The following is a 105,233-nucleotide window of genomic DNA, read 5'->3' as shown; positions in this document are numbered from 1 at the left end:
AGAATTTCACTACAAATTTATATACCAATTACTGCTCCCGAAAAAATGGTGAAGGCTTCCACCATAACAGTGTGCTTGTTTCTCCTTCTTGTGGCACATGGTAAACATATGATCATCTCATCCCTGCTTCAAATCAAAATGATGCCTTTAATTCTCTTGGATTTATCATAACCGCTACCCTATGTAATGATGTTTTTATGAATATAATATAATTTGTGTAATGCATTTTCTATCAGTATAAATTTATATTTTTCCTGAGCCAAAACATTAAAAAAAATGAAAACATAATCATGATGGATCCATATACTCATAAGCATTTGGATTTGTTGTTGATTGTTCATTTTTAATGAGAGGAAAAAAAAGATTGGAAAAAGGAATGTCCAACGGAAAATTATTATTACAATAATAGTGAATTATGATTACAAGGAAATTTTTCAATAAAAACGGAAAATTTTCCAAGTTGTCTCAATAAAAACGGAAATTGTTTCAATAAAAATGGAAAATTTAATGTCATCATGTAAAAAATCCAATTTAATATAATGAATACAACACCCCTATAAATATTGCCCTGCAGACGCACAAACAATACCACCACTAATCTAAGAGAGGAGAATTTCAGTACTAAACTAGAAACCAATTACTCCCACTTAGAAAAATGGTGAAGGCTTCCTCCATAACAGTGTGCTTGCTTCTCCTCCTTGTTGTGGCACATGGTAAGCATATCCTCATCTCATCCCTTTTATAAATATCTTGGTAATGTGCATACTATATTGTTGTCCGTCTTCAAATTAATTGTTGGATATACATATATTTAGGTTTGCGAGATGGAGTTAAAAGTGGGAAATTTGAACATGCAAAGAAGGTTTCATCCCCTTCCCCGTCGTCGGAAGTCTATCATCTAGAATGTGAATCTAGCAGCCAGTGCTATGGCTGCAATCCTCCTAGCTGCAATAATTGTATAGATGGAACTTGTGCTTGTTACTGCTGAAAAGATATCAAGAATAAGCTTGTAACCTGCTCAAATTCAAAAACACTTCAGCTCTCTGCTTGTAGTACTAATAAAGAAGATCAATTTTGATCTGAGTAATAATATTCTATTATATTCAGTGCATTCTCATTGACGTATTAATTTCTGAATATGAATCGTTTTTCTTTTCGTTGTGTTTTTTTCAATCATCGGAAGAGTGAAGATTTATCGTTTAATACGTTGCTTCATTTGTCAAAATGATACGAATTGTTTCAAATTAACATTACAAAACAATTTAAATAATTTGATTCAGTCTAGCTACTAGCTAGTGTGATCAATACTTATTAATGTAAAAATATATGATTTTATGGACAAACATGCGTTAAGGGTACAACTCTCTAAGATACCAAAATGTAGTTGAAATTAATCCAATTTAAAATACATTTGCATATTTGTTTTTGATGATTGACATATTTCATATTTGGTTATCTTGTGAAATCTGCTTCTGCCGCGCACAATAATGGGGGAGTGTTGGTGCGTTTTGGTCGATAAAAGTGTCACATTTCCAACTCCATCGTTGGGATTCTGGGATGAACAACACATTTCCAACTGTTGGATTTTTCATATCTGTTATACATGTTTCGATTTGTTATTCAGTGGGATATCCTCATCCCATCCCTTTATAAATATCTTGGTAATGTGCATACTATATTGTTGTTCCGTGGGATACCCTCAACAAAAGCATTGACAATCGATTCTCTTGTCTCTCAGGTTTTCTTAATAAGAAAGAGTAGAAGTATTTCATATTGCTAATGTTGGAATTTTAAAAAGGTTTTAACAAATTTACCGTTTTGATTTTTTTAATTATTTTGGTTGTTTTATTTTATTTATTGTTGGGTTATAAATATTTAATTTTTCAGGTTTTATTTTTATATTGAATGTCTTAATGTTCTAGTTTAATGTGGTGGAGGTTACATGTTTTTAGATGCCTATAAAAGGTCACTCCTCCTTCACATTTGAAACGACTTGCAAATTCAGTCTTTTTATTTATTTATGGGGTTAACTTGCCAAAGTCGCTTTCAAGTTGCTTTGGTCTTCGTCAACTTTATTTTAAAGGAGACGATTGCAAAATGAATTTGGAGTTTAGCTACTTAATTAAGTAGCAGTTGAGGTGTACTGATTTGTTAGTTTGAAATGTTGGTATGATTAGCAGGTAAAGCTTGTGGAGAAAAAAGAAAACAAACATGTGGAGTGTGATTTATGCATTAACATATTATAATTCCTTAACAACCAAACTATAATATTCTGTTTTGAAGATCCTTGAGACTGTAAGTAATGGTGGCAAAAGATGGTCTCACAGAAGCATCTCCATCCCATGAAAGGCAAATTAGGTCAATTAGCTCCCGAAATTGCCCATCATCATCAGGAAGCCTTGGCCTTAGGTTAGCCTCCACAACTTCCATCGCAATCTACAAAAAATAATTAAGCACAATTAACAATCATGTTTAATTTGATTATTGTTTGCTTATAGTTTTAAAAAATAAATAAATACAAACGATAGTCTAAACTACTCTAAATTAAGCAAATGATCCACTAGTGTAGTGGCTTGGAGTAATTGCTCCCTCTAGGAAAGGTCCTAAGTTTAAATCCTAACATATGTGTGGTGTGTATGTAAGTTTAGTACAGGTATGAACCATAAAAGGTACTAACCTGAGCTATAACCCAGACAATTTTTAATTTTTTAAAGCCCAAAATACATATAGCATAGCACATCACCAATTCAAAATATATTATACCCTTTTCTAACCTATTCTCTCTCTTCTACCGAAGAATCCACTAACCTATTCTCTTCTACTAAATTTGCAAGTCGTTACACTGTGGCATACAACAATTTTATTTTTTAAAGTGAAAAATAATCTTCAATTATTTGCATGCTAATTAGCAATCACAAATCAAATTTATAAATAAATTTGGCGTTTCAATTTGAGAAACTTAAATATCAGTATATTCAGTATAAAGACTAGGTTTTCCTTTCAATGCTTGTTAACTATATGAAGACTTGTATATAATATAATCATATATATATATATATATATATATACACACATATATGAGCTTGATGAGATAGGTGGGCCTCGAACCCATGCCATAAGTAGAAGTTAAAGTGTAGCACTTCGCTGCAAACCCGTCCTCATGTAAATGTCCTATGCGGGCTTTATATCGATAATATTTAAAATATTAACATATATAACATATAAGTAAAAAAAAAAAAAATTTGGGTTCTGTGCAGTGGCACCACTTGCACACATTCAGGACCGCCTCTACCTGCACGTAAGGAGGCTGCAAAGGCTTTAGAATAGCATCTCTGACGTGCGTCACCATACCAGGCTTGCTTTCTTAATCTTAATTTATTTTTTATGTGTTTCTTTAGTTTTACTTTACCTTAAAAACCTTTCTATATATTATTTATAATATAAATATTTTTGCATATGACTTTACAGGAGAAGAAAAAAAAAGAAAAAAAAAGGGAAAACTATAATTTTTATAACATCTAGCTCCTCCATGTTCTGTTTCCATGCAGTGTAATCGAAATTGGTACATAGTTTTGTTGTGCTAGTTTCGTACTCTCTTTTGCAGTTGTTACGTTTACTTTTGGGATATTTCTTTCCCTCTTTCTAGGAAAGAAGGGCAAATTTAAACATGGGTTCCTTGTGCCTTGTATTTTGTGAAGTCAAATACATTATATTTATATTTGCATATTGCTATATAGTAATGGATAATGCTATAAACTACTCTTATTGATAAACAATAATATCAATTTCTCTTTTTTAATTATTTTAATTAGTAGTTATGTTTTAATTATTATTTACTTAGTGAATAATTAGTTTTTTAATATATTTTATTTTTAATCAATAATATTGAGTATTTTGTGAGAAGAGTGAGATGATCTCTGTGGGAAGAAGATGAGGGATAGATGATGTAAATTAGAAAAGTTAATAAGGATACTATACGCACTTGCTTGGAATTCATTAAACACCACCGGTTCCGTGTTTTGCTTTCCGCAAAACCTGAAATAAAATCAGCTCTTGAGCTACTCTCCAAAATCACTGTCATCGACAGCTATTTTCTCCTAAAAATGATTATCTTGTCTTTTACCAAACGGGGTAAACTTCAAAAATTCTGTCAAAAATCACTTTTTAGCCAAATAATCAATGCCAAACAGACACTAAGTATTGTTCAAGCCCTTGCGAGCTAGCTAGTAGCTAGTAACCTAACATGGGGATGGATGTAGACAAAGTTGGAAGGAATAATATTATTAACACAAGGTTGTCGGCCATTTGCAGGATTTAGTGGTCTCATCGTGATATAGGACAGGAGTAGGGGTCATCATTTGGCTAGCTGGCTCATGGACCAATGGCAGCCCACTCAGCCCATCGAGAAAAAACTCAACCCAACATGGCTCGTTATGGTCTTGAGGATGGTCTGGCCCACTATTTAATGGGTTGGGGTGTCTAAAGCCTAATCCAGCTCATAAGCCCTGTTCATTTGAGCCCATGAAGGCCAGACCCGAAAAGCCCATTAAGACTCGGCCTGCAAGCCCAATTATTATATATATAAGTCTGGGTGGTTTGCTGGAAGCCCAAGACCAAGCCCAATATCAATGTTTCATGTTTTTTTTCCGCCAATTATCAATACCTTTGTATAAAAGGAGGCATTACAGTGATTTCACTTGATTTGTTATTGAAGAATTTATGGGAAAAAAAAAAAGAGAACTATAAACATAGGAAAAAAAAATGGAGAAAAAAATAGACACATAATAAAAAGAAAAAAAAATGAGAAAAATGTAGTAGGCTCATTTAGGCACAACCCATGGGGCAAGTTTAGGTTTTGAATTTGTTGTAAAAGCTCAGCCCAGCCTGCTATTTTCTCAATCCTCCTTGAGGCTCAGCCTGGCCCAAACCCATTAAATTTGGCCTGGGCTAACCAAGCCTGGCCTATTGACGACCTCTAGATAGGAGTGGCACAAGTTGTAATTTTTAAGAAAATTAATCCTAAAATAAGTGCCTAATTCCAATACATAATGAACTATTCTAATTGGAACTTAGTTATCCAACACCCTAACTTTGATGGCTCAAAGTTTCAGCTTCAACTACAAATCATTAAATCACTATTAATTAATGTGTAAATTTATTTATTTTTTTTCTCTCAACAGATTTTACTGCAGTGCTTTGGGGAATTAATTTGTTCATTGACATCCTGATGCAATCTGGGCCAAATGGATAAGTGCATACAGAGTTGCTCTATCTTTGGAGGATGGTTGGGCATTTCCTAGGGCCGTTTTATTTGATGGAGATTACTGTCAAATGCCAAAACATGATGTCTATCCAAGCTTGCCAAAAATAAAGTCGAAGCTTTACTATATTTCCATCTCTGTAATAGTAGTTGCGCTAGTCATGTCTATAGTTATTATATTTGTGACAATTTATGTTCACAAATTGACTATGTCAAATAGTTGTTGAGCAAAGAGACTGATTGCTTCTTACCAAAGCATATGTTCTCTTAATATCTTTCCTGCTTTACTTGCTCAGGTGTGGTTGTTTTGGGCATTTTTGGGTCTTTACTATGTTGGGCTTTATTTGTAACTTTTTCTTGTGAATGAAATAAAAAGTTCAGTTTGACAAAAATAAAAAAGAGACTCTAGTATGCTTCTCAGTAATTTCACACAAATAAAAGTGATCAACCATTTCTTAGTAATTTCTCATCTGAACTTTCAGATTATTGGACATTTAACACTTGAGACTCAATGTAAGTAGTAAAAATATAGTAAGCTAAGTTCCATCCAATTGATGAAAGCACCATATTGGACGGTTAACGATCGAGGCCTGACTCGGCCTGACCCAGCCTGTCTTAGCCCGACCCAACACGGCATGTTTGACACATTTAAATGGGATCCATACATTTGTACATTTAGTGAAAAAGAGCTATAATTAATTTTTTTCTCAATTGGATGCATACAAATTTGACATGGATTTAAATAAATAGGCCTACGTAGCACTATATAATTACCAGCACTATCGACACATTCGAGCTCTTGGATGGTCAATTGGATGGACTTGGGTAAAGAAGGAAGCCATTTGGCCCATGCTTGGAACATAAGCAACAAAGCGAGGGAAAAATTGTTCATCTCTTAAAGATGCAATCCCTCATAATTGTGAGAGGAGCCCAATAATTGTTGACCTAATGCCAGGGGCCTTATACAACTATCAAGTAAGAAATTGTTGCAAATGAGGGGTCCTTAAATCTTGGGTGCAGAATGGAACACTAGATGTAGGCTTTTTCATAATAATAGTTGCTCAATCCGAAACCACCTACATAGATGTGAGAGTTCCTAAAATTTTCACTTTGAAAGCACCCGGTCTTGGCTATACTTGCGGCTCCACAAGTACATAAAGTTCCCAATTGTAGACAAAATGAGGGTCACTCAAGCATTGAGTAAGTCGATGTTTATTCAACCCTTGTATTTGTGTGTTGTTTAGGGTAGTATGAATTTTACTTTTAACCTCTTTGTTTTCCATTTGGTGCATAATAGTGACGTGGAACGTGACATACACATTTTCACCATTCATTGCTCGTAAAATGCCAACATGTTGCGTCTCTCTCTCCGCCTTTTTACAATAGCAACATTGTGCCGTGCCCAGCATCTTCATGTGGCTGCCGAAGTAATACAAGCAGCCCAGAAATATGTGCAGAGTGAGTTTCATTACTACTTATATCACTTAACTTGTTGTAACATTTAGTGTTTTTGTGAGTGTAATTTAAACATCTTTTGTGAATTTGTAGGAGGGATAACATGGATAGCTTCGAGCCTCTAGTTCGATGTATGAGCATATGTGCCCAATTCAAGTTCATTGGCGCATTATGTTGAACTACAAGGAGTTCTGGCGGGTAAAAATTACAGTAACTAACTTCAGTATAGAATGATCTATGCAAATTTCTCTAGAAGCCTAAGCCTAGCCCAATATCAGTGTTTCGTGTTTTTTTTCGCCAATTATCAATACCTCTGTATAAAAGGAGGAATTACAGTGATTTCACTTGATTTGTAATTGAATAATTTATGGAAAAAATAGAGAACTATAAACATAGAAAAAAAATGAGTGCTGCTAAATAAACCCTAAAATTAACTGAGTACACCCTAATATTTTAATTAAAATGTAAAATTAACTAAGTAAACCCTATAAAATTACCAAAAATACCCCTGATACACCCTAATACTTGTAGCATTATTTTATAGTTGATTTTTAGCTTTATTTTTTTAATAGTGTTTATAAATCTTTGACTTTTCATATGGATTTATGCTTTTACTAAAACTATTGACACTTTTTTTGTAATTCCAAGTTCTTGCAATCACCACATCTTTCGTTAAAAACACAATAGGACAAGCAATCTCTTGATTAGGGTTGAATATGATTAGTAGGGTGTACTTATTAAAATTATATTTGTTTCACAATTTCATATATCCTTTTTGGTCATTTTATATTAGGGTAAATCAGTAATTCAATATATACTTTTATAGTAGGGTGTACTCAATTAATTTTAAGGTTCATTTAGCAATACTCAAAAAAAATAGACACATAATAAAAAGGAAAAAAAATAAGAGAAAAAATATAGTAGGCCCATTTAGGCCCGGCCCATGCGGCGGGCCTAGGCTTTGAATTTGTTGTAAAAGCCCAACCCGGCCTGTTATTTTTTCTCTCCTCATTGAGGCCTGGCCCAGCTCAAGCCCATTAAATTTAGCCCGAGCTGACCAGGCCCTGCCTATTGACGTCCTCTAGATAGGAGTGGAACAAGTTATAATTTTTAAGAAAACTAACCCTAAAATAAGTGTCTAATTCCAATACATAATGAACTATTCTGATTGGAACTTAGTTAATGGAGATTACTGTCAAATGTCACAACATGATGCCTATCCAAGCTTGCCAAAAATAGAGTCAAAGCTCTACTTTATTTCCATCTTTGTACTAGGAGTTGCGCTGGTCATGTCTATAGTTATTATATTTGTGACAATTTATGTTCACAAATTGACTATGTCAAATAGTTGTTGAGCAAAGAGACTGATTGCTTCTTACCAAAGCAAATGTAATGAAAGCATGTGTTTTCTGTATATCTTTCCTGCTTTACTTGCCCGGGTGGGGTTGTTTTGGGCCTTTTCGGTCTTTGCTATGTTGGACTTTATCTGTAACTCTTTTTTGTGAATGAAATGAAAAGTTCAGGTTGACAAAAAACTAAAGAGACTCTAGTACGCTTCTCTGTAATTTCGCACAAATAAAAGTGATCAACCATTTCTTAGTAATTTCTCATCTGAACTTTCAAATTATTGGACATTTAACACTCGAGACTCGATGTAAGTAGTAAAAATATAGTAAGCTAAGTTCCATCCAATTGATGAAATCACCATATTGGACGGTCAACAATCGAGGCCCGACCCAGCCTGACCCAGCCTGACTTAGCCCGACCCAACACGGTTGGTTTGACACCTTTAAATGGGATCCATACATTTGTACATTTAGTGGAAGAGAGCTATAATTAATTTTTTCTCAATTGGATGCATACAAATTTGACATGGATTTAAACAAAATAGGCCTACGTAGCACTACATTATTACCAGCACTATCGACACATTCAAGCTCCTGGATGGTCAATTGGATGGACTTGGGTAAAGAAGGAAGCCATTTGGCCCATGCTTGGATCAGAAGCAACAAGGCGAGGGGAAAATTGTTCATCTCTTAAAGATGCAATCCCTCATAATTTGTGAGCGGAGCTCAACAATTGTTGACCATATGCCAGGGGTCTTATACAACTAACAAGTAAGAAATTGTTGCAAATGAGGGATCCTTAGGTCTTGGGTGCCAAATGGAGCCCTAGATGTAGGCTTTTTCACTATAACTATTGCTCAATCTGAAACCACTTACAAAGATGTGAGAGTTCCTAAAAATTTCACATTGAAAGCACCCGGTCCCGGCTATACATGCGGCTCCACAAGTACATAAAGTTCCCAACTGTAGACAAAATTAGGGTCACTCAAGCATCGAATAAGTCGATGTTTATTCAACCCTTGTATTTGTGTTTGTTTAGGGTAGTATGAATTTTAATTTTAACCTCTTTGTTTTCCATTTGGTGTATGATAGTGACGTGGAACATGGCATACACGTTTTCACCATTCATTGCTCGTGAAATGCCAACATGTTGCGTCTCTCTCTTCGCCTTTTACGATAGCAACATTGTGTCGTGCCCAACATCTTCATGTGGCTGCCGAAGTAATACAAGCAGCTCAGAAATATGTGCAGAGTGAGTTTCATTACTACTTATATCACTTAACTTGCTATGACATTTAGTGTTTTTGTGAGTGTAATTTAAACATCTTTTGAGAATTTGTAGGAGGGATAACATGGATAGCTTCGAGCCTCTAGTTCGATGCATGAGCATATATGCCCAATTCGAGTTCATTGGCGCATTATGCTGAACTACAAGGAGTACTGGCGGGTAAAAATTACGGTAACTAACTTCCAGTATAGAATGATCTATGCAAATTTCTCTAGAAGCCCAAGACTAAGCCAAATATCCGTGTTTGGTGTTTTTTTTTCGCCAATTTTCAATACCTCTATATAGGGCTCGTTAATGGGCCGGGTCGGGTTTTTTTAGAAAATTTAAAGCCCAAGTCCGACCCATGGATCGGACTTGAGAAAGCCCATCAAGCCGGGCCGGGCCTAAACGGGCCTACTTCATTAAAAAAAATCATAAACTTAATCATAAAGGCATTTTAGTCCAAATTTGAGATTGAACTCACTTAATTCCAATGTTTTCACATCAAACCAAATTCATAAAACACTCAATAAAGTCACACAACTTAATAAGATTTTCCACAAAAATAATAAAACCAAGTATTATTTTTTAGGTTATTACATAATTAGACCGTAATCGTTTTAAAAAATAATAAGTATCAAAAAAATATTTTTTTTAAAGGATGGTATGAATAAATATGCAAATATTTGGTGATGTGTTCAAGAAAAGCATGATTATATTTGGTGGTACGATTATGTTTCGTGATATGATTATATTTGGTGATGTGATATGTTGTTCATCTTATTTTTATATATATATATGATTGTTGAATTAATAATTGACACAAATTAATGTGATAATCATCTAATTATAAACTAGGAATGAGTAAAGAAAAGTAAGTGAAATGAAACAAATTATATATGTGATTTAAGTAATATAATCCTAAACCTAAAATCTTATTTATACATAATTATATATGTATGCGGGCCTAACGGGTCGGGCTTTTGTGGGCGGGCCTAGCTGGGCTTTCTTAGGCTTAACCGGGCCTGGCCTATGGGCCGGGGTGAGCTTCAGACACCCAAGTCCAAGCCTAGCCCAGCCCAAGGTGGGCCCGGCCATCTCAAAATCCATAACGGGCCGGACCAGACTTTTTTTTATGGGCCAGGCTAGCCCCCATCGGCCCATGAACCCGCGGGCAAAATGATGTGGCCTAACTCTATATAAAAGGAGGCATTACAGCGATTTCACTTCATTTGTAATTGAATAATTTATGAAAAAAATAGATAACTATAAACATAGAAAAAAATAGACACATAACAAAAAGGAAAAAAAAATTAAGAGAAAAAATATAGTAGGCCCATTTGGGCATTTCCTAGGGCCGTATTATTTGATGGAGATTACTGTCAAATGTCACAACATGATGTCTATCCAAGCTTTGCCAAAAATAGAGTCGAAGCTCTACTTTATTTCCATCTCTGTAATAGTAGTTGTGCTAGTCATGTCTATAGTTATTATATTTGTGTCGACAATTTATGTTCACAAATTGACTATGTCAAATAGTTGTTGAGCAAAGAGACTGATTGCTTCTTACCAAAGCAAATGTAATGAAAGCATGTGTTTTGTTTATATCTTTCATGCTTTACTTGATTGGGTGTGGTTGTTTTGGGCCTTGTTTGGTCTTTGTTATGTTGGGTTTTATTTGTAACTCTTTCTTGTGAATGAAATGAAAAGTTCAATTTGACAAAAAACGAAAAAGTGACTCAAGTACGTTTCTCAATAATTTCGCACAAATAAAAGTGATCAACCATTTCTTAATAATTTCTCGTCTGAACTTTCAAATTATTGGACGTTTAACACTCAAGACTCGATGTAAGTAGTAAAAATATAGTAAGCTAAATTCCATCCAATTGATGAAATCACCATATTGGACGGTTAACGGTCGAGGCCCGACCTGGCCTGACCCAGCTTGACTTAGCCCGACCCAACACGGCATGTTTGATGCATTTAAATGAGATCGATACATTTATACATTTAGTGGAAGAGAGCTATAATTAATTTTTTCTCAATTGGATGCATACAAATTTGACATGAATTTAAATAAATAGGCCTACGTAGCACTATATAATTACCAGCACTATCAACACATTCAAGCTCCTGGATGGTCAATTGGATGGACTTGGGCAAAGAAGGAAGCCATTTGGCCCATGCTTGGATCAGAAGCAACAAAGCGAGAGAAAAATTGTTCATCTCTTAAAGATGCAATCCCTCATAATTGTGAGCGGAGCCCAACAATTGTTGACCTAATGCCAAGGGCATTATACAACTAACAAGTAAGAAATTGTTGCAAATGATCTTGGGTGCAGAATGGAGCATTAGATGTAGGCTTTTTCACTATAATAGTTGCTCAATCAGAAACCACCTACATAGATGTGAGAGTTCCTAAAAATTTCACTTTGAAAGCACCCGGTCTTGGCTATACTTATGACTCCACAAGTGCATAAAGTTTCCAATTGTAGACAAAATGAGGGTCACTCAAGCTATGAGTAAGTCAATGTTTATTCAACCCTTGTATTTGTGTTTGTTTGTGGTAGTATGAATTTTACTTTTAACCTCTTTGTTTGCCCGTTGGTGTATGACAGTGACGTGGAATGTGACATGCATGTTTTCACCATTCATTGCTCGTAAAGTGCCAACATGTTGTGTCTCTCTCTCCGCATTTTACGATAACAACATGGTGTCGTGCCCAACATCATCATGTGGCTGTCAAAGTAATACAAGCAGCCCAGAAATATGTGCAGAGTGAGTTTCATTACTACTTAACTTGTTGTAACATTTAGTGTTTTTGTGAGTTTAATTTAAACATGTCTTTTGTGAATTTGTAGGAGGGATAACATGGATAGCTTCGAACCTCTAGTTTGATGTATGAGCATATGTACCCAATTCGAGTTCATTGGCGCATTATGTTGAACTACGAAGAGTACTAGCGTGTAAAAGTTACGGTAACTAACTTCCAGTACATAATGAACTATTCTTATTGGAACTTAGTTATCCAACACCCCAACTTCGATGACATGGCTCGAAGTTTCAACTTCAACTACAAATCACTAAATCTCTATTACTTAATGTGTAAAAAAATAGACACATAATAAAAAAGAAATAAATAAGAGAAAAATATAGTAAGCCCATTTATGCCCGGCGCAATAGGCCTAGCTCGACTTGGTGGGCTGTCTCAGGCCTGACTTATAGAGCGGGCCTGGACTTTGAATTTGTTGTAAAAGCCCAACTCGATCTGTTATTTTCTCTCTCCTCTTCTTGGCCCTATCCGGCCCAAACCAATTAAATTTGGCCCGAGCTGGCCAAGCCTCGTCCATTGACGACCTATAGATAGGAGTGGCACATGTTGTAACTTTTAAAATAATTAATCCAAAAATAAGTGTCTAGGTGGCACTGATCGGGTAAATTGGGCCGCAATCATAGATAGATAACTGTTGGGCTAAAGCCAACACTTTAGCCCTAATACAAAACGGGTCTTTATTGAAATATCCATTTATTAAAAATAAATTAATAAAAAAATAAGTCCCCAATTGCAAACACTTTAGTCCTAATACAAAACGCGCCTAAATACGGCCGCAATCATAGATAGATTACAGATAACATTACATGACCATGCCACAATCAAATCAAGCTTCAAAGTTCAAACCAGAACCATTAACAACTACTCGAAGATGCCAATTTCTTTTTTGGTCTGCAACAAGATGCCAATTACCAAATACCAATTGCCAAACCTTTTGATTATGATTTGTGATCATCACAACTGTCAAGCATTTACTTTGAAACAGTCAATTAATCTTTTTTTAACCTATTAGATAATAATTATTCTTTCGTTTTCTTTTTAATAAATAAGCTGTTAATACAATGTTAGTTTTTTTTTTTAAATTTAAAAAAATAATAATCCTTCCTCATTGATCTATAAAATGCTATATTCAAACAGTCAATTAAACAGTCAAGCATATAACAATAAAAAAATAATAATAATCCTTCCTCATTGATCTATAAAATGCTATATTCAAATTTCAATAATATTGAATGGTAGTGATGATGGCTAGGACTGGTGAAGCTTTTGAGAACCAGGAAAGGTTGCAAAACTAAAAGAGACAAAACGTGTAGCCCAGTTCATGCATTACAAATTCATGTTGGATACCAGATTTTAGGGAATGCTTATTGGCGTCCACATGTGACATATGAATTGGATGTATACTGTACGCCTCTCTGCAATACACATTTGGTACAATTTACATTTAAATAATAAAAATTGTGTTCTATTTTTCAGGACAAGGTCTTTGTCTTCTATTCTCCAAAAAGGGTTTATAAAATCTTGGAATAAAAATTAATAAATCCGGTATTACCCACAGAAAGATTTGATCAAAACCATATAATAAAAAAGAAGATGCATATGAAATGTAACTTTGCATTTAGACTTTTCAATAAAGATTTTGCTGCTAGGTTACAAATTATCATTTTCCAATTCAAAATATGACTTAAGTTTGGCCTAATGGTGAATGCCAACCAACCTTGGAGTGTGAACAAACTCCAAACCACAAAGACAATCAAGCTTCAAACCAAGACCATTAGTAATCACTGGAAGATGCCAAATTCTTTTTCGGTCTGCAAGAAGCTGCCAATTGCCAAGCCGTTCGATTATGATTTGTGATCATCACAACTGTCAAGCATTTACTTTGAAACAGTCAATTAATATGTTTAAGTATTCTTTTGTTTTCTTTTTAATAAATAACCCGTTAATACAATATTAGTTTTTCTGAAAATTCACTACATTTTAAACTGGGGGACTTGGCAGGCAGACTGGCAAAGGAGCACACACGTTACCGCGTTCGTCCCACTCTCTCTCCACCCTTTACGCCTTTTTCTGTGTGGAAAAACGAAACTTGTGCCACCCTCTTGACCAAAAAGAAAGAAACTTTTTGCCACTCAAGAAATAAAACTCAGACATTCGGACCAGAACACAATCTTTTAACAGAAAATGGGGCCTCTGTTCCTACCCATGATTCGATCAGTCTCAAAATTTATCAGTTTCACCATTTTGCTTCTCTTTGGACTTGCTTGTACCAGCTTCACTGCTACAGGTATCATCAGTCTTCTTCTTTCTCATTCAATCTTTCTTAAGTTAGTATTTTTTTTCTTGGAATTTGATTATATTCATGGGTTTATTCCTTTTTAAGTCTATAGTGGCCTAATGTGTCTGAGTGTCTCATATTAGTTGAATTCTGTTCCTTGAAGGTGTAGTTGACTGTTTGATTGGAGAAATGTTTGTGAGGTTTTGGCAACTTTTGGGTTTTGGGTTTTGGGTTTTGGGTTTTGAGTTTTGAGTTTGACAAATGAGGAAATCAATTTTTGTTTAATATCAGAACGTTTAATTCTCTGATGTTTATGCAAATGAGTTTTGATGAAAAATATGGACCTTAGCTCTTGTTTTTCCATTTTTGAGTTCTGTTTTGGAATTCGAACTCTTTTTTTCTTTCACAAAGAATTCGAACTTGTTAGTTTTAACAGATGAGATACTGAAGAAAGAAAATTTAATCAGTTAAACTAATTCAGCGATCAAATACTTTCTATTACAAGGAAAATGAGAACAAGACTCCAAAGTTACTATTTTTACATAATCTCTATTGATTCAGCTCATCACAGTGTTCATTGTTTTGCTTATTTCTTACCAGAAGCATATGATCCGCTTGACCCCAGTGGAAATATCACAATCAAATGGGATATTATAAGCTGGACTCCTGATGGCTATGTTGTAAGTGTTATTTGAATTTTGAGCCTGTGATAGTCGAGAAGTGTTTATTTATTGTTTATTTTTTACGTTTATTGCACGGCTTTTCTAATGTGGTTGTCTTCAAAGAAATAAATAAACATACAATGAACTTAGATAATACAGAAAAATGGTTCTGAATTCCAAGGAATAACAAGAGCTGCTTATCAAATTCTTCAAACGTTAGTTGCCTAACCTGAACAACAAATGAACTTCATGCTTCCATTTGGCTTCTTGCTTGCACAGATTAGAGTGCACTCAGCCTTGGCATGAGCATAAGAAAGTTTAGTGAATCTTTCATAGCCTACATAGTGACTCTGATTCAGATATTTTTTTCCGTAGAGTAAGATTGGGTTTTTTTGGTATGTTTGTCACTTGCAGTGTACATTCCTACTGGGGATATTCTGCAATTAAACTTAGTCACTTGAATGAGTCTTAGGGTGTGGTCCTCTACATAAAATTTCAAACACAAGTTGAGCTTAAATCTACATGTTTCTCTTTTGGTTGAGTAAATTAAATCTCTGTTAGTTGTGAAAGCAGCATTTTAACATGGATTCATTTTACCTTCCACTTAAGAATAGTTGAATAGGGTAAATATCTAATCAACATTCTCTTTGAATAAACAGGCTGTTGTTACCATCTATAACTTCCAGAAATATCGGCACATTCAAGCACCAGGCTGGTCACTGGGATGGACATGGGCAAAGAAGGAGGTTATATGGAACATGGTAGGAGGACAAGCCACAGAGCAAGGGGATTGTTCAAAATTTAAAACAACAATCCCACACTGCTGTAAAAAGAACCCAACTGTTGTTGATTTATTGCCAGGAACTCCTTACAATCAACAAATTACAAATTGTTGCAAAGGAGGAGTACTTGCTTCATGGGTGCAGGATCCAGCCAATGCTGTGGGGTCTTTTCAACTAAGTGTTGGTCAAGCAGGAACCACTAATAAGACGGTCAGAGCTCCTAAAAATTTGACCCTGAATGCACCAGGGCCTGGGTATACTTGTGGTCGCGCAAATATCGTCAAACCAACTAAATTTGTCACTGCAGATAAACGGAGAGTCACTCAAGCTATGAGTAAGTTATAATAATATTATGAATGTTTTTAAAGACAAGTGTTTGTGCTAAGAAAACATCGGTTTAATCTTATCTCTTGTTCATGACAGTGACATGGAATGTTACGTGCACATATTCGCAATTCCTGGCTCAGACAACTCCCACTTGCTGTGTCTCACTCTCATCCTTCTACAATGACACAGTAGTGCCCTGCCCAGCATGTTCGTGTGGCTGCCAAAGTAATGCAACTCATCCAGGAAGCTGTGTAGAGTGAGCTCTCTTCCAGAATCACCTTTTAAAACTTCTTTTTCCTGATTTTAAGATGGAATGTTTCTTATTTTTCTATAAGACATTTATGTTCTCTGTGAATTTGCAGGCCAGATTCCCCCTATTTGGCTTCAGTTGTCTCAGCCTCTAGCAAGAATAGCTACATGCCTCTGGTTCGATGCACTAACCATATGTGCCCAATCCGAGTTCACTGGCATGTCAAGCTAAACTACAAGGAATATTGGCGAGTGAAAGTTACAGTTACAAACTTCAATTACAGGATGAATTACTCGGATTGGAATTTAGTTGTCCAACACCCAAACTTTGACAATCTGACGCAGAGTTTCAGCTTTAACTACAAGTCAATAACTCCTTATGCGACAATAAGTATGCTAATCCTGACTTATTATTTTTTCATATGTTCTTTAATCGTAGTTTTATTATGTGATTTGACCTGTACTTCAAGTTTTCAAGATTTCTAAAAGACCTGCATATGTTAATCTTCATTACTATGCGTGCGCATTGAAAGTTGGGAATGTGTAATCTGGTTTTCTTTCAAACAGATGATACAGCCATGCTATGGGGACTTAAGTTCTACAACGATTTGCTGATGCAAGCTGGGCCTCTTGGTAATGTACAGTCAGAGCTGCTTTTCCAGAAGGATCAAGCAACTTTCACATTTGATAAGGGTTGGGCTTTCCCTCGAAGGATCTATTTCAATGGCGATAACTGTGTCATGCCACCTCCTGATGCCTATCCATGGTTGCCAAACTCTGGTTTCCGACAGTATACCTCTCTGCTTACTCTAATCATGACTTCTCTATCAACAGCTGCACTCATGTATGTTCATGCTTAACCTGAGCTTGCAAGTGTTGAAATCTTAGATTTTCAAAGGGCTTAGTTGACCTCAAAATTTATGGAAGCCACTCAATTTTCCATGCATTTTGGTGAAATGCTTCCACCATGAAGTTAGATGGATTCGAGTATGCTGCTGGTGTCCATTTTTGTTTCTTGATACTACATAAGAGTGGGTTACTTCTGGCTATTGTGTTGTGTGTATATTCATGTAGTCAACCCCTCACTTGTAGAGTGACCAGGGTATTGTAATCGTGATTGTAAATCAATAAGAATGATTAACTAGCTATTGAGTCTGATCATAGTATCGATCTTACAGTTGTTTTTCGTTCTCACATCTCAGATGACCGGATTGATTCAATCAAATCATGGCAGTTTTGCATTAAATTGAAGATGTCATTTGATAAGCATTGACTCATAATAGTCATTCTCTAATACCTTCCCTATTGAGAAGGTTAGTTGTAAGCATTAACTTGTTAGGTGCAAATGCATATATAATTTTTCGAAATTTTAATTGATCTTCAAGTTGCCGGCCATATACAAAAATATCACCAGCATTAATTTAAATTCAAATTGCAGCACAGAGCAGAATTTAATAGATCTACTTACATCTCTCAAAAAAAACAAAGATCTACTTACATGATACTATATTCCTGATGATGATAGAACATAGAAACTCAAATACCAGACCCACTCTATTCACAAGATACATATGAATCAGTCAAGTTTAGTTCGTCAAAGAAAGAGCCCTTGGAATTTTAGTGTCTATCCTTCATTTCTATGTGCAAATTATCCTTTAGACCTTTGCTTCAAAAAACTTATTAGCCATATCGCCACAATTCCGAAATCTATCAGCCAAATCACCAAATGGCTATCAAGAAGAAAATGAATGATGAAATGAATGTTGAGAAGGAAAGTAGATTTTGATAGGCAGAGTTGGGCAGAAAGGGGTAGGCATCAGGAGGGGGTAACTGGCACTCATCACCATTGAAGTAGACTTTGTGAGGAAATGCCCACCCTTCCTTCAAAGTGAATGCGTTCCTGTCCTTTCGAAGCAGGATCTCCGACTGAACGTTCCCAAATGGCCCGGCTTCCATTAATTGGTCGTTGAAGAATTTCAAGCCATAGAACATACCAGTGTCATCTGCATATAACATAACATGACAGCTATGTTAGCCCCTGACTATGAGAACAATGTGGAAGAGGAGATTGTTTGGAACTCACTTATAGACTCGTAAGGAACAAGAGGCTTGTAATCAAAGCTGAACACTTGTGTGACATTGTTGAGATTAGGATGCTGAACAACCAGAGTCCAAAGCGTGTAGTTCATCCGATAGTTGAAGTTCGTGATCGAAACCTTCACACGCCAATAATCCTTATAGTTACGCTGCACATGCCAGTGCACTCTAACCGGGCACATGTGCCTTGTGCACTGCAGCAGCGGCTTATTGTCTTTCTTCGGAGTGTTAACTCCCACCGTGCTCAGAATTTTGGAGTCACTTCTGTAACACAATCAACATGGATCATGTTATTATTTATGCATACATCTCTGCACAAATTATGTAATATGTAGTTATTTTAGACTATATTTTGAAAATGTCCAAAAGGGTCATGACTTACTTGACACAATTGTCCTTGGTTTGGCAACCACAAGTACAAGGTGGACAAGGAATAACTGTGTCATTGTAGAAAGATGAGAGAGATACACAACAGCTTGGGTATTTTCTGGCCAGAATTTGTGAGTAAGTGCAGGTCACATTCCAGGTCACTGCATAAAAACATGATGATGTTAAGTTAACCAGAGTATACTTATATATCAAATCAAATATTAGAATGAAGCACTTTATAAATCTCTAGATCATTATGTCAGCTAGCAGGCAGAGGAACTTACTCAACGCCTGAGTCTTTCGGCGTCGATCAGGTGTCAAGAAAATTGTGGGAGGCACAACTCTTGCCCTGCCACAGGTGTATCCTGGTCCTGGGCCTAGCAAAGTGAAGTTCCTGGGAAGCCTCACCGTCCTGTTTGAAGTACCAGCTGATCCCACACTGAGCTGGAAGGCGGAGACAGCAGCTGAGGGGTCTTGGCCCCATGCACCTAGCACTCCACCTTTGCAACAATTTGTGAATTGCTGGTTGTAAGGAACACCAGGAAGCAAGTCCACAAATGTGGGGTTTCTCTTGCAGCAATGAGGTATGTTCCCTTTGAACCTAGAGCAGTCACCTTGCTCCGTGGCTTGAGCACCCACCGCAGACCATATCACTTCTCTTCTAGCCCATGTCCATCCTAAAGTCCACCCCGGGCTCATGATGTGCCGATACATTTGAAAGTTGTTCAGAGTCACAACTGCCTGCAAAATACAATTCAGTGGAGGCATAGTCATTGATACACATTTTATTATGTGATGACTAAGTTCATATGCCCTCTAAATCTTTCTGCAACAAACTTCTTTCAACTATAGATAAGTAACAAACTCACCACATAGCCATCTGGTGTCCAAGACATGATATCCCATTTTATTGTTATGTTTCCATTTGGATCCAAGGGATCAAATGCAGCTGCATCAAACCACAAAACATGCATGAATTACAAAAATCATAAGCAGAGAGAAGTGATTTTGTTTCGTTCCAAGTTCAAGTGTTCTAAGGAGGAAGAGTTTACCTGCATATGAAAAGATGACAAGAGAGAAGAGAGCTGAGACAAAGAATCTCATCTCTGGTTCAAAAGCCTAATTACCAACTGGCCAATGATTGAATTTGGATTGTTAGACAAAGGCTCTGAAATCGATCATGAGCTTCCTAGTGGGCAATGGATGTGTATGTATTTAATAAAGATAGAGACTCTGGAAAGAAAAATTTGTTAGCTTTCTACATAGATGGGTTACCAAATTGTTGTTAGATACTTTTAACATCTTCAATTCTCTTAGTCTCTCTCATCTGGAGACTTCTGTTTAGTTTTCCATGTCTTAAAGCAACTTCTAATGAGACCAGGCAGGGTAAAAAAATCTGTAGGGAGCACAACAACTCAACGGTCCGGATTGCAGCTGAAGGTGACAGATAATGAGGTTAGAAGTTGAAGCTAAGAAATTGGCCATACATATGTTACAAAAAAAATATTTAATCAAACCAGACAATGACATGTTATAATTTTGATTTAATATATAAAATCCCACTATATTATTATACAAGCTGGTTGCTTCTGCAAGGTAAGCTCGACCCATCCATAATAATCATTTTAGCATGTGTGTCATTAGAATATTTTATGTCTTGTCTGAAATCTTGCTCGTCTCCAAGGGTTTAAGTCAGAAGCATGAGTTTGAAAATAAGCAAAACACCGAAGTAGGGACAAGTAATGAGTCCCTTTATGCTAGAAAGGCCACTCAACTGCTTTGCATTTAACAGACTTGAATTGGATTTGCTTCAACAGTAAAATGTCTCTCTTTTTGGCTGCAGTATTTTTCCACTCATTTCCATGAATCATTCAATTTGAGAAGGGATTCATAGCCAAACTATTGATGAACTAGTAATTTAGGTTAGATATAAGCATCAATTGGTCGTGCAAAAAGCATAATTTATAGCATTAGGTCATAAATCAAATTCATTTATTCAGTTTTATTGCTAATTTGTTAGCTTAAAACAAGAACAGCCCAAGTGCTTCTGTAACGATAAGATTATGTTGAGGGGTTCAATTCATCCGTCCGATAATACCTCTGCAATTAATCGGATGACTATTAAGGGCTGATTCATTATAATCCAGATTTCTCATATTTCTCAATCTTTATGAAAATTGGGCTGGAGCATCTAGGCCTAGAATAGTTTTTTCTTTTTCTGGTACACTCTTGGCCCATATTTTATTTTTAACATTTTGATCTGTCACGGAATTAATATTATTCTTTTAATGTTTATGTTCTGCAAACAGGAGATTTGATTGCCACCGCAGAAGAACATTCTAGTGATAGGATCAAAGACTTAAATTGTCAACCCACAGGCAAAGGCTACTGCCAAATGGCCATTGAAAAGTTACGAGTTTTAGAAATCCAGAGGCTAAGCCGCTGGTTTTAGGTGGTCAAAATAGATGCAGCCCACAGTAAGTAGGATAGACTTTCCATCTAGTTCCCCTTCCTTGTTGGTGACCCCAAGTCCACGCGACACTATATATACTAGGCGCACATAGAATTCCAATGTAACAGTAAAAAGCAAGAAGATAGCCTGTTTCTCTGTCTGTTGGTTGCCGATCATCTCATTCTCATTAGAGCAACAAAGCTAGACAAGGAGATCTTTATTTCTGATGGGGCGTTGGGTTAGGCCTGAGGTGAGCAAGCTTTAGTTCGGCTTTTGTTTGTTTAGACTCGGTTGGTCAGGACAGTGAATCCGTCAAAAAATAAAATAATTTATAAATGAAAAAATTTCATGTGTGGAATTTTGCTTTGTTTAGGTGTACCCTCTAATGGCTGCGATGACATTTGTGACAAGCTTGTGTGCATTTCAGCTTACAAGGAACGTGTTCCTCAACCCGGATGTCAGGTACAAAATATACTTATGATTATATGTATGTATAATTAAAGGGTCCTAATTAAATTAAAGGAATTAATTTAATTAACTTGCAGAATCGACAAAGCTAAGCGTGGAATGGGAGTGCTGGAAAACAAAGAAGAGGGAGAGAAGTATGCAGAGCATGGGCTGCGCAAGTTCCTCCGCACCCGCCCGCCTGAGATCATGCCTACCATCAACCAATTCTTCTCTCAAGACGAATGATATATCTATAAATCTATTCTATTCTATATGACATTTACTTGTGAAAAGTTTACTTGGGTTGGGATTTGTAACGTTATGGGTTCTTTTGTTTTGCTTTGCTTTGGGCCAATTTAATTGTGTATTGGTGATATTCTATAGTTATGTTTATCAACTATCTTTTAAAGTTAATTCTTATTTTTTTAAAGAAGAAGAAGAACCATCCCCTAATTCAATTCATGATTCTTCTTCTTAAATATATCATGTCTAATAACAATTGGTTAAACCAGTTGGCTAGAGCAATGAGCTCGTCCCTTTACGCTTAAGTTTAAATACCCTACGTGTAGATTAGACTAAATTAACTTATATTAATTTAGATTATCGTTTATATAATATAAATATAAAAATATATATATTACATGCCACATATTGCGTCAACGATGGGCTCTGTTTGGGCTCTAATATTTTGTCATTTTGGGTTGCTGCCCAACATTCAAACCTCTTGCACATTAGCCTTTAAAATTCTTCTTGAATTAAATACTGGAGCTATGGACTCGGTTTTTTGTGGATCGGCCCAGGACTATTTCTTTCTAGGCCTTTTGTTAATTTCTAAAGAACATTAATCTTGGTCAGTTGAATTGTATTAGAATTTAGATGGATGCCGATAGTCATGTAATTGATTGTAATGGGATGGAAAGGATGCTAAGTATATCCTCGTATATATATTAATATATGGTCTAAAAATATATTTGCATTACCATATATGGTAACTGCTGATTAACATGGATTAGTTTCCTTATCCTACATTTCCATTTCTTTTTCTTTTTCTTTTAGTGCTGTTATTTACACCATCCTGTTATATTTCTTTACTCACCAAGTAAATTTGAAAAAACACAATCATATATTTCCACCCACCATTATTCTTAAAATACTCTTCAATTTTTAATTCATGTAATCATTAGTTTGAGACATATGGAGATGATCAAGTTATGTTTGATGGATTGGATCAAATTCACGAGTCATACGCTTTCTTTGTGTCAAACGGTAGAATAAGTGGGTAATATGAGTTGAAGTTTTTTTCTTAAGTTCTTCGAAGTTATTTTACAAAGAGATAAAATTATCTTCAAAATTTTGAAAATAAAATGAATGAAAAAATAGGACGAGTGATGAAAATAGCGGCAATTCCTTTTTTCTGCTTAGCCATGAGTCAATTTTTCACGAGAGAGTTTGAATGACGTGTCAAACTAATGAATTATGGGAGCGAAAGTTAAATGTTCCGTTACGGTTCGACTGATTTAGCCAAACCATATTTTTTAATCTATTTTCATCTTCGTCTCACCAACGTCTTTGTTGTGAATTGTGATTGGATATAATCATATACAGCCAAGTTCCCATTTTAATCATTTGGATTTCAGCATTTATATCCAAATCCAATCCATATAATTATGTATCCCCGGCCTCAGTTTTAATTCCTAGTCAAGAGTTCTGCCGAGTTCTTCGTTTTCTCAGCCGAAACTGAGAAACCCAAGCTGCTCACCAAAACCCAACAAACAGATACATTATTTCCTTTCTTCTTCTTTTTCTAGTTTAACAAATATGAAGAGTCGGCAGAACTTGCTTTTGATGATCATAGCTAGTGCAGCGGTTTTCAGCGTTGCCACAGCTTGCTCCAACGGACAGTGCAAGGTTTGTGCCTGCCTACCCTTTTTCATTATGAATGAATTAATGTTTGTGACAGGAAAAAGAAAGAGTAAAGCTTTATGTTTTTGTGGTTTGAATGTGTAGCTTTTAGAACAATGCTCAACAGACGGAGATTGTGAGGCAGGGCTTTTCTGCTTCTCTTGCCCAGAAGCCTTTTCCGGCTCTAGATGTATAAGATCAACCACTACAGACCAATTCAAGCTTTTGGTATGTCCAACTCAGTCTCTATTTCTCTCTCAGACAGACTCACATACAGAGACTTTGTGAAGTTTCCAACTTTACATTACAATACCATCAAAGGAAAAAAACAGAGATTTTTGGGGGACAGGGAATCCATCCAATCCAAGCATGACTTCTGCCGGCTCCTTCGGATGTCACAACAATTGAACAGAACACAATGGCCCTACCAAACCCATTCATTGTTTATTTGGGCCTTCAAATGGGCCCATTTAGGCCCAATAAGTTTTTTTTATTTTGATTTATTTCTTGTTTTTGTTTTTTGCTGCAATGCAACAGAACAATTCTCTACCATTCAACAAGTATGCGTTTTTGACAACCCACAATGCTTTTGCTATTGAGGGAGAGCCTTCTCATACTGGAATTCCTCGCGTTACCTTCACAAATCAAGAAGATACTATCACTCAACAGCTAAATGTATATATGCCTTGTGCCTTTCTCAATTCTATTTAATTTGCTGCTTAATTTATAACATGACTTGTTTCACTAAACTTTCTGACCATCATTTTGTGTGTCGTCTTCATTGACAATTTACAGAACGGGGTTCGAGCCTTAATGCTCGATACGTATGATTTTAAAGGAGATGTGTGGTTGTGCCACTCTTTCAATGGAAAATGCCATGACATTACTGCATTTGTAAGCAAACCCAGTTGCCCCATTTCATTCTTTTTTGTAACAAATATTTTTTTTTTTTTTTTTTTTTTTGGGGATTGAGAAAGTTGCTACCTAATTAATAGGAACCAGCTATAGATACCCTCAAGGAAATTGAAGCATTTTTATCAGCCAACCCAGCAGAAATTGTCACATTGATTTTAGAGGACTATGTTGAAGCTCCAAATGGATTGACAAATGTCTTCAAAGCTTCTGGGCTGATGAATTACTGGTTTCCAGTGACAAGCATGCCCAAAAATGGTCAGGACTGGCCACTGGTTAGTGACATGGTTGCTAAGAACCAAAGACTACTTGTATTTACTTCAAAAAGTGCCAAGGAACAATCTGAAGGGATTGCATACCAATGGAACTACATGGTTGAAAACCAATGTAAGAACCCATCAACCAACTTCAAATTTTTTACTTCTTTACTTTTTCTGAGTCTTACTTTGAACACAGATGGGGATGGTGGAATGAAGCCAGGAAATTGTCCAAATAGAGGAGAATCAGCACCTCTAAATGACAAGACTAAATCATTGGTGTTGGTTAATTATTTCTCTTCCATTCCCATCAAGCAAGTCAGCTGTGCAATTAACTCTGGGGATCTCATTAAAATGCTCTACACTTGTTATGGTGCGGCTGGCAACCGATGGGCTAACTTCGTCGCTGTCGATTTTTACAAGGCATGCCTTTTTTTCCCACTGTTAATTTCTTGGTTTGGAATGAAACCAGAGAAATTTTATTCACACAAATGCTTGGTTTCTGATGCAGAGGAGTGAAGGCGGAGGGTCGTTTCAAGCTTTAGACAACCTGAATGGGGAGCTCTTGTGTGGATGCAATGATGTACATGCATGTGTGGTAAGCTAAAACAAATTTTGATTGCATGAAGATAGTTTTTTTTAATATTATTTTATAACAATTCGTGTTTGATTGCAGCCAGGATCACCTCCAGGGTCTTGCCAGCCATAGCAGAGACTACAGAAATTCATGTAATAAGCTTAAATCCTCATCATGAGAATTGTATTAATCTCGAGGAACTGGCATGATTTGTAATTGATATCTATAAACAGATGTGTTAAAAATCGTTGTCGTTTCATTGCTTCATAGAGGAAAACATATGTTGTGTCGTCTGTGGTAGGCCTTGAAAATGCTTGGCCCACGGGTCTAAAGACGTGGGCTTCTCCAAACTCGAAAAACGTTAGCATCCAATACGAATGTTCCTTAAAAAGATGGTTTCATTTCATGTGAATTGCACCAGGATGAGAAATTTTAAGGTGTCTTCTGATTCTTTATTTCCGGCCACGATTGTACGCCGTTTATGAAATTTGAACTCATGATTTCTTTCAACAAAATAAAGACTAACTCGAATCTTATTAACCTGCACAGTTTAGTACCATTAATTTGAAGTTTGAAGTGAATATAGCATTATTCTAAACATTTGTGGAAAGGAAACCAGTAATGATACTGTCTTTTGGAGAGAGAACATTCTGAGAAGAAAAAGAAAAGCCCCTAGTGATTATGTTTCTAAATGGAATCCTTTGCTATATATTTGCTGCTTGAACATCTAATCAAAATCCCAAAATTTTGGCTTTTATTAGTGTATTTCCATGCTGTGTTGCGAGAAGAATGGGGCACAATGATGGAAAGTGGGAGTAATTAGATAATAGAAAGGAAAATCCTGAATTATCCTTTGATGCATATTTGTAATGGGAACCAACCAACCACTACTGGTAGTAAATGGGCTCGCACCTTATTTAGTCCAGGTTTTGTCTCTTCCAATAATTGAGTAGTACTACATCCATCTATATCCAAAACCACTTTTGGTTTTGTTCCACTTAATTCCCTCTCTTTTATGACAAGATTGCTGGATTTAAAGATGTTCCCATAAATTCAAATTACAATCTAACAATTTCAGACCAAAGTAAGTTTTAGAAATGATCCGTGACCGTCACGTCGTGTTTTTATATAGGTGGATTGGTAATCACCCGTGACGGTCATAACTTGTTTGAAGTGGATGTCACCTTCACTGAATGATTAGGGCCATGGGCCAGTATTTCCGCACATAGCAACAAAAGGATGGATAATCCAACCTTAACCTCAGTGCTTGAATACATGTACTTTGACCTACGTGCCCAAAGGGAAGAAAAAGAAAGAAAAGAACGTGCCTATAAAGTTTGATAAAAGAAAAAAAAAGGTAACTTCTCTATCATTTCATTATAAGTAATCAGATTTTTTCCATTTCTTTTTGGGTCAAAACTATTATTAACAGACTATTGGATTGTACAATTTGTGGTCAGATCATCAGCTAAATTTGGGGAGAGGGTTGGTTGTCTCTACCTTTGAATTTTTGAGTCAGTCAAATTCGTGACTAAGTTTTTAGACTTAGACTTATAGCTAGCTAGTTATTAGTCACTATTCAAATTTAACTTATTAGAAATCAGGGCTTAATTTTATTCAGAATTTTAGTCATCCAAGATCTAACATTTCTGGCACCACCAACTGGTTGGGTAATCGTGAAATAAACAAAGAGATTATTGCGAGGGAAAAAAGATCATGATCTGATGGATCCAGAGTCATACAGTGGATGCATCCCAGTGGTTTGATTAGAATCGAGTAACTAATTAAACTTATAATTATGTACCTAATTAAATGTTAATTGGGTGTGGAGCATGTGAGTTGGTAGGTTAGGAGGCATCCAAACACATGCTAGCAATCTTGAGGAAGGAATAAAAATAAATTTATAGTATTTATAAAATCAATGTCATTAGGTTGAATTATACAAATGGATTTAGGAATAATAGGATATCAGATCTACTTGATTACCTAATTAGTATTACTTTCACACCAGTAACATGCTAGCTTCGATGATATTGGTTCATCATGCATGAACGGAACATTAGAAAAATGAGAGAGAGAGAGAGAGAGAGGTGTTTTTTTATTTCACATTTTCATGGGCATGTTGTGGATTTGTTTGTTTAATACTATATTCATGTATTTTATGTCATTTTGACTATTGTGTTCGTGGAGTACTACTCTTGTCGTCAACGCACTACTCAATGGCTAAATTGATTGAAGAATTCCCGAAACTCTTATTATATTACCCCAAAAGCATATGTGTGTGTATATATATACACATGTATAATTGATCAAATAGAATCATGATTAATAGTACACTACCCACAGTTTGATGATATATATGTGTTTCTTAAGCTTCTTTTTTCTCTCTCTCTCCTTCTCCTTTCTTTTAAGTTTAAAAATAAAGAGTCACAAACTATATGAGATTAATTAACATTCTATATTGGACCCGTAACTTATCTTAATCTTAACCATTTTTCTCATTGCGTAACATGGCAGTGTAGATCCAATACTACTTCGATGCGTATCTAACAATACAATGAAGAACAAACAAGTTGTATACTATTACTAATAGATGTTCGTTTTTGTGAATGAAATTAAAAGAATTTGTAACGAAATGAAGTGATGGTTGGGCAAGGGAAAGGAGGGGTGATGGTTGATATGGATGGATCATTCACTAGGACAGGAGCTAAGTGTGTGGTACTTGTCAATGTGTGTAATGTATATATTTATTCCACAAAGGTACCAAGGACGATTACGATACACCCACGAGGGGGTAACATGCAAATGGGCATATATCTCGTTTCCATAATTCCATTGTTGTTTGTTAATGCATATAACTACACCACAAACACTAGACAACCCAGCCCCAGCCCCCTCGTGTCTGCCTCTGGTGTTTTGTGGGAGAAGAGAAAAGCCCCACGCCACAAATGTCATCCTGCTTGAGGCCAAGCAGCCACCCGATCACGTGGGTTTTGGGCACCCATGCCCACAAATAAGAAACCCTAATAAGCTTACCTAATCTGCCCTCTCAACTCAACTCACTCACTTGTATTTGCTTGCACGCTCAACGCTATTCTCGTTTCACACAAATTTTTCTTCATGCAAGAACTCAGCTAGCCTTATAGTGTCTCTCTAGAGATTATGATAGTATTGAGAAGAATCATATGTAACATACATACGATATATATACATGCAACATATATAAATAATTTATTTAAAATATGATGACAAAGTGGGAGGGAAAGGTCGAATGAAAGAAACAACAGCAAAGACAAGCAATTATGCATCACTCACAACAAATTGGCTATGGGGGACCCCTTCCACACATGGCGTGGGGGTGCGCACCCTTCTGCTGTGGAGCCAACCTAGCTACCTAAAGTTTTCTCAGAATCTTTTTCCAAATTGTTGCTTGGATATGGAAGTTGGAACTTGCAAAACCACATATAATACATTAATTCTTCTGATTGATCATCAGTTCATCATTAATTAACAATATTAATTTCTTAATAAAGATCGAGCTGGCAGCTTTGATATCTAAGTTTTATAGCTTGACAGATTTGTCTGTCTAGAGCAGCAGAGATCGATGCACGTACAAATTGAAGAGAGGAACGCACGAGTTCGCATGCAGTACAAATTTATTTTCTTTCTTTTCTGAAACAATGTAGTAGTTAGGCTTTTATTGTGGGCATTTAAGTAGAGCCGAAAGTTTATTGAAATAGGGAAGAAAAGGAAGCTCGAGTTTATATCATCGCAGGTACGTCCATGGCCATAGATCAGCACGCGTGACTTCTTCTCTGCAACCCAAAGGACTTCAATTCTCGTCCCTTCTAGTAACTAGAAACTAACTATATATCATGATTAATTATGCGTTAAACCATAATTGCATTGGATTAAACTATTTTTTTTTTTTCTTAACAATGTGAAGTTATCTGTATAATTTAGAGTGTTTGTTTTCGTTAAAGAAAATGCTAAACTTACCACATTTTTATATTAGATTGTATACCCACCTCTATAGCATTACCCGTTGGTTGGTGAGGTTTTTAATGAACCCCATGTCATGTACGTATATTATGTAGAATCCACCAGACAATGGTGGGTTCCAAATTCATAGGAACGATTGAATCTCTTTGTTGGGTAGAATGAGAAATAATCAAGTTTCGTTAGGTGATCTTGCTCCTAGGGGAAAGACACGTGTTATAATCCCAATAGGGTAGTTTGCTTTTCGCCTAATCACTCACTCACCATAAAGGAATATTAATAGTATTTACGGTCTAAAAGCATAACGGCTAGAAATAATATCTCACACCACTCTAATTGAATTGTCAAAATTGATGTAGAATCAAGGTTGAAGGTTCAACCGTTACTTTTGACAAAATGTCAAATGAATATTTTGTTATTTTTTAAAGACAACTGGCTGTTACTTTCATTTATTATTTTCCTTTTTTATTTTTTTTCTTCTTTATCTTAAATGATTTGACTGTTACAATATATTCATTTGACATATCGGGTGGAGTATAAAACTGTATAAATATCAAATTGCCATATCAACCATCAAATTTAAATTTGATGTTTGGTATTTGACATCTCCCTTTAAGATGCTCTAAGCACATATTATTTAGAGGAGTTAATTACGTTGGCATCTGATTTCCCCCCGTTGAAAAATGAAGCAAACTCAAACTAATTAAGATAGCCAAACAGGAGGTATGTACCAAGTCCTAATCCTTTTATGCATTACCAAAAGTAGAAAGATACGTGACTTGTCCAAACACCTTTCTTATAGTCGACGACAGAATTCACAGAATTGTGGCAATTAATGAGCAACTTATGGCTTCTTCTGGTCCTCACATATTTATCAACGGTAATTTAGTGGGGTGATGTAGTATGATCACGTGGTACAACTAATGAACATATTATAGTACAAGTGGATATATTTTTTAATACTAATACTTTGAAAGTGGGATATATCAACTATGTTGTTGTCCACCTATTTTATAATACGTGAATAAATTATACCATACGATCTTATTACGATATTATTATTTTTCTCTTCTCCGGAAAAACAAATGCAAGGTTAAAAACAATTATTGGCATTAACCCAAAAGTGAAGCAGTAAAGAGGTAAAAGAAGTGAGAAGTACGTGGTAAGTGGTGGGTAACGAGGTGACAGTTTGCAAAGAGACAGAAGAAAAGGGGGTGAAAAAAAAAAAATCAGAAGTTCAGGCAGGCAGGCAGGCAGGCAGGAGGAGGGGTGGGAGAGGGAGAGAAAGAGAAGCAAGCAAAGAACCAAATCAATCAATTCAGGATTCAGCGAATAAAACAGGTGCACGTGGATAGACCTACCACACGTGCACACAATCATCATATGGGAATGGGAATGGGTTTTGTTTTGTGGTTTTGGATAAAGACGTCAAGAACTACAAAACAAACACAGAAACAAACACACATCATTTTACTCTCTTTCTTTCTTTCTTCTGTATCCTTTGGTCTTTTGAGGACCCGTGTACTTCTGCAGCTGCACAAATTATTTTTTATTTTTATATTTGAGTTGGGAAATGAGATTGTGAGTCGCAAGACGCTTTCCAGTCACATTGGCATATGTAGTTGACACTTGACACTTTACACCGTCCGTTGTAATTTTGACTTTACAATTTCACTTTTTCTATTTCAAACTTCTTTTTTCACATTTACTTTCTTTTAAATCATTTTATTCAAATACACAAATGTAAAAGTTTCTTGATATGATACTGTTTGCTTCTTTCCTTATATGTAAATTACCGTTTTACAGTATATATGTAAAAGGAAAAACTTTTATGTATATGTTACACTGCTATTAATAGGAATATAAAAATTCATACTTGCACGATAAGGAAGAAAATATTTACTTCTCGATAGGGTTTAAAGTAGCTTCTTATAATGAACGAGGTCTCACAAAATTCTACCTACCAAGATTTGTAATATATAGTAAGCATGAATCGGAAAGATGCATGCTTATATGCAAACATAAAATCTGCAATTAGTAGCAAATCTGCAGAAATGGATTAGCTATTTATTCAGTAGATTTTTATTTCTCCTTTTGGTGCATGTGTGCGTATATATATTATTCCCTGTATCATATGGATCTGTAGCAAGTTCGAGTCACAAACCAAAGTCAAAATTGGACTGCGCAAGCTGAATTCTGTTGTCTTAAGGTATGATCTCTACCTCTTTAAAAATAATAATTTCAATTTCAGTGTGTGCGCATGCATATTATTATGATTTGATCTTTGTTTTTGTGAAGCTAAATACTTTGATGTGTTCATGAAATTTGCTATAATAAAAAACAAAAAAAAACAAATTAAAGACAGATTTAGAGCTAGGGTTTACAAGTTAATTTGCGTAGAGCTTCCAGGCTGCGAGCGAGAAGATCAATCATTCAGAGGAAATAATGGTTGTGTGTGCCCATGTCTGCTGTTCTGGCATGGAAAAAAAGTAGAAGAAAACAAAATAGAGGCCCTCGTGCAACTGGATGCGTCAATGTACATCACAACTTTATATCATAAATTATTCAAACATTAATATTAATGTAATCAAAAAAGCAAAGAACTTTGCATGAAGTGCATGTGTGCGTCTGTGTGGGTAGACATTCTTCCATCTCTCTCTTCTGCCCTCTGTAATGGCCCCCCTCTGGCCCCCCCTCTCTCTCTCTCTTCATAATATATAAAACCTTTTGCAGCCTACCAGTACCGTATGTATTCTATCTGGAATTTCCGTGCAACTTCTTTTTGATTCACATATAAGTCCTACTCCTATCATTCACATATCGCTTTCTCTTATTCTCTCCTTAAGTTTCCTCTCGTATTATTATTATTTTCTTGATAATCAAGTTTCTTTGGCCCCCTTTCTTCTTCCTTTTCTGGATTTTAGCTTGTTCTAATCAATCTATACCATGTCGGCAATTCCTCTAAATCATGCCATGTTAATTCTAGCAAAATTCCTTGGAGTTTGGATAACAAGTTGGAAAATTTTAAGGGTGTCTACATGCCATTTGTCATCTGCTAAACAAGACATCCGTGTGTACTAGAAAACTCCAAATAGGGATGCTATGGAACAAATTATCCTTCAAAATTTTGAAATTTCTTCTCTATTTATGAATCAAATACATCAGAAAACGAAACCTTATCAAAGATTTCTTTTTAGATCATATTATATGACTAAAACACGTATGTACTTACGTATGAAATATATTTTAAGAGAAAAAATACAAAATATCTCGTAATTTTATGAGCGTAAGAATGCACGATCATCACAAATAACGTTATCCTTACTATCCTCTCTAATTTAGAAATTAGTTAGTAAAATGGTAAATGCAACTTTTGTGTCAAATCCCTTTCCAAGGATCTCCTTAAGGATCCACACCTTTCTTCAAGTCGCCATCCGATCCACCTTTTGTGGCCACTTGAAGACAAGCCATCAGCTTCAAAGCAAAGTCAAAAAACAAAATGAGAGAAGAAGAGATAAACGGAAATTACAGGACGAACCCTGTGTCTCATTAGAATCATATAACATGTTGATTAGACTGATGAACATTGGCACCTACTGTACGGAGCCGCCCCAAAGATATATTTGTGTGGTGTGTGTTCTGATCTTTGCGATAAACCCTAGTAACACACTTGCAGCATTGATTGAGCCCCTTCACTGTTCCTTTTTGTCAATATTTTGCACAAGAAATCAAACCAAAAAAAGATAGAAAATCAACCAAATCCATTCGTTAAGAATCTTTATTCACTTGAAAAAAGAAGAGATTACAACAAGGCTAGGTCGAGTTATCTACCATGGCTTCCCTAGGGAGAAGAACACGTTAGAGCCATAACTTGCTCCTACTTTAAAATTAAATGTCTTAAATTCCAACTTCAATTGCAAAAGACAATCGTCTTCACACCAACCAATGTACCATATTTATAGTACTTGATCCTGCTAAGATGATATATTAATGTTGGCTGCCATTAAAGCTTTTTAAAGAACACTGGTATATCGTTATCGATCAACAAAAAGATAAGGAAAAAGGAGTGCTCGGGATGCACAGTCACTGTTAGTAATGGTCGGCGGTGGCATGTTAAATGCTTTTGGCAATTTTTTTTCTTTCTGAATCGAATATTAAACTGAAACAATACACCAAATATCTGGTTATAAACTTTTATTGCTTCACAAATACTTATATTGTTGTGTTGTCAAATTGTGAATTTAAACGTAAATACTTATATTGTTGTGTTGTCAAATTATGAATTTAGACGCAAAGATTGTTAAAGGGAAAAATAGGGATATGTTATACCATACTTACTCACACATGACTCATGAGGCAAGATTCTATTGTGTTGTCTTGTGACATCATTTGAAACTTCATTTCCCCTTTGAAAGTCCTCATATTAACAGTCAAAAAGTCAATAGTAGGGCGGATTCTAGGAATTTACAGTCTACTACAGCTTCAAACTACTAGGGACAGCCCAAAGTTTCAAACTAGCAGTTAGAATGAAACCAAAATACTCTCTCTCTCTCTCTCTCTCTCTCCCCACTTATTCACATGGTAACCAAGCTCCTGTCTTCTTCTGGTTTTTGTAATTCCATTAACCAATATTGTTGAGGGGCATGTGAAGGATATTCACTTTTCTATTAGGCCCTAGAGTGTGGTGTGCATGTGCCTCGTCACATATGCATTCAAATTTTACTACTTAGAGTTAGAGCCTTCTCTAGTTTTCTACCAAAGATATAAATACAAAACAAAAAAAACCAATTCATTTCTTAAAACCCTGTACCCTCCAAAATAAAATATTATAGCAGTAAATGTTTCTCAGTATCTACCCACTTTTGAGCAAATCACTCTTAATCTTTGTTGGGTCTAAGTTCAAAACTTTGGAAAGAGCTAAGAACAATTTATTTAGTCATTTAATTATTTTTCTGAGTGTGCTTTTACTTCTGGAGGTCATCGATTAGGGTCCCTCAATTTGTATAGGGTGCATGGATTGGCCTATCTGGCCTTTTTCTCTAATGCATATGGTGGTTGAGACTTGAGAGAGGCCTATATATATGCACACTTTTGGCTCTCTCATAAACTAGAGCATGCCCATACCATTGAATGCTCTGTGTCTAGGGGTTTTGCAGCTTCTAGGGAGCATCAATGGCTGTGTTCATGGTGATACTTTGTGTTCTCTTTGTCCTCTGTATCTGCTCTGCTTTGCTGAGATGGAATGAAGTGAGGTACAGGAAGAAAGGCCTCCCTCCAGGCACAATGGGTTGGCCAGTTTTTGGGGAGACTACTGAGTTTCTCAAACAAGGCCCCAACTTCATGAAAAACCAGAGAGCAAGGTGATTTTCTATACAAGTTTTGCTTTTTTTTTGGCATACATGTTAGTGGTTGTTCCTCTGTTTTGTTCTGTTTTGAACACGCCAGTTGGGTTTTTTTTAATAATCTTGATTTTCTGGTAACAGGTATGGTAGTTTTTTCAAATCCCACATACTGGGGTGCCCTACAGTTGTTTCCATGGATCCAGAGCTCAACAGATACATCCTAATGAATGAAGCCAAAGGGCTTGTTCCTGGCTATCCTCAGTCCATGTTGGATATATTGGGAAAATGTAACATTGCAGCAGTTCATGGCTCCACTCACAAGTACATGAGAGGCTCATTGCTTGCCCTCATTAACCCAACCATGATCAGAGACCAGATTTTGCCCTAAAATTGATGGACTTCATGAGATCCCACCTTCAGTGGTTGGGCTAACCAAGTCATCAACATTCAAGAAAAGACCAAGAGGTTTGGGTATAATATTCCCTTTTAAATAAATAAATAAAGGCCAAATTCTATATTATTTTTTTATTGTTATTTTTCACCTTTCTAATCAGATGTTCCTTCAACTTGTTTTATGCAGGATGGCACTTCTCTCATCACTTAAGCAGATTGCAGGCATTGAGTCAAGCTCAATTTCCTGCAAGCCATTCAAGACTGAGTTCTTCAAGCTTGTTTTAGGCACCCTTTCATTACCTATTGACCTTCCTGGCACAAATTACCGCCGTGGATTCCAGGTATAAATCCAGTTTATTTTCTCATTATCATATCTAATCTCTCATTAGAGTTATGAAAGATCTAATACTTGAGATTGTGAACCATGTTATGACTTATGCAGGGAAGGAAGAACATCATATGCATGCTGGAACAGCTCATAGAGGAGAGAAGGGCTTCCCAAGAAGTCCATCAAGACATGCTTGGTTGCTTACTGAGTGATGAAAACAGATACAAACTCAGTGATGAAGAAATAATTGATCACATAATCACGATCTTATATTCGGGTTATGAGACCGTTTCGACTACTTCAATGATGGCTGTGAAGTACCTCCATGATCATCCCAAAGCGCTTGAAGAACTCAGAGTAAGTTTAAGATGTATATGATTCTTAAAACAAAAAACAAAAAAACTTGGTTCTTGTTCATGTTGTTGTGTTGCATTCTCATGCTTGCAGTTCTGACTTTAACTGCATAATTTGTAGAAAGAACATTTGGCAATCAGAGAAAAGAAAAGGCCAGAGGATCCAATTGACTGGAATGACTTGAAATCCATGCGGTTTACTCGTGCGGTAAGAGATTTCTCAGCTTTAATTGGATGCATCGTTTGCATTTTTTCTTATTATAACAGCAGGGTTTGCTAATATTTCTATGTTCTCTTTTCTTTCCCCTGCAGGTGATATTTGAGACCTCAAGATTAGCTACCATTGTCAATGGGGTGCTGAGGAAAACCACTCAAGATATGGAGCTAAATGGTGAGACATGAAATTTTTTAAAGGCATATATGATATTCAAGAAACTGTTATGCAACTTCCAATACATTATTGGCCAAAAAAGAGAGTGAAACAGTGCATAGATATGACTCACAAGAGTGATGTGTCCACACCCATGATTATTTTTCACAACAAATATACCCACACAGCTAGACAATCAGGATTTTTTTTAATGACATAGGGAAATTTAGGTTGCATAATATTTAAGATGGTTTTTAATGGCTAGGGTTTTAGATAAGATAGTGGTGGACCAGGGCTTAAAATTAAGCTTCATCATCAACAAAGGCAGGAGCTAAGATATGTTTCAAGTAGCTAACCACAGCTTTTTTCTTCAATCCTTCAACAGGTTATCTGATTCCAAAGGGGTGGAGAATTTATGTTTACACCAGAGAGATTAATTATGACTCCTTTCTGTATCCTGATCCATTAACCTTCAATCCATGGAGATGGCTGGTTAGTGACACTCTTTATTTATTTATTTGTTTATTTATTTATTTTCCTGTGAGATTAAGATTAGTAATTTCTTCATAGAAAATGTGACTAAATTGGGTCTGAATGAAAAATGCAGGACAAGAGCTTGGAATCTCACAACTACTGCCTTATATTTGGAGGGGGCACAAGGCAGTGTCCAGGAAAGGAACTTGGAATTGCAGAGATTTCAACTTTCCTGCACTACTTCGTAACTAGATACAGGTGACTAAAAACCCACATCAAAACACATAAATTTTCAACTTTTTTTATTTATTTAAAAACTTTCTCAGTTAAGATGAAATTCTAATGCTTGTTCTGATGGTATATATTCGTGTTCCTTGCAGGTGGGAAGAAGTTGGGGGAGACAAACTGACGAAATTTCCAAGAGTAGAGGCACCAAATGGACTGCACCTTAGGGTGTCTCATCTTGCTAACTGAATTATGTACATGGAAAAGAATATAAGAGAGAGAGAGAGAGAGAGAGAGAGAGAGCATATGAAAGAAAATATTTATGATGTATGATAACGTGCTAACACAATAGAGAATCAATGAAATTGAGCAATTTCCTTTTGTCGGCTAATGTTATGTTCTGGAATGCAGAGACAGAAGAAAACTCTAAAACTGACAAATGATATGCATTCCCCTAGGCCCTGTGTAGCAGACTCAAAACCTATACTACAGACGGACTTGCAGTTACAGTTTAATATGAGGCCACTTTGAAATGAATTTTACACATATTTCTATGAAAAATTGAGCAATTGTCGGTTAACCATAATTGTAGGGCATTCTGCCCTGTAAGCTTCTGCAACTCATGGGCTTGATAAGATGCAAAACTCTAAAAATCTCTTTTGGGCTAAGCAATCAACATGCCCATGATTGGAAATTTCACATTCTTGAATATTATTAGACTCAGAAGCAATTAGCAATTTCAGTACCAAGTTGTAATTCTGGGCTAGGTTTTGTTTTTTGGGTCATTAAATACTCTATTGACTTTGAAGAAACGTAAAGGAGGGGGAGTTGCTTAAGATGAAGCCCAAATTTTGTGTGAGGAGAGTGTGCTGCGCACGTGAGGTGATGTCTAAAGCTCCGAAATCAATAGCGGGAATTAAGGCAGTCCAGTCCAGAATCTCTCTTTCACTGAGTAATTTAATTTGACGCAAAGAGAAACACAACACAGGCTCCTACGCTCAATGCACGTTCAACTTTCTGAACCCACACGCTTTTCTTCTTCTTTTTCACCTTTTCTCTTCCACCTTTCTCTCCCTATCCCATGTTTCTTTCTTTTGTTTACCTTTCAGATTGTCGGTTACTCAAAATTCCCATGTTCCAATTTTAAAAGAAGTTTTTTTAATTAAAAGAAAAATTGGGTTCTTTTGGTTTTTTTCATTAGCTACTATACCTTGGACTATGAAGTTAATAAAGACATAATATTTGGATGATCCTCAAGAGGTTTTGTTTGTATGAAAAACACTGTGCCAGTCTCACTAACAACTAACTTGAACATGGTAACTTTGTTTATGGTAAACGGAGAGATAAATTTGCTCCTCCCAAATCTCTAGAGTTACCACCGTCTCTGCGAGTTCACTTGATAGCACTGCTTTTCTCTCTCAGTTAATCATGACATGTCACATGTCGCGTAACTACCTTTAATTGGTTCCCCGTTTCACACAAGTTTTTCTGCTAATTTAGCCAACCAATTACAAAACCTGTGTGACACTGACAAAACGAATGTACCATCAAACTCTCACAAATCACGTGGATGGTTCATAATGCATGATGGAATTAGAGCTAAGAACAGCCTCAGAAAATCAATCAAATCATATATTCTTCTGGTCTTTGCAAATCTCTCAATCGACTGCCTTTTGGTTTGAACAATTCTCTTTCACCTTTAAATCTCCGACACGTCTCCTCCTAACCCCACACTCGTGCCGCTTTCTCCGTCTCCTCACGTGCCACCACGTCCTCCTCCATTTATATTCCTATACAAATTCCCTCTCTTCCTTCATACCCCTCTCACTCTCTCCCTCCTTCTCTGTCTCTCTCAAAGCTTCAATCTTTTGTTTCTGCAATGGCTTCTGCAACTCACCTTTTGACAGATGAGCTTGACATTGTCATCCCCACCATCAGAAACCTCGACTTCCTCGAGATGTGGAGGCCATTCCTTCAGCCCTACCACCTCATCATCGTCCAAGATGGTGACCCATCAAAGACCATCAAGGTCCCTGATGGCTTTGACTATGAGCTCTACAATCGTAACGACATTAACAGGATTCTGGGTCCTAGGTCGTCCTGCATTTCCTTCAAGGACTCTGCCTGCCGCTGCTTCGGCTACATGGTCTCCAAGAAGAAGTACATCTTCACTATTGACGATGACTGCTTCGTAAGTCCGCTGTTTCCTCTGTTTTTCCCATCTTGGCTTTGTTTTGTTTTTATTTATTCTTTTTGGGTTTTTAAAGTCTAGATCTTCTTGTTATTTGATCTTCTGTTTCATGGTTTTGCGTGAAATTTCGATGATTTCATTCATTTGGTACGTTCTGTCTCCTTTATTTTTATTTTAATGCCTCTAATGTCGCAATGTTTGAATGCATGTATGTGTGTTTGATGCCTAGACTGGATCATGTGTAGACCTCAAATCTAATTAATAGTTTTTCAGTAGTAAGAATGTATATTTGGATTGAACAATGTCTGCAATTCCAAATAAAACTGGATTGACTGAGACCAATGGTACCATTCCATTCCAGGGATGCAAAAGCCACAGCCTTTTTTTAATAAGTTTTCTACATTTAGCTTGTTTTAACTTCTCTATTGGAATAGAAGAAAGAATGACATTACCAGATTTGTTTCTTTTTGGGTGCGAGATAAGATATAGTTTTGGTGTTTGTTTTATCTGCAACTTGCTTCTGTCCTTTCCTCTCTCAGGGCATGCATCTGCTTGGCATATTTTCTCTTTTCTTTTCTATTTTATTTTATTATTTGATGTTATAAAAATGGTGGAGTCTTAATTGTAGTTTATTAGCGTCTAATTTAACTGCTCATGGTTTTTTTTTTTATGTGTATGCTCAGGTTGCACAAGACCCAGCTGGCAAACCCGTCAATGCACTAGAGCAGCACATCAAGAACCTTCTTTCACCATCCACCCCCTTTTTCTTCAACACTCTGTATGATCCTTACAGAGATGGCGCTGATTTCGTTCGTGGATACCCTTTCAGTCTCCGCGAGGGTGTCCCGACTGCTGTTTCTCATGGTCTGTGGCTAAACATCCCAGATTATGATGCACCTACACAGCTTGTGAAGCCTCTTGAGAGGAACACCAGGTAGACACTTCCTAAGTCTTGCGTCTCACATTGTATGCTGCATTATGTAATATTGGTTTTTAACACTCTGCTTGTGCTTCTTCACAAGGTTTGTGGATGCTGTTCTGACAATTCCAAAAGGCACCTTGTTCCCCATGTGTGGTATGAATTTGGGTTTCGACCGTGAACTCATTGGCCCTGCAATGTACTTCGGGCTCATGGGTGATGGTCAGCCAATTGGACGCTACGACGATATGTGGGCTGGCTGGTGCATCAAGGTCCCCTTTCTTTTTCTGTTTCTTCCATACCAATAAGATTTGTAATTCTAGTTTTCTTTCTTTCATGTGAATATATATTAACAATAATGTGGTATGTTAATGAATGCATAGGTGATATGTGACCACTTGGGACTGGGAGTGAAGACAGGCCTGCCTTATATCTATCACAGCAAAGCCAGCAACCCATTTGTGAACCTGAGGAAGGAGTACAAAGGCATCTTCTGGCAGGAAGAGATCATCCCATTCTTCCAAGCTGCGGTTCTTCCCAAAGACTGCACCACTGTTCAAGCTTGCTATGTTGAACTGTCCAAGCAGGTCAAGGAAAAGCTCGGCAAGGTGGATCCCTACTTCGACAAGCTCGCCGAAGCCATGGTCACATGGATTGAAGCTTGGGATGAGCTTAACCCAACTGGACCTGGTGCCAAACTGGCCAACGGCAAGGCTAAGTAAAACAAGAACTTAAACAAAGTTGAATATTCAACTGCAATTTGCTCTTATATTTGCTGTACTTTCTTGGAGCTATCATTAGTTTAGTCACTGTATCTTTTTTTATCCTCCTGAGACATTTTGGTCATCGCTTTGATTTGCATACCGGCAGATGTAATTTTAATTATTTACTTCGTCCAATGAGCTTAGTGCAATAAAATATGTAGTTCATTTAGCATTTTAATCCAAAGATAAACGTTTGCCTATACATAATTGGCAGATAAACAGACTCGTGTTGGCATATTTTTGTATCTCAATACTTTTGTTGTTAATCGTCAAGCTTTTTCTATCTTGGTGGGACTTTCAATCTTTTTTTCATTCATCTTGTTAAATGAGAACCTGGGTGAGGTTGATGCCCCAATATATATTTTCAAGTGTGCAATGTGTATGGTTTGGCATCTCTACTGGGCTCCTCTTTCTTCCATATTCGAATTCTGCATTTACTTCAGGCACTGGGTATATAACAAAATTAATTTCAGATAAAAATAATAGGGAGATTCACTATTATACCCAATACATGGCCCAAATTATAAAAATACTTCATATCAAATGGACTTTAGAGCATCTCCAGCGCAGGGCCTTTAGCCATGGCAGGAGGCCCCTTTTGAAGGGTTTGGACCTCCAGCGTGCAACCAACAGCCCAGGCAAGGCCCGGGTCCCACAAGCCCAAGGACAGATCTTGTCTGGGCTTCAGCCCGAGGGCTCTAATGTTAGTGAGCAAAAAAAAATTGAAAAAAATTCAATTTTTGATTATTAAAAAATACCAAAAAATTATGGATGTTTTCCCTATAAATACATAACAAGTTAATATTTTGTTGCATATTCTTTTTTTTTTCTTGCCATTGCCCTTACCCTAGCCTTTTGAAGTGGAACCAAAAAAGACAAGGCTGCCACTATTCACGTGAATAATAGCAGCCCTTGCCTTACATTTGCCTTAGCCTTAGCCTTTTGAGGTGGACATGCTCTTAGAAACACACCCAAAGCCTATTTACGACATAACAAAAAGATTTTTAACTTCTTATAAATTACAAAACTGCCATCAATTTCTTAAAACAAGTCCAATCTCAAAATCTCATAAAAATACCCAAAACACTCAATAGGGTATCAAAGTAATTTAATAATCAATATTAAATTCAATAAGGCCAGCTGTCATTTCTTGAATTTTTTTTAGTTTTGTTTATAGAAATTCAATGTTGCAGGGTTTATCTATAATATTAGTGCTAAGAATGAGTATATCACTAAATATCTCAAAATAAAACTTACTTCTCAACCTCTTGCATAAATAAAATAAAATAATAATCCAAGAAAATTGCTTTTACAAACTCAAAAGTATGCTAATAAATATGGTCTAATCAAAACTCAAAATTGCTGAAAATGACTTCTAATTCACTAGAAAGTTGCCGCTCCGGTTAATTTTACTGCGGCTTCATTACTGGCTCGTGAGAAGCCTCTCTCTCCCCCTCATCTCGCTGTCTCCAAATAAAAATTAAGAGGAATGAGGATTATGTATGTTCTCTCTGTAACGGTTGCATGGAGCTCTAGGTCAACTTGGTTGACATACTTAAAACGTTCATTTCATCAATTTGGGGTGGGATGATCTTCAATCTTTTGACGCTTGGCATTATGTTCCTCATCCTCTTCATGGTTAAGAACTCCATTGACAGCGTCTGGACCCAAGAGAGATATGTGTTTGCTGGTGATTTGACGACCTGCCCTAAGCTTTGGGCCCCAGTGCCTTTCCGGATTTGGAAGGAAGCGTGCTACCTTCTTGGTTTGTGCCTTGCTTAGAGACGCAACGGCTCTAGCAAAATTAGCCTGCCAAAATAAAAAAAACATGTCAGTAAGAGAATTTTCAGTCACAAATATATGCAAAAGCATATCCAAGAATGGGAAAAACATACTTGGAGAACAGGTTCCTTAGCAAGGATCACGGTTCCTGATTGATCTGGAGGCTGAGGTTTCACTGGGTGATTCTTCACCTACACAGAATCAAGGCATAATATGATCCCACAACCAATTAGTGAACAGCAGTAACCTCATGGAAAGTCTAATGCAGTTAACAAGTAATCTACAGTGTAGAGACAGGATAAACAACAGAATCACACTGTCTAATGTGGGGCAGAGAGGGATCAAGAAGCAGGGACCATAACAGATTGTCAACTAGTTATATATATATGCATGACAAAAAAAAAACCAGCGAGAACGGAAAGAGACTGCTCACCCAACAGCGCATTATGTCCCAAATGACATCCATGGGAGCATCTGATTTTAACCCCAAGGGGTTTACATGAGTTCCGGATATACGATATCCTGCATTGATCACAGCAGAACGGAAAATCACTGCAGATGGGGAAGTACACTTCAGTGTGGCACAGAGATTGTGCAGACTCAAGAACAAAGGAACATCAGGCAACTCCTGCAAACAATAAACTAGATTACTAAAACCGCATAAGACATAAATATTATACACATGCACATCTATATTTTTGGGTTGCCCAAAACATAAGTTATCATTTTTATTTCTTAGAAGAAAGGCAAACTTTTCAGTAGCATCTAATGCCAGCCATGCTTAAACACAACAGCACATCTAATTTATATCTAATAGTATAAATAACAAACAAAGGGCACACCTCTGAAATTGTTGTTAGTACAGCAGAGATGCGATCATAAGCAGGATACCGCTCCTTCATAGATTTCACATCTGATAGTATGGAAGTTACCCACTCTTGATCATGGATAGGAGCAGACCATATGGGCCCACCCATATTGAATTTCTTCCCACAATCATTGCATTCTTGAGGAACAACAGGACCAAACCCCGGTAGATATCTTACACTGCTGTTCTGAAAAAGCAAAGGGATGCCTTATCAGAAAACTATTGAAATAAACTATAAAATAAAATTCCATTAATACAAAACCACAAGCCTTCAACGCATACACAACTCTTTGTAACAATCAGAGGGGTGTAACATATTCAAAACACATACTCACAGAGACATATTCCATTAATATAAAACCACAAGCCTTCAACGCATGCACAACTCTTTGTAATAAATCAGAGGGGTGTAACATATTCAAAACACATACTCACAGAGACATGTATATGAAGATATTGTACAGTTGCACAAAGCTTGCTAATAAGTAGGATAAGAACTATGACAGATCAATGTCCTATGAATGAAGGTAACCGTCCTAAAAGGTTGTTTGTAACATCAACCCTTCTAACTTTCCATTTAGCTTTTTAAGGTCATTGTTACAAATATAATTTAGACCTTACACATAGTTGGGGAAAAGAAAGAGAATCAACATTCTTGAGATGATTTTTGTCATCAATACATAAGCACATGCTAACACTGAAGGCATATTATATCAGCATCATACCTTGGCGACAGTCCTTCCAATAGGCTGAAGATGAAAAGAATCGCAACCAATGCACTGATAAACATAGGAGAGCTTAAGGGGAGTGTTCTTCATTGCACTTGCAGAACTGCAACCAATTGTTTGAACTATCAGTCAACAACAAAAGAAAGACATGTTATTTAGCCTAATATCTGACATTGAACTAATTTAAAGTAAAAAGGCCACATACGAGTAGATACGGACGAAAACTCGAACATAGAAGTCCATCTGAACAGATAGCACAGGAACAATGTACCGTTTGTAACGATTCGCATGACTCTGCATTGCATAAAGAGGAATTAACTATGCACCAGAATGAATATATACATAGAAGTAACATTAATCAAACTATAAATCATGATCTACGGGGTACTCTTCATGTTTATAGTTATTTGCCTGCCTTGAGTTGGGATAACAATCAAACTTCAATTTAAACTTAATCGAAACATTTAATCGTTATCTACATCATCACTATACAAAAATAGAACACCCCAGAATAAATCAAAGAAGTGAGAAACTCAAAATAATCATTGTAAATAGTTGCTTCAGAAAAGAGATGTGGCAAAAACTATATTACCAACAGAATTGCAATATCAATTCTACTTCCATTCTGGCTAAATAACAACCTTCAAATAGTTTGCATGTTCAAGGTAAAGGCTATAATCAAAGACATAATGATACCTCAATGCAGGCTAGGAGGATCCTCAAAGCCATTTCGTGGCAATATTTCCCTCTCAATGGATAGGAACCGTATCTAATACCACAAAACAGTTCTTGATAGATAAGTCAATGAATCAGAAAACATGTTCAAGCAAAAGTAGATCAGCAGAAAGGTATGACTACTTACTTTGAATAGCAAACCTCCCCATTACCACCACATAGCACTGCCATATCAGTTGCTGTACACATTAGCAATCCTCCGTCAACAACAGATTGAACCGCTGAGTCCAAGAAGACAGAGGGAGAACCATAAGGATCAAGATCAACCTGGAACAGCAATAACAAACAAAGAGTATGTTAGTGGTTTATGTCAAGAACTCCTTGAGATGAAACCAACCAGTCTAGGGTTTATTGCTTATTTTATTTTATTCAACATAGGGGTATTATGGCACTTGCTAACCATATTCAGATAAACTATTCTAAATGAAAATTCCTTGAGAATTAACATAAACATATGAAACAACATATGCATACCACATCAAATTCTTTTGGGTGGGTGAGCATATGCACACGAGCATCAGCAAGATGTGATTCCACCTTTGAACATGCAACTGAACCATTGAACTTGATGTTTCTCCTACAAGCTTCAACAGAAACTGCAGGAAGGAAAATAATAGTGATTACTGTTATGAAGCTTACGATTAATCAGAAAAGCTAATATGCAGCTATATCTAAGTTATGCCACCATGTATTTACATAGGAAATAGAATCTTATCTAATTCTTTGGGTCCATATGTTCATTAATTATTCATTCTTTTTAAGGTTATCACAAAAATGTTATACATTTATAGACAATTATTGATGCAATATATTGAGACAGCCTGAAATTTACTTTTATCATTGTCTAGAGCCACAACTTGACCAATCCCTTCCACTTCGCGAGCATACCTAAGAGCTCTTAAACCAGAAGCCGACAAGGCCTGTGAACACAAATGGTACAAAAGAGAAATGTCGATTACATCTTCAATAACAAAACTTTGAATATGAAAGAAACTAATTAATTGATTAAAATTAAAATTCATGCAAAAACCTCAAGAACTCTTGGTGGCTTCAGTTCCACTTGTCCTTTTCCCTCTGTGACCTTGTTCGGTTCTTCTGAAATGCTGCATGGTTCCTCTTGAGATATCTCTGCTGCCACTTCACAATCTCCATTCGTTTTTTCATCAATAATATCAGACTCATTAGATACTTCTTCTACAACAGAATTTGAAGCATCTTTCTCAGACACCTTTGGTGCTGTTTTTGTTTTCTTGGACAATCTTGCTACATGCTCCTCCTTGCGTTTTTCAATAAATGCCCTCAGAACCGCAATTGATATATCTCTGTTGTTAACCTAAATTTTACAGACTGAAACAATCAAGATCCTTCTATATTATGAAATCTAAAAGCCAACCGGAAAAATTGGAGGTGTTAATGTAACCAACAAATACTAATAGTTAAAGCTTAACAGTCGCCTATATTGCAAAGCATAGGCTACATCATTTTTACCATACTAAAAAAGGTTCAATTAATATAATGGACAAGGGCTGTTAAATGTTGGAAATATGTCAAAGTTGAAAGCAGTGGATGACAAACACGTTTTTATTTGAGAACAAGGAACTTTGGGCTGCAGACAAGTTAAAACTGGAAAGAGAACTATAACGCGCAAAATTATAAAATTCTAAGAAAGTGATCAGCAACTTGAATGCCCAAAAGTATAATATGTGCGGACGGCTACAGCTTCTCGCTTCATCCATGAGCATTCACTTTTGATATTTCATTTTCTTTATTCTTTTTCCCATGGTTAGGGAGACACACAATTTATATCTGGTAATAATTTTATAAAGTTCTGAAACAAAAACAAAAAGCACAAAAGAAACCCACTTAAGGCAACAATCATCAACATCATTATTGTTTGGGATCGACACATACCTCTGACGTTCCATTCTTTTCCATTAGACAAAAATATACTCAACCTAAATGATAATCCTATTGAGATACATACATGTGAATTGGCGTTGCTTCACCTAAATGCTTTCAAATGTGAGACACCTATAACATTTCATCTCCAAGACCCCCTCACAGACATTCCTCAACGAATATTAATCACACAAATACCACCTTAACATCTCGGACTTCTTTAATTCAAAACTTTAATTTCTTTTCTTGTCCTGCATTGTTTTCCCAGCAACCAACAGCAACTTTTCAACAACTAACATTGACCCAACAAACTTCCAATTCATAACCAACTCAAAAAACACAATACCCCTAACGTTGCATCTCAAAAACCCATCAAAACCAATAATCCAATGCAAAAATCATCGAAAAGAGAAGATTTTGGCACCTGAGTTTTGTTGTAAAAGACTTGGTTTTTAGCATGCATCAGAATCTCAGCCTCTCCTTCCTTAATGATGGCGTAATCACTGAGATCGGTCGTCATTGTTCCTTCACTTTCATGCAAAAACAAGCTCTGGGTATCTTCCTTGGGTGGCCCTCTAGCTTATTCTGGGTTGGGAACAAACGTAACACTGTAAAAGCAAGAGACTTTCTCTTCCCCTTCTTCCTATGAAGCTCTGGTTTGGAGTCTGAGAATTTGTGCAAGAACCCTGAGAGTTTGTGCAAGTAGCATCAAATTAACGACTTTTATATGTACAAAGCACACAAGCTTGTTATTTTGAAAACCCTATCACTGCTGCTGCTAATCGCTATTAGAATATTTTGATTTTCGTATAAATTGAAACGTTTCTTTTTCTCTTTTCTGCTTAAACCCTAACCCTCACTCACCCGGCACACTTTAGCAGCTGTTAGTTGATTTTTGCTAACATGAGCTGGGAAGTTATGGACGATGGGTGGGTTGGAATGTCGGGTCAGCCCGAATCCGGGGCGCTTCGCTAAGATCCAATAGAAAAAAGAGAATTCACTTGTTTTTAGATCTTTTATATTGGAAGTTACTCCCCCACTCCATCCACATTCCTCTTTTCACTCCCCACTCCACCCACATTCTTTTTTCTGTTTTTTCTTATTATTATTTCTATTTGTAAATATCTATATAGTTACCTGATGTAAAAAAACAAATGATATTTGCATATGGAAATTTTTTTAACATAAATAAAAAGGCCAATTAACACACGCATGACAAGAGGTTAGTAATTTAATTAAGCATGTAAGGTAATAAATTTCGTGACAAACCACAATAATTTATTAAAAAATAAATGTGATATCGTGCACCAAGTGCATTATTTTATGTCATGGAGCCTCCACGATGGAGGTTCTTCTTTCCCGGATAGATTGATGACTCAAATATTAACTTATGAATTCTATTAAATTATTAAATGTTTAACTTATTTCAAAACTAAAATAAAGCATATATGTGTTTAACAAAGTTGGCTAGAGCGGATGTGCTTCCCATTCTGCACTCAAGTTCAAATCCTCCTCTCCATAATTTAGATTAGTTTAAAATAAAATATCGCTTGTATAAAAATAAATAAATAAACCGAATCTCCAAAAAAAACCTCTTTGACCCAAAAAAAAAACCTCGTGCACAAATAAATAAACATCACTTGGAGCAACACAACAAAAGCCTTGAATTGCTAATTTTAACTCCAAATTTGATCTTTAATAGCACTTGTATTCATATAATTAATTGCAACAAAAAAAAGAAATTATGATGCTAAGCTAGCTAACAAGTCCAAGCAGAAACAGCATAGAGAGGCCTTTCGTTCCAACAAATCATCAAACTTGTTCCATGGCTAATAATCTTGTAACCCTTCTTTGAATCCTCCATAGAATCCAACCACAAGCGCACAGGTTTGAACCCAACTTCACAAAACCTAACCATCCACCATGCATATCTCTCATGCCTCTCTTCTCTCTCCACACCCTCCCAAGCCACAATGTTTTCAATCTCTCTCCCAAACATCTCCTCCAAAACGAAGCGTTCTTCACTTGATGAAGACAAGCCCCCAAAGCTGGCCTCTAATGAATCAAACATTGCGCTATAATAGTGCAAGCCCTCAATGAATCTGTCCACCAAATGGTTCAAATTATGGTGAGCTTCTTGTTCTACCAACAACACCACTTTTGGGGACATTGACCTTACCATGCCTAAAAACTCACCCATTTGCTTACAATCCTTGACATCAATATTGCTCTTTTTGGGCCTAAATTGTGCGTCCGCTTGGTCATCTTGGGCCAATAAGACATGTAGATTGAGAATTGAGACAAAACCCAATGCTTCTCCTGACCTTACCTTAAGCATGTCTTTTGTCAACTCTCTTAGGCTAACATTTAGTGGGTTGTATTGGAATGGCATGTCGAAGGCCTCTGCCTCTTTTACAAGCTTTGGGCCCAACTTCTCCAAGACAGCTTTATTGCTATTTACACAAGTGATTTTCAAATGGGGAGGCCCATCTGGCAAAGCTGCGAAGCTCTGCAAAAGTGGAGCCCATAGTTTTAGGTCCGCAGAACCCAAGTCCACAATGTGGATTACCCGCTCGGCGGACATGGCTTGGAGCAAGGTTCGGGCGATGATGGCATAGGCAAAACTGAGATAAGGGAAGGCCTTTGTGAAGATGACGCGAGCCCGGTCCAACTCTAGTTTAGGCCGTTTGGTGTCACAGTTTAGGGCCTTGTGGATGCCGGGCCAATTCTTGACAAGACGGAACGCGAGAGCAGAGGCAAACCGGGCAGCAAGCCTTTGCATGGAATCGCCATGCAAGGACGCAAGTCGTGAGATTTGGCAAAGACATTCATCAGCTAGATTGAGGTTGCGGGATGCTGCATGGTTAGCACACTTGATGAGGAGTTGGATTAGATGTAACCCTCTTTCTTCTGGCTTTAAGGCTTCAAGAGGTGGTGACGACGATGACAAAAAAGAAGAAGATGATGATGGATACATGAAGATGGACTTGTGTATGCTTAATTTAGAGAAAATTGTGCTTGTTGCGTGTTAATTGATAAAGTTTGAGGAGGCTTTGAGCTTGGGTTGGTTTTAAAGGTTGTATGGGAATCTAGAAGAGGAGTAGGTGGGGATTAAAGGGATGCTTTACTCTTGGACATATATGGGAGAGCTCCAAATGGGAGAGCTCCAAATGTATTCTTTGCTAATTGTAAGTTTATGTGAGAGCTCCAAATGAAAGAGTACAAGCAAGCTTTGGTTGAGACATAGAATATTTTTGTTTTCCCAATCACTTTGTTTGCCCAAAGGATTCATTGAAGCATGATCTCATACATGGGCTAAGCCTATTTCAAATGAGATAGTTAATTACAGAAGAAGAAAAAAAAAGAGGAAAAAAAGGTTGCACTTCTTAGCATCTTTCTTCGTATAATTTTGTTGTATGAATATTTGCATGACGTGAAATCGATATTAATTAAGCGCCCTAAGTACTTAGTTAAGACAAAAGAGCTCTTCCAATGGTTTTGGCAATATGCATATGCCCGCCACTTGTTCGTTACTCCATTATATAAAGAAGATTCATATACATATATATATACACATTCACACACTCACATTAACATTTTTTGTATCATCGTCTTCTTTCAACCAGAACCAGCGAAGACGACAACCCTCCATCTCATCGTCATCTTCACTTGTGAATTTGCTTCTCTCTGCGTATACCCGAGAGAGAGAAAAAAGACAAAAATATAAACAACAAAAAGAAGAAGAAAAGAAGTTAATAAGCGAAGGCAAATTAGCTTATTCATTATTGTAATCATCCATGGAGATAATAACAAAGATAATTAGAAAAATAGAAACGTGACAATTGGTGCACCTATTGGATTTATCTTATGTACAGATATATATATTCGTGTGAGTGGGTTGATGCACAAATATTTTTTGTTTTGTTTTATATACATTGTACCGAAAATTGGTGTTCCTCATTTTGTCTCTTTTCTTTTGTTGCATGTTCATACTAATTTAATTAGTCAACCAAAGAGAGCTCCTTGTCCCTGAGCTTACAGCTGCTTTCGGACCTCACCATGGCAACAGACAAAATTCAATTTTTTTTTTGTTTTTTTGGTTTTTGGTTTAAGAACAGGTGATTGTCTATACTACATGGACGGGAGATTTCTCATATACACACTACCAAGGTGTCATAAAATTTAAATCCAAAATCACTAGTTTACAAGTTAAAATCTTAAACCCAAAATCACTGATTTGCAAATCAATACCTCGTTTTTACACTAAGCGAAATCCCGTTTGCATCAAAACTCAAACTTTGTTGTAAATGTAAATCCATATAAGCCAAAGTGGTCAACATCGGACCCACCGAAGTCCCACTATTTCACATTGAAAAGTTGGTAAATACTAGGCTGTTTGGACCGCCTATTTTTATAGGCCTCCGAACTTCAAGACACACATGAACAAAACGTTATCTTAGACTCGGTTTTGGACTTTGGGCCTCTAAATTGTGACCCGAGAAAAAGCCCAAATAATCTGAATATTAATTTTAATAGACAATAACGGAAAAAATTATGGTTTAACTTCAAAAAAGAGTTATCAGAAACTTTATGGGCATATAAAATTTCAAAAAAGTCTACCACCGGAATGACTCCATATGCTTTAACTTATGGCAATGATGCAATCCTTCTTATGAGTTCTAAAAGTCTTATTGTTTGTACCTTTTAGCATGCATTGTTAATCCTCCACACATTGTAGTGGAGTTTCTTTAACCATTGAACTCTTGTGAAAAATATCAATATGTCAAAAAGGGCAGTGGGGGACCATTTCTTCATTTAGTTCTTAGCCATCATGAAAAGGAGGAAAAAGAAATTTGATCAAATTTAATCAACAAAGTTCAATTAGTTTAACAATAAAGAAAATACCACTCATTAGCTGCTACATTATTTTGCTCAATATGTACATCTGCTCTCTGCTATGTGGAAAGAAATATAAGTTCCATAAAATTGTACCCAAAATGAAATTATTGGAACCCTTTACAATATCATTTAGGTTGTAAACTAGATCCTTCTAGAAACCATATAATATCATCCACTTTAGCACAAAGATCATTTCTTCTTCTTCTTCTTCTTCTTTTTCAGAAGATGCATGAACAAATACATAGGTTGTGTAGATTTGAAAGGGATAGTTCCCAGTTTATCCAAAGTAAAGTTGGGTTTCGTGGTCATTGATGAAGTAACATTACTCAAAAGGGGTTAGGAGAGAAGCAAAGGCTATCTTCATTTTGGCCCCATCAAATCAAGCATTTCATTCTGTAAAATCTTTAAGCTCGACAAGATCTTGAACACTTATGTAATCTTTTCCAAAGCTCAAATACTAATATATAGTTTATGTAACCATCAATACCTACTATATATAGGCATAGAATGCTTTTTAAAAAATCAGTTAAACCAATTAAGCACTTCCCAACTTTCCAAATAAGCTAGTTAGATAGAGTCCAAGAGCCAGGTGTAGGATAGGTGACTCATCAAGGCCCTTTCAAAACTTTATGTGCCCCATTACCACAAATGGAATGCTAGAAACTTCTCTGTGCTTAAAAAATTTAATTAATAGATGTCATTAACCATAAACAATGCTAATCAATCGTGCAATACTTTTGCCACAGATGTTACACACCAGTTGGATCAAAGGCACTTTCGAAGGAGACATCAACAACCCACTAATCTCAACAATGACAGATTAATTTCACCATCAAGAAAAATAAAACAATGGAACACAATGTGGCTTGTTTGTGTTGTATTTTATATATGCAGAGGGAATAATATTGATGGTGACGTCATTGTGTATGGCAACTAGGAGTGGGAAGGCACACCTGTTGTGGTCTGATTGTTTGAAAGTATATTGAGCTGGTTGACACACCATATCTCAACACTTGGACTCAGATTTGTAGATGGAAAGGTCAATTTCTTGATATGATGAGAGACTGAAGCATAGATTCGATTCAAAGATCTTGACTGAGATCATCAAAGAAAACAATATTAAAAGAGTCACTGTTTCAGAGGTAGGAGGAGATATATATATGTCATGCATATATATAGAGGGAAGGTAACTAGCCATGCACATTGTGCAATAAGTGTCAAAGAATACAGAGACAACAAACAGCTGGGTTGAATTGAAGTGAAACCAAGGAAAGGAAGGATGGTAACAATGATGGGTTGGGGATTTGCAGAACAACAAGGATGGAGGAAAGGTCCTTGGACACCAGAGGAAGACAAGCTGCTCAATGAATATGTCAACTTATATGGAGAGGGAAGATGGAGTTGTGTGGCTAAGTGTGCAGGTAATTAAATTAAACTCTCTTAATTAACTTCTAATAATTTCATGTTGTTTTTTTTAAAGCTCAGTTGGGGTTAATTTTTTTTTTTCAGGTTTGAACAGGAGTGGCAAAAGTTGCAGACTTAGATGGGTGAATTATCTTAGGCCTGGATTAAAGAGAGGCCATATAACACCTCAGGAGGAAGGCATCATTATTGAATTGCATGCTTTATGGGGTAACAAGTAAGCAATATAATGATGTCCTGTGCTTTGTCTGTCTGTCTGTGCAGTCTAGCTAGATTAAATAATTATGTGAAATGAATATTGTATACAGATGGTCTACCATTGCTAGATACTTGCCAGGAAGAACAGACAATGAGATAAAGAACTTCTGGAGAACTCATTTCAAAAAGAAAGAGAAATGCACTCAAAAGCAAGAGAAACGAAAAGCTCAAATTCTTCTAGCAAAACAACAACAACAACTGCAGGAAGATCAAAACCTGAAAATACGAGCCACGCCACAATCGGAAGCAAGCCAAGGAGAAAACATTAACATGACTACTGATCATGAGGCACAAGCAAGGCAAGAGAATAATATGGATCTTATTAGCAGCAGCTACCCCAACTTGGAGGGGGACCAATATTGCTTGCCTGCGTTGATGAACCAAGGAAGTGTAGGGTCTTGGGCGGATATATTAGGAGAAGAAGGCTTATATATGGGGCGCCTCTGGAACTTAGATGATGAGCATGTAAACGGTCGAATGGATCGAAACACAAGCTTAAGCCAGTGCAACAAATCAGCCATGCAGAATCAAGCAGCAGTCACAGCTTTCTCTTCTGGAGGGGATCACTCTTACACATTCTATAATGGAGGCTACATCTTCTAAGAATCTAAGAAGGCTGATTTATTATCTATTAATTGGTACCAGATTATTTTATAATACCTAATTAATTAATTCTATGAACTTCTGTATGTTGGTTTATTATTGTACTTGCACTATTGTTAATTTTGATTTACATATAATAAATAAGATTTGTGTAACCAAATGCTCATCCCTCTTTTCTATTCTTTTTATTATTATTATTATTATTATTATTATTATTATTATTATTATTATTCATACCAATGTATTTCCATTGCATTTGCCATGTATCAATCAATCTACAAAGATATCCATTAAGTTGGTTTGGGATAAGTGATCATCAACAAAGCTGTTTTGTAATTTCCATAAGAAAAAAAGATGTTCCCAAAGAGAAAGAGAACAGAGTTTCATGAATTGATCAGCAGACAATTTTACATAAACTTTTCCTACACATGAAATCATGCTTCTGCAGATCTTTGAGAATTGCAAAAGGATTTAGATATGCAAAGTCAAAATGGCTGTCATTCATATGTATAGTCAGATTGACAGGCTTTATATTGCCCTCATGTTCATTTCATACATGCAACAATGGAGAAATCAAAATTGCATGAGCAATGAGAGCCATTATAATAATTTTTTGGTCAAATATTTGTACATCTAATTTCCCAATTTTGACTGGGATTGACTTTTAAAGTGACCAAATCTTGACCAGTCAATGACCAAGTTGAAAGCTGATGGCTGGAGATGATTGACAAGAACATCTTCTGATTGATCGATGAAGCGAAAGAGAGGCGTCTAGTCAATAGTAATATGTATGTAGCAGAAGAGTTTAACCCTGAAACTAATTAAAAGAGCTGAGCCTGACGTATATTCATGCATATCCATGAAAAGGCACTTGAAAGTTGAATACTATAAAATTAAAGTGATTACGTTTCATCAATTGGATGGAACCTAGTATATTTAAACTACTTACGTCTAGTGTGCTATATGTGTCATGGCCACTCTTTTTTTTACATTTTCTTTTCGTTACCATCAACCATAGAGAGAGATATGCGTGCAAATGGTTGGTTCCTAAAATTTCAAAGCGACTCAAAATCTTACCGCTTCTTAGAGTTTTTTTTTCGGTGAATAAAAGTTCAGGAGGAGATTGGCTACTCTCACTGCCAACTGCTATTGATATGAATTTATATAGAAAATTACAGATCGTGCACCAATAAGAACTATTGGCAGCGGGACTCAAATATTAGTGAAGCTACACACAGTGCAAGAACCTTTATCACTGATGGTGATGACAAGAATTGGTAAAAAGATAGATGGTGATGAAATTGAATCGTAATTACCAATCAATGACATAAAAACAAATAGTTTTCATTGAAAAACAAAAATCGAACATAAGTGGGTTATATATATATTTTTTCTTTTTGACAAAACGATGTTCTAACTACTCTAATAAGTAGGTTACATGTTTTTTTTTTAATTTTTGACAAAACCATATTCTAATTACTCTAATGTATGAATAGGAAGATCGAGATCATATGTGAAGAGGACATATACACCTCCTTTTGCTTAGCCAACTGAACAAGACACAAATGCAAGTGGGTTACGTGTAAATTAGTGAATTAAAAATAAGTTTTGGGTTCCCAAAATACCAAGAGACAAAAAATGGGCCATTTAACACAACGTGAGATGGGACTTGGAATGTGTAGGTCAAGCCCGCTAAGACAATAGTTTTCAACCCATGACAAAGCCTAGGCCATGGTGAAATGACCAAAATGACACGAAGAAAAACAAAACAAAAAGTTGGCCCATGCAGGTCTCGAACCTGCGACCTTCGCGTTATTAGCACGACGCTCTAACCAGCTGAGCTAATAGGCCGTTGATGGTTTCTCGAGCCCCGATAAGAATATTAACCGACAAATAATCTGAAAGTTCAGATAAGGTGGTTAATATCAGTTATCAGCAAGAGCTGGGACAGGAAAACAGAGAGAGAGAAAGAGAGAGAGAGAGCAAAAATGAATAACATAACGGCAAGCGAGCTGGCGGGTTTTGGAGTTGGGGCTCTGCTCCTCTGTGCCACCATTGCTGCCCCAAAGGTCGACGCTTTCATCTCTGCCTCTCAGCGCAGGTAAGTACCCATTTCCAAAATTCATCACAAAAGGCTTGTCTTTGACTCTTTCTAATGTTTGAGTTCATTTCAGCTCCATTATCTTCATCAAGTTGTAATTAGTTTCAAAGAATTGGATAAATATCCTTGTAATGAAATTTTTTCATGTGGGTTAAAAATCAATTTCAATTCAACAAAACTCCAGTTTCAGTTTCTACTTGCTTGTGGGATTTGTGTATTATGTATTTGTGCATTCTGATTTATGTGTGCTGTATATGAATGAATCCTTTGAATATTCAGTTCTTTGGGAATGTGCAAGAGATGTGGCAATCTGAGGATGATAGCATGCTCAAGATGCAAAGGAGTTGGATTAATCAAAGAAGGTGGAGTGTTTGGTTTAAATCTCATTGATGACTTCTATGAATCGGTTGGGGGTAGTGATTCGAAAGTAAGATCCATTTCTTGCACCAACTGTAACGCTAGAGGTCATTTTAGCTGCCCTGATTGCTCTAAAACATCTGTTTGAGTTTGTTTTAGTCATCTAAATTAAAATTTTCTTACGCTAGTTGTGCTATCTTAAAATGATTTATCAATGTCCCATGATATAGAGCAAGGAAGTTTATGAACCCACTTTAGACAGTAGAGATATATACATTACAAAATCGTTTTTATGTTGATATCACAGATAATGTAATACATGGATAGTTTGCCATCCATGTCAATTCTAGAGACTGCATATTTATTACCCTGCTCCCTAGCAAGATGAATCCCCAAATTGAATCATATTCATCCTTGGTAAATCTGATGTTATGCTTATGCTTGAATATGATTTGATACCCTATACACAAGAAGTCAGGGGGCCTCATACAGAATTCATTTAAGGGTCAGACGAAAAGCATCCCCTCTCCCCTCCGGCGGCCTCTGTTATTGATTTCTTATGTGGTCAGTAGATATAGTGGCTTATATTTGCTGAAGGTGTTCCTTCTGTTGCATGTTTAATGTGATATGAGTTTTCCAGTCAATTTGGTTTTTGATTAGGAGTAGCATCATACGTCTCTTGAGTTTGAGCTAGGAAATATCTGCTTAACTTTAGGCTATAAGATGTGCTGTGTTGTAAGACGAAATGGTAGATAACTTTTGTTGGATATTTATGCGAAATTACTAAGAAGCGACTTGCGAGCTGGAAGAGATCTAGATCAGTCAGTGGTCCTTACTGGAGTCGTAGTAAAAAGGAAGCTTTTGCCAAAGATAGCAACTCAGTAGGAAAGTATATATACCCTTTGAAATTCATAAAAAGGTTCTTTGAATGGATACCAGGTTAGCACGCGTTATCCCTTTCTCATACAAACTTTATAGCACTTAGTATATGTATTGAATGTGAGCATTAGTTGGAAGAAATAGAAAAAATGATCTCAAAACTGGTAGTGATTTTCCCTCCTACCATGGTAAGTGGTCACCATTTTTACTTCCACACATCATAGGCAGAGTAGACGTAAAAATGTGGCTGAGCTTTCGGGGGGGCTGCGGGGGGTTCATATTTCTGAAACCTACCCTCTGTAACAAACTTATACTACATGTGGCTGTGGTTTGACAAAATGCCTCTAAGATTCTGAAATTTGCACACACATAGCAACAACCCTTGAACTTGAAGTGGACCTGTGAGACATACATACCCCAAAAAGAAAGCCTCTTAACTTATATCTACTGAGTTGTATTGTGGCAAAGCTTTAAAGCACAGCACCATTTGTTAGTTGGAAAAATCAAATCTCAATCTCATTTGTGCTATGCTGCATTTCCAAACGAGGGACCCTGTAGGAACTCAGAGATGTTGCGAAGTGACAAGGCACCATGAATCAGCTATTGCCTGTTGTTTGGTGCATGGAGCAGCTGTGAATTCAATTCATTGGATTGCCCAATTTGACTAAATTCACTGATATGATAATCCTGCACTAGTTGAATGCATTTGGTAAGCCCCTGCTATATGCAATGTTGATCAGGTTTAGGTGCAAAGTCTTGATCGGTGAAAGCTACTATTCCAACGATATCGGAACAAAATTACATATTTCTTCTGTAAATTTTGGTCAGGAAATAAATACCCTAACCCTTGAAATCTCTACGAGGAGGAGGTGAAGGTGAAATAAATCTCTATGAGGAAGTGAAGGTTAAATCCAAATGAATTACTAAATAAACGGGATACAAAAAGAAAAGAAATCAAAGTTTTTCTAATTTCATTATTTATCTTATTCACCCCATACACCTTCATTCACTTTCCGTGCAAAATTTATCTTGGTATGAAATTACTTCAAAAGACTATAGAAATAAAATCTAGAGTCTTACTTACTGCCATGGCCATGGCAATGGCAATGTAGTGCTCCTCAATTAATGAAAACTACTCGATTGCATCTAAAGTATTATGAAATTGAAGGGAATTCCAAGATTCTAATTCGAATTCTCAAGAAACAAATCCCAGCTCCTCAGGCAATTCGAATAATCAATCATACGCACGGTATTTGGTACTTGCTACAAAATTATACTCATGTCTCTTTTTAGCATATTTATCGAGAAGCTAATATGGTAGCGGATCTTCTTTATAATATTTTTCATCATTTTCTTATGAGTATTAATTATCGAATTAACTTTGATTTGTACGGTCATCAAATCCATCGCGGATTTTTTTGAAATACTTTTCTTTTAAAAATAAAAATAAAAATTGCTAGTTTACCGTATACCAATAGACCTGAGTGCCATAATAATCAAAGAGGCAAAGGAGTTGCTTTTCCCAGCACGCGTCCGATAAGACGTCCGATTGCGAAAACATCAATTAGTCTTATTTCCGTTGTCATTTCGCGACACGTGTACTTGCAGGGTCTTTCACTATTCCAGGTAAACGCCGTTGGGAGTGTACGGACGCCTGGCCAAGGTTTTGCAATCAATCATGTCCGTCACCTGGCACTGTTCTGAACCCCCAATCCCTGATCGACACATAGGTGGAAGAGTGCTGCTTTGACACTAAAGCAGTAACTTTGGACTTGGAAAACAGCGTTTCTCCTCTAAAACTAACGGACACTCGAAACATAAAACGATCTTCCTATGGAAACGCGTGTTTAACTGGTTTAAGTTCGATTTGGCTTTTGCTTGGGCGCATCATCACTATCTTTTAGGAACTCAATTTCTTTTCTCAAATAATAAACTTTACGCACAAAATTCTCAACTTTAATTTAATTGCATTTGGTTATTGTTAGTTTACATTAAGGACTAACTTAAAATTATAAGAGATTTATAATTTAAGTGGTTAGAGAAAAGTTACGTTTGTGTTTGAAATCGCTTATATGAAAAAAAACGATTAAGTAAAAATGCATTAACATGTGGGCTAACTTAAAAACAGGATTAACAATCCGACAACACATGTTTACAAAATATTAGGTTATATTTGACCAACATTTTACTTAAACTGGATTAATGCTTATTATTAGGCAGGGTCTAAGTTTTGAAGCAACGGTGGACATAAATATAGTCTTTGGAGGAGGGGGTCAAATCATTCATATATTCCACGATAAATTAATGAGGAATAATTTAGGGTGGGGTCCATTGAATAATTGTGCTCATGCATCTTTAATCATATGATACATATATACCCATGGCCAAGCATGGAACTTCAAATATCCGTCCTCCTCCTCCTAGCTTACCAAACACTAGCCTTTCTTTAACTCCATATGTATTCCTTTCGAAACAAACATTGAGTCATGTCACCAACTTTTATAAATATACCTCCGTTGCTGATATTTTAGCTCACTTAGGTTAATTTTTTCTTAATTAGGTGCTAATATTGTGCTTATTATGTATCCTATGAAAAAACATACATTATGCGAAAGATGAGGTATTTCTAGAAGAGTTATATATAGAAATTTTTTTAATACAAGCAATAGTCGGGAAGGGGAATTTAAACATATAATCTTAGTTGCAGAGGCTTGAGAGGAAGATAATATATTTCCTATGACATTTTTGCCCCCTTGTGTAGCAATCAACCCATTGTGATAGGGAGTGGTGGGGACTCATGGACCTCTCAAAATGCAAATATTATTCTTGATTCGAAAAACTGATCTAATCTAATTTCTCAAACCTACCCATCGCAAGAAAAATATATCTCTCCCACCACCTACCCCTATTTTTTCTTCCATTTCTTCTTTGTTGTGGCCGCAGACATTGCGTCACATTGAACACATATGCCTTATATGTTCCATCAGTTGGCGCAGTGCTTGAAAGAAAATCATACATCTTTTTCCAGTTTTGGTATTGGATTATTATTCTACCCCCCCATATGGGTTGTGTTACTCATAGGGCAATATGGTGGTGAATTGACCAAACCACCCATTCTCGAGTACATGCTTTTTCTTCCTTGACCACACAATGTGAATATGCCCTTTTCTTTTTGTATCAGCTCAAGTGGTTTGCCCTCTGGTCCAAGCAATGCAACATTTATGGCTTTGTAGCATCACAACTTAACTAATCCTTGGCATTCTATTTATGCATCTTGTGGACTCTTCATCTTGATCGTACTTTTTAATTTCATACAATCAATGCCAGTCCTTGGATGAGGATCTGCCATAACTATGTACATATAAATATATGTATGTATGTATGTATATATACATAACATAAGGCTAATGGTTAGGTTAAGTACGATTTCGAAGACTTTTTTCCTTTCTTTTTCTTGAAATGGATCTTTCAATATCTAAACATACTGGTTCAAACTGGTTATTGTCTTTTACATTTGTGTAGTTATACTTTGTTTGGGGTTACATTCTAGCTCAGAAGTATTGCATTGATCTTCTCAGACCAAAAACATTACAACTATAAATTTATAAGCAACACTTGAAACGAGGATCCCTAGATGTAAATCTATTTATTTGAAAGCCGCTTGAGCTAAAACTCATGGACAATTCGTAATTTGTATTATACACACATAAACCTTGATCGCTTTAGCCATAATTAAGTTATATATATTTTTATACACGTGATATTGAGGGAGGTGGGATGCCGAACACAATACCTCAAGTGCAAAGGTAACGGCTCTTATACCGCTACTTGAACTAACCCATGCCTTTTATATTATTTTTAGTTATACTGTTTTTTTTTTCTTTCCCGCTAAATTATGTAATATTGAAGTTTTTATCAAAAATAGCCAAATTTTACCCCTTATTTTCATAAATGTCAGTTTAAAATTTTTTTTCTTTCAAAAATAGCAAAAAACTCACTTAAATAGACTCAAATGCCCTCAAAACTAAAGCCACGTAAACCTATATTGTATCTTAAAACTAAAGCTCCCAAAAAATAAAACCTGCAATCTTTGTTTTCATTTGATTTTCAACATATAATCTCCCCTATATGTTTCGATCAATGTTATATCATTGAAGGACTTGAACCATGAAGCTTCCCTACATTGGCCCCAAGCCTATATATCTTTCACTGAGTTGTATAGCAGTACAACTGCTGGTACAAGCATAAGTTATTTGAATCATGATCACCATATGTTTGCTCAAAGTCCCGTGTTTGATGATGCCCTTCTAATTGCTTCGATGGTACCTTCCTGTTCCAATGATATAACATTGATCGAAACATAGGGGAGTTTACAAGTTGGAAATCATATTCATGGTTCAATCCTCCAATGATATAATTGATTGAAACTTTGTTTTTATTTTTGAAATCAAATTGAAAACAGAGATGTAGGCTTTGCTTTTTAGATTGATGTGGGTTTTAGTTTTGAGGGCATTTGAGTTTTTTTAAGTGAGTTTTTTTTTGCTATTTTTTGAAAGTTTTTATAAAAATTGACATTTATGAAAGTAGGAGGTAAATTTTAGCTATTTTTGATAAAAACTAGTAATGTTGCAGGAACTTAGTCTCACAAATATTTTTCTATTTTATTTAGGGCGGTTTTTTTTCTCAAAAGAAAGATTAAGCCAGTGAAGAACAAACACGTGGAGATCTGTTTTAAGGTAGGTGAGGACGTTCTGCTACTTACGAGGACAGTATATCATACAAGCCTCTTATTTATTAAGTATTTATGTCAAACAATTACAAATTACCACGCGCCAGACTGCGCGCAATATTAGATAGCATAAATATATTTTCAGATACATATATTTTTTTTGATGAAATGAATTTAGCTTGAATATGACATGATGCAAAATTTATGAATTGATGCATATAATTTGGCAAAAAGTAGACGTGAATTTTCACTTTCAGAAAAAAAGTCTTGTTGAGTTAGGAAGACACAGTAAGTAATAAATGGAGATATGGAGACATACAGACAAAGCCAAACGCGCTCAAGCTGTGATTGGTTGTTGAGTTCTCTCTCAGCACAAAGAAACAGTACAAAAGAAAGAAAAGAAAAGATTTTATACGAAACTAGAAAGAACACCAACCCTAAATTTCATTTCAGAGTTTCTGGGTGTAGATTTAGAACCTCAGGTTAAAAGCCAAAACTCAGGAGAGAGAACTTAAACTCTAAGCTACAAGACAAGCTCTGATCTTTCTCTTTCTCTCTCTCTCTCTCTCTCTCTCTTATCTTTCTTTAGGGTTTTCCACTGAGTGAGTATCTAACTTTCTCTTGTTTTACACAAATTTGGTTACAGTTTGGTACTGACATAGAAAAGGAGGATCAGCTTGTACCAAAGAGAGAGAGAAGAACAAGAAAAGGGAAAGAAAATATTGTGGAGATCAAAACTTTGATATATAGAAAAAAAGAAATTAAAATATATAAAAAAGGGAAAGAAAATTAAAAGGGGTGTGTGTGTGGTTGATTGGGTGGATAATATTTTAGCTGGCAAGGACATGGGGAGGGGAAGAGTGGAACTCAAGAGGATAGAGAACAAGATAAACAGGCAAGTCACATTTGCAAAGAGAAGAAATGGGCTTCTGAAGAAAGCCTATGAGCTCTCTATTCTCTGTGATGCTGAGGTTGCTCTCATCATCTTCTCTAACCGTGGCAAGCTCTATGAGTTCTGTAGCAGCTCTAGGTAAATTTTAGTTACTCAACACACATCATTCACTCACTCACTCTCTCTCATCTCATCTCTTCTTTCTAGATTTATATGAGTTGGATCTGTTTAATTATACTCTCTAGTTTCTTTGATTTCTTCATGGGGGTTTTTGGGATCCATATGATCTTACTTTTACAAGTTCAAGCTTGCATCTTTCATATACAAAGTTTCTCTCTTTTTGGTTTGATTAATTCATTTCATAAGGCTGATGATATAAATTCTTTATTTCTTCATGGGTTTCATTGGGATCCATATGAGATCTTTGCTTCCACAAGTGCAAAAGCTTATCACAAAGTTTCTCTCTTTTTTGTTCAATTTAATTTTTAAAGCTATGTTGGAAATATTAATTACTCATGATGATGCATATTTTAATTTCCATTTCTTCTTCTTTTCCCCTTGTGATTTATTGAAGCTTCAAAAAAAAAGAAAAAAAAAAGTTGGATGTTCATCTAATTCTATTATTATCTGATTTCACAAAGTGATATTTTGTTCAAATTTTTTGGGTACTAAATCTTGCATTACTGGATCTGAATCACAAGGATTCCCATTCTTTTTCTCTTTGGAGTTTTTTTCCCCTAGTAAATATATGGTTCTTCATGGACAGAAAATATTGTCCCTTTTGTTTTTGGTAGCTAAAAAAATATTGCCTTTGATTTCTCCCCTTTGCCTACTTTAGAATTAAAATTTATATAATTAGATACAAATTAAGAGTTATAAACTTAATTATCTTTTGCACTAACTTGTTCTGGTTCCCTTTGTGTGAATGGATTGAGTGAAAGATAGAATTGGCGGATTGGTTGCAAAGGTGTGTGTGAGTATCAAAAGCCTGAGATCATGATGATCCTATATTTCTTTTGGTATAGAATTTCGGACTCGGAGTTCGATGGCATGGCTAGAGAATTTAAAGTTCCTTCTTCTGATTGTCTTGGTCTGAAATCCGTATAAAATTGACACATTTATCAATGAAAAAAACCCTATCTATTATACAGCGGACAACCAGTGACTTCTTTCAAATCATGAACTACTTGGAAAAAAAGTTTTTTTCTTTTTGCTTGGCCACTTCTTAAAGAAAAGTGTGTGGTGAACCATTTGTTGCATTCAAGATTTGTTCAGTTTTTTTTCTTTGTTTATTGTTATATGTAAATTATACTTTTGATTGTGCATATGAGCCAACATTCTAGGGTTTTGACATGTTTGATAAGCATAAGCCAACCATAACCACGAAGTCGGGATTGAACAGGTCTAATGCAACAGATCGTTTACAAATTTGAAATGCAAAAGATTGAAGTTTCTTGAGAATTAGTGAACTTTTGTTGCATCAATATATATGAAAGGGAAATCATGAATTGTTAGAGCTGTCAGAGTCATGAACTTGGTTCAAGGAAAGAGAGTTTCACGAATATACGAGTGACAAGCATAGCTGTGGTGATGTTTACGATCAATTAATTTGCTTGTCATTATCTTTTTCTTTTAATATAATTCTTTTGTTTGGCTTAACTGAAATGATGACTACTAACATAAATCCATTTACTCTAATACTAAAATAAGATTTTTTGGGTTTATGTTTTCTTGTAATTAGGATGTAGAGAAAAATGTTATTGTCAAATTGTTTGATGAGAGATTCTCCAATAAGTATTTTATGTTAAGGATTGGTTACATATTTCTAATCTCGACATTTGAATTGCATGTATGTTGCATATTAAATCTACCAACACATCTAATGAATGCAATCCGACGGCCAAAATTAACAATATGTAACTTTTAATCTTTAACCTAAATACTTATTGGAGAATTCCCCTTGTTTGATATGTAAGTTTTAATTCATCGACATGTATAATCTTGCTTGAATGCATCCAGAAGTAATTAGAAAACATAATGCATAAAATTGCCTATCATGACACCTCTCCTTGTTTAATGTACAAAATTTTAAACCCTTCTCGAGTAAGATGAGCAAATTCCTCGATTTGTTGTTTGACATTGAATGGTTTATGTGATGGAGTACTCTACTCTCTACAATATGACCTCTTCTTGTTTAATGTACAAAAAAGGAGTTGGAAATCGATTCTTTATCACTAGTTGTTGCTTCCATCGAAGCATGGAAATCAACTAGCTTGTTCTTATTGTGTCATGTAAAAACTTTTCTTTTTAGAGTATCATTTTTCAAAACTTTTAATTCTCTTCAGCTATTGCTTGTAAGTATAAATTGGAGTATGAATGTTTATTTTAGTGAATATATATATATACTTTATGCAATCATTTGTCAATTGGCTAGTGGTATTTTGGATATAGGTGTCTTTTGGTGGGAAAATAGTTCTACAACATGTGGTTATAGATGTTCCTAAAGTGCCATATAGGGTAGGGTTTCCTAATTTTAAAGCAACAACCATAGATTGAGTAGGCTTCATAAATTGGTCAGCCTTCAGAATTTAAGGTCTGCAGATTCTGCAAAGTAAAGTGCAAGGCAGAAAGAAGAAGTTTAATAATGTTCTTCTCATACATAAAATTTTGAATCTTTAATTCATTTTCAGTAGTATCCTAATTGGCTCTTTTTTCTTTTTTCTTTTTCCTTTTGCTATTGCCCTGCGTCTTCTTCTTCAGCAGCATACTCAAAACACTGGAAAGGTACCAGAAGTGCAGTTATGGTCAAGTGGAAGTCAACAAACCTGCCAAGGAACTTGAGGTAGCACCTAAATTGCTACTTTGCCAAATTATATATATAAACTTTTACTTTGCTTTTGGAATGTGGCTTATAGATGATCATATAATAGAATGCGGCTAATACATTTTCGTTTCGGTTCATGCGTAGCAGAGCAGCTACCGCGAGTACTTGAAACTGAAAGGTCGATTTGAGTCCCTACAACGAACTCAGAGGTACTTACTTTGTAAATTATAGAATTAGCTGACTTGATTAGGTAACTCATTAATCATTTCTCCTTATAAATTCTGTAGAAACCTTCTTGGAGAAGACTTGGGTCCCTTAAACACAAAGGAGCTTGAGCAGCTTGAGCGTCAACTGGAGTCCTCCTTGAAGCAAGTTAGGTCCACTAAGGTAACATGTCAACTTCAATCATTTACATTTACATGCAGATGTTGCTGCATTAATTGTTATCTCATCTTGTTATGCAGACTCAGTATATGCTGGACCAACTTTCTGACCTTCAAAATAAGGTACACATATATAAATCTGCCTCCATGTCTTGAAGATATCATCAAGGCATTGCAATTTCATGTGGTTATAATATTAATTAACTTGTTCTAATTACAGGAACAAATGTTAATAGAAGCAAACAGGGATTTGTCATTGAAGGTAATTTCAAAACAAAACCATGAAAAACATAGAACCAATTTACATAATACATTGAATTTTATTACCATATTGCAGTTGGATGACATTAGTTCAAGAAACCAAATTAGACAATCATGGGAAGGTGGAAACCAGGGGGGTATGGCATATGGGAGCCAGCATGCTCAATCTCAAGGGTTCTTCCAGCCCTTGGATTGCAATCCCACCTTGCAAATAGGGTAAAGATGTAATTTTTAAGTAATTAATCTTAATTAGTGTGTTTTAAACTTGATTAATAGCCATATATATCCTAATTGATTAACTTTGAATTTGCAGGTACTCTAATGTGGGGTCAGAGCAGATGAGTGCCACAACTCATGCCCAACAAGTCAACGGTTTCATCCCTGGATGGATGCTGTGAGATAAATCCTCATATCAGTCATAAAAGCTTGCCAAGTATATGCTTCTTTAGCTGGCAGTAAAAAATTTCATGTAACTTATTTTCACATAAAATCAGCAGTGGCTGAATTTCAGGGGACCTTTGAAAGGCCTAATATCCTTTTAACTTGTTTCACAAGGGGCTTGCAAGAAATTTAATTACAATATTGGGAACTTATTTCTTACTTTAACTATGCTTTGCTTTGCTTGTATAATATTCTTTTCTCAAAGAAGAGCTTGTTCTTTTCTCATCCGGGTCCAATGCCACTCAGAGCTAAAACAAAACATAATTTGGAAGAAAAGAAAAGAGAAATTGTTTGGGCTGAAAATGGAAAAAAAAAAACCCTTTTATGGATTTTAAATCATAATGGGCCTTAGGCTGCTCGAATTCATAGAATTAAATACCTAGAGGTATAGGCCCAAGGTCAAGCAGGCCCAATATTTCTAATTTTCCAAAATAAAGCCATTGTTTATAACTCAAAATTGCTTTTACCCGGTTAATGGTGCGATTATCCAGGTTAAAACTCAAAGTTGACTTTGACAGCTAGGAAAAGTTAAACAATGAAGGGAAAGGTTGAGCAACCGCATTAAATGCGATTTGAACCATGAAGGTATACTACACCAATTGGTTGAAGAAAATGCCATGTTGGGACAAGCCACCATCGACGGTGCAGAAATCAATGTAATGGTTCACCATTTTTAATCGCAAAGAAAGAAATGATACATACTCAACCATGTTTTCACCAAGCATGCAAATTCAAGAACCGAGGAGCCTATAAATAGATGCATAGCACAACTCTCAACACATAGCTTTTCTCTCATAAACAAACTTCACACTCGGTCAAGACTTGATCTCGTTGAACTCAACAAACCTCTCTTGCACCAAGAGATCCAGTTGACAACTCCTGAGTTATATTTTTTAGTTTATTGCTCTGCCAACACTTGGTATCGACTCCTAGTGGCTAGGCTTTGTTCATTTTAAGCAATAGTACTTCAATTTATCAGATTTACTTGTTTGTTTACATTCAAATTTATGACTGCAATGAATTAAATCAAGAAATCCTCAATTCTGAGTTGTTTTCCTGTCATTTTACTTTAAGTTTGCATTGATAATGAAATGAGTAGAGAAATCTTAAGTTCCAAATCATGTCTTCCAATTGAATTTAAGTTTAAAAGTGTTTATTTAGCATTTATTACTTGTTTTCCCTCATATCAGATTGAAAAAAGCTAGAAATTGGCTCCATACTTTGCAATTTGATCTACTTATATCTAGCCCGATTAGGACATCTCTAGCCTAATCAGGGGCTAATTCTTCAGGATTTCACCTGTACCAGCTTATAAAAGTAGAATTTAAAAAGTCCTTAAGTCATACAAGGCATAGAACATAACTAATCTAAGCCAGTTCCCCATTCATAGCACAATGACTTGATTAAAAGTTAGATTATAATGCGCAAATCACTAAATGCATATCCTTGATCAAATAATCTTATTTCTATTGGGTTGAGCCAAGCTCCAACAGTGGTACACCTATGGCAAATACAAATTGGATCATTTCAAGGCCTATTACTTGGGCCTTAAACAAACTCTTGTCAACTTGATCCAACAAAGGAGAGTCCAGAACATTATTCCTAGTGTGCTTGGTCCCATTCTCTCCTCCTGGGGTCAACAAAATAAAGAGGGAATAGTACGCCAATTGATTAGAGTTTAGCATCCATCCTCTTGTACCCAAATTCAAATTTGCTATATATATATATTGTTTATACCGGAAATAAATGACCTATGACCACCGAACACGTGGACAGAATCGATATTGGCTGCAGAAACCCTTCGGCACTTTGCCTACCGAAGCCGTCCATTTTGACCCTTTTACTACCGGACACGTGTCATACTCACAATTCGCATCCACAGTCCCACATCGGAAATATGAGCACAGTGCACACCTCCCAAGGCCTATATAAGAAGACCCCTATCCCCAAAAGGAAGGGAGGAGAACGAACGGTACGCTACCGATTGATCTGTCAGTTAACATTACTAAAACCGTACTTACTAAAGCATCGGAGAGCCTTAGGCCGGTACCACACAAAAAATCAGAAAACACAAAAAATCACATATTTATATATATATATATATTTTTATAGAGTCAAAATCAGGGAACACAAAAAATCACATATTTATACACACTTTTTTAATCCTTAGATGATTCGCCATCTAATGACTCAAAATGCATATGATATTATTTAAAAAGGAAAACAATATTCTTTCATCAACCAACCACATGATTTACCTTTTCCAACTCTCTCTCCTCTTTACTTACATTCTTGAAAATACAAAGACATTTGTTTTGCATCTAAGACTCTTCGGTACTTCAGTTTGGCTTTCACAAAACCCGTCACTTTTATTCTTCTCTTCAGTTACTCTTTTTGCTACGCAATTATCTTAGGCTTTGGTTTTTTTTTTTTTTTTTTGGCAAAAAAAACAAAAATAATAATATTCATCCGTTGCTCCAGTCTAATTTATTTTATTTTATTTTTGCCATCTCACTGATTTATAATTTAAGAGTACCACTAATTTAACTCTCGACTTAAATTTAATAATACCAATTCATAATGAATTGATGCAATAAATGAAAGGAGGACACCAATTCAAGTGGTGTAATTTATGTGATTCAAATTAATAAATAAATAAAGAAGAAGACAATATGCATGCAAAAGAGCTATTGACACTAAACACATAATGGTTCTAACCTGACGGAGATGAGGGCTAGAGGTGCGTGATGACTCCACAACTAATGGTGAAGAAGCTTCCGACATTACAATGGTTTCACTTTTCCGACAAGTCCAACAAGAAATGATGAAGAAACTTAAGGAAGAGATGAAGACATAAGAGAATAATGGAGTGGGAGAGAGTTGTTTGTGGAAGGAAGAAATCTGTGCAAGGAATAGCAATAGAAATGAAGAGGTACATGTGAGGAGGGAGAAATTGAAGTAATGATTGCTGCATGTTTTTAAAAAGTAAAAATAGAATATTGGTTTTTTTTAGTTTAAAAACAATAGTGACTTATGCATTTTGAGTCATTGTATGCATGGTGAATCATCTAGGGTTAAAAATGTGTTTTTTTGTGCGTCCTCGGATCTTAACCCCCATATATATATATATAAAATTAATTTATGATAATTTAGACTATAAGTAGCCCATACCCTTTAAAAATAGAAGTGATTCTTAACTATTTGTATTGACGATAATTTAGAATTTACATTCGAATTTTCAGATAGAAAGCTTCATATATGTCGTTCTAATTCTAGTGTTTAGATTAAATTATAATCCACAACCATGGATCCGGATGCAAAAAAAAGGCCCTTTGCACAAAACACAATTGTTGACGGCAATTTCTTTTAATTAAAAAATATATATAATTTTCAAACAGAAAGTGACAAACAAAACAAAACATCCTCTCTTCTCTTCTCGTGGGAGTTCCTCTTCTTCGTATTTGTACTGGTGATTCATTACTCCATCACAACCACCGCCTTAACCCATATCTCGATCGACAACCCTTACAGATTTAATACTTGATCTAGGGAAAATCTTGCATCCAATCTAATCAAAATCCCCATGACATACTGTGCTCCTATTACTCCTTACCTGCTTCATTTATCCTCTAAATCTTGAAGTTCCTTCGGGTTTTTAGGATGTCTGCATTAATAATCTCTACCAACTTAGAACCAACGGAATTAAACATGAGGAGATTTAGCTGGTGTTCCCTGCGCCTATATACTCATTTGCTTTTTATACCAGACTTTCAAAGACTAGATCCACCTACGCTCCATCAAACTTAAACACGACCCGGAAAATACCCAAAATACTGCCACAAGATCCTATTTCCATCCACAGCATGTCCCCTGACCAAATCATGAGTGAAAGTAGAAGAAGTGGACCATGTAGTGGTGAGCTTGCACGTCCAACAGAAGACCAGCTCATTAAGCAATTGGAGGAGTCACTAGAGATATATAATATGGAGGAGGGCTTACAATTGGTTGGGGTGGTAATCGCTCAGAAGCACCCAAACAAAAGGCAATCAAGACCATCCTCAAAGCTGCTTGGAAAAAATATGGTGAAGCAAAGATTGTTTGGGTTAAAGAGAACCTATTTGCCATTACGGTAACTGATGAAGAGATGGCATGAAAAAAAATCGATGACCCCCCATGTCTCTTGTGCATGTTTTGAATAACGATGACCTCTCATGTCCTCCAACAAATTAAGCTGGGTAGATGGTTATTCGAAGATACCTGGACTTTCTCATCGGATACATTATCATGGTGCATTTTGTGGTGTGGTGTCTTGTTCAGCAAAGGGTTGTCTCATTTTTATTTGTGTTATGTTGTTATGTTATGTTTTATTTTGGATGTGATGTGTGGCACGTAGCTTCTTGTTGTAAGTTACTAGTTTGTACTCTATCTCCTGAAAAAAAAAAAAAAAGGAAAAAAAAAACTAAACTTTACTTTAGGATGTTATGTCATCAACCCTAGCCTCAAATGTACAAACTCGAAGTACCAGAGGAGAGGACCTTGGGGGGGAAAGGAACCCTTTTATCTTCTTCTACTCAAACAAAGTAGAAAAACTTGTATGAAACGGGGATAACACTAGTTCGCTATTTTCGGCCAATCACAGACTGCTACGTAAAAAAGTTATTACGTGTGGCATAACATGATTGGTCGAGGATAGCAAACTAGTGTTATCCCTATTTCATGTAAGGGTTTCTTCAAACAGAGAGCTTTTACACAAGCTACAAAAGCTTGTATGAGTTCAATTCTCCTGTGCCCATTTTGTTTGTCCACCCTTTTTTTTAATTATTATTATTTTATTATTTTATTTTTACACTTGTCCTCCCATATAACCTTCACCTCTATAACACTGTTAATTTTGAATAAAATTTATAAAAATAAGAATAAAAAAAGTAAGAAAGCAAAATTTTCAACGCGAGGCAGTCCTAAAATGCCCCAGGCATTCACTGGTTCAGCGAAAAATGATGTTGAAATTTTTAAGACCTTGTTTGATATCAAGGAGGCTATAATGAGGAGTTTAAAGTGAGGAGGCTATTTGAGGAGGTCAATCTCACCATCAACAAATGTAACGAAATCTTAAGACTTAAATATTTGACTTATTTACTGTTTCACCTCTAGAACTCGAGTTCGCTCTTACTTAACTACCAGGAACTCAACTTTCCTCACTTTACCCCCCATTCTCCCACTCCGTCTCAAATGTTACTCCCTCCCCTCAACGTCGTCTCATTTTCCCTTTAAATGGCCTTTCTCTCTCTCTCTCTCTCTGACCCCTAACCCCTCATTGCACCCCAACCCACCCTTCCTCTTTTTATCTCTTCTCTCTCTCTCTCTCTCTCTCTCTCTGCCCCTCTCTTTTCTCCCAGACCCTCCCCAGACCCAACCCCAGTGCGCCTCCATCGCACCCCACATCTTCCCTCACTCATTCTCTCTCTCTCTCTCTCTCTCACACACACACACACACACACACACAATCGCAGCCTCTCTCTTCTCTCCTTTTCCCTCCCCAAACCCAAACCTAACCCTCCATGGAATTACTCAACACACTCAAACCACCACCACTCAAAATTTTATTAAAAAATTTCATCAACATCCACTGTCCATCTTCTCTTTCGTCAGAAAGAGTGAGAGTGAGAGTGAGAGTGAGAGAAAGAGGCAAAAAGCTGAAAGAAGATGAGAGGGGGTGGGGTGGGGTGCGATGGAGATGCGATAAGTGTTGGGGAGGGGATGAGAGAGAGAGAGAGAGAGAGAAGATAGAAGGGTTAAAATTACTAGAATGCCTATGCCACCTCAGCACACTTAATGGTTTTGTGGACATAAATAGATGGAAGTGGTAAAGTGAGAAAATTTTACCAATTTTTAGAGATTCATGAGGTAAAGTGATGAAATATGAATTCCGAATGCTTAAGTGAGAACGAGCTCGAGTTTCAGGGGTGAAACAATAAATAAGCCTAAATATTTTAAATGTGGGATTAGCCTTCTCACTTTAAATTCCTCATTGTAGCCTCTTTCATTTGATATATCATATGGGCTCTTGTTGGTTGCTAGATTTTGTTGGGCCCAAAGTAATGAGCCTCAATATAAAGGATTTGGGCTTTTATTTTTGTGTTAAGCCCAGTTAGTTAATAGAGTTGTGTATGACATTTGAGCTTTTATTTATATATTTATATAATTGTTTTACTCAACAATTATTGTGTACGACATAAATTTTTCATGGAGTAATATTTGAAAAAGAATTTGGGACTTTGAGATATCTATAGACATATGTATAGGTGCAAATTACGAAGCAAAAAGGACTGAAGTAGGTTTTAACTTAGTTCTCTTTTGTCTCAAATGTGTAGGTCTTCAATTTGTTTGTTGGTGTGTAAAGAAATGGTCCCATCAAGCATGTGCTAGCTCACTGAGATGCATATAGATATACGAGGTTTGAATTCACATTTGATTCATTGGGACCATTTAGATTATGTGTCATGCTTAATTTCGAGTGATGATAGAATACTACAATAGTTCAGTTACGTGGATATAATTGAATATTTTTTGATATTATTTTTTAAAAAGGAGGAAAATAAACTATATTGTTCATCTATATTAAAGAAAAAGAAAGAAAACTTTAAATACATTTCTAAGTTAAGTTAAAGCTTTCTCACAGGAGGGATTGCATTTGCATAACACGTGTACAAAATATACCACGTAACCATATTACCGTAATATTCTATAATCTCTCCTTAATCCCAGAAATTTCTTTCTTCTATACTTTGAGAAAGTTTCCATGCGGAGATAGAGAACTCATTTATAGGACCACTTCATGAAAACTTAAGTCTTACACGCAAGTTAAAATTGATAGATAGGATCAAAATGTACATTTGTATTTTATTTTGTTTTTAATTTGCATGCTTGTGTTAAAGGAGGAAGGACCACATGAATTATTTAATTAATGCTTCAATATCATCATTACAAACTATTCACTTTTCGATTTCAATTTTTGTTGATGAAATCATTCCATTCATGATTCCATTACCATGTGTAGATTGGTATTTTAATTAATTATGCTAATTTCTCACATATTATGTTGGAAAAGTTGGTACATATGCAGCTTTTCCCCGAGCTAATTCTTGAACTGGGATATAAACATATCTGACAACCAAATGTGACATATATAAACATAGGTTTGTTGAATTATAGAGAGAGAGAGAGAGAGAGAGAGAGAGAGAGAGAGAGAGAGAGGAAAAACTTTACTCAAACTTAGCTTTTTTTTTCTTTTTTGGTCATCACTCTCAAACTAACTTTAAAACCAAATGTGCTGATCTAGTCTAGATTTAAAGCCACGGTCCTTTTATAGGAAAATGAAGCTTTTCTACCACCAAGAATAGAGGAAGCTTGATCAGACTAAACCGATGATTAAGGTAGTACTTATCCGCGATAAGTGCACTCTAATTATCTTGATTATTATTAATTTCACTTTGATTTAGAACAATAATGAGTGTGGTTTAAAAGGGGGTTAGCTAGGTTGCATCGTTTTCGATTCACATCTTTTTCACTCCATGTCCACGTCTCTATTTTAAGGACACATATATATTATATATCAACAAAGCTTAACAAAAGATGGCATTAATACATTTGCAGAACCCAACTTATATACGAGGACGAAGCTGCTAAGCCATTATTCATGCATGCAGAAATGGTTGAGCAAATTCAATGAGCTCGACAGGTACGTGGGGCACCTCATGAAACAAATGGTTGTGGTCAAGACGCAAGTCGTATTCTATTTCCAATTCTCTATGAGGTTTTTTTGTTGGTTTTTTATCATTTGTATTGGGCCATGGCATGGGACTGTTGGGACAATAACACATCAATACGTCTTGTCGTCCACTAAACAGCTAAACGCATTACTATAGCTGATCGATCAGTATATAGTTGGGCTATGAACAATGTGCAAAATGTGTTGACTTTTCTCCCCCTCTTTTCAATTATAGCAGTAATAATGTTGACCAAGGTCACACCTACATTTGAGTATTGTAAGGGAATGAAAACGAAATTCATTTATGGCTTCACGTGTACAGCAAATTGTAGGTCTGTTTGTGGTGAAATTTTTAGAGGTAAAAAAATAAAATTAAAAAAAACCATAAAAGGAAAATTGCCCTCGTGTCTCCAGCTTGTAATAGCATAGATTAGTCCGTTTTGATTTGTAATTGTCTTGGTTTGAGGAGTCTTCTGACATTATTTAGAACTTTATATTTTTTAAAATTGTATCGCTGTTTATTGACGTGGATTCCTTTTGAGTTTATTGTTAAATTTATGATGAAAAAAGAAAGTAAAACGAGTATGAGCACAACCACCGAGAAATAAAGTGAGAGATGTATTTTCCTTTTTATCGCACTTGTCCTTCACAATATTAATTTGACATTTTTTGAGTTGTATAATTTGTAGCTTAAATGGTCCCCCTCGCCTTATGCATATAGTCGTACGACTTCAGTTGTATTATTTAAAAGGAATGGAAGATGGTGCTTTTAGAGGTCATAGAACAGTTTCTTGTTCAAGAGTATGATGGGTAGGAGATGAATGTCCAACAAACTTTAAACAAAAACAAAAAAAAGAAGAAGAAAACAAATGTTCATAGTACTAATGGGACCACAATCATGGAAATTCTTAAGTTTCACACATAAAAATAAAAATCCCACATGCCAACACAATTATATAATTATTCAGAGGCTGGACCACAAAGTAGTGTGCTTGAATATGATTTTCTAATGCGATTTATCAATCTGAAAAATGTTATTTTTTTTTTCTAAAGAAAAGTAATGTCAACATATGTATCCTTCTTCAACAGAAAGATTTCTTTATAAAGAAATGAAAGTAATGAAACGAGGATAGATAAGTTTTTCTCTTTATGTACATGAGAAAATAAGGATAATAATAATGACAAACCCGGCTCATGTGCCGCTCTAAAAAAGCACAACTTAAGATTTCAGGAATTTGAAATAAAGTAGTATCTACTCATTTGGGGCAGCCAACTGCGGCCACAAACCACCACAAAGGGCAACATAAAGCCAACAAATTAAGAAGAGAAAACACAGAAGCTAGCAAAAACAAAAACCAATTTCCCTGAATTTTGAGAGATCCGAAGGACCTGAACCCAATCCCAACAAGCCACGCCACGCCACCAACAAAAACACAAACCATTTTAATTATTTAATTTGACAGGAAGACCAAACCCCAGGGAGCCCGGCAACAACTATGAAATCATTAAAAAAATATTTAAATGATTTAATAATTTCCTTACCAGATATCATTATAATTTTGCAAACAATTAGATGAATCGAATTGAACTAAACCATCAAATGGAGTTGGCAGGCAAAACCTACACGAGTCCGCACCCACGTTCTACAGTTAACCTTAAAATTTCGCTTCCCAATTGACTGATTGACTTGGTTAATGATTAATTAATCCATGTGTTAAGTCAATGTTGAACATTAACAATCTGATCATGATTTAACAACTCATGTTATTAGTGATTCATAATGCACAAAACAAGTATAATTGAAAGATGGACTTTATAATCCAAGTCAAGGAAACTGATAACAACACATTTTAAGTGTTAACTAATGACCCTTCCTTTAAATTTACTTATTTTTGTTTTTTTCTTTTGTTTTCTTAGAATAGTTCTGTTTAAACGAAAAAAAAAATAAACGTAAAAGAAGATTCTTCTCCAAGTCTTCCTACTCTTCCCTATTTTCACTTTCCTTTTGTAAAGCTATATGCGCTATAAATTATAAGAAAATTTAGTGTAGATGTGGAGAAACTTTGAGATTCCTCATATCTTTATCAATTTCAATTGCTAATATGTTGATCTGGTTGGATCACATTAAAAAGAAGAACTTCAATTTTAGACCACTAGTTTTTCTTTTAAGATATCAAATTCAATTGTTGAGTTTTGATTTCGTATAAGTTGAGAACATATATGTCTAGACACTCCACTCCCTCAACATTAGATATTTATATGAAACTATAAATTTGAATTATTGGTTAGATTCAAAGTGTTACCATATAACACCTATCTTTCAGAAAAGACAAGTTTACCAAGACATCCTTAACTAGTTAATCCTTATTAAGATAAAATTAAGGTGAGACCAAATTAGTAAAGTGAGAAGCGCCGTCAGCCCCACAGAGGGTTTCTCGTCGGCCCCACAAAGCTTATCTGACATGAGATTGTACGGACTGTCTGCAATCCTGTGACTAAACTGAGACACCACCAAGTGTTGGGCCTTTTCCGCCAATCTCAACTCGACAACGCATTCGCCCAAACCACCCGGTTTCCAAAAACCACCAGATTTTCTCTGTCCCTCTCTTCCCCTCATTCTCTCTTCTTTTTCCCCATTTGTGTTGCACAGCGCCTTTGCTTACTAAACCAAAAACACTTCCCAATACAAAAATAGGAAGAAAAAAAACCCAACACATTAAACACCCACTATCACATAAAAAACAACCATCTCCATGCTTCCTCTTTTCATCTAGCTTCTTTTCTGGTATCAACCAAATTTAGGGTTTTCTTTCAAATTTGGTATATTTTTCATCTATTTGGTTTCTAGGACTATATATAGTAATTTCTCTCCCTCACTTCCCTCTTTCCATTTTTAGTAATATAAGAAAAAAGAGAGGGAAAAAAAAGAGAGAGAGCGAGAGGGAGAGAGAGAGAGAGAGGGAGAGAAAAAAAAAATAATGGGAAGGGGTAAGGTTCAGCTGAAGCGGATCGAGAACAAGATAAGCAGGCAAGTAACATTCTCGAAGAGAAGGGCCGGATTGCTCAAGAAAGCTCATGAGATCTCAGTTCTATGCGATGCTGACGTGGCACTTATTGTCTTCTCCACCAAAGGGAAGCTCTTTGAGTATTCTAGTGATTCCAGGTTTGTTACGTTTTCCTTCATCACTGTGCTTCTTGAGCTTATATATCTTTCTCTGGGCATGGATCTTTCTGGTTTCTTGTTAGTGTTCTTTGCTTCCGTTAATCCAAAAATATTTATAAATTAATATAGTACAAAAAAGCTAAGCTTAAACACCAGTACTTAGATATATGCTCTCTCTCTCTCTCTCTCTCTCTCTCTCTCTCTCTCTCTCTCTCTCTGTATTTGTTTGTACTAAGAGGTCAAGATGCAGAAAGTCATGAAAAAAAATGTGTAATCCCATATAAAAACAAAAGCTTTGTAATATATATTATCTCTTTGATCAGCTACAAATAATTAACAGAAACAAAATCTTCTTGTTTTTGGTTTTTATATAATTAATTGCTTTGTTTCATTTCTAATTGATTAGCTTATTGTCAGAGTAAGTACATAGAGTCCAGGTTCACTCACAATTCACAGACGTGTACTTACAGGCCAAATCAAGAATTGGGAATTAATTAATTTAATTTTGTATGCAATCTAAATTCTTAAAATGGGTATTTTTGCAGCTTAGTAGTTGTATATATATGAAGATGATATAAGACACTGGCATTATGTACCATCACTGTCTCAGAAAAAGGGTTTTGTACATCACATGTACACCCAAAAGAGGAGGCAGTACTTATTTTTTTAAAAATAAAATTAGCACTTATTTTTTTATTATTTATTTTATAAATAATAATTTGTTTACAGGTGTTCGACCCGGGTGAGGTTTCATTGAGCAATGTGTCATGATGGGAGTGGTGTTTTCGTTGGTTTTGTTACCTAGTATATGAGCATCTTGTAGATCTTCAATATCTATGCTGGTTGTTTTGTTTGTGCACCTAGCTAGGAGGAAAAAGCCCTCTTCCAATGATATAGGTTGTCGAAAAGGTGCGTAGGGGAAGAGAGAAAAGCAAATGTTGGTTCGTTATGTGAGATTCCCAAAAGGATTTCCCATTTGCGTCTAATGTGGTTAATCATTCAATTAGACAAAACCACAAGATTAGGGAACCGGAAAGCAAGTATTATTTTATGTAACTATTTTTTAAAAATGGATATCTGTTCATGCTTACATTAGCTAGAGATTTTGATTAAGCTTGTTAAGTTAATCTTCCCAACATGTGTGTATGTTGTGATTCATACACATACCTTTACTATGGAGGTTGAGATTTCATACATTTGGAAAAACATTTTATTCTAGTATGAACTTGCCTAATTGATTTTGGGATATGAATGTTACACCAATGTTAGCTAGGAATACTTGTAAATGCAATTTTTCTTTTGTTATCTTTTGTGTAGTAATTTACTTACGCTTCCCTTCCGAACCACTTTATCTCATGGATTAGATAATAATCCATCATATGTTGAACTTGTAATTTGCGTTTCTTTAAGGTTCTATCAATTAACATGAGTGTGGATTAGTAACATCGCATGGTACTAACTAGCTATGTGGAGACTATTGAGATAGAATGAGATAACAACTCGTCCCCTCCACATCAAAAAGGAAAAGATTTGGGGAAGCATAATCAAGTTAGCCTGAAGTAGAAGTTTTATAATATGCATGATAGCGTATAGGACATAATAGATTGTATGCATAAAACCTGAAAGTATTATGCCTTATCACATAAAACATTGATCGAGTATAGTAACTGTCTAATATGTGAGGCGTAATACCTTGGTTATGTATATCATTGAAGTCTTTAAAATGCTCAAATTTATTGAGGCGGCTCAGCAGAGCCACTATTGAGTCTGGAGTGGCCATGCTCCATACATTTTAAACACTCATTTGGTGTAATACAAGCTATAGTAACCTTATACTCATTTGGCTAAAGAGTTTCAGCTACTTTCACATTTCAGACACATAGAATTTACCTAAAGCCATCTTGGCGTGTAAAGACAAATGATTTTAAGGTGCCGAGCCTAGTAACGTGGGCTTATAACTAAATAGGGCATTAAAGTGATTGCAATGTGACGGAGACTAAGCTAGGTCGACAAAGAAAAAGAGAGCATCGATATGAACTATTACATTTTATCACTTATAATATGTGAGTTGAACTATACTACGTGTTTGAATCTATGAGTGAACTTTGTCCCTAAGCACTCAAGTTATTATAATATTTGTCTAACGTATCTATCTACTTCTCCTTCTCACAGGTACATGTGCTCCTTAAGTTAAATGAGGAGTAATTAAGGGGGGGAGGGATTTTAATACCAAATTGTGTCATGATATTATGATACTATTGTTAACAACCTAGTGTCAAAATCCTTGTTAACCATTCTTTTACATTTTAATAAAGTCTGAGTGATTAATCTCGAAAGTATTGTCCAAATGACTAAACTTCATAAGCTTCATTGGCTTGTCATTCTGAAAGCTTTCCTTTTTATAAAGCATGGAGAGCATCCTGGAGCGATATGACCAGTATTCGTATGCAGAACAGCAACTCACAACTGATTCCGAACCACAGGTATCCTTTCATACATGCAGCTCATCAAATAGTTATATATATCTTAAAAGATGACTAATTGTATTAAATAGGTTTTTTTTTCTTCTTGTTTTTGTTAAGATTTTGTTACAAAAGTTGGACCTTCAGTTTTCCCTCTCGTTCGAATGCATGTCCTTTAATGAACTCATGAGCAAAAGATGGATTTAGAGTTTTATCAGTAGCCTTCTAAAGATTAATTTGCACTTTTGAAGAATGTAAGCCCTGTATATACTGTGTATAGGGAAGCTGCTGGTCTCTGGAATATCCCAAGCTTGCAGCAAGGATTGAAGTCTTGCAAAGGAAACTAAGGTATCATGCCAGTTAGCACAAGAAATTATTTAAGCTATATATATATATATATATATATTGAATGTAAGGACTTTAAGAAGGAAAAAGCTCTGAGTTGAGGACAAGATGAAAAATATCATGACAAAATGATCATGGTGAACTTCATTAACCTTGTATTTGACACCGATTTCTCCAGGCATTTTACTGGAGAAGATTTAGAATCCTTAAGCTTGAGAGAGCTTCAAAATTTGGAGCTACAGCTTGAGACAGCACTTAAGCGCATACGAACAAGAAAGGTAAAGTGCATATAGCTAAGCAAGCTTGTCAACTCAATTCGTATATATGGTTTTCGGTTTACACTAATCATATGGATTTTGGCATTTGCAGAACCAACTGATGCACGAATCCATTTCAGAGCTGCACAAAAAGGTAGAAAGTTTCTCATGGGCATGTCCGGAAAATGTGATATATACTATATATATATATATGCATGGTTTTCCCCTGCTCATGTGTAGACATGCATGGTCGTGTCGTAAATGATTAGCTTAATTACCAGGTGTGCTTGGGATAAAATCAGGGTTAAGGGTCACTTGTAGGCTATTTTAATCCAAGATGAAATTGGTGTTAATTATATTTGCACGTCATCGATCTCACATTATAGGAACTTGTTTGTTACAGCAAAAGGCACTGCAGGAGCAAAACAACTCGCTAGCAAAGAAGGTAATAAAATCATGATATCATATAATGGCCAGAGAATTAGCGTTGATCATAAGCTCGTTTAATTAATTAAAAGTTGTGGTATATGTTTTTATATATGACCCCCAGCTGAAGCTGAAGGAGAATGAAAATATGCTGGAGGTAGAGCATGATGGTCAGGGGCGGCAGGTAGAGCAGCACCAAAGTAACCAAGCCGCCCACAACTCATCCACCCTCCTGCTAATGCCGCCGCCGCCGCCCCAACCCCCGTCAACACCGGCACTACTTGCTTCTCTAACCATTGGGTTCTCTCTCTCTCTCTCTCTCTCTCTCTCTCTCTTGATGATACAGTTGACGAATATTTGGGTTACATGCAAAAAAAAAGCAAGTATATTGAGACTGTATGCAAATATTGATGCAGTGGGGGAATCCAGGCAAGAGGAGGGATGGAAGATGGTGATGATAATGACGGAAGAACTCAAACTCGGCCGCCCACTACTACTAACACACTCATGCCAATGTGGATGTATCGCCATTTCAACGAATAATGGGCTTGCTGGCCGGCCGGCTATTCTCAAATAAAATTCTAATGTTTTTAGTTGTGGAGGTCGAAGAAGATACATCGATCACAATTAACATTCAATTTACCTCTACTGTAAAGTTTTATTATTATAAAGAATAAAAACAACAATGTTTCTTCAAACTTGTAATATTCTAAATTCTAATCATATTGGAAGAAAATTTGACATGGCTAATTGTGTACTTGACTTAATTAGGGTTACAAAATAGCAATTTTACATAACTACAAGAGATTAACCCCTTACAATCTGATTACAACAATTTTCAATACCTAATTCATAACCAGATTGGAAATAATAAAGTGATTAATAGACAAATTATTGACATAATGATTGTCAATTTTAAAATCTGGTCCAATTGATTCTTCACTTCCTATTACTGGTGGTCTCATCGTCTTCATATTCACAATCATCACCCTCAAGCACATGCTGCCTGCAGGAAGTAAAAAGTAACATGGTATTTCATCAAAGATAAACATAAAGAACAAAGAAGCAATTCCAAACCAATGGAGACACTGCTGCAAAAGCTCCCAAGGCACCAGAGTTAATGAATATTATGTGATCAACAAATTAAAAAGCTCTTTGGACGAAAGAACCTCTATGAACATGAGGACCTTTCAGATTTTAAATCATTGCCACAACACTCACACATAGGTTAACTCAAAATGTGACAAACTCTGGTGCTCTTTCAAGGTAGTCCAGTTCCTATATTTATATTCCATTGATTGTGTGTGACATAGATTCTACTAACATTTTCAGTGCTATCAAATTTAGTAGATTTTATCCTAATTTTATGAAGGCAGAAAAACTAATATTACATAAATGTGGAATTAGGCCATGGATAGAAAGGAATACCTCAATCTTTCACAGAGGCGTGCTAAAGCATCTGAACCTGTTCTAGACGCAATGTCCTCAATCTCAGAAGCATTCTTTAGATTCACGCTATCCGCAAGCCTAAATTCACACAACTCCTTCAAGGAACATGCATCAGTCAACACGGCTGAATGGCCACCACCAGCTGCAAGTTTCCGCACTTCCCCCACGCACCTGCAATGCATACTTCAATCAAAATACTAATCAAGATTGCCAAGAAAAACCTGATGAACAATTTATTTGTGCCTTACCAATCAAGCGGGGATGGATACCAAGCATAAGTCGATTTCTCGTTAGATGCCTGACCATAGCTATTGTAGCCCCATCCATGAATTCTTCCATCCCTTGTAGAGATAAGTGTGTGGGAGTGTCCACATGTAATGAGTTGTACACTAGTTGGAACAACTAATGCAGGGATATTCCGGAGAAAAGACTCAGACTCATTAGCGGTGCATGAAAAGAATCCAGTGTCAGGGCCAAGGCCTAACTGCCCTGATCGACCACCACCCCAAGCATAAAGAGCTCCCTTCTGAGTCACGGCACATGTATGTATACCACCGCATGCAATATCCTTTATGAATATTCCATCAAGTGCGACCACTCTCCTAGGCAATAACTCTTTCTCCCCAGACTGGAGGGAACAATGCCCAAGTTGACCCATGTTTCCAAGCCCCCAAGTATACCTGTGAGGGCCAAATAAATTTATTGTGAGGAAGAATTCCGCAAAGAAACTAAAGTTAAACAAAACAAAAGAAGAATAAAGTATGATAACTGTAGCAAGGATCTTTCAGCTGCTACAACCATTGCTGGCTGCATCATGCATAACAAATATAAATTCAGAAATGTATAGTAGCAGAATGCAGCATCCTGTCTCCCTTAAAATGTGAGATTCCCATACGAAGATTTTGCAAACCTTCTGAGTTAAATGTGCCATGCGGACAACCACAATACTCAAGCTTAAATATAGAACCTAATCTCCATCTAAGAATTCCTTCAGATCACTTACACCTCGCCTTTTTCAGATATAGCTGCAGTGTGGTACTCCCCGCATGACACTTGGGTAATCTTCACAAGCTCAGGAGCATCATCAAGGAACTTCGCATAAGCATTTATTATACGAGCCCCCTGTAATCCTTCACATGTAAATCCTCTGCCAAGCTGACCATATTCATTATATCCTGGTGTACCAGCACAGTAATTAATTCTGATTAATTAGAGGCGGGAAAACACAAGCTTCAGTTTTCTATTCATATTGTCAGGTATATGTATCTATCACCAAATTGCAATACAAAAATCAACTCTAACAGATATACTCAGAAGCTGCTTTCAAAAGAAAAATGATATTATAAGAAACTAACAAATGGAATATGCATTTATAAGGGTGGAGGTAGACATAGCAAATGATCCTAGAATCACAGTTACCCCAAGCTTGTAGCAGGCCATCGTCTGATAAAGCCATCACATGAACTGCCCCACAAGACACTTGACGGATAATCTGTAAAAAACTTTTTGGTAAGTAACAAGTATTAAATTTGATAACCATCTTCAATGAAGCATTTGATACAACAGGAATTCATCTTTTTCTCTTGTGGGTTTTGGAGTTGTGATCTAAGACTAGTTGTCAAACTTTTAAATGCATTGCCTGCAGTGGCAGCAGAGCCTAGTAGCTGTTCAAAGTAATCCCTTGACTTTGATCAACCAGCCCAGCTAATGACAATTGATCAAGGTTTTTAAAATCAATTACTGCCTCAGCTTTTTATTAAGAGAACTTATTTACTTGATAAATGAAATCTCCATAGTTGAAACCTGATGAGCTCATCTTACTATCCAAATAATATCATAATTCTAAGACAAAAAATTCTGACCTAAAAGGAATGCATAATCAATAAGAGGTAAAGCATACCGTGTTTGGAGTGAAGGCGCCCCAAAATAAACGTGGAAAATTTGATCCCTGTAATGAGAAAACAGGGAAGAAAAAAAGTAAACAAATTACAGTACTATCTGCCAAAAAGGGATGAAAACAGGAATGATGCTGAAGAAATTCATAGTAGGACCTGATTTTGCCCCCAAATCCAAAGCCTTCTTGTTGAGACAGATCCATCATTTTCACGAGGTTCTGCAATAGCAGCGGTACAATGTGCTCCACAAGATACAGATTTCACAAACTCTGTCTGTAATTGCTTCACTTTCTTTGGATGTTTTCTTCGCTCCTCAGTTCCGTCTCCCAATTGACCAAAGTCATTAGCCCCTGGATCAATTGTTTACACATTCAGGTTATCTAATGCTCTCAGCATACGCACATCAACCAAACACAATTTTATATGTACTTTGTCAACCACCACAAACATATGGCTTATTCCTATCACTATAATCAACCATTTCCAAAACGAGAACCGGCAATTTGATTTCACAGGTCTATTAATACAAACTAAAATCACTAACAACCAATATTCAAGACGGTAAACGGTTCATTTCCACCATATGCAATTGATTGAATTCAGAAATGGAAAACCAATTCCAAAAGTAAAAAGCGACGGACTTATCAGCCAAACATGCCTTTGAATTTACTCTATCACCATAACCAATTCCAAAACGAGAAAGGGCAATTTGACTTCACAGTCCCATTATCCCATATTCAATGAATTGAATTCAAATTTGAAAACTTTATAATTGTAAAACCAGCATACCCCAAGTGAAAAGCGATCCGTCTGAGGCTACAGCGGCTGTGTGCTCGCGGCCACAGGCAATGTCCAGCCATCGCGAATTGGCCCCAGCCGTACATCCAAAAAGCTCGGGCTTGAGCTGCTTTGGGATCCTCAATTGCCGCTCCTTACCATTGCGACCCGTCTGCCCAGACTGGTTATAGCCCCACACGTAAATTGCACTCTTCGTCGGAATGCTCACTGGTCGGTTTCGACCCAATAGTTCATCTATGTCCATTTTCATGTATTGCCTGCCCCTGAAAACGTTTATTGCTTTTAGCTACGAGTGTTCGGTATGGAAAAGAATGAAACCAGAAATTGAGCAAATTCTAATTCAATTGAAGCAGAAAGTTGCAAGCTTTATAAGATTGGTTCTTCGTTTGGTTGCAATAGATTGCATTCAGCTACGAATTTGACACGGAAATGAATGAAAACAAAAGTTGAGCAAATTCTGATCCAATCGAAGCAGAAATTTGAAAGCTTTGAAAGATTTGTTCTTTTGTTTGAACGCCGAGAAAGGTGAATGAGGCGGTGGAGCTCTGTTTGATTGGATTCTAGGCAACCAAACAGAGACACAGAGATGACTGATGAGGAGCAAAACCGAATTTCCGAGAAAATGGAGAAGAGTGGATACCTGAAAAGAGTCAAACTCAAAGAGGAAGGGAGGAAGGGAGGAAGGGAGGAAAGAAACCGAAATTATAATTGCCGTTTATAGTTGGTGGAAATGTTCCGCGAAGCTGGGAGACGGAGACGGAGTCGGGTCGGGTTACGTGGTTGAGGCCCACATGCTTCACGCTTAAGAATTTTCTAGAATCCATACTAAAATTATTTTAATTTTATAAATTTATAGAATTCTTTTTTGGTAAAAAATTAATGAATTTATAAGTTATTTGGACAATTACATTCTGAACTTGAGAAAGGAGAAGTGTCTAGGTTCAGTGAATGAAACTTGCACCGCATCAAAAGTAAAAATAAAATCAGTAAACTCTACATAATTCTAACCTTTTTTTGCAATTTTTTTCTTTCTATTTTTTCAAATTTAAGGAGAAGTTTCAACGAAGTGACATATAATAAGTGAGTTAAGTTTCAAAATTTTTACACAAACGATATTGACGAAGGAGATGACGTTGAGTGGACATATAGAATAGATTTTCTTGGAGCCATAGTTTTTACGCTACCATATGTATTTTTACGCTTATGTATGTGTCATTTCAAGCTTAGCTTTGTGGACTTTTTTCGCCGACTTTGAGAGGTACGTGGTAGGTGGTGAAGCCTGAACAGGAGAGAGATAAAAAAACAAAACAGAAAAGGTGGTAGAAGAAAATTGAAAACGTTCACGAAGTATCCGTAAAGCCACAACGCGTAGAATTGTCTTCTTCTCTTGTCCAACTCTCCAAGTCGCAGCTTTGATAAACTGACAGACGGGTAAGCAATCAAAGCCTTGTACTTTAGATTCATTTCATTTGTTTCATTTCATCAATCTTTGTATGTGTGTTTGTGGGTTTATATTAAAACCATCAATCTTTGTAAGATGATATGAATTGTGAATTGGGTGACCCCTGATATCTGAATTTCCGGGAATTGTATCGAGCACCAATTTGATGTGTTAATTTTGTGGCAGAAAACACTGCATAAAACTATGGCTGGTGGGTCAGCTGCGAAAAAGCTTATCCAAATTGATATCGTTTCAGATACTGTATGCCCTTGGTGCTTTGTGGGCAAGAAAAATCTTGACAAAGCTTTAGAGGCATCTCGTGATCGATACGACTTTGAGGTTATCTTCTTTCTTGTTCTTGTTGTCATTGTTGATTTTGTTGTTGTGTTCTTCCATCTTAAACTATTGTTGTCACTGTACATAAATCAGTTTTTGTTCCATCAATCCTAAACTACTGTCACACTGTACATAAATTGTTGTTCCATCCAAAACTATTGTTAGTGTATAAATTTTTTGCAGGTTAGATGGCATCCATTTCAACTTAATCCTAATGCCCCTAAAGAAGGTGTTGATAAGAAAAGGTATTATGAGGAAAAATTTGGGTCTGGCATGTCTGGACGGATGGAGTCTCGGATGTCAGAGGTATTCGTGTAATTCTATGGATCTGTCTATATATAAAAAGTACAACATTAACATATATGCTTACCTCTGTCATAGTATGGTGTGCTAAATGAATGGCCTTGATTTGGTTGCAAGATGTTGTCGGGTCTGTCTAGTTATTCATTCTGTCCCCTTTGAAAATTGCAGATTTTCAGAGGCCATGGCCTGGAATATAACCTGTCCGGACTCACGTAAGTTGAAAGGATATTACTTTTTCTTTTTCATTGTTATTCTGACAGTGTACACTGTAAACAACAGATTGATAATGGAGGGAAGGCCTGGAAAAGGAACTAAATGATAGTTTATGTATTAACATTGTGTCAAACATGTACAGGGGGAATACTCTAGATAGCCACAGGCTTATATATTTTGCTGGGCTTCAGGGTCATGAGAAGCAACATGAGCTTGTTGGTGAGCTATTTCTTGGATACTTCACACAGGAAAAATACATTGGGGACAGGTAATTAAGCACAGTTTTAGGTCACTTTTTGATTACCTTTATATCTGTTTACCTTAAGGTTGTATATAGTGATTTCTTCTCTACAAGTTTGCGGCATGTGTTAAATGTAAACATTCTACTTCTTTTCAAATATCACATGGTATATGAGAGAGTGTGCTTCTGTCTTTTCCTGTAAAACTCACCAGTCAAATGAAAAATGAAAGATTGTCAGCCCACAGTTTGCTGTATCATTTCTCTTCTGAAGTTCTGAAGCATCAAGCATGTTGTATTTGTCGATCGTGTTTGTTGAGAATTGGATGCTATATATGTTCCTGATCAGAGTAAACCAATATATGACACTTCCTTACCCCTAAGATGATAAGGTAAAGAAGGGACGTCAAAACATATATTTCCTGAAAATGGTTACGGGTAGTTTTAACTTTTATGGAAGAACAGCCTAGAATTAAATGTTTTTACATTCTAAAATCTGAATTAAGAGGCACAAATATTTGCAATTTGGATACAGGGAATTTCTTTTGGAAAGTGCTAGAAAGATTGGAGTAGAAGGGGCGGCAGAGTTTCTTGAAGACCCCAACAATGGACTCAATGAGGTCTGTTCACTGATTCCTTTGTGTCACTATTTTTGGCTGAGTATTTGAAGATTGGAGTTGAACTGTTGAGCTAACTGATTCAAATCATAAGATTCTGTTTTCTTGCGACCAAATTGAGCATTGTGTACATTTTACTGTGCTCCTTTTCCTAAAATTAGAATTTCTTCAATATCTTTGATAGAACTGACCTTGTTCGTTATGTAAAATGAAGGTCAATGAAGAGCTCAAGAAGTACACGAAAGACATAAATGGAGTCCCACATTTTCTGGTGGGTGATGAAAACTCACATTATGAAAATTGAACTTTCGTTTGATTAGCCCAATTAATAGACCCATTACTTATGAATCATTTGGCTGTTTTGGCAGATTAATAATGGAAAGCAGGAACTAAGTGGCGGTCAACCGCCTGAGGTGTTCTTGAGAGCTTTTGAAGCAGCCACAAAGTGATGCAGCCTCACATCTAAAAACATTCACTCTCCATCTCCAATAAGAATGCAACCTTGGAAACATATATTGAATGCATATAACTAATAGTTTTCTCTGTTTTGGGTAATGTAACTAATGTTGTGTGAATCTTCTCATGATGTGAGAGTTGTGATATTGTATAGGGTCCAAAAGGTGTGAGCGAGTTAAACAAATAGTTGGGATTTTTATGGCTGTTGCCTGGCAATGCCAATAGTTCTGCGGAGTGTAATGTGCATCAATGGGTTTGCTTATATAACTGGTGCAACTCATGCGAATGATAATTTGGATTTATATATCGTAGACAACGTTATTAAAAACAAATTCTTGAAATTCATTTTACAATCGTTACTAATACTATCTCCTTGTTTTCTTTTTCCTTTCAACTAATTGTTGAAATTATGGTCTCTGATCCCAATAATAGTTGATATCCAACAACATTGGCCCCAAAATTAAAGAAAGACATCGAGCAACATTCATGGTCAAGGTTGGTTACATGGGTCGAAACCTAAAACAACAAAAAAAACCCATTCATGGTTAAGGTAGCATTGAGCCAAGGCTTTGTGGACTTTTTCTGTTTTGACTTTGAGCTACGTGGTAGGCGGTAAAGCCTTCAAGTGGAAAAGGAAAAAAAAAAATGTTGAAGTCCACAAGGTATCCGTAACCCTCTCTCCTCCCAAGTGGTGGGCAGCTTTCACACATTTATGGACGTGTAAGTAATGACTTGTGAGCAAACTTTCATGAAACAAAAACATACAACTTCAAATCCATCTTTACATGCACATTTGGGTTGACATTAAAACAGTTAATATATATATTTGATGAATTTGGTGGCTCTGATATATATGTCATGGTTGCCATATTGGCAGCAATTGTTTGAGTGCCAGTTTCACCATCTAGTTTTGAGTGTTAAATATTGTTAGGGATACAGTTGCAGAGATGGCTGGAACCAAGAAAAAGTTTGTGGAAATTGATATAATTGCAGACACTGTGTGTCCATGGTGCTTTGTGGGCAAAAGAAACCTTGACAAAGCTCTGGAGGAAGGTAATGATCGATACGAGTTTGAGCTCAGATGGCATCCATTTCAAATTGATCCTGAAATCCCTAAAGAAGGCACTTACAAGAAAGAGTTTTATGATACAAAGATGGGCGCTGATGTGGCTGAAGTGTTTGAGACCCGTATGGCAGATGTATGTAATATATACATAAAGTACTTCCTTATCCCCGTTTCATCACCCCCCCTCTTTCTATCTCTCTCCTCATCTGATAGGCGATATGAGGAGAGAAATAGAGAGATCGGGGCAATGAACCGGGGATAGGGAAGTTTTTCTCCTTATTTGGTTGCTAGTTTTAAGTGGTATTCATTCTTATGTTTCCTTTTCACAATTTGCAGATCTTTTCAAACCATGACATGACTTATAAGATCGATGGACTCACGTAAGTGCAGACATTGATTTTTCTTTCTTTCATTTTTCAGGCTGATTGTGTGTTTGTGCGTGTGTAAACAAACAATTTCACATAGAGTGAAAGCATGGAAACAAGGATTTTTTCGGTGGTGGTTTAATGTGTTAACAAATATTGTGTAAAACATGTGCAGGGGAAATACTATTGAGAGTCACAGGCTTATATATTTTGCTGGGCTGCAGGATCGTGATAAGCAACATGATCTTGTGGATGAGATCTGTCTTGGATATTTCACAGATGGGAGATTCATTGGGGACAGGTAAGATTGCATATGGGGAGGATTCATTAATCTATTCTTAATTTTCAAGCAATGGCTATGGATGCAAAGATATGTTCTAGGTTAAGTACTTCTACATCCTTAATCTGATGTAAAACTTGAAAGAGGCACAAACATTTGCAATTTGGGTGCAGGGATTATCTTCTGAAATGTGCTGAAAAGATTGAAATAGAAGGGGCAGCAGAGTTTCTTGATGACCCCAACAATGGGCTCACTGAGGTCTGTTCTTCACCAATTCCTTCATGTTCCTATTATTTTGCAAGCCAAGCTAACATGTTGAAGGACAGCAAAAACCAGATAGAGGATTGTGGAATTTTTGTTATGATCCTTTGGTTCCAAAACAGGCCAAATTAAAACTAGAATCCTGCAACAGCCATTCCTTTCTCAGAAATAAACCAAACCCCAAACTTTTTTCTGTATATTTTTGAATGGAACTGATCTAGCTCATCATGATACAATGAAGGTCAAGGAAGAGCTTAAGAAGTACTCAGAAGTAAAAGGAATCCCATACTTTGTGGTGGGTGATGAAAATTCACTTCTTTTTTTCTTTTCAAAATTTGGGTTTTGTTTGATTAGCCAAATAGATCCATCACTACTAATCATTTGGTTCTTTTGGCAGATCAATGGAAAGGAAGAATTTGCTGGTGCCCAACCAACTGAGGTCTTCCTAGCTGCTTTTGAAGCAGCTACAAAATGATACTTCACATCAGCATTCACTCTCTAGCTCCAATAAGAATGCAAACCTTGGAAATATGTTTTAAATGCTGAGTAATTTCCTTTTGTTAAACAATTTTGTATGTTGTGTTATTAGAGCGTAATCGGAATCATTGATTAAGTGAGATCATATTTGAATATGCGATCTTGATTCACGGTCTAGTGACATATTAGATATCCGGCAAGAGAACATTCATCTCGATACAACTATCCTAATGTGTATAACTTTTTATCCTGCTTTTACATATATTGTATGGGCAAATACGCAGACATATCTCAATCCTTGTGTTATTGAGACAAATAATTAGGACAATGTTGTTCAGTCTTTCCTTTCTAATACGAGATTTATAACGTTGTAAAAGTTGGGCTTATAGCAAATCTTTGTTGAATGGAAAGATGAAGACTGGTGTTTAAGAGAGACCATGAAGGGAGAGAATGTGCAAAGAAGAGATGAGAGGTGTGAGAGTTTGATGGGTTCTGAGGGAAGTGAAAAATTAACTATAAATCACTTTTCTACATCACAAAAGGCAATTACTGTTCAGAGAACATAGCAAGGCAAGAACTACCACATAAATTTCTTTTCATAGAAAAATTATATGGAATAAAATGAACTTACAACAATGGTCATCAGAAACGAAGTTTATATGTACTATGATCAATGACACTTTTTGACATGTGGTATTCACAATGGCATCACTTCTTTAGTATGCTCTCTCTTCAGCTGTTGTTGGCTTCATCAACGACACAAACCTTTCAATCGTGATTAAGTCGTTTCATCGAATACCATCACCTACAAAAGCCAAACAAATAAAATCCAGAGTCAAAATCCACATTGCAGTAAAAAAGAGTCTTGCTTTAAATTAAACTAATCTTCACTTGAATGTAGATCAGAAAAATTATCAATCCATTAGTTGTAAAATACCAAACATGTATAGGACTATAGTAAAGACAAAGGAAGAACTATTCTAATAATAATAATAACAAAATAACACTAATCTAAAATTTCAGAAATATTGGGACATAAAACTAAAAGCTGAGCCTACCTAAAGATTATCATCACTATAAACGAAATATTAACTAAGAAAACATAAAAAGTAAGAGAATTATTGTTACCTTGCCACAAACAGGGCAGCTTTCACTTCTCTCCATCCACTCATATATACAACCAAGGTGAAAATGATGAGAGCATTTTGTCATTATTTTGGGATTTTCTGGAGTATATTCTGCACACAAGGGCAACGAAAAAAACATGAGAATTCATATTTCAGACGTTATAAACCATCAGGGTACATTTTCAGAATCATAAACCAATCAAAGTTGCCACAAACGTTACAAATTGACGTAAGTGTTCAAGTCTTATTTCCTAACAAAGCTAGCATTTGGCGTGAATGCTGCATCTCACTACCCGACCCTTCCCTTCTAGCTTCAGGTCCAGTTTACTGAAGGGGCACAATATTTTTGGGGGAGCAAAGCAAAGATAACATGAACAGGACAGTTGATTCAATTCAGCAAACAAACATTTGCAATTAACAGAATGAAAACAGGACTGGGTCATCATTCATGTTAAGTAGTATGAAGTGGAAATGACCATCAGACGCACAAGGTGAGAAAGAAGAAGAAACACCAATAAAAAAAACCCAAATAAAAATACCTTCAAGACATGTTGGACAGACATCCTCGTCTTCTGATGATATATAAAAGTTCCCAACTATGGTTGTAGCTTTTGCTGATGAGAACTTCATTGAGGACTTGGAACGATGTTCTTTTACTCCATCTTCACAAGCAGACCCATTCCATTTTTCTCCTGTACTCAAACATTCAGAATCTGCATCAGTATCACTTCTTAGAGGTTCGGCCTCCTCATGAGAATGACTTGAGCCTTTCTCACGCCTAGAAATCAACCCATCCCGTTGCAAGCGGATGTATCTGGGGTCAGCATCATAAGGCAAGGGCCTTGGAGGAGAACGATACATGTCAGATATAGAGTTGTCTAGTGATGCTGAGGACGTCATTGATGCAGCCCCCTGAATGGATGATGGGATTGAATGCACTTCTCCTCTTCTGAATAATGATGTATACTACAAAATACGAGAAGATAAAGGGTTATTCTTCCATCGTAAAGTTTAAGTTTTCACGATTAATATTAAAATTGTAATTTATGGAATTAACTCAATCTCTTGCTGAACTGTTTTACAGGCCAAATCTCTTACTCAAAGCAACTGCATAAACCTTTGCTTTCCAGAAGAATATAACCAAATCACTAACCTTTAAAGGAAGACTCATAAGTGCCCACACACAAACCCCAATCATGCAAACACTTTTTAAAGTTCTAACAGTCAAGCTTAATAATGAAAACTCTTCTCTTAAAATCAAAAAAAACAAGAAATTCTTCTCTCTCATTGTCTCACAATCTATATAAGATGCTCTCAGTGAAGACTTACAAGACAATAGCAGATCAGTGAGGGCACAAAAGCAGCACTGTCTCCAGCAAAATTACCAATAATAATGCTCTTTGGCATACAGTTCCATAAGATATTGGTAATGAGGTTGAAAAGAAAATTCAATTTCATACATAAAAGCAATCAGCTTGACAGTGTGACAAGAGAAGCAGAACATCAAGATCATCTACCAAACAGGAAACATAGAATTATGTCCCACATCATAACAACTAATAGTAATGCATAAAAAAATTAACTAGTTCAGTAGCAAGGATGATGAAGGCATACCACATTTAGAAAGTTCTCAATAAAGCAACTAAGACAGATACAGTTCCTATATGCAGAACTGTTTGGATTCACATAGTCTTCAAAATCCTCAGCATTCAAACAACAACAAACAGAACCCATTACGTCAGCTTAAAAATAAACCTCCACAACAGTTCCCCACTCTCATCAGCCGAAACCAATCAAGCTCCACTTGTGCATTAAGCAAAAGATCTCTAGGAGCAATTATTGTACTTTGACAAGTACGAGAGAGGACACAAAGCTCGCAGAAGTCCCACTGCCTCCGCGGACCAGTACCCTCCCTCTTTTATCTAACAATGTTGGACGCCTTTGTGGCTCTGATATAACTTAGGGTTATATTCTTCACCTGTGAAATAGAAGACAGTCATGTGTAAGTTTCAAACAACAATATTGACAAGGGAAAAGGCTAATACTCAAGAGAGTTGTCCTCTAAACAGATCTACTAGAACTAAAGCAGAAAACACATGCACACATGCAATGCGTGTCAACTACTTTAATGGTACAGAGAGATCATAGTTTTGAAGCGATTCAATTTATCATTGTCATACTCCCTGGGAAATATGCAGGCACCTCACTAGTTGCAGCTGTAATACCATGACTCCTATGGAGTTGAATATGTCTTCAAAATATTCGGAGAAACATGAAAAATTTGAGAAAATAGTTGTGATTATGAAGTTTCACAACAGGGATGTTTTAAGATACAATTTCCCCTCATCTGTTATAAAAGCCAGTAAATTTAAATTTCCCCTTATTCTCGCCCTTCCTCCCGAATGGTGGTGAGGAAGAAAGGCATATCAACCAGCATAAAATCCATAGAAATTACAGGTGGTTATCGTAATATGCTACTTTGTTGACAAGCTGCCCAGAGATTGAAGGTCAAGTCAGTCCATTCAAAATTTCCAGAAAATAAAATAACAGAATAGGGAAAGGAAAACATGCAATTATCCCAATTTTAAAGATCAAAAGTAATAGATCAATCTAGAAAAACACATAAATCAATGTAATAAAACAGACCCTTTTGAATATATCAAATTTTGGATCATCAGAAGGTTCACAAAACAAAACCCTGTTGCAAATATCAAATTTTGCTACAACCAGAATGTTCAAAGAATAAAAACCATCATCAGCAAAAACAAATAAATAAAATCTAACCCCTTTGCAGATATCAATTCAATTCTGATGCAATCAGAAGATTCAAAATACTGCAAAAGACCAATAATTTAAACAATCACATAAGAAAGAGAAAGAAAAGAAAAAGTACCTGAGATAGGTGGGACAAAACTGGAAGGAGAGAGAGATAGAGATTGATCTTGGTGGGTGGACAAAGACAGGGACGCCGAGGAATCGGAAACTGAGTAGAATTTTGGATTGGATGTTTGAATAAATATATGCTTCGAAAATCGGATACTAAATATGGGGGATTTCGAATTTGCAAATTAGCTCTTGGATTTTGCGGTGATAAAAGCTATGAATGCGCGGAATTTTAAAGTCACACCTTAATCTTTCTCCTGACAGTGGGTGGAAGAATCTATCCTATTTTAATTCCATAAACAATCGAATTTAACTTTAATGATGATGTCGCAACCTCGACCAAAAAAAAAGAAGAGAAAGATGATGTCGCAACCCAATCCCCAACAAAATATAAAATATAAATTCTATATTGATGTTGGTTTTTTATTGGACAAACCTTAATTAAGGATGTTAATAATTCTATATTTTTAAAAAGAAATTCTTAATGATACTATTATCATATATAAACTTTTTTTAGTACAAGTCATAGTCTAAATTAGAGGGAGGGTTCTTAGTACAATTATCATATATATTTTTTTTCTTGGTCTTGAGAGCGACGCACAAGGGATGGTTCTTTCTGTTCTCTATCGTGATGTGGATCTCTCCTCCCTTGGTTGCTTGATCGAAGACTGTAAACTGCTTTTGCATGATAATGTACTTGTCTGTGTTGTGCATGTTTTTCGAGAGGCGAATAGTGTGGCTGACCGTTTAGCTGGATGGAGTCTCCTCTTTTTTGGCTCCTTGATACTCTTATTCAGGATTCTATTTGATCTTGTGGTTTTGCTATATCTTTGGTATGTGTGGTACTCTTTTTTATTCCGGAGTTTTGTCCTTTGGGGTTTTTCCTGAGAAGGTTTTAATGAGGCTACCTTAGGCATGCATATGCCGTATAATTCATTATTCTACTTGAATGCAATTCGATCACTTTCTTTTAAAAAAGTCTAGGAGGAAGGGGATTTCTCACACACACACAATTATGATGTCATGAGGATTCAAACCTGAGATATCAAATCATCATTTTTATTAGTTGTGGTAAATCTTGTGTTTAGTTTTATTCATTCAATATTTCTTGTATAAAAATAAATATAACAACTTCCATAATAACGGTGTGTGTGAGTTTCTCTCTCTCTTTCTTAATTTTGACAAAAATAAATATAAAAACTCATTGAAAACCAACAAAAACGACAATGGTATGAAGAATGCTACAGTGCCAATTTTGGCAATTTCCCTTTTTAGTAGGGTTGGGGCAATAGTTCTTGATGACCATAGTGGAAACTATTGTGATGGTCTATAAAAGATCAGACTTGCTTCTCACGTCGGCCTTGTATGGCATTCTTCCTACAATTAGTATGCTGCCGACAGAGCTTAAAAGGAAGAAAAAAATATAAAATTTTCGTGCAAAAGATATTAAATGAAGTGTAAATTAAAAATTAATTTTAATCGCTTGAGCTACAAGTTATTACGAAATCTTTAATTTATGTTTCATACAACAAACCCACTGCAAAATTGGTCATATTGCTTCAAAGTTCATAATTATACAAATGATAGTTTCAACCAGAAATATTCACAGGAAATAGAAATGGACAAACACAAAACTACCCCTGACAAGCACCAAACACCAAACACCAAACATTTATTTTTTAATATTTTTGGTTAAGTGTCCCAGCTTAATTAATCTATGACCAAAAACTTCACACATCACCGCATGTCGTTTTGAAGCATTAAACCGGTTAATAAATTGTAGTGCCGATTTGAATAAACGACAGACTTTTTCTCGTTGCCTTGCTTGCCTCTTAAGGTCAAATTACCGTTGTATTACTTTGCATTGCATTTCTCAATTTGAATATATTTCTTCGCCGGCGACCCCTCAGATCTAGTTGTTCCTCTCCAATTTTCGCAATTCGAAACCCTAAATTCTCACACTCGGAGCAGACCTCAGTGTCAGTGTTAGGCTTTTGAAGTAGTTTGAGCTCCAATCTCAGTCCGTTAGTGTGCAGAAATTAGGGTTTTTATTATTCACCGCAGGATGGTGATTTAGTTCCCAAAACTCTTCTTTTTCTGAAGAGACCTAAAAGCCTAAAAGAATGCAGGGCTCGTCGCAGAGCTCTGTGGCTCAGCCGGAAGCCATATTGCAATGGCTTCAGAAGGAAATGGGGTACCGGCCCTTGGGTCCGTACAGTGCTGCTAGCAAATCTCAATTGCCCTCAATCGACTCGCTGAGGAAGATTTGCCGGGGGAATATGATACCCATTTGGAATTTCTTGATTACCCGCGTGAAGTCGGAGAATACGGTGAAGAATATCCGGAGGAATATAACTGTTCATGGCGGCGGCAGCGGTGGCGGCGATAGTGGTGCATTGGTAAAATCGGGGAAGGAGGAGGGCGTAAGGAGTAAAGGAGGTAGGAGAAAGGAGAAGCTTGGGGAGGGTTCGAGTGCGGCAGAGACTAGGGAGGCTGCGCTGCAAGAGAGGGACTTGGCGTCAAAGGAAGTGGAGAAGTTGAGGAACATTGTGAAGAGACAAAGGAAGGATTTGAAGGCCAGAATGTTGGAGGTTTCAAGGGCAGAGGCCGAACGGAAGAGGATGCTTGATGAACGCTCTAAAAAAAGGTTTGGGCTTTTGTGGATCATTGGCATAATCCTGAGTATATAATTTAATTCAGTTGAAAACTTGTTTTGTTTTCTTTCTGAAATTCTGAAAGAAAGTTTGCAAAATTCTTATATGTGATCAACATCGTTATCAGAAAGACATGAACTATATGACTGGTTTAGAGTGTCGGCGCTATGTTATTCCTCTTTGCAAGGTTTGTTTGAGAATAGTTTCATAAGCTAAAAATGATGTGAAGCATGTTCTGATGAGACTAACACTTGTTCCGAGTCATTCAAGGTGGACTCTATTGATATATGCTTGATCATAATGCAGGCATAAGCAGGTAATGTTGGATGCTTACTATCAACAGTGTGATGAAGCGGAAAAGATATTTGCAGAGTATCATAAACGTCTTCGTTATTATGTTAATCAAGCAAGGGATGCTCAAAGGTCAGGTGTTGATTCATCTCTTGAATTGGTTAACAGCTTTAGTTCAAGCAGTGAAAAGGAAGCTGTTTATTCAACTCTTAAGGGCAGTAAAGCAGCAGATGATGTACTTCTTATTGAAACCACTCGGGAAAGAAACATCCGGAAGGCCTGTGAATCTCTTGCAGCACATATGATTGAAAAGATTCGCAATTCTTTTCCTGCATATGAAGGAAGTGGTGTTCATTTGAATCCTCAATTAGAAACAGCCAAGTTAGGCTTTGATTTTGATGGGGAATTACCTGATGAGGTTAGAGCTGCGATTGTGAATGGGTTAAAGAGTCCTCCTCAATTGCTTCAGGCAATTACTTCATACACGTCACGGTTGAAATCTCTAATTTCCAGAGAAATAGAGAAAATTGATGTTAGAGCTGATGCAGAAACTTTAAGGTAAACACTTTCTTGTCACTTCTGTTGGGGACATAAAGCTTATTTCATTTTGTCCTTCACATTTCTTATGTGCTGTCAATGTTTCCCTAAGCTTCTACAGGCAAGGCTATTCAACTACGATATTCCTTCTTGGTTTTTTAATTTAATATTTCCTGAGTCAATACTTGTGGATAATATGGTCTCCCCTCCCTCTCTTATCAGGAATAGTTGCAGTGCTTGATTAAATAATAATTGCATGCTGTATTTTCAAATTTGATCATTCTTGTATTTGAATTCTCATATCTTCTCCATATCCTTGATTCACGTTTCTTCAATTCCTTAATCAGGTACAAGTATGAGAACAACCGAGTTATCGATGTTTCTTCTCCTGATGTGAGTTCACCGTTACACTATCAACTTTATGGTAATGGAAAGATAGGAGTTGATGCACCTTCTAGAGGAACTCAACTTCTTGAACGACAGGTTATGTTCTTTTCTAGATAGTAGCCTTGACATTGATTTTTAATTATGATCTAGTCACTTATGCCATTCATCTTAATATTCTCATTTTTTCACTACATGGATATACATTACTCTTACTTTTTCTTTAATGTGTTTTCCCCTATAAAGAATAGTCCGCCGAAACCCTAATTCCATTAAGACCATTCTTTTTTTATACTGAAGCATAGATTTTTTGGTCAATAAACGAAATCATAGTTGGGTTCTATTTTCACCTTACATTTTCTGCTTTTGTTTTGTCTTACGAATCATGCATTGTTTCAGGAGTTTAAAATTGTTATTTTGCATATGTTGTTCACAGAAAGCACATGTTCAGCAATTTTTGGCTACTGAAGATGCACTGAACAAAGCTGCAGAAGCTAGGGATCTGTGTCAAAAACTTATAAAACGCTTGCATGGAAATAGTGACGCAGTTTCTTCAGGCACATCACAAAATGTGGGCAGTCTTAGGCAACTTGAGGTAAATCTTTCTTGGATATTAAATGGCTAAATTAGCAATACTTTAGGTGCAAATAGTGCCAATGATGAGAGGTGTGATTAGTTTCAGTATTTTGATCCTTGTTGATTTGAATGTCATAAAAAGTCATTTGGGTACTCTATGGTAGCTTATTTCTGGTATGTAGTTAATTATCATTTGGTGTGTTGTTTTTACCATTTTTCCCTATTATTTTTGTAGCTGGAGGTTTGGACCAAGGAAAGAGAAGTTGCTGGCTTGAGGGCTAGCTTGAATACGCTGATGTCTGAAATACAACGCTTAAATAAATTATGTGCAGAAAGGAAAGAAGCTGAAGATTCATTGAAAAAGAAGTGGAAAAAGATTGAAGAATTTGATTCCCGCAGATCGGAACTTGAAATCATATACAGTGCTCTACTAAAAGTAAACATGGTAAGCTATCTCAGCTTCATTAATGCCTGTAAAACTGCAAGTCACTTCATATAATGGTACTGTATTGTCCATTTCTGGTCATTCCATGAAATTGTCGGCTCATTCTGTTTTGAGTTCCATATGAAAGTTCATATATATCATATAAAATATCGAAGAAATTTTTTTATGTCACCCCAACGAGTTGATGGACTTTTTTTTTATTTAATAAAATTTCAGTACCCACTTTTGTGCCATATTTATCATGATGCCCAAAGATCCTATTTATGCCTATAGGTCTGGGCTTTTAGCTCACCATGAGGCACTTCAATTTCCTTGGAACTGATACACAAATGATATCACCAGTGGCATAGTTTTCAGTTGGTATTCATATATACTTCAATAAAGGCAGCTAGGATACTACTTCTCCATCACCTTTTGTCATAGATACTTTCTAATATTATATTGTAAACTTGGCAGGATGCCGCTGCGTTCTGGAATCAGCAGCCATTAGCCGCACGGGAGTATGCATCAACCACTATTATTCCAGCATGCACAATAGTTATGGATCTTTCAAATAGTGCAAAAGATCTTATTGAAAGAGAAGTTTCTGCTTTTGATCAAAGTCCTGATAATAGCCTCTACATGCTTCCAGCAACTCCACAGGTTTGTCTACTACAATTTGTGGCTTTATCGTTATTAAATATTCTTGGTTATTGATCGTTCTACTGATCAATATGTTTGGTTCTAAAAAAAAAAGAAGTAAAAGTTAATAAATCTGTTTCTTTCCATTATCAAGTTTTAATTAGTTAATTTGACTATGATATTCAACATATATGACTGCTGTAATATGTTTAAGGTCTCGGTTATTCAGAAGTTTTTTTGAATGTTCTTTGGCTTGAAAATACATTATATCTTTTCATGTTCGCCTTCTGGATCTGTTTTCTGGACACTGTGTATGGTGGGGAAAGGCGTTGGAACATAATGGAGAGAGAGAGAGAGAGAGAGAGAGAGAGAGAGAGAGATCTTGAAGTTTGAATGTCAAGCTTGGGCTTGCCCCAAAAGAAGTAAAAAGAAACCTACACTATATTTCGAATTGTATACTCATAAAGGAAAACAAATTAAGAGGTGCTTTATGTTGAGCAGAACTGGACTAGTCTGGTGGTAAAGTAGGATTAGACCACCAGGGAAATACTGCTTTCACTGGGGAGCTACCTAAGTACCCTTGATTTAATTATCCTCAGTGCACTCCCACCCTTGATTTTGTTATCCCATTTGCACTCTTCTGTGTATATAACTGTTAATGAAGTAAAAAGAAGTAAAAATAAACCTACACTATATTTCGAATTGTATACTCATAAAGGAAAACAAATTAAGAGGTGCTTTATGTTGAGCAGAACTGGACTAGTCTGGTGGTAAAGTAGGATTAGACCACCAGGGAAATACTGCTTTCACTGGGGAGCTACCTAAGTACCCTTGATTTAATTATCCTCAGTGCACTCCCACCCTTGATTTTGTTATCCCATTTGCATTCTTCTGTGTATATAACTGTTAATGAATTTTTTATCAGGCACTACTGGAGTCCATGGGTGCAAGTGGGTCTACTGGACCTGAAGCTGTTGCAGCTGCAGAAAAGAATGCTGCTATATTAACTGCAAAAGCAGGTGCCAGGGATCCATCAGCAATACCGTCCATATGTCGAATATCTGCTGCCCTTCAGTATCCTGCTGGTGAGTCTTCGGTCATCTGGTACAACATTAGAAGCATGTGTAAGATTAGATGCCACTGCCTCCATTTGAGGCTTGGTTTTGGGAGAACTAGATCCTCTCCATCTGGCCAGTTTCTGCCAGAAAGCTTCTCTCTATTGGCAACAGAAGATCTCTTTTGCCTTCATTTTTTAGTTGTGTATGTAATGGTTTGTCAATTACACTTACAAGAAAAACAAAAAACGTCAGTATAGCAATTAATTGGACAAGTCCACCGAAGGGTTAGATTTTCTGCTGGGGTGGAGATGCTGTTACATGATGGCCTGGAAGATTTTTGTTCTGTTTAATTTTAATCCCAAGTAGGACACTGAAAATTGATCTCTCTTCCCTGTGGTGGGTGAAATAGCGTGTCATGATAAGAAATCATCTTTTGTAGCCACTCTTTCCTGGTATGAAGGAGTTTGGGTTTGAGAATGAAAATAGAACTCTAATTAAATTGGCGTCTAATGAATCATGAAATTGTGCTCTCTCATTATCCATACATGTCACTTGTAACTCCATAATGTAAAGCTATCGGTTTGTCTTTCTACATTTGCTTCATAATTTCAAGTTTGTCTAGCTTGAGTTTAACAAATGCTCCCATATGCGTTTTTTTTCATATGGTATTTTTAATTATCTCATTGTTTACTTTTGGATTATGTGGATGCCATTTTGTGCCCGCTTAATGGGTGTTTTCAATTCTTTTTTTATATCTTATTTAACATGAACAGGTTTGGAGGGTTCAGATACTGCTTTAGCATCAATCCTAGAGTCCCTGGAGTTCTGCTTGAAACTTCGTGGTTCTGAGGCTAGTGTGTTGGAGGACTTAGCAAAGGCAATCAATTTGGTCCATACACGGCAGGATCTTGTTGAAAGTGGTCATGTGTTGTTGAACCATGCGTATAGAGCTCAACAAGAATATGAAAGGTATAACCTCTCTTGGCCTTGTTTTAACAGGAATCTAGATTATGTAATCCTCCAAACTCCAAAGTTTCAGTAAGTAGACCCTAGTCAAACAATATGAACTGGAATTCCATTTTGAGCAAGAGATGAGGAAAATTCCAATATCTGTGTCCGATGGGTAACTGACAAAGTTTCTTTGACTACAGAACCATGCCTTTCTATTGGAGCGATTTTTTCTTTTTTCTTTTGAGATTCATATGTTTTGTTAGATGTTATGAATTTTTTTTTTTCATCCAAATTCTAAATACATTTACATTTTTTTTTCTTTCTTCTAATCTCCTGCCAATACTCAAGCCTCTCATAGCTCTGCTACTTTCTGTTTTTAAATGTTAATGTTCGTAATGAATGTGCTTTTCTTAATTTTTATTTACTCCTTGCAGGACAACAAGTTATTGCTTAAATTTGGCTGCGGAGCAAGAGAAAACTGTCATGGAGAAATGGTTGCCCGAACTTAAGGTTGCAATTTTGAGTGCTCAGAAGTGCTTGGAGGATTGCAACTATGTTAGGGGATTGGTGAGTGACCACCATCATCTTTCTACTTTAGCTGTATAAATTCTTAATAGTTTTGTTTTGCCTTTGCACTCTTTAATTGTCTGAACTGCAATATGTTTCTGCAGCTTGATGAATGGTGGGAGCAACCAGCAGCAACTGTTGTTGACTGGGTCCTAGTTGATGGATTAAATGTTGCTGCTTGGCATAATCATGTGAAGCAGCTCCTTGCATTTTATGATCAAGAGCACTTGTGAATATTATTCGAGTACTCGGGAAGCAAGATTTTCTTGGGATCTCCCTGGTTTTCCCATGTCATTTGCCATTTCAATGACCATATAAATAACCAACATAACCGGCAGGCAATACGTGTACGGGGTACAGTTAGCAAATGGAAGCATATACTGAGGATATCACTTCTATATTACGGTTTGAGGAGAAGAGAAGAGAGGAGGGTAGCCAGGCAGGAAGGATCTGGTCCTGATTTTAGTTGCTTTTAAGTTTGTTATACCGGAAGACCAGATTTTTTTAACTTTTCCAAATAACTTTTTGTACAGAATAGCAAGGATGTGTTGTATCATAAACTTTGTAGCTTGGTTTTTTGGTGGGTATTCCCTCGAGGATTGATTGATCCCCGAAAATGGAAGAGTGATTTGAACTGTAGAGATTTCATTTGTAGTCCGAATGTGACTTGGTCTTATTGAATGAAAGGGCAGCTTGATGACGAGCATCGTTGATGGTTCTTTCTGTTCTTTTTTTTTTCTTTTTTTCTTTTCTTTTTTCATACAGATGCATATGCAGATGGTGCTTGTGATTATTTTGCATTGTTTCTTCGAATTTGCAACTGATCTCTCAATATATTTTGCGCTGTATCACATTGTTTTGTTCTGCAAATGGTGCCACTCCAGTGCAATATACAAACTTGCAGTTGGGTTTAATCTATTGTTTGGTACTATTATTATGCTGGTCAAGAAACCAATAATTGCATGGACAGATGACTCATCAAGTACTTTCTTTCTCCATATGAGCATGCAGACTAGAATAAATACAAACTCAGATCAGATGGAAGAACAAACAGAAATATCACATGCTGATGATTACATTATATGAAAATTGCTGATGTACATTATACATTCAATGTGATCAAAATGTTTCCTGCATGAATGGGGTGTAATAAAAATGTTGTTTACAAATATACTTTTACGACAGGTAATTTACCCACAACGAAGCTATGCACTCATCACAAATATATATCATCCTCGTGTTTATGTAAGTCACGTATGAGACTTTACACTTAAGGTGGGCACGATCTGGATTAAATCGGTTTCACCTCAAAATCACGACTGAACCAATTACAATATAATGGTTTGTTTTGGTTTGATTTTGACAAAAGTCATGAAGAAAATTAAATCAATCCAAACCAATTTAAGACGGTTCGGCCAGTTTGGGCCTAAGCCCAAATCTCTTTTTTTTTTTGCATTTTTTCAATATTGTTAGTCCAATTACAGCCAATAAATTCACAACTTGCTCCATATTTAAATCATTTTCTAGAGTACGAAACCGTCCTAAAGCTCAACATGCCATAAAACTTCAAACTTCAATAACTAATATAACTCAATTCACATGTAATCATATTGCTAATATGGAGAAAGAAAG

At 36.2% G+C, this 105,233-nt stretch overlaps 17 protein-coding genes and 1 non-coding gene across 23 annotated transcripts; 12 read left to right on the top strand and 6 right to left on the bottom strand.

The window, feature by feature from the left end:
• On the top strand, positions 14,175-17,655 carry LOC18783169 (COBRA-like protein 1). The gene is made up of 6 exons (XM_007215295.2): positions 14,175-14,448; positions 15,040-15,119; positions 15,761-16,217; positions 16,307-16,466; positions 16,573-16,850; positions 17,027-17,655. The coding sequence occupies exons 1-6, from the start codon at positions 14,346-14,348 to the stop codon at positions 17,317-17,319; spliced, it is 1,371 nt and encodes a 456-aa protein (XP_007215357.1). The 5' UTR covers positions 14,175-14,345; the 3' UTR covers positions 17,320-17,655.
• Positions 17,420-20,195, bottom strand: LOC18781915 (COBRA-like protein 4). Its single transcript, XM_007216460.2, has 6 exons — positions 19,978-20,195; positions 19,795-19,874; positions 19,210-19,666; positions 18,939-19,086; positions 18,543-18,820; positions 17,420-18,462 (listed from the first exon to the last, which is right to left on the bottom strand). Exons 1-6 carry the CDS (start codon positions 20,027-20,029, stop codon positions 18,179-18,181), a joined length of 1,299 nt encoding a protein of 432 aa, XP_007216522.1. The 5' UTR covers positions 20,030-20,195; the 3' UTR covers positions 17,420-18,178.
• Positions 21,334-22,260, top strand: LOC18782260. The gene is made up of 3 exons (XM_007215142.2): positions 21,334-21,627; positions 21,751-21,839; positions 21,923-22,260. Exons 1-3 carry the CDS (start codon positions 21,604-21,606, stop codon positions 22,068-22,070), a joined length of 261 nt encoding a protein of 86 aa, XP_007215204.1. The 5' UTR covers positions 21,334-21,603; the 3' UTR covers positions 22,071-22,260.
• LOC18782112 (PI-PLC X domain-containing protein At5g67130) lies at positions 23,405-25,827 on the top strand. The gene is made up of 8 exons (XM_007215513.2): positions 23,405-23,732; positions 23,832-23,954; positions 24,264-24,401; positions 24,522-24,620; positions 24,722-25,025; positions 25,095-25,318; positions 25,407-25,493; positions 25,572-25,827. Exons 1-8 carry the CDS (start codon positions 23,643-23,645, stop codon positions 25,602-25,604), a joined length of 1,098 nt encoding a protein of 365 aa, XP_007215575.1. The 5' UTR covers positions 23,405-23,642; the 3' UTR covers positions 25,605-25,827.
• On the top strand, positions 34,345-37,347 carry LOC18782277 (cytochrome P450 85A). Its single transcript, XM_020561140.1, is given in 9 exon segments — positions 34,345-34,831; positions 34,955-35,278; positions 35,394-35,547; positions 35,649-35,891; positions 36,009-36,095; positions 36,200-36,278; positions 36,643-36,749; positions 36,865-36,989; positions 37,112-37,347. Coding segments are annotated over 9 exon segments (1,401 nt in total). The 5' UTR covers positions 34,345-34,643; the 3' UTR covers positions 37,206-37,347.
• Positions 38,619-41,096, top strand: LOC18781748 (alpha-1,4-glucan-protein synthase [UDP-forming] 1). The gene is made up of 4 exons (XM_007215537.2): positions 38,619-39,147; positions 39,831-40,081; positions 40,170-40,338; positions 40,450-41,096. Exons 1-4 carry the CDS (start codon positions 38,836-38,838, stop codon positions 40,786-40,788), a joined length of 1,071 nt encoding a protein of 356 aa, XP_007215599.1. The 5' UTR covers positions 38,619-38,835; the 3' UTR covers positions 40,789-41,096.
• Positions 42,068-47,664, bottom strand: LOC18783317 (probable tRNA (guanine(26)-N(2))-dimethyltransferase 2). The gene is made up of 12 exons (XM_007214964.2): positions 47,267-47,664; positions 45,974-46,276; positions 45,776-45,863; positions 45,418-45,539; positions 45,071-45,210; positions 44,905-44,977; positions 44,414-44,502; positions 44,206-44,311; positions 43,455-43,667; positions 43,046-43,240; positions 42,726-42,803; positions 42,068-42,639 (listed from the first exon to the last, which is right to left on the bottom strand). The coding sequence occupies exons 1-12, from the start codon at positions 47,360-47,362 to the stop codon at positions 42,403-42,405; spliced, it is 1,740 nt and encodes a 579-aa protein (XP_007215026.1). The 5' UTR covers positions 47,363-47,664; the 3' UTR covers positions 42,068-42,402.
• Positions 48,155-49,819, bottom strand: LOC18783586 (scarecrow-like protein 3). Its single transcript, XM_007216609.2, has one exon. The coding sequence runs from the start codon at positions 49,817-49,819 to the stop codon at positions 48,602-48,604; it is 1,218 nt and encodes a 405-aa protein (XP_007216671.1). The 3' UTR covers positions 48,155-48,601.
• On the top strand, positions 52,939-54,181 carry LOC18783349 (myb-related protein 305). Its single transcript, XM_020560418.1, has 3 exons — positions 52,939-53,162; positions 53,251-53,380; positions 53,472-54,181. The coding sequence occupies exons 1-3, from the start codon at positions 53,021-53,023 to the stop codon at positions 54,022-54,024; spliced, it is 825 nt and encodes a 274-aa protein (XP_020416007.1). The 5' UTR covers positions 52,939-53,020; the 3' UTR covers positions 54,025-54,181.
• On the bottom strand, positions 55,802-55,875 carry TRNAI-AAU. The gene has a single exon. It is a non-coding gene; the product is annotated as a tRNA-Ile (tRNA).
• LOC18782536 lies at positions 55,935-56,849 on the top strand. The gene is made up of 2 exons (XM_007216643.2): positions 55,935-56,125; positions 56,405-56,849. The coding sequence occupies exons 1-2, from the start codon at positions 56,013-56,015 to the stop codon at positions 56,628-56,630; spliced, it is 339 nt and encodes a 112-aa protein (XP_007216705.1). The 5' UTR covers positions 55,935-56,012; the 3' UTR covers positions 56,631-56,849.
• On the top strand, positions 62,418-67,060 carry LOC18782505 (developmental protein SEPALLATA 1). Of its 4 annotated transcripts, none has more exons than XM_007215814.2 (8): positions 62,418-63,120; positions 65,746-65,824; positions 65,954-66,015; positions 66,094-66,193; positions 66,271-66,312; positions 66,410-66,451; positions 66,527-66,666; positions 66,764-67,057. In XM_007215814.2, the coding sequence occupies exons 1-8, from the start codon at positions 62,936-62,938 to the stop codon at positions 66,846-66,848; spliced, it is 735 nt and encodes a 244-aa protein (XP_007215876.1). In that variant the 5' UTR covers positions 62,418-62,935; the 3' UTR covers positions 66,849-67,057. The 4 variants fall into 4 exon arrangements, with proteins under 4 accessions (XP_007215876.1, XP_020414319.1, XP_007215877.1 ...); XM_020558730.1 differs by having other exon boundaries at positions 65,951-66,015; XM_007215815.2 differs by having other exon boundaries at positions 62,419-63,120; positions 65,743-65,824; positions 66,764-67,060.
• LOC18784509 (truncated transcription factor CAULIFLOWER A) lies at positions 77,155-82,055 on the top strand. The gene is made up of 8 exons (XM_020559852.1): positions 77,155-77,822; positions 80,230-80,305; positions 80,565-80,632; positions 80,808-80,907; positions 80,999-81,040; positions 81,290-81,331; positions 81,437-81,612; positions 81,729-82,055. The coding sequence occupies exons 1-8, from the start codon at positions 77,638-77,640 to the stop codon at positions 81,853-81,855; spliced, it is 816 nt and encodes a 271-aa protein (XP_020415441.1). The 5' UTR covers positions 77,155-77,637; the 3' UTR covers positions 81,856-82,055.
• LOC18782602 (ultraviolet-B receptor UVR8) lies at positions 81,951-86,183 on the bottom strand. Of its 2 annotated transcripts, XM_020559851.1 has the most exons (9): positions 86,095-86,183; positions 85,446-85,717; positions 84,813-85,006; positions 84,662-84,709; positions 84,181-84,253; positions 83,765-83,936; positions 83,010-83,441; positions 82,741-82,932; positions 81,951-82,318 (listed from the first exon to the last, which is right to left on the bottom strand). In XM_020559851.1, exons 2-9 carry the CDS (start codon positions 85,702-85,704, stop codon positions 82,252-82,254), a joined length of 1,437 nt encoding a protein of 478 aa, XP_020415440.1. In that variant the 5' UTR covers positions 85,705-85,717; positions 86,095-86,183; the 3' UTR covers positions 81,951-82,251. The 2 variants fall into 2 exon arrangements, with proteins under 2 accessions (XP_020415440.1, XP_007217882.1); XM_007217820.2 differs by having other exon boundaries at positions 85,446-86,145.
• LOC18782702 (uncharacterized protein YwbO) lies at positions 86,696-89,255 on the top strand. Of its 2 annotated transcripts, none has more exons than XM_007215889.2 (8): positions 86,696-86,885; positions 87,082-87,234; positions 87,415-87,537; positions 87,703-87,746; positions 87,890-88,015; positions 88,521-88,605; positions 88,817-88,873; positions 88,971-89,255. In XM_007215889.2, the coding sequence occupies exons 2-8, from the start codon at positions 87,100-87,102 to the stop codon at positions 89,049-89,051; spliced, it is 651 nt and encodes a 216-aa protein (XP_007215951.1). In that variant the 5' UTR covers positions 86,696-86,885; positions 87,082-87,099; the 3' UTR covers positions 89,052-89,255. The 2 variants fall into 2 exon arrangements, with proteins under 2 accessions (XP_007215951.1, XP_007215948.2); XM_007215886.2 differs by lacking the exon at positions 86,696-86,885 and adding an exon at positions 86,912-86,986 and having other exon boundaries at positions 88,971-89,188.
• On the top strand, positions 89,268-91,684 carry LOC18784385. Its single transcript, XM_007215993.2, has 7 exons — positions 89,268-89,778; positions 89,998-90,257; positions 90,461-90,504; positions 90,665-90,790; positions 90,943-91,027; positions 91,272-91,325; positions 91,428-91,684. The coding sequence occupies exons 2-7, from the start codon at positions 90,006-90,008 to the stop codon at positions 91,503-91,505; spliced, it is 639 nt and encodes a 212-aa protein (XP_007216055.1). The 5' UTR covers positions 89,268-89,778; positions 89,998-90,005; the 3' UTR covers positions 91,506-91,684.
• Positions 91,999-95,930, bottom strand: LOC18784277 (E3 ubiquitin-protein ligase At3g02290). Its single transcript, XM_007217693.2, has 5 exons — positions 95,528-95,930; positions 94,249-94,612; positions 93,174-93,600; positions 92,636-92,745; positions 91,999-92,312 (listed from the first exon to the last, which is right to left on the bottom strand). Exons 2-5 carry the CDS (start codon positions 94,366-94,368, stop codon positions 92,286-92,288), a joined length of 684 nt encoding a protein of 227 aa, XP_007217755.1. The 5' UTR covers positions 94,369-94,612; positions 95,528-95,930; the 3' UTR covers positions 91,999-92,285.
• On the top strand, positions 97,304-104,320 carry LOC18782615 (AUGMIN subunit 5). The gene is made up of 10 exons (XM_007217582.2): positions 97,304-98,164; positions 98,478-99,020; positions 99,347-99,482; positions 99,820-99,978; positions 100,195-100,404; positions 100,861-101,046; positions 101,951-102,110; positions 102,857-103,052; positions 103,469-103,601; positions 103,706-104,320. Exons 1-10 carry the CDS (start codon positions 97,641-97,643, stop codon positions 103,832-103,834), a joined length of 2,376 nt encoding a protein of 791 aa, XP_007217644.1. The 5' UTR covers positions 97,304-97,640; the 3' UTR covers positions 103,835-104,320.

The sequence above is a fragment of the Prunus persica genome, chromosome G3 (assembly GCF_000346465.2).
Source record: "Prunus persica cultivar Lovell chromosome G3, Prunus_persica_NCBIv2, whole genome shotgun sequence".
Lineage (NCBI taxonomy): Eukaryota > Viridiplantae > Streptophyta > Magnoliopsida > Rosales > Rosaceae > Prunus > Prunus persica.
This window is presented reverse-complemented; position numbering and strand designations above follow the sequence as displayed.

What these genes read in the sequence shown, in the direction of transcription:
- LOC18783169 (XM_007215295.2), top strand. Translation starts at nt 14,346, where the DNA reads ATGGGGCCTCTGTTCCTACCCATGATTCGATCAGTCTCAAAATTTATC. An exon ending in GGACTCCTGATGGCTATGTT is followed by an intron (nt 15,120 to 15,760) that starts GTAAGTGTTATT and finishes TTGAATAAACAG; the next exon opens with GCTGTTGTTACCATCTATAA. An exon ending in CATCCAGGAAGCTGTGTAGA is followed by an intron (nt 16,467 to 16,572) that starts GTGAGCTCTCTT and finishes GTGAATTTGCAG; the next exon opens with GCCAGATTCCCCCTATTTGG.
- LOC18781915 (XM_007216460.2), bottom strand. Translation starts at nt 20,029, where the DNA reads ATGAGATTCTTTGTCTCAGCTCTCTTCTCTCTTGTCATCTTTTCATAT. An exon ending in TGTCATCTTTTCATATGCAG is followed by an intron (nt 19,875 to 19,977) that starts GTAAACTCTTCC and finishes GGTTTGATGCAG; the next exon opens with CTGCATTTGATCCCTTGGAT. An exon ending in GGACACCAGATGGCTATGTG is followed by an intron (nt 19,667 to 19,794) that starts GTGAGTTTGTTA and finishes TGTATTTTGCAG; the next exon opens with GCAGTTGTGACTCTGAACAA.
- LOC18782260 (XM_007215142.2), top strand. Translation starts at nt 21,604, where the DNA reads ATGGGGCGTTGGGTTAGGCCTGAG. An exon ending in GGCGTTGGGTTAGGCCTGAG is followed by an intron (nt 21,628 to 21,750) that starts GTGAGCAAGCTT and finishes TGCTTTGTTTAG; the next exon opens with GTGTACCCTCTAATGGCTGC. An exon ending in TTCCTCAACCCGGATGTCAG is followed by an intron (nt 21,840 to 21,922) that starts GTACAAAATATA and finishes ATTAACTTGCAG; the next exon opens with AATCGACAAAGCTAAGCGTG.
- LOC18782112 (XM_007215513.2), top strand. Translation starts at nt 23,643, where the DNA reads ATGAAGAGTCGGCAGAACTTGCTTTTGATGATCATAGCTAGTGCAGCG. An exon ending in CTATCACTCAACAGCTAAAT is followed by an intron (nt 24,402 to 24,521) that starts GTATATATGCCT and finishes GACAATTTACAG; the next exon opens with AACGGGGTTCGAGCCTTAAT. An exon ending in TCGCTGTCGATTTTTACAAG is followed by an intron (nt 25,319 to 25,406) that starts GCATGCCTTTTT and finishes TTTCTGATGCAG; the next exon opens with AGGAGTGAAGGCGGAGGGTC.
- LOC18781748 (XM_007215537.2), top strand. Translation starts at nt 38,836, where the DNA reads ATGGCTTCTGCAACTCACCTTTTGACAGATGAGCTTGACATTGTCATC. An exon ending in CCTCTTGAGAGGAACACCAG is followed by an intron (nt 40,082 to 40,169) that starts GTAGACACTTCC and finishes CTTCTTCACAAG; the next exon opens with GTTTGTGGATGCTGTTCTGA. An exon ending in GGGCTGGCTGGTGCATCAAG is followed by an intron (nt 40,339 to 40,449) that starts GTCCCCTTTCTT and finishes ATGAATGCATAG; the next exon opens with GTGATATGTGACCACTTGGG.
- LOC18783317 (XM_007214964.2), bottom strand. Translation starts at nt 47,362, where the DNA reads ATGACGACCGATCTCAGTGATTACGCCATCATTAAGGAAGGAGAGGCT. An exon ending in GGCTCTAGACAATGATAAAA is followed by an intron (nt 45,540 to 45,775) that starts GTAAATTTCAGG and finishes TCCTTCCTGCAG; the next exon opens with TTTCTGTTGAAGCTTGTAGG. An exon ending in TTGGAAGGACTGTCGCCAAG is followed by an intron (nt 43,668 to 44,205) that starts GTATGATGCTGA and finishes TTGCTTTTTCAG; the next exon opens with AACAGCAGTGTAAGATATCT.
- LOC18783586 (XM_007216609.2), bottom strand. Translation starts at nt 49,819, where the DNA reads ATGTATCCATCATCATCTTCTTCTTTTTTGTCATCGTCGTCACCACCT.
- LOC18783349 (XM_020560418.1), top strand. Translation starts at nt 53,021, where the DNA reads ATGGTAACAATGATGGGTTGGGGATTTGCAGAACAACAAGGATGGAGG. An exon ending in TTGTGTGGCTAAGTGTGCAG is followed by an intron (nt 53,163 to 53,250) that starts GTAATTAAATTA and finishes TTTTTTTTTCAG; the next exon opens with GTTTGAACAGGAGTGGCAAA. An exon ending in CATGCTTTATGGGGTAACAA is followed by an intron (nt 53,381 to 53,471) that starts GTAAGCAATATA and finishes TATTGTATACAG; the next exon opens with ATGGTCTACCATTGCTAGAT.
- LOC18782536 (XM_007216643.2), top strand. Translation starts at nt 56,013, where the DNA reads ATGAATAACATAACGGCAAGCGAGCTGGCGGGTTTTGGAGTTGGGGCT. An exon ending in ATCTCTGCCTCTCAGCGCAG is followed by an intron (nt 56,126 to 56,404) that starts GTAAGTACCCAT and finishes TTGAATATTCAG; the next exon opens with TTCTTTGGGAATGTGCAAGA.
- LOC18782505 (XM_020558729.1), top strand. Translation starts at nt 62,936, where the DNA reads ATGGGGAGGGGAAGAGTGGAACTCAAGAGGATAGAGAACAAGATAAAC. An exon ending in AGCAAGTTAGGTCCACTAAG is followed by an intron (nt 66,194 to 66,270) that starts GTAACATGTCAA and finishes CTTGTTATGCAG; the next exon opens with ACTCAGTATATGCTGGACCA. An exon ending in AATCCCACCTTGCAAATAGG is followed by an intron (nt 66,667 to 66,763) that starts GTAAAGATGTAA and finishes TTGAATTTGCAG; the next exon opens with GTACTCTAATGTGGGGTCAG.
- LOC18784509 (XM_020559852.1), top strand. Translation starts at nt 77,638, where the DNA reads ATGGGAAGGGGTAAGGTTCAGCTGAAGCGGATCGAGAACAAGATAAGC. An exon ending in ACAACTCGCTAGCAAAGAAG is followed by an intron (nt 81,332 to 81,436) that starts GTAATAAAATCA and finishes TATGACCCCCAG; the next exon opens with CTGAAGCTGAAGGAGAATGA. An exon ending in CTTGCTTCTCTAACCATTGG is followed by an intron (nt 81,613 to 81,728) that starts GTTCTCTCTCTC and finishes ATATTGATGCAG; the next exon opens with TGGGGGAATCCAGGCAAGAG.
- LOC18782602 (XM_020559851.1), bottom strand. Translation starts at nt 85,704, where the DNA reads ATGAAAATGGACATAGATGAACTATTGGGTCGAAACCGACCAGTGAGC. An exon ending in CGGATCGCTTTTCACTTGGG is followed by an intron (nt 85,007 to 85,445) that starts GTATGCTGGTTT and finishes CAATTGATCCAG; the next exon opens with GGGCTAATGACTTTGGTCAA. An exon ending in GCGCCTTCACTCCAAACACG is followed by an intron (nt 84,254 to 84,661) that starts GTATGCTTTACC and finishes AGTTTTTTACAG; the next exon opens with ATTATCCGTCAAGTGTCTTG.
- LOC18782702 (XM_007215886.2), top strand. Translation starts at nt 86,948, where the DNA reads ATGTGTGTTTGTGGGTTTATATTAAAACCATCAATCTTT. An exon ending in TGGAGTCTCGGATGTCAGAG is followed by an intron (nt 87,538 to 87,702) that starts GTATTCGTGTAA and finishes TGAAAATTGCAG; the next exon opens with ATTTTCAGAGGCCATGGCCT. An exon ending in TATAACCTGTCCGGACTCAC is followed by an intron (nt 87,747 to 87,889) that starts GTAAGTTGAAAG and finishes AAACATGTACAG; the next exon opens with GGGGAATACTCTAGATAGCC.
- LOC18784385 (XM_007215993.2), top strand. Translation starts at nt 90,006, where the DNA reads ATGGCTGGAACCAAGAAAAAGTTTGTGGAAATTGATATAATTGCAGAC. An exon ending in TATAAGATCGATGGACTCAC is followed by an intron (nt 90,505 to 90,664) that starts GTAAGTGCAGAC and finishes AAACATGTGCAG; the next exon opens with GGGAAATACTATTGAGAGTC. An exon ending in AAGGAATCCCATACTTTGTG is followed by an intron (nt 91,326 to 91,427) that starts GTGGGTGATGAA and finishes TTCTTTTGGCAG; the next exon opens with ATCAATGGAAAGGAAGAATT.
- LOC18784277 (XM_007217693.2), bottom strand. Translation starts at nt 94,368, where the DNA reads ATGGGTTCTGTTTGTTGTTGTTTGAATGCTGAGGATTTTGAAGACTAT. An exon ending in TTGAGAACTTTCTAAATGTG is followed by an intron (nt 93,601 to 94,248) that starts GTATGCCTTCAT and finishes CGTATTTTGTAG; the next exon opens with TATACATCATTATTCAGAAG. An exon ending in CTGTCCAACATGTCTTGAAG is followed by an intron (nt 92,746 to 93,173) that starts GTATTTTTATTT and finishes CCTTGTGTGCAG; the next exon opens with AATATACTCCAGAAAATCCC.
- LOC18782615 (XM_007217582.2), top strand. Translation starts at nt 97,641, where the DNA reads ATGCAGGGCTCGTCGCAGAGCTCTGTGGCTCAGCCGGAAGCCATATTG. An exon ending in GCTGATGCAGAAACTTTAAG is followed by an intron (nt 99,021 to 99,346) that starts GTAAACACTTTC and finishes TTCCTTAATCAG; the next exon opens with GTACAAGTATGAGAACAACC. An exon ending in CTCTACTAAAAGTAAACATG is followed by an intron (nt 100,405 to 100,860) that starts GTAAGCTATCTC and finishes TAAACTTGGCAG; the next exon opens with GATGCCGCTGCGTTCTGGAA.